We start from the raw sequence: 141,186 nt of genomic DNA, 5'->3' as shown, positions 1-141,186 counted from the left end.
TCGTGTTCTAAGGAAAGGATAAGTTAGCTAATTCTGTCTCCAGTGGGACTTTATAAGTTTACATTAGAGCACTTAACACTCGCCAGGCTGCCAGCCACTGAGTGTCTTTGATTTTGGCTGCTCGAGCTCTCCGTCCTCCATGTGCTGTACACTCGGCTGCCACTGTGCGGCAGTAAAGTTGCAATAAGCGACTGGGAGCTGAGCTGAGCTGAGGTACCAAAAACCCTGAAGGCATTGCTGTCGAGTGTTGGACTGATACACATCTACACACGATGTTCGTTATGTTTAAGATTTTTGTTCTTTCACTACCTTTTCTTCCCTTGATTTAAGAGCTATTCACTGAACACCAAACTGCTTCTACTATTACTGCTACTACCACAACTATTACCACAGCAAAAAAAAAAGAAAAAAAAATAGATGTTACATTTTGAACTGTTGAAACAAGGTAGCACTGCTGAGAAACTGCTTTAAAACGTCACTTCTCAAATATCAACCCCTCTCCCGTAACGGGTGTCTCGTTATTCAAACGAACCACATTTGTGCGTGTGTTCGTGTGAGAAGAGTGTCACAGACGAATGCAGGACAAAGTTCACAAAGTTGTGCGTGGCGCGTTCACCAAAATTAATCATTTAAAATATAGGTTTGGTCTCCTCCTCCCTCTGCTCAAAATTAGCAACCCTGGAAAACAACAAAACCAGTCAAAGGCCAGACTGCTGAGACTGACCTGCTGATTAGAACATAGAAGGCCACTGTATTTCCACTGCATAAACAGATAATATCAAGCACATGATCGGCTGCATCCTCAGTTTGCACAAAAAGATGTTTGTCTCAGTCTGCAAAGCAGGAGTTCGGCTTTTTTTTTTTTTTTTTTTTTTTTTTTAAAGATTGCAGAGTGTAACACATATACTTTTACAAAGAGTAAATCATTTCACTAGTTTTTTTGTGAATACAAATAAAAATTACATCTAGGAAATGTTTCTTTTTTAAAAAAAATTAAAAGCAAACATTTCTAATCACAACGCTGTACAGCGATATCCCCGTGTCCTACAAAGTGATGAACTCGTTCATTTTCAATCAATGTTGTCAAACCTGACCCAAACCTTGACAAACCCAACCTTTCACCATGGCATAGATCACGTAGCATGACATAACCAACTCAAACTTGACCTTATCTTTAAGGTCAAGGCTACAACCCAAAAATGCTACCTCCAAAAATTAGATATATTTATAAGTGTCACACTGCGGTGAGGTTGCGTCTTGTCTTGGTGTTGTCTTGTCATTTCCTGTTTTATTTTGACACCGTTACTAACCTTCCTCCCGTTTCAGATCACTTCCCCCTCCTCATGTGCCACCTGTGCGTCTGACCCAATTACCCATTGTCTCCACCTGTGCCTCATCACCTCATGTGTTTAAATTGTCTGTGTCTCCCTTGTCTTGTGCCAGAGTGTCTTGTGTCGTCACGTCTTGCGCCCTGCCGCAGCCCAAGAAAAACTCACAGTAAGCCGGTTCAGCCTTGAAGACGAGTGATTTTTTTGTTCTCAATAAATTTTTGTTCTTAGTCAAAGTTTAGTTAATTGTTTCTGAGATTCTGTTATTTAGCCCCTCAGAGAGTGATTTTTCGTTTCTACTTTATTAGCCCCTTTGCATTCCTCCCGGTGAGCGCTTTTGGTTTCGATCTGTTTTAGTCTAGGTTTATCCTTTAGTTATATGTAGCTTGCCCCCGTTTTCCTCCTTTGGAGTGATTTTTAGTTTATCCCTTGTTTTTTATAGATTGGATACTCTAGGAGTTTCACAGCCTGGTTATTTTATCACTTGGCCCAGAGGTGTATCACGTGTTGGGTTCAATAAATATCTTTGCCTCTCACTACCCTTTGCATCTGAGTCCTGCCTTGAGTCCCAGCCTGACAATAAGAACACACACACACACCACGTTTCACAGTTAACATTCTTATTCCCTAGAAAAACACAATTTATTCTTTCACATCGCAGGATGGAATAAGTGTGAAGTGAGTGTCGGACGCAAGCACAGACCTGCCTGCGTGCGTGTCTGACTCGGCACCTTCTGTGGGTTTTTTTTTGTGTAATCTGCACAAGTCCAACCATGACTTTGCAACTCAAATCTCATCAAAGGAGGGTGCATCTTCTTTGAGGTCAGAGGGTTGGGTCAAAGGTCAGCCTGATGGCCTGCCATTGCCCTTGAGCCCACTGTGCAGGGAAATGAAAGACAAAATGCACACAGTGGCTGCATGTCGGATGGATGGATGGATGGATGGAGGTTCTCACTTATTCATCTACTGCAGCATCGTGTGTCGTCACTCACTCTCTGGCCATTTAAACCTCAACCTATCTCCACCTGCCAATCCCCTGACTGCTTCTGCTCTGTGTCAGCGGCCCCCTTAGGAAACTTGTCACCACCAAACACAACAATAATTGTGCCCTCAGCCGAAAATGTTTGCGCTAGTTTGTGTATTTTTGGCACCACCGCCTTCATTGAAACCGTTTTTTTTTCATCGCTTTTCACAATTTTTTGTCAAAGTGTTTCTTTAGGCAAAACAGATGAGTTCCGAGTATAAGAACATTTTATGATTCTTAAGTGGAGACACTGGTTTCTTGTTCCAAGCTAAGCAGCCACTTGATTGAACAGTTGAGCACACGGCCATGGAAGTGTGCACCACGCCATAGGTGTGCAAATACACACGTCACCATCTGTGTGAATGACTTATCGGCAATTCCAGCCTGGAAGCAAAGTTAGCCAGCACCCCCTCTTTACCACACCCACCACATGTCACCTCCAGCAACCTAGCGCCTGAGAAATGAGGCCAGCAGCACCAGGCCAGGAACTTCTCATCCCTGACGCTCGCTTTTCCAGCCACCACCTTCTGTTTGACACTTCACAATAAGGACATTCTGCAGCAACATGCTGAAAGAGCAGCTTCTTCCCCCCAAGCTGTGACCCCGACGACCCACTCACAAATACCACAGATAAGGTGACTTATGTGATGCACCCGCAGTTTACCTGACAACTGCCTTGGATGGACAACATTGGTCTGCAGTCATTGTATTCTGCTTCTACTGTTAGGTATTTTTCTTTAATTATTCTCTGAATATATATATATATTATTAAATGATTAGACATTATTTATTACACACTATTTTTGATGCCGCCATTTTGTTTGTCTTTGCGGATTAAGAACACATTCTATTCTATTGCATTTTAGCAAATTCAGTCTAAACTAGTTTGTTAACGGCCAGCGCCTGGAAGCTTAGGGATTTGTGGTGGGAATTCTGGCTCTTTTCAGAGAACCAGGTCCTTTGGCACGGCTCACTAACAAAGAGCTGGCTTCAAATTCTCAATTGTTTTATGACCAAATGATGTGCTCAAATGAATGACTCATGATAAAATAAATGTGTGTTTTATATACACTCGACATAGAACACAGTGCTGGAAAAAATATAAAACACCAAAACAAACACACACACCCAATACAACTATGTACAAGTGAAAGAATGCAACAAATGTTCAATTTAGCCATGATTGGCATAAAAACGAAAGCCTTCGCAACACAACAACAACAAAAACAACACAATCAGCTCCCGGAAAAAAAACAAAACAACCCCCCCCCCCGGCTCCAACCCAATTAGAACCGGCTCGGTCCCATACTATTAGGTATGGTACAATGGTGCAATGTTGAACCCTACCCTCACTGTGGAGTGAAGACAAATGCAATATTCACTTCAAAATCTCATTGTTAATCACATTTAGGCTCAAGAAATCTCAACAAGCACAGCACCAAGTTTTTACAATTACAATGTATTTACTAATCAGTCATGGCTGTGCTTCCCTTTTTATTGACTATTAATAATGGTTATCATTGTTTGTGCCTGCTGACCTATTGGCCCTTTTTGTGACTAATGTTAGCTCTCCTTCATAAACATATTAAATTGGTTATTTCACCAGACTGTTAAAGCTGATGAGAGTTGTCTGACTGAGGTGACACTAAAGTCGCCCATCATGGCCACAGCCTTGTCGCCCTTTTCCTCTTTTCACCCCAAGGTACAACATGTGAAAGTGTTTCTTCTCTGTGTATAATGGTAAGGGACAGTCGATCCGAAACTTAAGTGAAATGCTGAACTCTGTTGTGAGTAAGCGCGATGCTCTAACAAGCTTAAATCCTAAACTCCACGGAAACAAAAAGCTCTAAATCTGTTTAAAAGACCAAAAGGGAAACAACTGTTTTTCAAAGAACTGTTTGCAGCAGATTTAAATCGTTTGGACTTTCTGGTCTGATAGTTTAAATGAATAGAGATTCCACAGCTGTGTTGATAACTCAACATGTGTCCAGAAGAGGGTTTGATGGCAAAACTGTTTAAGAATTTCTGGCAATTGTTTGTGTGTGTGTGGGGATGTAATCGTTATTCACACAGACGGCTCTTTGTTTTCGGGTCAAACAAAGCAATCTGTTTGCTCTAAGATTCTGCGCTTCTCAAACAAGAGAGATAAAAAGTCTTTGTAAACCAATTAGGCGAATAATTGGAATTTGGAGGTTTACAGGGGCACCGGGAAAAATATTCAAGTGGTGAATCCAGCTCTCACTAGGACAAGCAATACCTATTCTGTTTTTTTTTGGGGGGGGGGGGGTTTCAAATAAAATTCTCAAACATCTGGTCAATTTTTTATAATGTTTTCCAGTGTCAACAGTGAGGAGAGTTTATTTGATTGGAAGGACCTCTTATCCACAGACAAATTGGAAGTCTAAACAGACTTTTGTGGTTCATCCAGGCTCGTTAAAAATGGATTGTTTCCTGAGGAAGGAAAGATAAGGTTTGGCTCCAAAACCTCCACTCTCATGGCATGGGAAAAGAAACAATAAAATGAGTGATCTTTTTAACGTCATTGTTTTCCAGTAGACATTTAAGGTGTTGCTACTGTAGTCCAGCAAAAACATTTCGGTTGACATTAAGGCCTTAGCGCGCCTACAAACGTATTGACATGTTAAGTTTGTGAAAAAAAAAAAAACCCTGACAGAAACGTGAAAAATAATTTAGATGTCTCGCCAGAACGCTGAGAAATTTTGAGACGGCAGAAGGCCGTGCTGATTTACTGCTTGCACTAACAGAAAAACATCTTTGACAGCAGTGACTGTCTCAAACCTCCACAGCCCGAGACCGAAACCCTCGATAAATAGACCGAAAAATCGATAAATAACACTTACCCCCGCAGTGCAGGGTTATCAGAGACTGTCTCCAGAACTTGGTAATGGAGGGATGGAATGCCTCTAGTTCTGACCTCAACCCCAATGAACACTTGGATGTGCCACTGTGACCGACTAGTAAAAAAAAAAAGACGGATGGGATGTCAGACTAGGCCTGGTTGATGACCAGCATGAGTAGAAGATGCCGAGCTGTTGTGTTGTAACAAATAATCTTTTGAACTGTCAGTATGTTTGTTTTCATCATAGTTCACATCATCCAATCCATCAGATAACAAACACCACACAGGGTTGAATAGCTGCTTGGCATCGGCAGACACAATGTTCACGCCTAGTTGACTAATGCACGTTCTTTGGTGAAATAGTACCACTATAATGCATTCCAAGTATACAAATGACAAAGAAACCTTGTAACAACAAAGAAATGTTCTACAAGACACATATTTCACATTACTTGATGTGCTAGGAGTAGGAAAAACATTAATGCAGTGCAAGAGGCCAGAGCCACAAGAGGGTATACTTGTCGCTCTGAATTGGTCTGAATGTACGAAGAACTGAGATTATTAACTGCCAAGACTGATTACTCTGTCTAGAGATGGAGCTGGGAGACGATGTTTGCAGAGAAGTAGACTGAGGAAATGGAATTACAGTAGAGGTTACACAAATAAAAAGAAAAGGTACTCTTATTTGCTTTTCTGATTTTGATTTAGCTTAGAATATCAGTGTTGAAGGTTCAAGCGAATGACAGACATGAGAAGATAGAGAAAACTGAGTATGAAACCAGTTGACCCAAGATTCCTTCCCTCACCTGTGGCTGTGAGCTTTGGCGAGCAGCTGCTGCAAACGCTTCAAGTTTGCTTCTTCTTTTTTTGAGGTCAGCACATCTGAACAGGAGAGATTGCTTATTAATATCAGAAGCCAAAGATTGGGTGGTTCAGATATCAGAATTGTGTATTGTGATGGGTGCTGACAGGCTGCTGTCAGAGGTGCTTGGAGCTGGAGAGTCGTGATGAAGGTGAGGATACTTAGAAGACCCGGAGTGCTGTGCAGAAGGTCCATCCATGATATTGGGGCTGTCAGAATTAAAGCATTAATCGCGATTAGTTAAACACAATCCATAACGCATTTATTTAAAATCACATTTGAAACATAAGCCTTTTTGTCCCTTTTACTAACCCTACTAACCCTCTGGCTATGGCGTTATTTTATGAAGCAGCTTCCTATCTTAAACAAAACAGCGATGAATAGAAAGAGTGCAACTGGACTTTTAAACCGCTTGTTCAATTTGAAAAACTGTATTTTATTTTTCTTCGCTATATTCCTCTTAATATTTGGAAGTTGTTTTCTACCTCAAAGTCATGGTTTCACAGCCACACTGTAGCATTTTATTTAAGCTGTATTTCTGAAGTCGACAAGTGGGTCTGCATGGCACTTTTTTTTTATTTGATAACTGCATTTAGCATAGACATTGTAAAGTTGGTCTACATCACACTTTCTTGAAAGAAAATACAAAGGTCAAAAAGGAAATTCTTTCTTTGTGTTCATTTGATTTCAAATGAAGACTCTGGTAAGAAATACTTTACATAATGGGCTTAAAACTTTCTTGAAATGCAAAATAACAGAATTTTAAACATGCAATTCTAACTGTGATTAATCGCAGTTAACTATGAAGATTCTGCGACTAATGGCGATTGAAAAAAATGAATTGTTTGATAGCCCTAGTTGACACCAATACTTCTTCTGACATACAGTATGTTTGAATCCAGTTGTTATTATTAGTAGTGGTCATTGTTGTAGTAGTGGTAGTGACAGTGGTAAAAAAAATAAATAAATAAATAAAAAGCTCAATAAAACTTGAAAATAAAATCCTTAGCAGGTCAAACTTAGTTTCTAGTGTGGAAATTTGACACTTGGGGATTAAAACGTTGGATAGAACAGATTTATGTGACGTACATCTCTTCATCAAAAATTCCAGGTCAACAAATAAGGGTTGAACCATAACGTCTGTTGTGCTGACCTGGAAGCTATGGTCAGGCTGCACAATTTGTCTTTGGAGACTCCTGACTGTGTTGGGGTTTTTTAGGGTCATCGGTCCAAAACTGGTTGTAAAAAGACAACACAAACAAGGGTTAATGTTGTTGACTTTCTCCTTCAAGTGACCATTGTGCTCTCTTCCACCAACCACATGATACCTGGTCACAGCCTGCTCATAAGGGTTGCCCTCGACCTTCTAATCCCATCACCACCGAGACACGCACACATCGCACAGCGGGTCACACACAAAGGCTCACTTGTGTCCCCGACTAGTGTCCAGGAAGTCTCCTGTCTACACTTCAGTGGACTGAAGGGAGTACAAATCATCATGTTGGCATCACAGCTACTATGGCTGAAGCCTTGCGATGCCCCCCCCAAAATCCTCATCAGTGCAAGTCAGTGAGACGGCATTCACTCCATGCAAACATATGACAACAACACGTTGCATAAATGTAGCCCCAACCATCACACGAGAGTTGTGGTTGTGTAGCATGAGTCACCTCGATCCAAAACCATAGCAGAAAAAGTAGTTAATGTGTTGTTTAAATAAGAATATCACACTGTGAATATCAAAAAACACTTTTATTGCAGCAGTCCAACTTTGTGCAAGATTGGGTAGTTTTAAAAACTCCACGAAGGCCCAGTTGACAGTGGCAACAGAAGAGAATTTTTTTTTTTCTTACCTCAATCCCAAACTAGTTCCACAAGTGAACCACACTAACAAAATTAGTGGCGACGAGACGGAATCTAGATCTCACAAATACAGAGAATACCATTCACCTTTAACAAGGCCCCAGTGGCTGCTGGTATGAGGCTGGAGTGAAGTGTTTTTGGTCTTCTGGTCAGTTGACGTCAAGTTGCAGCTGTGAGTCAAGTCTCCCTGGCAGTGAGGCACTCACTCAATCGCGCAAAATGCACAACCAGAAGGTCACATTAGTGAGTTTCACGACTCAGCGTTGCACAATCAATCCTGTAGCAATTACCCAAATTAATACAGTAATTCAGGTGATCTACTTTACAACAGTAAATAAGGTCAGTAAAATACCTGTGAGGCTCAGAGGAGCTCTGTGCTCTATATCAGCACTCACAACAACAACATTTGGTTAGAATGAACAAAGATTGTAGCTGAATACAGGTCAAGAACCAGAGACACAAAGTCTGCATGTTTGAAAACACCTTCTACGTTTTCACTGTAAAGCACAGTTGGTGTTCAGTGCGGTATTAGAAGACAGTTTTGGGAGATAGTCTTATGTTGTCAAACTGGATCCTCTTGACATCCTCTGGGGAAAACATGAAGAAAAACATTTGGAAAACAGTCCATGAGAAGATGGAAGAAAATATGAACACCCCAAATTCATTTACATTTTCACGTAAAGTCTCCCCTGCAACGCCTTCACATACAGTATATCATACATCACCCAGCAAAAAAACCCAAAAGACTTTGGGTTAGCAGTGAGGAAAAAAAAAAATCTAAAGCAGATGTCCAGCTGGGTTTTTACACACAGCCAGAATCCCTACTGGGAGATGCTGATCTTTCGTTGAATCTTTGACAGAAATATCAGTATTTTCTGGAAGAGAGCCTGTAGGAAGTCGGAGGCTGTGGCATGAAAAAAAAAAGTAAAGGCTCTTACAAAGCCAGTGAGCCGCAGTGGGCGAGTTGGTTTACACAGCGCTGTGATTGGAGTCACATGTGACAGGCGGGCACTGATTGTTTTCACTTGTCTTTTGTAATTTGGTAAAATATAAGTTACAAAAAATGCACAGGGTTAAATGGTGCAGTACCTATGTCAGCTCAGTTTTATACTTTTACTTTTAAAGACTTGTAAAGCTATTGTACAAATAAAGGGTGGCCTCCACTTTGGATGTCTGTTCAAGCTTTGGGAAAAATCTCAAACCATTAAGAATCAAAATGAAATCAGACTCAGATGTGTCCAAATGTGTTTTTATCCACAATTAAATCTACTCCTTATCTTGTTTCGTTTATTCCAATTTTATAGAAGAAATAAATGACCAGAAAATAACTCTGCCATGGTGAAAAAGTTCCACTGTATGCAAAAAACTTACACTTGTATGTCTTTTGCTGGTACTTAGAACAAAGAACTTAGAAAATAGCCCTAAATGAGTGAGCTAAACGTCGTTTCAGAGTTGGTTCTGGAAATCAAAAATAATCTGTTTCAGCAGGAAGATCTTAGAGCAATTAGAATTTCCCAGGAGGTTGTAAACAGAGAGCTAAATATACTTCTATTGCTCATGAACCATAGTATTTTTGGAATTATTCATTTTGCGAGACTGGCGCCACCATTGTCATTGCCCTCTGCAGCGTTAGAGATGTCTCGTTGTCATCCATGTGCCACTCAGTTTTAAGTTTTTCCCCACCTATAAAGTTGACTCCCGGCTGGAGGGTCTAAGGGTGGTGGGTGTTGCATTGGTGGAGAACGTATAGCACTTTAAGAGAATTTTATAGCCTAATTGTTTTAGAAAGAAATCATTTTTGTCTAAATGCGGTTAAACTAAGTGAAAACAGCAAAAGTGCTTCACGAACAAGCTGTTGTGCCAAACTACTTGTGCATTCCATCGCTGACTTTCCTAATTTGCCAATAATTCCTGAACTAATTGGCCAATAGACTGGGACAAGACTTCATTGGAATGTCACACAACAATGACTTAAATGCTAAGAATGAAAGCAAATTTGTTCTCACGGAGGAGATTCTGCCATGAATTGTCATTGTCAGATCGCAGAATGCTGCCGTTTCAAAGGTTCAAACACGCTGGAAGGGACACTTGTACCTGAGCCAAGACAAACTTTGTTGTCAGCTGTCTGGTAGAAATTAAGGAAGTGAAAATAATGGAAACATCTGCCTCAAACATGTTAACTGAGGAATTTGTCGACTTTTTCCCCTCCCTTTCAGTAAGTAAAAACGTCCAGTTCCAAAAAGCTCTGTGATGTTGTATAGTTTATTTTGGAGTTTGGAAGTGAAAACTGTTCACTGAGTGCTGCTCTCGAGATACTGAGTGTCCTTGCTGGTACGGACCGCTAGCCAAGCTGCCATCAATCAATGGGGTTTTTAAAAATGTAGGACCCGGCATACGCACATTCTTGTGGTCCTCCACGGTTGACGCAGACAAAGGGGGTCTGGCCGTGGGATTATTGGGAATGAGGTCGAGAGGTTTGGTGGACAATGATGTGAGAGTCTGAGCTGCAGTTTCTAAAAAAACAAAAAGGTAGCTTCCAGGTGGTGCATACTGACGTGAAGGGTCACAGCAACCTTTGACTCCACTAGATCTGTTTTCCCTCAGCATCCTGGTCCAGGACAGGAAGTGGCTTTAATAACTTTTCACGCGCAGACAGCATGAAGTCATCAGTTAATAATAAGCAGAAATATGAAATACATGCAGCATTAATGTTAAGTGATTGTGCTCCTCTTGGATGATGAATGATGAAAAAAATCAAACACCGGTATGTGCTAAAATGGAAGGACACTTACTATTAATATTTGGAAGGAAAGATATTATAGACTGATTTAATGGCACCTATTAAGATAAATGTCAAAGAAGATAATGGAATAATACATATAATATCCAGTCGGTGTCGTCAGGCAGGATCGGTGAATTTTGCATCAATGCCAAGTTCTGCCAATTCTAAATATATATACTGTAGAGATGCAGACAGAGGGCGGAGCAAAAAGGTAGAAAAACCTACATTGATTACATTAAATCTTGAGCGAGGGCAAAGACCGTGCTTATCTGTGACGGTGGATTAGTGCAAAGTAAATTAGGGGACTGAAATTCAGTTTAAGTCCCAGACAGATCTGGTTGATTAAAAAATAAAGCCAATTTATGAGAGAGGAGGGAGAGAACAGATGGCTGCCTGCATCTGTATGCATAGAAGGATTTTCTGGAGTCTGAGGAGCATTTTTAAAATTAGAGATCAAAGATCAAAACAACAAATCTCACCAAATTTCCCCTCCCCAGACTTTGGGAAATTTCTTCATTTCAGTAATTATTTTGCCGTTGGATGTCTCCATGTCTTCCATTCAGGCCGCCTACAAGTATTTCTTTCTCGTCGATGTCTCTGAAACAAAAAAAATTGCTGAAGCATTTTCACTGTTTGACAAACACTGTCACCAAAATGCAGCTGAGGAATTTTTTGGTGGGAAGCCCTCAGCAAAGGTTTGATTAAAGGAGGGTGAGAGGGACGGGACCCATCAAAGAAGAAGTGGAAAATACAAACACACGCTCGGCACGGAGGGCGTTCGCTCCTCTGCGCTGGGAAACAAAGGTGCTCATATGTGAATCCCAAGCCGTGTTTGCTCAGCTGTGGAGCGGCATAAAAATCGTCTGGCAGACGTAAACACACACAAACAAGACTGACGTGAACATTTGAGCATCTGCCCCGTGACCAACTCGGTCCTCAGACGGTAACGGATTGGAGTCTTCGCTCCTCCGCCCAGCAACACATGTGAAAGTCATCGGAATCATTGAAGGAGTCCATAACAACGCTTTAATGATGCCATTTTCACTGAGTACATCATTAAGTCGACTGCGGGGGTCTCCACACTACCGGGAGGGGTGTGGGTTCCTCCTGCCGACTGTGATCCCGGTCAACCTTTATTGGTGGCATCGGCTCGGGACCTCAAACGCACCGTCACAGACAAAGGGCTCGTCAGTGTTGTCCCATTTAGTTATATGGCATGATAAATGTCTGGAAGGATTCAGGGACTCTGGAGAAGAGCAGCAGCCAATGAGTGAGAAACCGTCTCCAGATGTCTCGGCAGCTTCCTGAAAACAAACAAAAGAAATGTCCGGGCATGCACTCATCAGCAAAGCAGAGTTCCCGATGGTCTGTCTGTCTCTCTGTTTGCTTTACTTGTTCCTATTTTATTTTGATTATTTACTTTTTTATTTACGTATTCAAAGAAAATCAGATCTTGGATCATTGCAAAGATTTGATGTGCCTGATATGTGTTGTGTGTACCTTTGCTCCTATGTGTATGTTGTGTCTGTGATAAGTAAAAAAGGGAGAAAAAATGAATGATTGTGTTGCACACCATCTCCAGTTGTGATTGGAGGGGGTTTGGCTCCTGCACTACCAGACAAAAGTTTGGACTCACTATGAACTTAATGTCATTTCTTTCATTCTCGTGACTATCGACATTGCAGTTTCTCACTGAAGGCATCTGAACTACATATGAACACATGGAATTATGTAGGAAACAATAAAAGTGTAAAATAGCTCAAACATGTTTTATTATGTTTAAATTCTTCAAAATAGCCACCTTCCATAAGAGAAGAACAACTGAACGTGTTTTTGTTTTGTTTTTTGCTGCATAATTACATATATCTTGCTCATATATTTGATGTCTTCAGTATCTATCTGCAGTGTAGAACGTTGTAAAGATTACAAAAAAAAAAAAAAAAAAAAAAGCATGAGGTGTGTCCAAAGTTTTGACTGGTAGGGTATAATGATTGAGACAAAATGTGGTTTGCAAAGACGTAATTGGTCAAAACGTCCAATTGTGGTAACCAACCATGCTGTCACCGTCCAATCATAAAGTCTATTTGTGTGCACACTGAACCTGTGAAGTCAGTCAAACATGTCCAGTGCTTCCTGTAGTCTCACCTTCATTTCCCGTTTTATTTTGAATTTAATCTTCTTTATTGGTGGCTTCCCTTCTGTGTGTGCACCTGTGTAATTAGTCCTCCTGTTACTCATTAACCTGTCTGTGTGTGTGTGTGTTTAAATTTTAGGTTTAAATTGTGACAGAGTTGTCTTTTATTCCATGTGAGAGTTTTGTGTTTCCTTTCTTGATCCTTTTTGTGACTGTTTTCTTCTTGAGTGTTCTTCCTCTTTTGAAAGTCTTTTGTTTGTACTTTTGTATCCTGGCGATAGTGATTTTGGGGACTTTTTATTCATTGACGTTTCTTTTGTAGTTTTCGCAGAAAATGTTTTTTTCTCAAGTCTTTTGTTGAGCCGTTGAGTCCTGTTTGTGACGTCTTCAGTTTGGACCCCCTTCTGTTTAATTGCTGCACAACCCTGCCAGCTTTCGGAGCAGCGCTGGATTTGGTGCAAAGGCAGTCTAAGCAAAAAAACACGAACAAAATAATCATTTAAAAAAAAATCTCTTTTAATCACCATTGGCCCTCATCATAACTTGGCTTCCATTGTGAGAATGAAGACTCCAACTCACACCAGATGTCAGGCTTGAAAAACTGCAAACGTGTCAGAATAAAATGGACTATTTTTAACCTCCTGCGATTACGGAAAAATACATGTCAACTGTACGACTGGGAGGGCAGAGGGGGGAGGGGGAGGTTTGAGGCTTTATCTCTCTCCATTGACCTCCCCTGCTTTCTTTGCCTTATCAGCAGCTTCCTGCTCGGGGAACAAGTGCGGAGGAAGTACCCACCTATCCTGCGTAAGGTGCTGCCCTGTCTCCTCCTTTCACACTGTCGCTGATCGCTGACTTTGCCCCCTCCGCGCTTGTCTCTCTCCCGACAAGGTGGTAATACACTCAGGATGTTTGCAGTGGCTTTTCCCAGTTGTTGATGTCACGCTGGAGTCACTGTTCCTGTTCTCAGGCTGGGTTTTGGGATCATCACCAGGTCAGAATCAGAAGAGGGCGTGTGAGCGCATGGTTGGTGTGTGTCTTATTTAAAAACAAAATAGAAGAATTCAAGGGTCATCAAAGTGCTTAGGTCAGGGGTGAGTCTTCTTAAAACAATCGAAAAGATGAAATCCTTTTACACACACGCATACACACACAAACACACACCCTGGTGCCAAGTCATGGCCTTGCTGTAGAACAAAGGATCATGTTTGAGCCTGCAGGATATTTGAAGACCAAACGAAGATGGGTCGGATGGAACGGCCAAACCTTCAGGCTGCACTTGCAGCATGACAAATATTAAATAGATATTTACTCCAGAAATGATCAGTCTTATTGGTATGACATGTTTTTATTAGATTGTTTGACCTCCCTCTGCTCCTCTGCTCCTCTGCGCCTGCTGACCTGCTCCATGCTTGTTGAGGCCCACTGGTAGAAAGCAGAGGCCTTTCCAGAACCTCCGGGGGCCCCCAACGAATCCACCCAGGCCCCTGTGACGCACATCACAACCTGAGGTGCATATTAATCATTATTGTTCCATGTCATGGCTGTGGACGAAGCCCCTACATTATACCATGTGGGAAGTGTGTTGCGTATGGGCTGCCTCACATCCATTCCGCTGATGCTGGGCCGCAGTTACAATACGCAGATTTCCTACTTTTGCCCCCCGAAGCACAATGCAGCAAAAACAATGCAGTGCAGGTCTCACGGGACAGGAAGTCCAGCACCGAAACAAAGCGAAGCAGCCTCCCAGTTTATTTTCAAAATTGAAAAGAATGGAGGGGAAAATAAAATAAAAAAGCACCATACAACAAAAGCTAACTTTCCACACATGAAACTTTCAAAGAAGCACTATATACCTCACAATGCATTTAATTATCAGTAAGATTAACAAATAATCTACATCCCCATTGCAGAAGCACAAATATCTCAGACACCGAGAGAGATCAGCTCAGTCTGTTCCCCCTCTAGATAGGAACAACTTCTGTTTTATATCACACAATCTTGTCATCTTTATTGATGGCATGGCCTCATTTGCAGTAATTTAAAAAAAAAAAGAACTTAGCGGGTCGCACCGTGCCAAACTTTGAAAATGCAGCCAGACTTTTTGGACTGCCAGCGGTGCAACTGAGCCACCCACAAATAATTAAATTAAAGACTTGTATAAAATTAGAATGAATTACAAACAACACATTTTTTCCCCCAGACAGAATAGGACCATTCAGCAAAAGCCGTTTCTCTCCTCCCCCTCTGTCCCATTGCACTAGATCAAACCTTAAGAGTTTTATTTTCTAATTACCCTATTTTATCTGTATTTTATTTTTTTTCCCACAAAAACAGATGTATGAAAACAGATTCATTATTTTAAGGAAACTTTATATTTCTAAGAAACCCTTTTTCTTTTGGGAGGAGATGATCAGTATCATGCATCTTAAAATATCACACATATTTAGTTATTTAATCAATAAAACTGAGTGCAAGAAATCTCCATGAAATAGAGGGGAAACAGCCAGAGCTGGCCATAAAAAAAGCTCAAAAATGTTTTTGGCATTGGTGTCATTCTGCCCGTGTTTAGTGAATATTTCATCACATCCAACACTTTAACAATACCCAGACTTCCCGAGGAGTGCTTTTTTTTTTTTTTTGTCGGGGGCTCGGACCAATGGGTCCGCCACAGCAGCAGAACTTGGATTCTGGGAAAATAGTTTGCTTTAAGTGCAGCAGTTGGTCCTGTGTCGTGCTCCAGACATGAGGCCGTCCTGATATGGCACAGCTCCCTCCTGGCAGTACTCCCTAAATACCATTCTACTGTCTGCTGAGCTCGCCAGAGTTATCCTCTTAAAAAAAAAAAAAAAAAAAAAAAAAACAAGCATGCAAGGGGCAAGGACGAGCGTTCTCTCTTCATAGTGATAGTTTATTTAACAAATTGTGCGAGGCCGGTCCTCTTTGCCCCTTCATGTCAGCAGAAACTCGGCTGATTTATGTTTCTGTCATCCGCTCTGTCAAGTCGCTGCATGCAATATGGAATACTTCACTTGTTGGGCCGGAGGCCAGAACTTTGCTGGGGTTGTGGTAATATTTTGCAGCCTACAGGCATCAACTTTTTTTTTATTTTTTTCTTTTGGAAGCTCTGAATTTTTGGTAACTGTTTTGTGAAGTTCTCTTCTGTGTGTGCTGTGGTCACAGTTTGATCATGTTTTTAATAAACAAGTACGAACTCAAAGCAGTTTCAAGATCACAAGAGCCAATAAGTCCAGTTGTCCCAACTTAACCCTTTTACATGAAGATGGCCTGGACGACTGAGAACCTTCACAGACAAACTGAGAAGTTTTGAATGGGTACAGCGAAGCCCTCTGACTTTGAGCATACCGATACAGCTAATACAGTCGAAGCATTCACTGCTCTGAACTTTGAAAAGAGTTACGAGGCAACTCCCATTAAATGTGTCCTACTTCCAGGATCTGCACATATTGCATTTGCTCATAATAAAATACATACATATGTATAAATATCTGGTCCGAGGCCAGTAAGCGGAGTTGCATATGACTAAATTAAGTCATCGTTCTCACTGCTCAGCACCTCATGTTTGGCAACAGCGACCTCAATGACACAAGAACTGAAAATTACTGCCAGCCTCCATGTTGAGCTAAGTAGTACACAATTCACACTGCTGGGTCGGAACGGTCATCGATAATCTGCCCTGCAGCTTCCAGAGACGGAAGAAGATCATCATATTGCAAGGCAGAAGACCAACTGAAGTCATTCTTGGGAAAAAAAAAAAAAAAGTCCCAGTGTAGTGCAAACAGTGCGATGCCGAAACCAGGAAGCTCTCAGTGAACATGGGAATAAAAGGCTGTAATTTAATGACGGAACTGGACCTGCAGTGGTCTGCAGTGATACTGGAAGAAACCCTGGCAATGTTTAAACCTCCTCTTCCACAAGACAGTGTCCTTGCTTTTTTTTTTTTTTTTTTTTAAGATTGTTCCTGATTCAAACGCCCTTGAAGGAGAGACATTAAGAAACGTTTTAAATGTCTGACACAAATCAAGAACAGATAATATTCCAGCTCCCGGTGCTCTGGTCTTATGGGATGACAGAGGTGAAGATGAAACATCCAGGCAGCTGCAGGCATGCAACACTGGACTTTGACTATCGCACGACTCCATTAAATATATCAGCACTCCCTCCATATTTAGTCCACTGCTCTCCAAAGTTCAAGAGTGCAGCAGGAAGAAGAATGAATCAACGAAAGACGTCCGTCTATATGGCGAGTTTACGTGCGCGTATGAATCTCATTTTTGAGTTGAGAGTGCCATAATTTACGACAGTCTCAAGATTTGACCCTTCACAGGTCGAGGAGCCATATCCGGTCACTTCCTGAGGCATGTTTTACCCACAGTCATATAATCATAAATATAACAAGGGCTGTTTTCTTGCTGCTAGTTACTTCAGGAGGTTTGAGTCACTTTGTCTCTTGGTTCCAAGCAGCGACTTAATAAGTTATTAGTTATACGTTTTTTTTCTGACTAATGGGAAGTTCCTTATTACTGAATTTTTCATGTCCAAAATGAACCTAATGTTCTCATAACTTTAGTATTACTTTTTTTGCATGCACAAAAGAAAACAAAAACTCTGCTTTGCTTTGCATGGAAAGTCTCAATTTTCATTTTAAACATCAAAATTGTTGTTACGTTAGTTTTATAAACAAGGGAAAATTTATGGAGGAGTTTGCAGAACTGCTGTCAGTTATCTGTACTGATTACAACGTCTTAATCATAACATGGGACTTTAATGTCCATGTTGACAATAACATGGACAAAACTGTCAAAGAACTCTCTGCTGTACTGGATACTTTTGGCCTCTCACAACATGTCAAGGGGCCCAACACATACTCAAGGTCACACTCTTGACCTGGTAATCTCTAAGGATGTTGACATTTTATCTATTTACATTAAGGACCTGGCTATTTCTGATCATTTCTGTGTGTTTTTTTGAACTGCAGATCATCCCAAAAGTTCCTACAACCTCTGTCTATTAAGAAAAGGTTCACAAATGAGAATATTAGCACAATTAATTTATGGAGACCATATCTGTGTCACCAACTGCAAATGCAGAGACAATTGATGAATTTCTGGATAATTTCACGTGGAAAATCTCAAATGTCATGGATACTGTTGCCCATGAACACCATGACGGTAAGTGGAGAAAAGCTAAACTCCAAATTCACTATGATTTGTATACAAAAAAACAGAGTATCACTAAATTTAAACCAAATAGTTAGTCAGGGCTATGCAGCAACATTTTTCTGATATCATTAGTAAAAACATCAACGATACTCGCACTCTGTTTGCTATGGTAGATAAGCTCACGAACACCCTCCCACCCCCAACCCACCAATCAGATAGTGCCAGAATTCCTCACAGCAGACATGCAACAAATTTGCTTTCTATTTTAATGAAAAAATACAATTCATCAGGAAAAGTATCCATACAAATCAGCCAAAAATGATAAAATGATGCATCTCCTAAAACCACCCAGGAATAACAATTACAATGTCAGAATTTGATACAGTTGAGGAGACGGTTTAGCAGCTTAAACCATTAACAAGCTGTCTCGACCAAATACCATCTGACTTTTTCAAAACTTTTGTGAAGTCTGTGCAAATTTATCTGCAGCAAATAATCAACTGCTCAGTCAGACGAGTTTCCTAAACCCGTGAAAGAAGCTGCCATAAAGCCACTTTTAAAAATACATTGGATGTTTATGTGTTAGCAAACTACAGACCCATCTCAAACCTCCCTTTCATAGCCAAGATTGTTGAGAAAGTGGTTTTTAATCAACTCAACAGTTCCTTGAGCTCAAATGAACTTTGTGACATATTTAAATCAGGTTTGCGACCTCACCACAGCACAGAATCTGCTCTTATCAGAGTGCCAAATGTTACAAGGTTGAACACTGACTGGACAAAAGTGTCAGTTCCTGTCTTATTGGATCTCAGTGCAGCATTTGATACTGTTGATCATAGTATACTATTAAACAGATTGGAAACTTGGGTGGGACTCAATGGAACAGTCCTATACAGGTTCAGGTCCTACTTGGAGGAAAGGAGTTATTCCGTGTCCATTGGAAGTTTTGATTCAGATCGATTGGCCATGACAAATGGGGTTCCTCAAGGGTCAGTTCTTGGATCCCTTTTGTTCATCTTATATATGCTACTATTGTGTCAAATCATGCAGAAGTTTAATGTTGACTACCAAAGATATGCAGATGACACACAAGTATATCTAGCAGTTTCCCCAGATGACTACAGTTCAATAGATGTGCTGTGTCACTGTCTAGAACAAATAAATAGCTGGATGAATCAACATTTTCTTCAATTAAAGCACTGCAAAACTGAGACAATTCTTTTTGGCAGCAAAGAAAAGAGGATTGCTGTTCGTAAACACCTGGAGTCACTGTCTTTAAAGACCGAGAAAAAAAAAAAGTATGAAACCTTGGTGTGTTGATAGACTCAGATCTACCTTCAGCAGTCACATCCAATCAATCACGAAAACAGCCTTCTGCCAGCTGAAGAACATCTCCAGAGTGAGAGGTCTCATGTCCCAAGCAGCCCAGGAGAAGCTCGTCCATGCTTTTATCTCTAGTAGACTAGACTACTGTAATGGTCATCTGATAGGACTGCCCCAAAAGAGCATTAAACAGCTGCAGCTCATTCAGAACGCTGCAGCTCGGGTTCTTACCACAACAAAGAGATCAGAGCATATTACTCCTGTTCTGAAGACTTTACACTGGCTCCCAGTCAGCTATAGAATAGACTTTAAAGGTCTGCTACTGGTCTATAAATCACTGAATGGTTTAGGTCCAGTCCAGAATACATGAAATGCTAATGGAATATAAGTCGGAATCTGAGATCTGTGGACTCATGGCAGGTAGTGGAGCCCAGAGTTCAAACTAAACATGGTGAAGCAGCTGTTATGCTGCACACAAATGGAATAAGCTGCCAACAGAAGTGAAGTCAACCCCATGTGTGAATGTTTTTAAATTCAGGTTAAAGACTCTTCTTTTCTCTTATTCTTATGATTGAGTGCTTTTGTTCGTCTTATTATATTTTATTATCTTTTTTTATTTCTATTCTCCTTTATTGCTGCTCTATTTCTGCATTTTAATCTGTCTATTTTCCTCTGCATTTTGTCTTGGAAGACTGTTTTATTTGGGTTTTTTTTTTAATGTTTTAGAAAATGTTGGAACTTTTAACCATGTAAAGCACATGGAGGTTCCCTATGTATGAAATGTGCTATATAAATAAAGCCGCCTTGCCTTATAAAGGGTTAAAGAAATATTTTTCACATTTTCATGCTTTAAGGAAGCAGCAGCCTGCCTCTAACTTACTCTTAAGTATTTTAAAGGAGTGGGGCAGCTGTGTGTTCAAGTCAACAATAACAGCACATGATGTTGTTACTCTGATGTGTTATCCAAAGAGCTTGTAGCTGTTAACTTTGAACTCTTATCCCAAATTCACTTCAACTGGGGTTTTATCACTGTTTAAAATACATTGAATAACACATGAGGATTGAATTAGTTTCACATAAAAACCATCAAGTCATTGTGGGGGTCGTATTCTCATACTGGCATAATTACTAGACATACCAGCAATTGTATACAGCGATGGACAAAAATGTGTATGCCCCCGGCATTTCTGATTAATTCCACTGAGAATGACTGTTCATTGTTGAGTACAGTCACCCACATTAACCCACTCACTCCCCTCTGCACGTGCGTTGTCAAAACATTCAGGGCAAGTACATGAATTACTCGGTGACATCACTGGTGCAGAATTCCCTTTGCCACATATCAAATCAACCAGATATCTTGCCAGTGTCTCGCCTAAGGGCACAGTCACACAGTGAGCGCAGGGGTCAGATGGCCAATTACAGACAACTCAGCCCTATTAACTGCAGTTTCCCACAAACAAGCTCGTCATCATTTACAAGGCCTGTTACACAGAAAAGAGGCCTGAAGGTGGCTCCAGGTTCAGCCGATACTCCAATGTTTTTATAATGGTTTTTGGAGTGAAGCAGTTTGGATGAATGTGCCGTGCTGTAATTTCAGTGCTTTAGATTTGTTTTATATGTGCATATACATAAAAAAAGAAACACCTCTTCAAAACAAACACACCTAACAAAAAAACGCAACCATATGTGTGCACAACTGCTGCTGATTAACACCTGCACTAAGAAACAGACACCATGGCTGCTTTCAGGCTTCATAAACCTCAGTGTGTGTGTGGGGGTGTGTGCGCGCGTGCGGTCGCTCTAAATTAACTTCTTTGCGTCTGCTCCTCCCAGCGTCTGTACGACAGTCTGGTCTCCCGGGAAACCTCTTTAGTGGGTCACCCCCCATATTTTCCCATGTGCTGGCCTTTTAGTAAATCAAGCACCTGATGTTTAAACCCATCCTTGACATCCTGGTAATGCAGGAACCACAAGGGGCTGTTGGAGGAATCTTTGGAGGAATCTCCTTCTCAGCAGCTCCGCTGCGCTCCAGTGATTCCGACCGGCTGGAATCACGATCTCCCTGGAAATCTGTTGGATGGATTGATTTGGGATGACAGTCCATGTAATCCCCCACTGCACTGGCAATGTTTTAAAGACAAATTACATTGTATAAAGTGGTGAGGAAGATTTTTTTTTTCTTTTTGGATGAAAGGCTAAGTTTTTTTTTTGTAGATCTCAAGTTGTTTCCAGCAAACCTCCAGCAGTTTCCCTCCAGAGACTATAAAGCAAAGTTGGGAACAAGCAATCATGTGCACACACAAGCACCACACTTATTGTGGCTAAGAGCAAAACAAATCTATGTACTATCTATCTATGCCTTTTATTCCTTCTGCTAATAAACTCTTAAACACTTCCTAGTACATTTTAACTGCATTGACTCGTTGTACCTTATTAGAGAGTGTTTTTATATGTACGGTACGTGTTCACTGGATTCGTAATTAACTTGATTACCCTCAATGCCTTCTCAATGTCTGCTCGACACACTATTGTTTGTCAGTGAATTCGTTGGCCGAGATCTGGCACGAGTTGAATTGGCTGTTTGGGGTCAATAAATGTGTCTGAGGATCACATCAAAAGCCACATAGCGATGGTGGATTGATGTGGAGTGACGAAAAGGCCTGTTAACGCTTTAACAATGTGACGTCATGATAATGACACTAATGATGCACCAGGAATAGTCGGCTCCTAAAATAGAGGTGAGGGGATGGATGTCATTAAAGAGACTCACTCCACTGCTGAAAGCTTCTTTGTGTGTGTGTGTGTGTGTGTGTGTGTGTGTGTGTGTGTGTGTGTGTGTGTGTGTGTGTTGTGGGTGGTGGGTGCTGTCGGTGTGATGTCGGAGGGTGTGTCTTGTGTGTTTTTGAGGCAGCGTCACAAGCCAGCGATTGTTGGAGTTGTTTGCTGTTGTTATTATTGCCCATTGCTACCCATGTCGTCTTACTTCCCTTTAACTGTTTTCACAGGACAGCGGTGATGTCATTCAGCCATTACGTGACCATGACATGAACCATTCGTTCATGTCATGGTCAGGTTCAGACAACAGGTTAGCTCAGTAGTCGCAACATTGGAACACGTGTTTTCGGATGTTGTTGTAGCCAGTGGAAGTTATAAACGACATGTGTTTGAGGTGGTGATGTGTTCAAGAACACTGTACAGGGCCCCAGACACAACCAGGCCAGACCAGAGCGGAGTCATCAGGACCAGGATGGGACCAAAAACCAACCGAGACCAAGGACGGTTGGTAAAACCACTTGCATGAATTGTTAAAAAAAAAAAAAATAAAAAATAATCATCATCATCATCATCATCATATAAAACTAAAAATTTAATATAAATGTTCAAATGCATATATAAACGTTGGCAGCGTTTGTGCGAAATTTATTGTGGCCAAAAATAACTTTAACTGTAACTTTTCCAAATAGATGGATCTTATTGGTCGCATTTGAGGAACCGAACCATCATTTGCATGAACTGTTGTGACACATAATAATAATGATGACGCTGCACTGGGACAAGCGTGCCTGGTTTTTGAAACCATGCCAAGTCATGTCAAGACGGTTCTTAAGATAACAAGCAGGGCCGTGCCAAAGTCAGTGCCGCCACGGAGAGGTGGCGAGATATTCACTCCTAAATGCTGAAGGCCAGTTTAAAGCGTAGGGAACAAGTCAGCCAACGTGGCCAACGAATTAAAACACTGCCGTGCCATGCAGCAATTGCTCATTCCAGCAAACACCACAACAACGTGAAAGAACAAGCCATTCATTTAGTCGTGGCAGTGATCATTCCGCCACGTCCTAATTGCACCACCGCTCAATCAAAGAACACGGCGTTCAGTAAACTGCTGAGAAATGCAGTGAAATGTTGCGGGAGAGTAGATGGCAGTGTGAGGGAGTGAGTCATTAGCATGTGGTTGGAAGTTGGAGGAACCTTTAGATATGAAGACACCGGCTCATTCATCTCCGCTGTGCACCTCCGCTGCATGAAGAAACCGCATATCTGGAAAATGCAGAGATTCATTCAGTTCAGGGGATAGCGAATCAGTTCGTGCACACTCATTTGCTCTTGGCAGTGGCTGGAGGTGGGGTGTGAGAGGGGATGGTCTGGGAGCGGTGGTGTACGAGTGACGACGACGATGCTCTTGGCTGTGATGTGATTGGCTCTCTTTGCAGCGCTCGCGACCCCCCACGGCTATAAAAAATCCCGTCGCCGCGGCTTCTGGTGGGTCAGTGCAGATTCGCCGCGGAGAATCTGACACACAAACACACAACACACACACACACACACACACACACACACACACACGACGGGACTCGGTGGGAGCTGCAACACTCCGGGGAGGTTCACGCGGGACAGAACACCGTGGATTCAATGGAAGTGCTGGAATAATACAACTATCGTGGGAGAAAGAAAGAGTGAGAAGAGAAGGAACAAAAAAGAAAACTTCGCGCCGCGAACGTCACAGCAGCACGCGCTCCGGTAAGTTTGTACGTGATTTGATTGAATTGACACGCAGTGAACGCGCCTTTTTCCTGATCACAGATCCAAGTATAGGCAGTATTATAGAGACAATATAGACACTACTTCTGAACTCTCCATCAGCTGGAGAAAAAAATTTAAAATTTGAAAGACCCCTTGTGTGTTTTGATGGTTTATTTATGTATTTATTTATTTAGACTTGGCTGTTATTTTTATTTGTTTGTTTTTTTTTTTTCGGTTTTGCACCCACTAATTTAAAGAAGTGTTGTACTTGGAGACCAGCGAAGGCTCATTATGTATAATGTTTCCAGATTATTGTTTTTTTGGATGAAAGAGGGACCCCAGGAGGTCAGTTTTTTATCTTCTGTTTAGAACAGCCGGTTTCTCCTGCGCTTCAGTGGCCTTGGAGATTATGATGGAGGCTGTAGGAGCTCTTGAGGGCTGTAGTGGAGTCAGGTGACGCATTGTTGAAAGAATTGATCTGGCTCCAATGCGGGACCTCCTCCCAAGGAGACGGCGGTCTGGGTCTTGTGTCGACCTTATTGTGTTAATGCTGGTTTATTAGGTCTGGGTTGGCGCGTGTTAAGGGCCTTCAGAATCACAGATAGAAAGGGCTCCGTCAATTACTGCCACGACTGAGGTTGCTCGCGATGAAGTGAAAGAAAGTTTGATTAGCTACAGCTGGTTTCAGTTGGAATAGAATGCAGATGTTCTTCTCCATCTCCATCTCCACTCAAAGTGAAGGTGAGTGAACTGTACAGTATATCATGATCCTTTGGCTTTAATCCGTGTTGCTTGACTGTCAATAAAAAGTGTGTTTTATAGCCATAGCCTCTGCATACATAGTGGTTCACCATTGTACTAAATCCATCTTATTTTTTGTACTTTCTTTTTTTTTTAGTTTAATGATCTTCACAGAGCTTTTGCTCTTATACGAAAATGGGTATAGTTTCACAGTTTAACGTCTGTAATGAAATATGGTATTTGTTGGCAGTTTTGCCAATTTTCTTTTCTTTGCATTTTCTTAAAGATTTGAAAGCGTTCATTGGGAGTGTGGTTCACGTGGCCTTTTTTTGGCCCTTGTCTTTTATTTTGATGAGTCAGGCAAAGAGGTACTATAAAAACGGAAATTGAGTGGAGAGGGCAGGCGGCCAAAGGCCTTTGGGTGTAATTAAGCCCGTGGCCCAAAAGTCAGGGCACATCCTTGATGTGTGCAGCCTGTTGAGCTGCTGCGCGGTCCCAAAAACCCTGCCGTGTCCCTGCAGAGAGGTTTTATATGGTGGAACAGCTCTGGTCTAATGCAGCGCAGGCAAAACAGAAGGTCCCGTTTTTCCACTTTGTTTTATCGCGATCCGATTGCGCCCCTCCATCCACCCACATAATTTACACACATTATTTGATTTCATGGCCTGCAGCCACCCAACATATGTCCCATTCACAGTGTGTTTGCCCTCCTGCTGCTGATTTTGATTTACAACATAAAGAGAACGGATTGGATTGTTAAGGTTCAGTTGATTGGCTCCGTCTCCCACATGCCCAGGTTTCCTTTGGATGTTTTAAAACTGTGGGAAACAGAGAGAGAAACTAGAACGACGCTAAATGAAAAACAGCGGCCTGGAATTGAACCGTCACTGTCTATTTCCATCCAGACCCACCGCTGGTACTTTCCTGTACTTTTTTTTTTAATCAAAGCCTTTTATCTCTCCAAATCAAAGCTGCGAGACAGCGCAGCGCTATTTTGCAGTTTCACACATGTAATCCATCCTGGTTACGAATGCAAGTTATTCCATTATTTTTGAATGCAGGTGTAAAACAGGAACGTGCACCTACGACGGCTGCTACACCCTCACACCCTCTTGGTGAGCTGTTTACAGCTCATTTTATCCCCCATATGTTTTTGAGAGGGGCATAAACCCGGCAAGTTGACTGGTGGTCAGGAGGGTGGAGCCATATATTGGCCCCAAACTTGAAAAGAAGAAGGATGAACTTTTCCCATTGCCTTAAGGCACATGTTTCTGTTAGCTAACACTAATAAAATGGAGGTCATCCTCAAACAACCGGGTCATTTTACTGCGTCATGAGAGTATTTCCCACTGCAAAAGGGTTTCGAGAATTCAACAAGTAACTGCATCAATTTAGGAACATTCCACTCTGCTCTGTTTACACATCCCCACTCCCTCCACTATGGCATGGCTTTGTACTCCAGTCATCCAACATGTCTAACACCGTATAAAAACCCAGATATACTGTTGAGGCACAAGTTTCCATTCTGTTTTGGCGCGTGACTCATTGTCAAAGGCCTTACGTAGCTGCAGATGTCTGTCTATAAGTGGTTATCACCATAAGCAAAGACAACATTTGCTCTCCAGATTTTCTCATGCAGTCAAATTTCAATGCGAAATGAAAACCATGTGAGGATTCCGAAAGGGAAATTACCAAGGCTCCAATAACGATGATATCCCGTCGTCATTTAGAAACTCAATGAATAAATCACGAATTAAGCAAGCAAATAAATGGGATCTGGGGAGATAAATCCGTAATAATAAAAAATATAAGAATAACAATTGTGAAGGTTTTAGTCAAAACCTGTTAGTTGTCACACGACCCCTCTAATGTTGCTTGACATCCTCCTAAATGGTCTGAAGCCACTAAAGCTCAAGTCATAACAGTAAAAAGCTGTGCAGCTGCTGCTGATGCATCACTATCAACAGGAAGAACCAACTCAGTTGGATAATTCATTGGAATTGCCTACTTTTTCTTCAATTTACTTTTCTAATGCAGAACGGCTGCATGCACACAGTGACACACACGCTAGCAAGACTGTATGCACTTTTGGTGTTGACGATAAAACTGCTCAAAGTTTTTCTGTCGGAACTTCAGAAAGCAAACGTCTCCATCCATGTTTTTGACTCCATTGGTTCATCAGACCAGCTGATACTAATAAGACAACTCTCTAGGCAGGTAGCCATCTTGGCTAATCAGAATAACTGTGCCAATCATCAAATTAATTCATTAGCTATTACGCTGTGAGAAAAATTTAATTAACCATGTATGTTATGTAAAATGTTGAGACCAAGACTTCCTTGGGTCCTTGGTTTTTTTATGACATCGTACCTTTTAACTGTCGGACTAGATATCTGGATCTGGTTTCAACTGCAACACAGCAGCTGTCTAGCCCTCTTAAAAATAATAGTTTAATGCATAAATGTTGTGCATGTGCAACTATGTGCACCTATGCAGCAAATCTCTCTGTGAGCATGAGACTGGACGTGAATTTCTCACCTCCCTCATCCTTCCGACCGCCTCCCTCCAACCTTTATGACAGTCGGCTCTCAGCCTTTCGGCTTTATCTGCTGCTTTTCTACAGTTTTTTTTTTGCACCTTCCCTCTTCCTCCTATTGTTAGAATAAGCACTATTCTAGATCAAACTTTCGTTCACCCAAATGCGCTGTTGCACTTTGGCGTCGTTCCTGTTTACTTTCCCCGCTGTCCGTGTCTTCTCTCGTAACCTCTTCCCACACGGAGTCATATTTTCTAACTACTGTATCCTGTCAGTATCCGCTCTGCCGGCTGCCAATTTTCCGTCCAGATTTTAATCTGTTTTATTTTATCTCAGATATGGCGCCAGAGAAGCTGAGGGTTAGGTATGTTTCAGAAGTAAACATGGTTAGATTAAGAGGATCGGGCCAATTGAAACCCAAAGGTTTTATTGGATTAGACAATCCTTCGCTAATGTGACTTAATGAAGCTCTCCGTTACGCAGCGCATGGCTTGATGCTGCACATTAGGCTGCCTGAGCACAACCGCGGTACTGTGCCCTCATTTTCTCAAAAAAAAAAAAGAAAAAAAATACCAAACCAGCCTTCTCAGGATACGCAAAAATTTATCACATATGATGATGGGTAGCACGAAGGGCACGGGCTACACTATTGTAATCCTTGTCACAAGTCCAGCCGTGGGAACTAAAGGGTGAACTGTATATCTCTGCCAAAGCGAATGATTCAGTTTATTTCCATTTTTAATTCAAAGAGTAGAGTTGTCAAATTTCCTGAACTGTCACTGCTTAACCAACTTATTAACAATCAATCAGATTTCATGAAACTAATTGTATTTCCTGTAGCTTAAGATATATAGACAGAAAAGAGAAAACACAATTTCATCAGAGGTGATTGTCTTTGATGTTATTACATAGGCAAGGTTCAGAAACAAAGCAAACAGGAAACAAAGTCTTTGCCAAACATCCCTCAAGACAAAAAAAAAACTGATGAAGTTTGGAATTTTCCAACAGATAAAGCCAAAGAAAGTAAACAAGGAGATGCAATCGGCTGGTCATCACTGTGTGTTTCAGCTGAATGATCTGATCTCGATAAAAAAAATAAAAAATGATATAATCTAAGTGAGTGTTGAGACTTCGCGTGCGACTGCTGTACTTGTGCTGTTGCTCAATAGAGTTTACAAACATCCACACTTTGGTCCAACTTCCCATAATCTTCTCACAGTCCCTGCCCTCTTCCAAACGTCCACACTGATCTTCACTCACTGCTTGACAGTGCTTAGCGCATTGAGGCTGTCTGATGTGATTCTAAGAGCCACTTGAGATGAACAGCAGGGAAATGGATCCTTCCAAGACTTTGTGCATTTGATAGATTGACATAGACTGTGACACACAAGGTTGTGGCAGCGTAGCAGCTTCGTAACAACAGATCCATAACTTTATAATAATCCATCCTGGGTGCATTTAGCTTGACGCAAGGGCTTTTTGATCAAAGGCGCATTTTGTCTGTGTGCGGTTCCCGCAACCGCACAGTGCTGTCCCAGTGTTTACACCCCATATCAGTGTCTCCCTTTCATGGAACCATGTCAGCCAGACATCCTCATCGGCCACGATGGCACAACACACACAACTTTCTTTCTCTCAACGCAGAGAAAGGAGGTTTGTGTATGTTGAGAGACGTCGTCCAGAAGAAGACAGCATGCCTTCGAATAATGGCCTCAAACTGTTTTCAGGGGGATGAAAGGAAAGCCTTTTAATACCTGCAGGACCACCCCGACCACTAATTGTTGTGACGGTTGTGGTTTACGGACTGTCCAGCAATCAAATGCTACTTTGTAGCCAGACAGTTGGAAAAGTTTTACGGCTGGTTGACAGGAAGCAGCTGCAATGAGAAGATGTGAGGTGTGCGAAACTGGATAGCCCGATTTCTGTCTACAACAGTGGTGGGAGATCTTCTCTGGAGGTAAACACACCTCCAGTGTGCAAACTGGCCAGTGTTTGATGGATCTGAAGATGTTGGAGAGGTCCATGGAAATGTTCAACTAGCCCTTGCTTCTGCATTTTCTGCAAATCTTCTAATCCAATTTTAGACCCGATGTTGATGATATCAGATTTTTTTTTAACGATGCTACACTGTCGTCTCTTTCAAATCAGCTTTTAAAAATTGCATGATTCCGCATCGCCATTATGAATGAACGATGATCTTTCGGCTCTTCAGAGGACCAACTCGGCCTCGGCGCACTGTACCGAACAAGACGCACAAAGGTGTCATTGATCAGGGAGAGACGGTCGATACGTATGGAGAGAGGCCTAATTTTTTTTTTTTTTTTTGGGGGGGGGGGGCAAAACTGATTTCTTGTGATGAGTGTGTGAGTTCATCCATGTGATGTTGCTCCTTTGTGTTGGAACAAAACAAGCCTCTGTTTTGGAGCCAAGTGCTGCTATGAATGCCAGTTGTGTTTAAGTCAGATGGGTCAATACTTGAGCATGCGTGTGTGTGTGTGTGTGTGTGCGTGTGTGTGTGTACATGTGCATGGCACTGTATTTGGTTTGGGTAAAAAAAAAAAAAAAAAAAAAGTGAAACTCTGAATGAGCCGAGAATTGTCAGTCCATTTTTACAACTGTTCCCATATGAAGGAGTCTTTTACATTAGATCTCCTTCTTGTGCACCCAGAAAAATGAAAGTAAGCCATTGTAAGTCCGTTCCCTAAAAATGACCAAATGTGTGTGAATGAGCCCAATTGTCCCAAACCAAAAGAAGCTGTGGGGCAGTTTGAATGATAGACATGTTTTTTTTGAGAGGCACCAAACTTCTCAGCTATCGTTGGCTCTTTATTTCTCTTGCTCTCTCCTCCTCCTCCTCCCTCTCTCTCTCTTTCACACACACACACACACACACACACACACACTGTACCAAAGCCATAAACGCGGTGGTTCCCAGTTCTTTTGTCTGTTTTATGGGGGTTTTAAGGGCGCCTCCTTCCCTCTCTCTCCGCTTCGGCTCCGACACCTGTTGTCTCAAAACCTGTTCACAGACATCTAGCTGTCCTTGTTCTCTCTTCAGTCTATATCTGACCCAGAGGTTTGGCCCCAAAGGCGACTAAACCTGAAAGCTTAAAAGACACATAGATTTCATGTAGATAAAGATGCTTTTAGTGTTTAACACAACTCTATTTTTCCTTTCCTTCTTTCTTCTTCCCTATCCAGGCAGAGCCTGGGTTCATACCAAAGCCCATCTTGTGAGGAGCCTCTCAGTGTAGAGAAGAAGTGAAGTGAAGTTCTCACCGGAGGAGATCTCAGCCAGGAGATGAGGGCCATCGCTCTGCTCTGCCTCCTGATGGCGGCCAAAGTCGGAGCGTCTCGTGTCGTCCGCGACTCCGGGGCCACATCCGTCTCGGAGGCCGCCAAGAACAATGGCTCCGTCGCCCCCCACCTGCCCCTGCAGCCAGCCCGGCCGCGGGCCGCCATCCCCCCCATGTGCATCAAGCAGACGGAGATCAAGCACGCCTTCAAGTATGTCAACACCTTTGTGTCCTGCCTGATCTTCGTGGTGGGGATCATCGGCAACTCCACGCTGCTCAGAATAATCTACAAGAACAAGTGCATGAGGAACGGGCCCAACGTCCTGATTGGCAGCCTGGCTCTTGGTGACCTGCTCTACATCATCATCGCCATTCCCATCAACGTGTACAAGGTGAGCTTGTTATCACCACAGAAACTTTTTGAGAATGTGGTGGTTTCTGTTGATATTTTATTTATTTTACTTTACTTAGCCCACATTCTGGTCATCGTCATAAGTCCTAACCTGAATGTGGCTTCTTGGCTACAACGCTATAGTAGCATAGAATAGAGCAACGTGAAATAATGGTCAGCAAAGGAGTATTAAGGATATACTCATTGCACCAAATTGTACAAGCAAGGTGCAACAACGTTAGGGTTCTTGGTCTAGTACAGTGTGTATTGACAATAGACAAGAATTACACACACACCAGAGCGATAAGCGGTAGTGAATTTGAAAAACAAATGAACAGTTAAAAAAATTTGAAAAAACCGAAGAAGATTTTTAAAATTAGAAAATCTGAGACTTTCTTCAGCCAGAGGCTTCCATTGTCCCTGCGTTAAGTCGATTGGTTTACCTCGACCCAAAGTGCAGACTGAATGCAGTTAAAATTTCTCCAAATCTTCCATTCGCAGAGTGGTGAATAGACATTTACATTCATTCAGCCATTCTTTTTTATGAATAATTTCTAAATAATACATCAAGCAATCCACCAACCCTCATTTATTTTCCACTGGGCCCCTGTCAAGAGCCGCTAAATGCAAGTTTTGTGTGTGTGTGTGTGTGTGTGTGTGTGTGTGTGTGTGTGTGTGTGAGCAAATGCCCCATCACATCATATCTGTGGCATCTTTGTTTGCCTAGTGGGGTTTCAGCACTCACAACAACACTGGATGCCATTGGCAACATGCATTGGAGCCGCTTTGTTGTGGCGTAAATACAGCAAAAAACCCCGCAACCATCTCAGCAGCGCTTCATTTATTCCTCTTTTTTTTCAGTATTACAAGAATCTCGACTCGTAAAAAGAAAATCAGCGGCACCATTTGCGACCCATTATAAAGGCGGTGCGGGCCATTTTGTTTTTATTCACTCATGCTCACTTCTAAAAACTCCTCGTTCGCTCCATCTGTGTTTGTGCAGTCACTGCTGAGCTCAAACCACAACAAGTTTGAGACGACCCGAGAGGAAAAAGCCAAATAAATAAATAATTTGAAATGTGCGGCAAATTAGAGTAAGTTGTTCTGGCTCTTTTATTTTCGCGGCAGAGGCTCGGCTTGAGTTTTGTCACTTATTTTTGTATTATAAACTGTGAGAATAAAAAGTGATTCATCAATGAGATAGATCGCTGCTGAGGGACACGGAAGTGGTGACAACAAGCCGGGGGAGACATAGCATGAAGCTTCCAGCCGTGGAAACATAAGTGAGCGCTGACAGAAGAAGAAAAACGCTAACAGCGATTACTGCCGATCGATGAACTGTTTTGACGGACTCGCTGGAGCAGCTTGGACATTTTACAAGAGGGAGCCCCAGACTGTTGACTTTGGCTTGGGCTGATTAATTAGGAAGGCGGGGTGGAAAAGAACCTCACTGCTGGGTGAACCTTCTTGAACTCCAGGAGTGAGTGACACTTCTTCATTCCTTCATTGTGCAGCTGATTGCCACGGACTGGCCATTCGGGGTCTACGTCTGCAAGCTGATGCCTTTCATCCAGAAGGCGTCGGTAGGGATCACTGTCCTCAGCCTGTGCGCCCTCAGCGTCGACCGGTATGCCCCATTCCCCTCCTCAGATACACGCTACACCCGCAAGCAGCTGCTGCCACAATATTTTTCCTCCTGCCTTTTTTTTATGTTCTGTTTTTCTTTTTACTTTATGATTCTCCTGGCAGTGGTTCTCAACTGGTGGAATCTCACGACCCATCATTTTTTTCCTTCTCATAAAGTCGCTACCCAAAAAACCTAGCCCACTTTCTATCATGTCTTGTAAATAAATTACTAGAATTAATTAATTTAATTGTGTGGGAAAAAAATGCCCAAACCTTTACATACATAAATTTAAAAATCCATTTTTTATTTTTATTTTTTGGGAAAAAAGGGAAACTGGCCATAAAGCCGGGACCCAATCAAAACAGCTGCGTGACCTAAAAGTGGGTTGCAACCCACCAGTTGAGAAACGCTGTCCTATGGTGTCGTATTGTGAATGTAATGCCCAGTTTCCTGTCTGTACATTTAATTTACCCTCTGGTACAAATAAGGAAACCTTGAACTAAATAACCTGAGGTTATTCAGTTCGTCTGGTTCAGTTGAATTGGTTCAATTCGTTCAATTCCCTTAGTTTGCATGACCTTTTTCGTGCAGCTACCACGCGGTGACGTCGTGGAGCAGGGTGAAGGGGATGGGCATCCCCCTGTGGAAGGCGGCCGAGGTGACTCTCATCTGGCTGCTGGCCGTGCTGCTGGCCGTCCCCGAGGCGCTGGCCTTCGACATGCTGGAGATTCCGTACAGAGGCAACAAGCTGCGCGTGTGCATGCTGCATCCGGAGCAGAGCGGCAGCTTCATGAAGGTGAGTGTCAGTCGCACGCAAAAGTCGCACGGTTACACACAGGTCATGCACATGCATTTTTAAAAGTAATGTAATTCATGCAGATTGACGTGGAGACATCATTTAAAGTCAAAGTGCAACTGTCCCGCATAAATTAACATGTCACAAAAATATAGAAATATTTTAGTTTCGAGCTTTTTTGCAGAGAAACTAAGTAGTCTCACTTCATGGCTCTATCTTGGAACTTTCCAGCTGTTTTTTTTTTTTGGGGGGGGGGGGGTTAAGGTCAGTGGAAAGTCTGATAATGACATTGACAGAGATTAATATTATCACCCTACGTAATATTATAAATGGAGATTTACAGTACTGGGAAAATATGATAAAAGTCAGATCATTGAGAGGAGGGCGAGAAGATCCCGGATGCTTCCTGCAGACTTGGCTGCATCCTGCCACAGGATGTGGCCTCCTGGATATATTCCTTGAGTCACAGCACCAACATCAACACAATGGTCCACTTCAAAGATCGGTCCGACAATTAATTTGTATCTCCCTTTTATCTGATCTCCCCGCCTTTGTAAGTTCTGCCAGACTGGGAAGCGTTATTCACGGCATGCACATCACTTGCCTTTGCACAGCTGCACAGCACGATGCAATTTGCACAAGAATTTCCGATAGTTAAGGCGTCCAGTTTATTTGAACCAGACGTGTCGGAGGGATCTGAGGGGTTTTGGTGAGGATGAAAGTGGAGTTGATGTGGGAATTTGATATTACGACTCTTTAATCCTGCAACCATGTACTCTGGTGATTTGACAAGCTTGTGAAAATGCATCTTGCTTACGATGAAGGTAAACGGGTTTAAAAACACTTGTCACTGCACTTTCCACCACTTGATAGGCTTGTTTGAAGTAACCCTGGCTTGCTTTTTTACCTAAAATCAGATCATCTTTGATCAATATAACTGCACAGTTGCCATCAAGAACACAAGATGAGTGACAAAGTGTTAACACGTATAAAAGAGGCGTGGTTACTGAATGACGTTGGGCCTTGTTTTTTCGCGGCTCCAGTTTTATCAGGAAGTGAAGGACTGGTGGCTGTTTGGCTTCTACTTCTGCTTCCCTCTGGCCTGCACGGGGATCTTCTACACACTCATGTCCTGCGAGATGCTCAGCCGCAAGAAGGGCATGCGCATCGCGCTCAACGACCACATGAAACAGGTGCGTATGCACACAGGTGCACAGGCTGAGGCCCGAGGAGACACACGGGGCCTTTTGGCACCATCACTACTTATTATTTAGAATACATTGGGGAATTTTTAGTTTTATTGTTTTAATAATTTATTTATTTCCTTCATGAGAGTGGACAACATAATTTGTACATACACACTCTACACCTTCAAATCAACACCTCCATGATTGGAAAGGAGCAGCAAGAACAAAACATTTCTTAAAAATGTTTTCTTGTAAATTTATGAAATGAAAAACAAATATTTACATGTATATGGACTGATTGAATATTGAGAACTCATTTACATAACATTGAAATCGAAGGTTTTGAGAAGTGTTGTATTGAGTGCAGTGATGCAGCCTGATGGCTGCCGGTAAGGACGACCTGTGGCCGCGCTCCTCTTCCTTCTTGCACTCATTCATCTCCGTCTCTGCAGCGGAGGGAGGTGGCCAAGACAGTCTTCTGCCTGGTGCTGATCTTCGCTCTGTGCTGGCTGCCCCTCCATCTCAGTCGCATTCTGAAGAAAACCATCTATGACCAGAATGACCCCAACCGCTGCGAGCTGCTCAGGTAGCGCCGACGCGCTCCATTGTTCTCCGTGGCGCTGCGTCCTGTTTACCTCAATGTAAAGGCGCGCTCTGCTTTTCCGTCTACAGCTTCCTGTTGGTGATGGATTACATTGGGATCAACATGGCCTCCCTCAACTCCTGCATCAATCCCATTGCCCTGTACTTTGTCAGCCAGAAGTTTAAAAACTGCTTTCAGGTAAGAGGGCATCGCAGTACTAAATATATATATATATATATATATATATATATATATATATATATATATATATATATATATATATATATATATATATATGTATTCCTTATATATATATATATATGTATATGTATAATATATATATATATATATATATATATATATATATATATATATATATATATATATATATATATATATATATTCATATATATTTATATGTCTGAGACAACAGGCATTGTGTTGAAATACATCCTGTTTAGTCAATGGAGACACTTGGACTAACAAAGATATTGCATTTTGTTAATGTTTGAGTTTGTATTTTTCTACCTAATGTTTAAAGAAGCAAAGTTTCTGTGAAAGAAATAAAAATAAGATTTGCACGTGCAAACTGCTCTCAGGCGTTCTGGCAGGGTGTTCTGGAAAGTGAAACACTCTGGTGCGTCACGACTGGCCGTGTGGCTAACGTTCCTTCAGCTCACATTCATGCATTGATAGGAATTACTAATTGGAATCCCTTGCTTTAAAGCGACTTGGCTACGACTGCAAAAATGTGACAGCCAAAAAGGATCATCACAGGTTCTCGCCCAGGATGAAAGATCAACCTGTGTAAAAAATTAATTAATTAAAAAAATCAAAACATTAATGCTGATTTGTGTGTGTGTGCTCTTGTTTCACAGTCTTGCCTTTGCTGCTGGTGCTACAGAACATCACCGCTGGACGAGCGAGGTTCGGGGGGCCGCTGGAAGGGCTCCTGTAACGGCAACGGCCTGGACCGCTCCAGCTCTCGCTCCAGCCAGAAGTACAGCAGCTCATCATAAAACACAAACACTCTCGCTGTCGTGACGCTGCCGTCGTCATGCTTTTTATCTCGGGAGGAGTAGCACCACGCAATGGGGGCCATCGGACGGACTGACATGTGGATGGGTGGGGGTGGGGGTGGGGCAAGGTTGAAGGAGGAGCGACGGATAGACTCACAGGACAGTTCCTGCTCAGGCTGAAACGCTCATGCAAAAAACAAACAAACAAACAAACAAACTCTGCTGCTGCTTCAATCTGTTCGTACTCTGGGGCTGTCGTAGCGAACAAAAAGCCCCCCTGGTGGACCAAATCGGTAAATACATTTTAAGGAGAATGTTTGTACCAAATGTAAATTCATGTAAAGGGCTATCTACGCATATACCATATACTTAATGTTTGTATCTATCTAGCCTTAGTGTCGGAATAACAGCAGTGGTAGCAGTACTAAAGCAGTACTACCTGACCAAGCTTTGATACCTCACAGGAGCAAAGCAAGAGGGAAACTGCGACCCCCCCACCAACAATACACACACACACACACAAACCACACACATTCCCATCCTTAAACCTTTTCCACGAAAGAACCCGAGCACAACACAAGGGTGCCCCCCTGCATATGGCTGTAATCAGTAACCGATCATCTGACATGTTGCCACTGAGCCCCGTGATGTCATGTGTCGTGATGACATCACAGCGGAGGAAAACAGGCCCTCTGTGTGTCCTACAGTGACGTGGGGAGACAAACACCGGACATCTCCAATCCATAAATGACTGGTGATTTGAGTCACGCGGAGCGGCTGTGATTTCAGAGTGCTGACAAACTCCAGATGACTCCACTTGCATGCGCGCGTACGCACACACACACACACACACACAGTGTTCGGCTTGTTATGATTGCAGCGCTCACTGTGTGCAAAGACCTAACCTGCCCCCCTAATCTGCAGTGTAGCGTTCTCTTACGAGAAAGAACGTAACCTTTCAGACCAATATTTCACTTCCCCAACTGCTACGCAGATGTTCTCTGTGCCTGAGAATCGACCTTGTGAGGGATCGGTTGAGAAATAAAAAAGTTTTCGGAAGGAAAAAGAAGAACTGCAGCGCAGCCAGACAGTTTCAAGAAGAGGATGGGGTTTTTTTTAGCAGTGACAATAATCCCTAAAGTTCATAAGTACAAGTTATTTAAATACATTTGCTGTTTGGTTTCATATTATCCAAATAAAAATCTGAATTTTGGACATAGGATCTCATTTCCAAGTTAGCCAGTGTGCTATTTACCAGTGTTTTGTTTGTTTCAACGCGTTTCATCCAGTCCTTCTAGTTTAGCGGAGTTCGCCAGTGCTAAGCTAGGCTAGGCTAGCACCAGTCAGGGATTTCAGCTAGTCTGCCAATGAAAAACAGTCTTAGTCACTCCACAGTACACTCCAAAGGCAATTATAACGCCAGAGTATCAATGTACGTGTCTGTGTTGATGGAATAATGTTCGAAATAAAACCTGCCCTTGCATCGCATCGCATTTTGAGGGAATAGTGTCTAGCAATGTAGTTTATTTCCAGCAGTTGGTTGTAGGCTACGGCAGCTCTTTTATTTACCTAAAAGTTAAAGGTTAAAGTCCCAGTGATTGTCACATCCCGAGGGATGCGAAATTTGTCCTCGGCATTTGACCCATCATCCCCTGAGGGAGCATTTGGCAGCAGCTGTGCCGTGCCCGTGAATCATTGGGTGATCTAACCCCCCAAGTCTAACCCCGAATGCTGAGTGCCAAGCAGGGAGGCAATTTCTACAGGGGACCATTTTTACAGTTTTTGGTTTGACCTGACCAGGGCAGACACTCTACCACTAGACCACTGAGCTGGTACCTTTACCTTTCTCACCTTCATTGTCACTGTTTTGTAAGTGCGACACAGCTTGTTATACTACTAGCCCAGCGCCAGCGACATCTGCTAAACTACAGGACTGGATGAGATTTGTAGAAACTGTCTACACCGATAAACAAAACTAGGACCCAAAAATGAGGTCCTACGTCCATCTTTAAACAAATATCCTTTGTTCAGGAAATAGAGGAGCGGTGAATGGTTCACACGGTGTCACATTTGAAATGCAACATCAACAGAAATAAGAGAATTTTGTTTTGATGTCTGAGACAAACGAGAACAGAGAGGTCCGCCCCAAGTCTTCAACACGTTGAAAAACAAAACGGGAGAAATGTCTGAATCAGCTTTGGCCAGAGTTTCAGTTCAAACAGGATGCCAGCATTGCAGTTCGACCACTGATCGATGATGAGGATCAGGTGTTGGTCCGAGCACCAATGGATGCCTTGTCTGGTTACCAGCTGGCTGCAGCAAAAAAAGAAATTGAGTGTGACAGACTTGAATGTTCATCCGATCTTCTTCCAGCTTCTCCTATTTGGATTTCCGGTATATTTTCTGCAGGTTTTATCCCAGACGGCCATGTGAGAGAAAAAATAATAATCCAGTGGATTTTGCAAACATCCGGGCGGGCGTGTTGCATTAGTCGGATATACTCTCATTATACATGGAGCATGTGCTCTTAGCGAAACAGAGGGGGAAAAAACAAAACTCCTGCAGCGGCGACAATATAAACTGATGATACAAGAAAAGTATTACTTGTCAGTGTTCGTCTAAGATGTGCCACCAAAATGGAAAAGTGACATCATACGTCAATAATAATGCAAAACATACAATACGTGACACAGCAGGGGGTCGGGGAGGCAAACTCAAAGAGTAGACGAGTTGTCATTTCACACCTTCTAAATCTGTCACCTGTCATGTCTTTATGTATCTCACGTCTTTTCCACTATATTTACACTCAAAGCCTATTGTGCAGCATGTGGCTCATTAACTGATGACATCTATTTACCTCTATTTTTTTTTTTTCCTTTGCTCTTGGGATATGCTGGAAACAGCTGTGTACTGGAAGGGCTAAAGCATACTAATGGGTGAACCACTAGGCTGTAAGATGTGATGAAATGTAAAATGTTGGTGACCAAAATGTAATGTGAACATTGGACGCTGTGTTTTCAACGACATTTATACTATAGTTATTATTAGCTGAACTTATTCTGTAATAAAGATGTTATTTTATAGCATTATTGTTCTTGGAGTGTTTTTGTTTATTTTTCTAATTGTTTATAGCGCCTTGTTTCTTTTTATGAGCACCTTTGAGATGCAATTTCAGAATGACTGATTCAGTGTTTCCATGTTTAACAAAACGTGCCGCACTATTTGTGGCTCTGTTAACGATATGGAGGGTTCTTCTTTTTAGTCCATTGCTTATACTTTATAGTGCTTTTACACACTTCCCCCAGTAGTTAAAGTAGTTAAACTTAGACAGTAGCAAAGTAAATGTTTTTGCCAACATTTGGAAACAAAGATAGTGTTTAATGCATTTGTGTGGTTAGTGTGGTTAAAAAAAAGAAAAGAAAAGAAACTCCAGCACATTTCCCGTTTTCATTTGTAAGTGTGTTTGAAAAAAAGTAGCACAAGCAGTAAAAATTAATTTTTGCAGAAAATTTATTTTTTTATTGTTTCAACGATTTCCGTTTCCATGAAAAAGATGTCCAGATTAAATTTGGATTCTTTCATCCGACTTGATTGGTGAAGAAAACTCGCACAAGGCACATGCCTTCACGCGCCAGTCAAACACGTGAGGATTAAAACCCCTGACCTTTGCACTCCCACCACCACCCCCCGTCCCTCCTCCCACCCAGAGGCGGTGAGAACTTGCAACACCACTGAGAAGATGCACTCCTCCACCTCCACAGGACATTGAGGAAGTAACATAAATTACTTAACACTGTACTTTTTTGTTAAACATCGGTTTTAACTCCATATCTTTACAAATGATGCCTCGGTCCTCCTACTCTGACGGTAATCCTGGTTCGTGGGAGGGTCAAACACATTTTGCAACATTAAACACACGTCTGTGACGTCTAGTTTCAAAGGAATGCTTGGATAAAAAGACTTTGAAGTCCCTTTCCTGACTTAATCACATTAATCTAAACAGCTGCGCTATTGAAGCCCGGTATCCCTCCTGACTGCAGTTTCTCTGAATTTATTATCAGCTTCTCCGTCTGTGTTTTGGTGGGAGTGGATATCTGGACCGTATGTATCCCACGGGAAGCCCGCCAAATGTGAGAGTACATATTCTGTCACGGGTTTCGTGTAATAGGTGTAACAGCCAACCCTGTCAAAACTTCTCCTGGGTTGAAATTATGGTCGGGTGAGCATTAGGCGCCAAAGGGGGGGCCAGTACCAGGAGGAACGTCATCAGAGACAGCTGATTAAATCACTGAAGTAATCCTTTACATCAGTGCACGACATGGTCTGGAAGGAGGGGCGGGGGGTCTTTCAAGCTGTTGAAAAGTATGTTGGTGGGAATTATCATGGACCATCACATCTCTCCATCACGGTAAGTTCTCAATAGTCTCAATATATTTTGACACTAAATCCCCCAAAATAAAATATGAGTAGCATTTAGATGAGAACTATATTTAAATGACTCCGTGAAGAAATTCAAAGCATTTTGTCTGAATCAATAAGTTGATCAAGATAAGAGGACAGTGTCAAGTGTTCCACCCTACAGCTACGTTCACTGAGGTAATAAAATTAATACCCGACTATGGGGGCCTCTGGGGCGACTGGGGCCTCGTTTGCCTTATTTTCTGACCCTCTGCGGGGAAAAAAATACACAAAAGCTGTGGGTGGAGATACACCATATATTGGATGATGTGACAAAGTCAACAATGACCGCATTGATTTTTAATTCCACAAGCAAACAAATAAAAAAGGGGGGAGGGGGGCTGGATCGCAGCCAAAATAAGCAGACAGTGAAACCGTCGATCCAACCAAGTGACAACAAACGCGATGCCCTGTATGTTTTAGAAACCAGGTCCAACACGTATGATGTCATCTTCAAGAGGATAACAAGCATGTGTTGAGCCGTGGAACATGTGGAAAGTGTGAAATACTGGTTCGGAGACACACGAGTTCAAAGGAGTTATTGTCTCTGAAGGCTCATGAAAATCCCCAGGATTAATTCCAACAATAGTAATAATTCACATAATTTACCCACTGCAGGCCTTCAATGAGAGATGGATATTTCCTTGCCTGTTCCCATCCTCCTTTATCATTTTATTGTTGTTGTTTTTTGTTTGTTTTTTGTGGCAGGATGTCCAGTCCTACACAGGTTGCCATAAATTGTCAAAATGTTGCAGCGGTGACGCACTGTACTTGCACAGTACTTAAGTCTCCAATTGCAGCTTCTTCTGCATCAATGACCCATATTGGCCCTCGTCCTCCCTTCTGCATGTGCGCCGCTCCCTTCAGGCCACGACTAGAATATTCCTGCAAGACAACTGCCCCGTGCTGTGCCACACGCACACGCACACAAGCGTCCTCATTTTGGGTCGTAAAGGAATGGTGGTCAAAATGGCAAACCTAATCCAGGGCAAGTCTAAGAATGTAATCTTTTTTTTGATAAGAAACAACAAAAAATATGCAATTTGCATGTGTTGCACCTTTTGAAACGCAAAAAAGATTTTCCTGCATGAATGTCACAGTAAAATGTTAGATAGTCAAATTTAAAGTTGTTTTTTTTTTACTCACTCACAGATGGTTTATACCAGGACGGTACAGTAAATCGTTTCACGCCACACATCATAAAACCAGGTACCTGTTGACTCGTAACAGGGACTGTATGTGTGAATGTGAAAATGTTTTCTATCTCAGATTTGTGGAAAAACTTGCTGGCCATTACGCCAGTTTACCTTATAATCTGAGAAAGGCTGCAGCCTTCCTCCGTCCCTCGACACATTAAGGGCCACAGACTGAGGAGTAGTTTGTGCCAACAGGCAGCCTTACCAGCTGAACGACTCCCTGCAGCAATACGATCCCTGTATTTATTCCACCTGTCAGTGGGTTTTAATGTAATGCATGACCCATATGGATGGGAATGAATTCAAAATCTAACTCTGTATTCTTTAGAACTTAACCCTGATACCAACTGGTTAGGGATAGCTACTTCTTTTATTTGAAAAAAAATAAACTAACTCAGACTACATATCACGGAAGCAGCCGAGTCCAAACATGTGACTGACACAATGATATGCTTAACCTCAACTAACTTTAACCTCATTATTTACACTTGTCTTTTCCCATTTTCTCCCTCTCGGGCCCTCTGGCACTGTATCGAGTCGCCGACACCACATTCCTTTGCTAATAAGGACATTCTAGCAACACTTCTCCTATTCTTCTTTGGACAGACTTCCAAAGTGTAGCAAGTACTGAGCAGGCCAGTGTTGCGAGACTGAGACGTACACCACAACAGCCATGAAAACAAACACTGCAGCGCGAGTCACAAGGCATCGAGTGTTGTCTGTGTCAGAGCCGATTCCTCTGATGAGGGTTTTTTTTTTACCGTCAGTCATCTGGAAAGATCAAAGAAAAAGAGGGAGAGAAAGTCCGGAGTCTCAGCTGCACTGGGTTGCCTATAAAAATCAAAGTCTTGCTTAAAAGAATCAAAAAAATTAAATGAGGAATATCTTTTAAAACTGCAACACATGTGGCAAGTGTTGGAAGAAAAACACAAGTGCACATGACACAAGTGCTGCTCATCTTCATGAGATGTTTTAATGGATTTAATTAATGACTTTGTTGGTGAAGAGTGAGTTCTCTCTCCTTGTGACACAAATACAGAAAGATGTCTGTTGCTGTTTTAAAGCAGTCTTAGTGTTTACTTGTTTAAGTTTTAACTTTAGGAATTTAATTGCTGTCCTGTTTCAGCATGTTTGCACTAAAACTCAATCCAGGTAGCAGCCTTCATATTTGTAATGCAACTGATGAACACAATGTGACCATAAAACTGTCTAGATTTTATTCAAACCAAACTCGGGTTTTTCTTCTTGCAAATGATACTGTAAAAAACAAATACGACAAACAAAGAACCAGAACATTCACAACATAAAATATAACAACTTCAATAAACATTTTTTACAATGACACAATCTTTCTTTTTTTTAAAAAAAAATAAGAGTTCATGATTCCTGTGTGTCCTTCACTCCATGTGTTGCCCTTGCTGCTCTTTGTACTGAGTCACTCTGGCCTGGATGGAAATGAAAGAAAACAGCCAATCACAACAGTAATGGAGACAGAGTGCATTGTGCTAATTACATCAATGTTGCACTTACTTTCCCTGCATGGAGGGAATCATAAACATCTGTGTGCACACGCGAGCCCGCACATAGCTGACACTGGCAGGCTGCACTCGGCATTTATGTCATTTGAAAATAAACAAATCATGCAAATGGCACAACAGTGTGCTGATACTTCCTGCAAGGCAGCAACATTTCAATTTTTGTGCAAACAGAAAGTAGTCTGCTCTAAGGAAAAAATAAAGACAAAAAACAACAAAACCCAGAAATTAAAATCGGAGTATTAGGAAGTTTACCTCAAAGGTGTTTAGAACGTGTTGACATGCTTCATGGAGTTCAGTCAAGCCTTTCCGTAGAGCTACCGTGGCTGGAAGTCCCCCTGCAACAGACGACATAACAGCGTCATGACACCACCGCATGCAGCAAAACAAAAGCAAGACCCGAGACATGTGCGTTATGTCACGGACAGACAGGACAGACTGTCAGTTTCTATTTTGTAGCAAACGGGAAAGAAATCTTTCAATCAATACACAAGAAAACTCTTTATTTCAATGTTTTTAATGTTTTAAAAACAAACAAATAAGCCAAGTGTGGTTGAATGTTGTCATACTCTCTTTGATTTTAGTTAAATAAATTAAAACAAAAAGGCGAAGCGCTAAAGGAAATCATGTCTTGCTCTTTTCTTCCAGAATCAAACAGAGTGCCCCCTTACATAAATTTTCATTTTCGGTCATGGTGGCTACGAGTGAGCACGGAATTAAATAAAAAGTGAATAAGTAGAAGCAACCAGGGAGTTTTTTGGCTGCAAGGTAACTGCATCTTTCTATGATGCGGCGGAGAGGAAAGGTCTTCTGGCCATCCTCAAATATAGTTTGGCAACAAAAACAGGTTGTCCTCTCAGACTTACACAGGCCTTTCATGTGATGGGGCGGCTTTTATGTGTAGACACTTTGTGTAAAGTAAGTGCATGTGCCGAGATCAGATGCCTCTGTAGTTATTAATACAATGAGAGACCTTTGAAGCATGACGAAGCATTTCTGTTTTCAGCCTTTTGGGATGATTCTTTTTTTTTTTCCATCTTCTGCACTTGTGTTGTGTTGTGTTGTGTTGGATCTGAAAAATGCAATAATTGTTGCTGCCGTCTGTTTGTATATGGAAACAACAAAAAAAAAAATCAGGTGCATTTGTGTATTACCTGTGACTTGAGGATAAAGTAACAGCAGCACTCCAGATTGAACACTATACTATTATTAATATTACTGCTATTTTACCATCAATATCAGAATTGTGTAAGTTACTGACAGAAAATGTTGGGGGGGTTTTTAGTAGAAAAAAAGGAAATGAACTTAAGACTTTTAAAAAAAAATAAAAATAAATTAAATAAAATGAGCAGGAAGATGACACGAAGGCAGACAGTCGTATCTCACCTCGCGTCTGTATCCGAAAGTTGATCTTGCTCTCAGATGGGTGAGTGATAGTGTACCCACAAAAGTCAACATCCGGACTGACAGTTGACAGGAAATAGAAAGCAAGCATTTAGATCATCGTCTTTGTCAACATCAACATCACATCAACAGCTGGGACACGGGGGCTTCCAATAAAATCAGCCAGACATCAGCCAGACTACATTCAACAGTGCACTCTTTAAATGGTATTGAGCAGTATGGCTGTTTGCTTAGAGCAAACCAAAACTTTAGGGCCACATATTATGTTTCCAAGGGAGGTTTATTTGAACAATAAAAAAGAGACACTGACTTCTTCATTATCATGTACCGCAGAGAGTTCCCAAGTGTGTGGTCTTCTTCATGCATCACAAATGTCACACATCCCTCATCTGCGCCATCGGCCTGGATCTAAAACAAAACCGATACGTCCATCAGACCACACATCCAACTTCAACAAAAAAAAAGAGAAGGAAAATTCCACACCAAAATTGAAGTAGCTCCCAGACACTGCGGGAAAGTTATTTTCCATATGAGAGTACAAGCATGAACTGAGGGATGTCAGTAGATTTACTGTACAAAACGCCAAACTACTATTGGAGTGAAATTATGGAATGGCACAAATGTAAATTTCAAAATGTGATTCGCTGGTTTGCAAAACTTTTTTTCTTGAGAACTGCATGTGTGAATGAATGAATTATTTTTCCTTTCAAAATGGTTGGTTGGCAGGCCATGTTTTTGTTCTCTCTATATGTCAATATAAAGTTTGTTTTAACGGACTATACTGTCAGTATTTACTTTATTGCAAGTAAACAGTGGCCAGCGCCCTCCAGTGAATAAACATGATAGTGCATCTCTTCCCGCACAAATATGTAGTTACAAGCGCACAGACAAACCAGACCATGGCAACGTTGAGTCCGGTACGCAACTGGTACATAACCCGAAATGTAAACTGATTTGTCACTAACATACAAATAGCAGCAAATTGCCGCGAAGCCAACACGTTTGTTTTATGTCCTCTTTGCTAGCTCATTTGAAGCTAGCTTACCACGTGAAGTTTTCCAAGTGTCGCAAATGCAAACGTAACGTCAAAGTTCAAAAACACTCGATATGGTAATTATTATAATCGTCGGGGAACTCGTCCGTTTGTTCTGTTAAAGGGTGTATAGGGAATGTTATTTTGTTACCATTTCCAGCGCCGGTTTCTTTTCGCTTTCCCCAGCCATGCTTTCTGCTATGTACGTACGTCTGCGACTGCTCCGTTGTGTTGTTGCCCGTCTTTTAGTCTTACAGGCAAAGGATGGGATCAGAATCTTGTCCGTTGTCGGGTCTGTGAAGGTTGCAATTTAAAAATAAAAATAAAATCTCTTTTTTTTTTTTTTTTTTTTTTTTTTACTAAAGATCATATATTTATTGTATCGAATACCTAAATAAACATGCGCGTTCTCGTTTATGACAACGGACACATTACCTTTAAGACCCAGCAGAGTGTACGGCAAAACAAAAAAATGAGTGACGACAACGCTGCATAGCAGGAAGTCATATTGTAGTTCCCAAAACGAAATATTGCGTTACTTGAAGGGGGCGAGAAAACTACACTGCCCATGTGTCCGGATGTCCGGCAGAAGTCACTCGAAAGGGATTAGCTGTTTTGCTAGCATACTGCGTCTCTTCAATGTTGCGATTTGTACTAAACGAACGGCTTTGAATTGCGCTGACACTCAGAGGTATGGGAACTGGAAACATCGCAATAATTGCGCCAGCTTTGTAACTAGGAGTTACCTAATTTCGCCAAGGATACCCACCTTACATAGTTACGGTTTCTTAACGTTAGCTCGAACATTGTTAACTCAGGCTAGTTAGCCAGTTGCCTTTCCGCCACATAGTTGTCTTTCAGTTTCTTTTCCCAAAACGTCGTGGGACGTGACTGAGATACATGTTATCCCCGTCCGAGGGCTTTCGTTCCATCTTATTTGCTAAAACTGGGATATCCTGTCTTTCCATGTTTGCTGTATTGTGCTATTTTCAGAGGTTGTGACGCTGATAGTTAAGTCTCTATTTCTCCCAGTCCGGATTGTTTACCTGGTGAAAATGACAACTTGTGCTTGTGTGTTGACAGCCGTTTTTAGAGCGGAACCGACAGCTTCTTGCCATGGCCATCCTGTTTGCTGTGGTGGCCCGTGGCACCACCATCCTGGCAAAACATGCCTGGTGCGGTGGCAACTTCCTGGAGGTGACTGAACAGATTCTAGCCAAAATACCGTCAGAGAACAACAAGCTAACGTACAGTCATGGCAGGTACGATTTGTAAAGAAATTATTTTGCACTGCTTGCAAACAATGAGTTCACACTGTTTTCCAGGGGTTTATTGGATGCATTTAAGTTTTGATAGCGTTTTAACATCACCGTCATCCATGGACTGTTATAATATGATGCAGTATTTTAAACTCCACATTTATTGTTCGCAAGAGTTCAGTGCACAAACTGTCGAACTGTAGTGTACATTGCAGGGTTGTCAATTTGATATTCCATTTTAAAACAGGTTTTTAATAATCATAAGAGTACCAGATTACCTAAACATGTGACTGTAGATCCCACAGCCCCATTTTGCAAGCCCTAAAAGTTGAAATGTCATAACATGCAGAAGAAACCTCAAGAAAGCGGAACACAAAACAATCAAGTGGCATCATATGGCCTGCACGGGGAAGATGTCCTCATATCCTATTGCGATCAAGCAGCAGTTCAAATGTCAAGCCAGTCAACTTGAACATGTCAGGCTTCAGGATTTTGGCAGTATGGTGTGTCAGGTGTTGCTCATGTAATATTGGCTTTGATCAACCTGCGTAGTTGTTTTGATCAGTGAATGTAATAATATAGCTGACACATCAATTAATACTGACATATTGTGTACTTTTTTCTTTTTTCTTTTTAGCTATCTGTTTCATTACATCTGTCATGACAGAATCATTTACCTGTGTATCACCGATGATGTAAGTATATCTTCTCAAATACATTTCTGTACTCACTGTGTACACAAGCTGTGAGCTGCAGTAAAAACCGGCTTTATATTTATTTAGCATTTAATAATGGCAGAGAAGCCCAAATTAGCATTGGTGATTTGTGTAGACTAGTGGACCTTTTAATGTTCTCATACTAATTGTTAATGCATTACGTTTATGTAGGACTTTGAGAGGTCTCGTGCGTTCAGCTTCCTGGGTGAAGTCAAAAGACGTTTCCAGACAACGTACGGTTCACGAGCACAAACAGCCCTGCCTTATGCCATGAACAGTGAGTTCTCCTCAACACTTGCAGCTCAGATGGTGAGTATGACAGGTGCCATAGCACGCTGAGCAACAGTCATACGCGAGTGCTTTGTGAGCGTACTTTCGTTCTTTAATTGTTACAAAACATTCTAAATCATTTGGCCACCGACGCGCTCTCATCTCTCGGCCATTACCTGTTCCCCAATTTATTGTCTGTTTTTCTCACTATTATTAGAAACATCAATCGGATCCACGTGGCTCAGATCGAGTCTCTGATACTCAGATGCAAGTGGATGACTTGAAGGGCATCATGGTGCGCAATATAGGTGGGTTTTTCATATACGTTTCAGATATCCTGACTAATATCACAAACATCCCCCTCCCAACTTTGGTCACCACTGGTTATTTGTGATATTTGCACCTGGTTTACTCCAAATGCTTATGTAGTTGAACAAAAATGAAAAAAAAAAATTTTTAAATATACAGTACTTCAGTAAGATATCATTGCCACTAGCTGTCCTGTTTTGTTTAAAAGAAACTACTTCAGCAAAATAGCTTGCAGTTCTCTGAACCTTTTCTCAAAAACCAGTTTTTGCAAGTGCTTGATGAAGTCGGAGGTAAAACAGGAGAAAAATAAACAACCTCTGGCTATGTGGGCTATGTGAAAGAAGTCGTTGACCTACTTTGTTGTAACTCTTTTTTTACTAATGGACACGTACACCCCTGGTTGATATAAAAATGATATTAAATGTACAGTATATCATTTGTTTTTGTAAGTGCCATTTTCCCCCGATGCTGAAACGATTGTGTTCCTATTGTGAGGTAATCTAACACTGACTAATTTATGTTTCTTTTTTTCAGACTTGGTTGCTCAGAGAGGAGAGAAGCTGGAGTTGCTCATTGACAAAACAGAAAATCTGGTTGATTCAGTACGTTCCTCTCAAAATTAATGTCCATTGTGTATTTAAGGATGTGCTCTTTTTAGCACTAAATATATTTTTTAGGTTTTTGCCCACCTTTATAATTACAAATCTGTCTTGAGCTGCTCCTCAAGGTTGCCTGCACAGTGAACCCTAGCTCAAGTGTTGTAAAAAATAAATAAATAAATAAAAAAACATCCTGAAAAATACCACTAAAGTTTACTACTTTTTACAACTTATGTTTATGTTTTCCCTAATGTCCCCTTCTCTCTTTTCTGCATTCAGTCTGTCACATTTAAGACAACAAGTCGTAACCTGGCACGGGCCATGTGCATGAAGAACCTCAAACTTACTCTGGTTATTGTGCTAGTGTGCCTGGTAAGTGGAAATGCCATATTTCACATTCGTTACAGTGTGATACAGCGACTGTTCTCTGACTTTTGAGACATTCAAACTTCAAAATAATGTTGTCCCTGTTTTTGTTTGTTTTAGGTGGTTATTTACATTATCGTCTCTGCTGCTTGCGGAGGGCTCAGCTGGCCCTCCTGTGTCCATAAATGAAACAAGAGTCAGGACGAAAGAGAAGTCGAAGAGGAGGAACTGAAGTGGAGGAGAGTGAAGACCTTGTTGGGTTATGCATGCCAGTTCAAACCATGGCTAGGAAGCAAGACTTTCCTTTTGTTACTCCTCCTTCTTCAGTCTCCCGGGAGGACTCGTGCTGCTCCTCCTCACCCTCCTGCCTGGGTCCTCCTTTGACAATGTGAACGTTGATTTGCCTTCTTAATGGGGGAGTCCAACCTCATGCCCGCATCAAAGGCCAGCAGCCTTGTGGTTGGAAACGGATGTGGAACATTAACCTTGTCTTCTGTTAGTCCGAATCATCCATTCTGTCTTACGCACTGAGTGGCCTAATCTGTTTCTGACACTGTCCTGCTCACATCCACTGTATGTAACTAATCAAATAAGACTGGCAGCAGGGAAGACAGCCACTATTATATAACTTCCTGTTGTTCGGCTGGTGACCTTTCTTCTTGATGTCAGCAGAAATAAGGGATAACTAATACTACGTCATGTTTCAGTGTGTTGCGGATTTACAGAAGAGCTCTTGCACAGTTCGGTGTCTGGTTCTCTGTTTTATGACTCAAAGTTAATTTTTGACTGAAAAACCTCAAGTAATCAAGTGTCCTACATGAAACGAACCATCCAGTGTCTGCCTTTTGTTTTGTTCTAATCACCAAGCACGGTAGCATACTCATACAATTGATGTTGTGAAAAGAATAAGCATACAAGAAGTACAGGTAATTTGACTGATTTACCTACAAAGAAAAATAATGACAAATAGTGTCTGTAACCCAACTTCCTGCTACAGGATATTCAGTTGTCCCCCATGTGTACTTGCTTTCTTCACAATGCACTTTTTACTTTACTCTGTAAATAGGTTTGCTTGTGCCGGCATCATACAGTTTATACATGCGTAATTATTGTACATTGAGATTTGAAATAATAAAATCCAGTGGTATACAGTTGATTGTTATTCACTGTTGGAAAAACAAAGATGAGATATCTCCAGATATTATTGTGGTCTTCACCTGCACACTGCTTCCTTTATTTACTTTTCATTTTACCTTGAACTTTCAAACCTTTCAACACTGATATCACTGAAACAGACTTTTCAGTCAACGACACCCAACAGCACTTTATCATCTGCAATGGAATACACGCCACCCTGTAACTGGCCAAAGTTCAAACAAACAGTGGTGATCAGACCTGAGGACAGTCAGAGCAGAAATGCAGTGTGGCACGTGTGTGTGTAATTTCCACTGACAGGTGAGATCTGCTGTTTTCTACTATTAAACTTTAGGGCTGTGGCATCAGAGAGAGCTGGTTAAGTTAAGTCATAATAATAATAATAATAATTTTGAAATCTTAGGTAGATAGTAATTTGCTGCAGGCATTGCAGCATTGAGCACAGGAATCAAAATAAGTTTAACCAAAAAGGAAATAAATATAGAAGTGACAGGTTAGTAAGTAAGCAGGAATTTGACAGCAGAAGGTGCTGGTGATTGTGAAATACAGGTAGATTTAGGACAGCCAGCCTAATACGGATGCCTGGTGTTGTGGTATGTGAGTCAAAGTGTTTTGACACTGATTTAACAGATTCATATGGGCAGGATGGACTGAGATTTGCTGAAATGTCTCTCCTGGTGGAGCTGCGAGTGTGGGGGTTGAACTTCAGGAAGATTATGAAGGAACTGTCTGATGAAGCAGTTGGTGAACCACCTAGTGGATTTGCTGTCGTGGACAAAATAGAGATTGTAAATGAGCCTCTTTCAATAAAGATGGCAGCAGTTTGAGGTCAAGATGTGTTAGGGAGGTTGGGGGTTGAAGTAGGTGGTCATGTGATTAACCAATCATTCACCTGAGGTGAACATCCAGGAAGAGGAAGGGTACTTAAGGTGTGGGAGGGGTCTATTTGAAACTCTTTGTCTGTCTGGATCCTTCCGGGTACGTTTGTTCAATCATGCTGCCATCGGGTCTTTATGTGACTCTGATTAGCTGATCATCTGTGATGTGTAAATCTCAGAAGAGGCAGAAACTCAAGGAACACGGTGTGACGTGTGTTGTTGTTGCAGGACCAAACACTGATGACACGAGGCTGTTACCTGACGATCTCAAAGACATTCATCAACTGTACACCTAAGTTCACACAGTCACATAGTCTATCAGTGGTTGGGCTAAGGAGACTCTTCATTGCGTGCTTATCCGGTTATTTGTAGCAAAAGTCTCTCCTTTATTACGTGAATTTGTTTGTTAGGACACAGCCAAGGCCACACCCCCGCGTGGACTGCAGCGTGCCCGCACCGGAGACCGGTAACGAACGCAACGCGGTCACCGAAGTATTCCACTGAATCGTTATGTGGTTTGTCCGTTTGTTTGTATGTTTGTTTATTTGAACCGTTGACAAATGGGAAAGGGATATTGACGTGGGCTCACACCGTCAAGAGCTCAGTTAACAAAGTGGCGTTCCAAGAAAAGTTCCATCTGGCCGCTTTGACACTATCGTGGGTAAAGAACATTGAATTAGCTTTAGCATCCTTGTGTTTGTTTTCTGCTTGTCTGGTTGTTTAAGCCAACTTGTTGCTGATATTGACCGCTATTTTGAAAGTCGAACGCTTTCGCCGTTATCTCTAATTTATGGTGGTCGTCGTCTCCCACAAGAGTGACAGCTGAGTGAGTCATTTACGGCCTGTCGTGAACTGATGCCAGCCTGTGGTAGATTATGTGCACAGTTCAAGGGTTTGTGTTTACAACTTCCGATGTTACACAAGTGCCCGATGCTCAATTTGTTAAAAATAAATAAATAAATAATGATAATAATAATAAATACACATTGAAAGAAAGAAAGTTACACAGCACAGCCTAATTATTAAATTACGCTGAGAATAGAGTCGTTTTCTGGAGAGGTTATATTTTTCTGACATTGGACGATCAACTGCAGCAGTTCAAGTGAATTCCAGTCATCAGGGTGTCTTGTATGTGCGTGGTGACGTGCAAACTACTATAATCACCAGGTCTCAGGGGGTGTTATGTTGTCAAACCGTTTATGGTGTGTGTGTGTGTGTGTGTGTGTGTGTGTGTGTGTGTGTGTGTGTGTGTGTGTGTGTGTGTGTGTGTGTGTGTGTGTGTGTTACTATTAGTAGCTCCTAGCTGTGTTTACTCTTGATCTAATTATAGCCCTAACCGCCTTGAAGAGACCTCAAACCATCATCTGTGTGTCAGGTGCAGGGGGCACCTTGTTTTGATCAAGACGCGCTAGTATGAATGACTTACATCTGGGTGTCTTGAGTGTGCTGATAAAGCGAAATCACCATTGATTAGATCTTCTGTGTAGAATGAAATGACACCTTAAGGAGAAATGATTTGTTTCTTGTGGTCGCTTGCTTAAAGCTAAATAAATAAATAAATAACAGTTACCAGCTGTGAATAATAGCATGCTTTTGCAAAGTCTGAAAAGCAGAGTGTGCATTGCATCTAAAACTGACAAATGATCTGACTTTTCTGACATGGTCACATGCTGCTTTTCTGCGTCAGTGCTCATTTTGTCATCTTTTTTATTCTTTTGTTGTTTGCCTTGTGTCTCATAGAGAGACAGACAGTGTTTGCCCATAGTATGCTAGCCGCAGTCCCCAAACTTGACCTGCTGCCCTGCTGTTGTGAATGGTGGCTCTGAGTCTCAACCCACTTTTCAGGCTTCTCAATGTATCGCCTTGAAATTTCCAGTGACCCATGCAGAGTCAAGGATGTGCCATACGAGGCTTATGTACGATGCCTAAGGGGCTTCAGAACATGATGGAGGCCTTGTTCTTGTCAGAAGAATCCCCATTCTCAATAGGAATTCCAATTTCAAGGCTGTCAAATAGGCTCTGAATTATACTTAAGACTACCAAAGGTTTAGTCACATTGAAAATGATTGATGACGTTAATGCGAGTAATAATAATAATAATTAATGTCGGATTTTTGTATTTTTTGTTGTTTTTTTGCTTGTAAAGACAGGATGTCCTTGATTACATGGTGCATTGCATCTGGCTAAATGTCCTGTACGAGGGGATTCGGGTCAGTCATTAAATTTGTTTTGAATACATTGTATCTGTGCCATCAGTGTGTGCATGGCAACAAACAGCAGTGAGGATTTCACCCTGAGCAACTCACCTCTTCTGGAAATGTTTAGGAATATAGGCTGCATTAACCATACAGACTGAGCGATAATTACATAGCGAGGGAGGAGGGAAGCAAAACGATTGTTGGGACTGACGCTGTCATAGGCCTTCTCACGGCATGATTTACATGTTGTCTCAGGTTAAGATTAGCCCAGGGACTCTGGGGTATGTATAGATTAAGCAGAAATAGCTTGGGACTTAGGGACGCAGAGCCTGGTGTCACACCACTGCTGAAGTTACTGTGCTGTCGGGATCATGTGTCAAGCTGGTTGTGTACAACACAAAGCCGGCTTGTGGAGACGTGATCAGCTACAACCAGGCCTATTGGCAGCCGGATGTTGTTGTTTTTTGTTTGTCTGTTTTTCAGCCCAATGCATGTCTGTGTTCACAACTTTTTTTTAAAAAATGGCTTTCAAGCAACATTGACCTCCTGCCATTCTGTGCTGCTTTTTCCCTTTCCAAAAGTCCCTCCTCCCATCTTACTCTCATGAAAGAGACTTTGGCTGCTAAGCAACAGTGAATGCGAACCCAAGGCCGGGCATTCCGTGGCCACTCCCCCCCTCTGCAAGGATCAGCATAGATAAGGTAACATGTTGCTCCCTCACTCGCTCACTCCTGCTGCAAACTTGGGAGTGGAGCACTGCTCTGAGTGCGGCGAGCAGCGTCTGATGCTGATACACAGTAGCTCATCGGAGGGACTGCCAGTCCACACCTAGAATAAATCGCATTCCCCAGGGAGGGGAGGGGAGGAAAGCCGCCTGTGATTTCCACTCGGTCCCCCCATTCAGACTGACTGATGTTACTGATGCACTGTGGTTAACTGAGTGTCGGTGGGCCTGGACTGCTGGTGCTGAACTGAGGAAGACTTGCAGAGCACATATCATGCTGAGCTCACTGCATGGCGGTGCTTTGAATGGGAAGCAGAAATGGGATTGAATCCTATCGGGTAAGATTGGATAAGTGAACGTAGTTAAAGACAGTTATCTCTGTCTGCATCTGCTATTATGTTTTCCTATGTTTTTAGTTCCCAGCAGAGCTTTGATAATATTCTCTCTTTTGTCTGAGTGTTAGAGAACTGTTGAAGTTGTCTTTGTTTTTCCATGAAGGGTGTAGTAGTTGTGGAACCTTTTACAGCGTATCGTAGAGGTGTGCCCAGAGTCAGCGTGAACAAGCGTTTGCTAAGGCTGCATTTTCATTTGATCGTAAAGATAGCAAAACAAATCATATCTCAGCCAGTTAAGTTTATTACTCTTCTAGATGTGGACGTTTGGTCAGGCGTACTTGTGCCCAACAGCGGATCAGCAAAAACTCAGAGCAGTTTTATGGGGATAGTCACCGTTTTGCAAATTTCCCTTTTTGCTATATTAGTAAATTGTGACATGAGTGGAATTAAAACTCATCAAATACGCAATGGATTCTTTATATTATAAATGCCTCTTTGAATAGAGTTCCGATTTAGATCTCTAAATGGGTATGCTGTGAAGACTTTTTAGTCTGAACTTGACAGTTTTTCTGTGTGTACTTAAAGGTGAGGGCTACCTGAATTGAGTACATTTTTTCAGCATCAGCAATCAGCATTGCTTACCTCGAGGCATGTAAGCTTTGCAAGAACTTTGAAAGGTAGTATTATAGAAACTGCAGTTGCAACATTCTTGACATTTCCTCAAGCTCATTATTTAGTATAAACTGGTTTGTAAAGGTATGTTATAGTTTTGGGAGTTCACACACTTTGAGATCAGTCTTTTGCATTGTGTTAGAATGGTAAAAAAACAAAAACAACTTAAGATGCTACCAAAGCACTGTTCCTTTTTTCAGTTTGGTGAACAAATCTCTTCTTGCTGTGTCCAAATCAAGGTTAAAATAGTTTTAAAAAGTGCCTTTGGCTTTGGAACAAGTTAGTTTATGATGACTTCGGCGCTTTGTTCTGAAATGGTGCATTAATGATGCCGTTGACCAGCAAACTGAGCTGTTCTGTCCACCGAACCGAAGCCACCAAATTGACTTCTGCATTTTTCATTGAAGTCATAAATAATTTAGTAGTACCGGGCTACTATTTCAGTGATCTGTCATTCGAAGATTTAACTGTGTCCACGTCTGTTTGGTCCTTGTATTTGTAACATCGCAAAGATGTTTATTGGAAACGTGACATCATGTTATTAAGTTCAACTTTTCACTCTCCTCTTGCAGATGTTGGGGCCTAATCAAAGAATTGAGGGCATACAGTACTACTAACTTAAAGTAAACGGAAAAAGTAATACAGATCATGTCTCAAGTGTCCAATAAGACTTTCAACATTTCCCCTGACGACGTGGACCTCACGGTTCCACACATGCAGCTGGGCCTCTCGACTGCTGGTCAGTACAACGGCAACCCGTCGCCGTTCCTTACGCCCGGCTCCAACGGCCCCGTTTCTAACCAGTACAGTCGAGGCACCGTCGGCTCTCCGGATGTGGATATGCTGCGCGGCTGCCTCAGCGAGGGCTCCCCTGTGGATAACTCATACGGCAACAATTCAACGCAGGACAGCTTCTCTCACAGCATGAGCCTCAACCTCAACCAAACTTTCATCGCCTCGCCCATGAACACCAGCGTACACTTCTGGAATGCCAACCTGTTGCCGGCGTCCCGCCTGGGCGTGATCTCTGAGGAGTACCAGGTCCCTGGCGAGAATCTAGAAGAGGGCACCACCAGCGGAGCGACGTCGCCAGACTCCACTGGCAGGGACAGTCGGCTGGGGTGCAGCGAAACCTCCCACCGAGGATTCACTGAGAACGATTGCTGCTCCATGAGCTCTGGAGAGATGGTGGTGAGGAAGAACAGTTTTTGCCTTGAGGACCAGTCACTGTCGTTGGTCTCCTCCTTGGAAGAGGCCTCTGTCCCCTTGGTTGGGGGCAATGTCACATTTCCCGCTGAATCCAACCTATTGTCAACTGCTTCCCTTCACATCCATGAAAAATCCCTGGAAAGAGTCGCAGGAGAGGAGAGCACAGGCCTCCCGTGCCTCGGCATGACTTTCATTCAGTCTGTCCCACCAGCCGAGGAACAGCCGTCCAACCTTTCTGTCGCATTGCCTGGTGAAAATGAAGGAGGTCTCATGATGACCTTTGTCTGCGAAACATCTCCCCCAGACCAAAGGAAAGACGGCCCGGTTCCAACCGAAGTTCAACAGTTGTCGGAAACGGCCACTCCGGAACACGGCAAGAGCCTTGTGTCCGCTTTGTCCGCCGTGCGAAACTCAATTATTCAGACATCTACTCCTTTACAAACCCTCGGAAACAAGGCATCGAGCGTCCCGTCCTTCTCAGAGTCTCCCACCTCCTCTCCCATCGTAGAAAGTCCAAGCCACCAAGCCAAGAAGCAGAAAACTTCACTGACGGGCAAAAATTTGGTTGTCGGGCTGATACCCTTGGGGGCCAAGGCCAAGAAACTGGAACTCAAGAAGTTTCCCAAGTCGGATTTTAGCAGTATAAAATCTAAAGTTGTGACGAGACATTCAGCCAATCAGGCGTCAGCGTCGGGCTCTCAGTCACAGCATCCAAACCAAAGTCCATCCCAAGTTTGTGTGAAAAACAAACAACCTGAAGCACATCGAGGGCCGTTGATCAAGATTACTACCACCAAGTTGAGGAGTGCGATCACAGCTTCTTCTGTTAACTCGACAACTGTCAGAGATACTCGGAGAGAAGGGCATTCAGAAGATGCTGATGCAGCTAAAGCTCGGCCACCTGCGGAGGCTCGTGCAGAAGGAGTCGAGAGCGGAGAACCTTCCCAGAAGCCATCAACGGATGAAACCACATCACCAGCACCGTGCAGAAACGTCGCCTCTGAGGCTGCACATGACCCTTCAAATAAAGTCCCAGTCGCGGCTAAAGAGCGTGCTGGCAACCAGACCTTCTGCCTCTCATCCCCGGAAAAATCCCCAGGGAGAAGCGGCCAAAAAGATCCAAAAGTGAGGCCAAAGAAGTGTGCGTCAAACAAAATCGAGGTCACGGCAGGCTCAGTGCTGGGCCAGGACAAGCCCACCATCCTCAAGACTCGGCTCCGCTGCTCATCCGAGAGTTCCTCGCCTTTGTATCGGTCAGTCAAGGAAAAAATATCGAGTCTGAAGGTCTCAAATAGCTTCACCGTGCCAGAAGGTAACACCAGCCGTAATCAGAGCAAGCTAGGGAACCTGCACCGCTCTCCCCTGAATAGAAAGACCACACAGGCTAAGGCCGTGAATGGACCCATTGAAGTCACCACGAGAAGCGCGAAGAAAATCAGCCTGGTGGTTAGTTCTCAATCAAAATTGAGTCCATCCAACCCTTTTTATGAATACATATATATATATTTCTTTCTTTTTTTTAATTAAACAAAAATTATGTTTCTTTGTACAGGCACAGTCGAGCAATTTATCAACTACTGGAGCCTCATGGGATGAAAAAAAGAAGAGACTTTGGCAACGGCCTTCTCCTAGGAGGTCAGTTGGGACTTTACAAGCTTCAGCTTCCAGACTGGGAACATCCACCCAGCCCACCAGGCCGAGGCAGGTGACCTTGGCCAGGGATGAATGCAACACCTCCAGTGCTGCAGACTCAGCCCAGTCCAAGCAGAAGAGCAACACGGGTGAGAATGTTTTTTACGCAACACTGTTGCTGTTAAAGCCAAAAGTTATCCTTAAAGTCCTCTGCAAAAGTGAAGTTTAACATGTTAATGTCAGTAAACATTAAAAGTACCCACAACCTTTAGCCTTCCAACTCGATCGACCTACTTTTTAACTAAGTGGAGGGATAATCATTTCTGTTATGTCAACAGAATTCTCAAGCAAAGTGTTTTTCTCTGTGTGGGGTCGAGAGATTTGTGCAGGTTATATATTATAACTTCTTACTCTGTAATATATATGTGTGTGTGCGTGTGTGTGCGTGTGCGTGTGTGTAAAAAAATGATCAACGGTTGCTGTAAGGCACCCTCACCATCAGAGGGTGACGTTGAGCACTTCTGCAGGAAGCTCTGCTGTTATCGCTCACTTCCTCAGTCATGTTCTGCAGGAACAGACGTTGTCTCCACTGTCTTGGCTCGGTTGCGAGGTTCAAATGTGTTTCTTTTTTTCTTTGTTTCTGCTGCTGCTCCTGATAAGAGAAGGGGAAGGGCCTTTGTGTGACAGGAAGTTATCTGCAGTAGCAGAAAATGCAGGAGGTGTTTTACCAGAGGTGTTACAGTAAACTAAACAAAAACAAAAAAACCTGCGGGCACCCAATGCCAAGCAAGAAAGCAGCAGTCTTCTGCTTCAGCTATCAGACGCTGTGCTGAATTTGGTCTGAATCAAAAGTTTATAAATTGTTTATTTTCTCCAGTGCAGATACGTTATTACAGTTGTGCAGTTTTGTGATAGAATTTTGCCACAATTGCTTTTATTTTGATTCCTTTTCCGTAATCCTCTGTAGGCACTCCAAATGGCTGCTTTTTTTTTAGTTGATCAATATTATGGTGTGGATATCAGGGGTTCATCAGGGGTTCAAGCTATTGATAGACATCAGGGGTTCAAGCTATTGATCATTAATGTTATATTTTATCTTTGTATCGCAGATGGTACCAAAGTTCCTGCAGCAGGAGAACAGTCCCTTGCCAGTTCGAGCCTTAGGCCCCACCTGAACGCTCTCCGTCCTCCTCGGACTCCCAGTCACACCTCACTCGGAGTCCTCCCAGCAACTTCTGGCTCTAAACTCTCCCGCAAGTCCCTGGGGAGAATTGGCATGCACACTGAGCCGCACAAAGGTGCCGGGAGTTCACATGGTGAGACTTGCACAGGTTTGTGAATTTGCCTATTGCCATATTGCCCTGTTGTGATAGGAGATCTCAGAACAACAGGCATTGACATGTAAAGATAATGTACCTTCTCTCATGAGTCCCATGGAAATGTTCCTTTAAATGGTGACCCACTTCCTAGTTCATGCCCACATGTCAATCTCCTCACGGTTAATCACTCGCATCTGCCAAGGTTCAACATGTTTGATTTTTTTTTTTTATATGAAGAAAAATACACAAGTTATATTGCACTGAACTGGAATTATTTCAGAAATGACTTAACTTTATGAAGTGCAAACTGAAAGGGTGCAGTGGTGGTAAACATGCAGGTCTTTTTTTGCTGCCTCTCAGCATCTTGACCAGCGTGCAGCTCTGTGCAGCCCTGTTCAGCTCTGTGATTTGCTGCAAAGGACCAACAGGCTCCAACCTAGGCCACACCCCTCCCCCACCCCTTTTGGTTCCCATGGCAACGGCTTCTGTTCCACTCCAGTTCACACACATCCTTGCCTGAAGGCTCGATGAGAGCAACCGATGCCATCTGAGGTGTCTCTCAATTTCAGTTTGTGTTGTGTTTTGTGGAGAGAGCGATGGCGGGTTACTCAGGACCTCGAAGCTGCACCTGGACTGAATTTCCCGCTCACGTTTCCTACAACTCCTCTGCACTGGTGCAGAGAAACGCGACCGCGTCCAGCTGTGATCTTACACTCTTGACGTGTGTGCTGATCGGCTCCTATCGCTTCTGTATCGTCCCTCTGTTGACACTTTTAACTGGAAAAGGTAGACAGCTGTGGAGACGTAAGTACAACTTGGAAGTGAACAACAGCTTCAGGTCATCTAAGGCCCTGGACCCTGGAATCTTTTTTGGTTTTCTCTTTATTCAGTTGCATTTTTATAAGCGCTCCCTTTCTTCCTTAAGCATCGATTGACTCTGGACTATGGCTTGTTTTCAGCTGAATGAACAGCAGCAGTACGCAGGAGATGTAACAAAGGCTTTTGAATTTATTTTGTATTTTTCATTTGAACAGTTTCTGGAGAAACTACACTAAAGCCAACACCACTGAAAGCTGCCGGGTTGAAAACAAGACTGTTCGCCACTCCTGCTAAAACCATCGGACAAGGTGAGATCAGATCACACATGAGCACACACACATATCTATATGTATATATGCATGTGTCAGTTTATTGTGTGTGTGTGTGTGTGCAGTATGCAGTATGTTTATATATACGTGTATGTATATATATGTTTATGTATGTATGTGTATATATATATATATATGTTTATGTATATATGTGTATGTATGAATTTATATACATATGTGTGTGTTGGCTATGTCTATATATTTTTGATTTCATTATAATTTAAATATACAATTACATTTTTCTAGACAAATAAAATCATGCTGACGTACTATTGATGCAATTGAAAAGAAAGAAGAAACAAAGAAAAGAGAAAAATGGCCCCGTTTATAGAAAAAAGTAATTCCCTCCCTATTAAGAAGTTGGTAGGAAAAATTAGTTGTGTAATTTTTTTCTTCTTTGCGCTCTCTTTAAAGCCTTGTCGACGACAAGCAAACCTGCCACTTTTCTCACCAAAGGATCCTCCGGTTCTGCAGCCAGCAGTCCAGCAAAAAGAGCATCGTTGGCAAGATTTGTTGGTTTGGCGTCATGTGGACGTGGTAAGTTTTTTTTATTCAAGTCGTATTTTTAGTATGGAATCAAATACGATGATGCCATTGTTGCATTATCTATTGATAATTCCAACCTATTCTTTCTCTCTGAGGGATTTGCATGAGTCTTCACTTATAATATTTTTTTATCATTATGATTATTTATTTATATTAGGCATATCGTCGTAGCCTTTTGAAGCTGAGCAATGCTTTTCGGGTGATGATTTATTTCTGTGGAGCAGCCGCTCAGTCAAACTGTGCCATGACGGGTCGATCAATCATCTCTATCCAGCCCACTGCTGGTGAGGTGACAAAGACACAGAGGGTAAACGCGAGGACAAGCGGGATGCTGGATTGAATTCCTATTGGCTGTAGTCTTGTTACTGGCTCCTCCCACTGCTCTCTCTCTCTCTCTCTCTCTCTCTCTCTCTCTCTCTCTCTCTCTCTCTATCTCTCTATCTCCCTGGCACTGCTACAGCACCGCCATCATCCAGCTCAGGGATGCTGCTCTCCCCTGCTGGAGATACTTGGTGTGTTCACCCGGCTTTACCCAGAGGATTAAAGGGGATTTTTATTTTTTTCTTCTTTTTCACTATTGATTTATTGATTGAATCTCATGGGGCCGCGTCCCAAACACCTGCCAGGTTTTAATTCTTCTTCAGTTTTACTGCTGGGAGTTGCCTGCTTGTAATGGCGCTCAAACAAATCCCTGTTTTTTCCAAGGATTTCAGATTTGTTTATTTATTTTAACCCCTACTCGTGTTTGTTTTTTTTTTTCGTTTGGTTGTCTGACAGTCAGTTCCCCTGCCGCTGAGACTGTGATCATGGAAACCATCAAGCTGTAGGTTTTTGCGTTTGTTTGTACTTTACGCTGCTGGATTTAATTTCTTTAAAGAGATGTTATGGTCTCCGAAGCTCTCCCTGTCCAACATTCACGTGCGTTTGACAGCCAAGGGTTTGCTCCGAAATATTCAGCTGCTGTCAGGATGCAAGAAGAACACTGTGGTTTTCCGAGCAGGTGTGTGTGTGTGTGTGTGCTCAACATGTATGCCGATTAGTGTTGTTCTGGGGGTTTGTTTCTCACTGTGGCTACCACACACGTGGATAGATGGTGTTTCTCTGAGCTATTTTTAGCCGGGCTGTTTACTAGCCATCAGAACTGGAGGGCTCATCTTTCGTTTGCCCGTCTTGGTCACCAAAATGTGACATTTGTAAATTAAGTGTTGCACTTTTGCATATGGATAAAACTCTAAATTAAAAAAAAATTCAATTCCACCGAAAATATTGATCTGCCACATTGGCTTCGTCCTTCCTTTTCATAGCAATCTTTTGCCAAGAGCCACTTCATTTTCCCCTTAATTAGGACACTGTGCTCTCCTGTTTCACCCTGAAATGCACTGAGCTTAATTTGGCCCTGTTTCTCAGTTGGACCTTGTTGTGAATCTTGTTGTGTTTCCCTCTGTTTTTCATACATTTAGTTTTCAGGGAATATAGTATCTTTGTTTTATAGTTGGAGGTTTTATAAATGCCCGTGGACGCAATAATAATTTCACTCGAAAGCTAAATTACAAAAAAAAAAACAAGAGGTGTACTTTACAAACGGTGGCCAAGTCAAGCCTCTTTTTTTTTTTTATTCCCTGGGACTGTATGTAACAGAGGATTATTGTTGCTGAATGTGTCCACCACTTATTATAACAAGTGGCTTATTGTGAAGGGTCTCGTCAGCCATCACACTGTGTACTACGCAGTGATATCCCCTCAGCACTGCACTGTGGAGCAGCATTTGTTAATCATTGTGCAAATCTTTTTTTGTGGTATTTTGTTTTTTTGTCTGATTTTTTTTTTTTGTTTTTCAATCTGCATGCATGTTCTCCCTTCATTCATTTCATTTTATGTTAAATAATTCCATGGTATCCTAGTTAAACAAGGCCACTGGTAAAAGATGTAATTAAATGGGACTGAAAACTATGTATTTTCGACATTTTTGTGCTTTTAAGTCACAAAAACATGAGAATGGTGGGCATCTCCTCACTTTAGTATCTCCAGCTTTCCCCAATAGTGGCTGCTGTTTTACCTTAAAAAGGCTCGGTGCAACATTCGTTTGTTTTTATTTATTTTTTTGTAGGTTATAGCATCACAAGGTCAAGCTACAGCTCTGTGGTGACCGTTGTGGTTGTGGTTGCGTGTCGGTGTGTCACACTCAAGTTGTGGCAAACGTCGTAGATTCTCTATTGGTGTTCGTTGACCAACCAGCAGAGGGCATCACGAGTTGGCAAACTGCTGCCCGCCCCCCAAAAAATGCAAACCAAGCGGCACTTCTGGCTGGTGATTCCTCTGAAAAGCTTTTTGACTTCTGCTTTATAAAAGCAACTTTGGTGAGGTCATTTTTTTTCGCCCTACTGAACGTAATTTGCAGCCCTTCCTCGGAAACGCTTATCCTCACACAGCAAGAGGGGAGGTTGGAGATATCCAAGGTGCCGTTGCAAACACTGAGGCACATCCTTGTTGTGTTTGCTCCACAGTCCAACCTGTTTCAAGTTGATAGAAATGTTTAGTCTGTCTTCAGGGCTGTGCCTGCCTGTGTTTCATCTCTGCGTGTTTGCTTTAGCTGCGACACACGAGGAGAAAGGCAAGGAGGAAAATAGTGTAAACTCTAAATCCGGATACAGAGCTGTGCAAACTTCACTACTTCCCAGTCAGTCAGTCAGTCAGTCGGTAGCGCGAGTTCTTCATACAAACTATCAGATGATTTGATTGTCAAGTGGCCTTGTCTTGGTCAGCTGACTGCACCATAAAGTGAAGACACCCAACACCTCTGGTCCGGCTGCAAGCCCTGTCCTGTCCTCCTCTCCTCCACACCGACACGCCTCTCACTGCTTAAAAATTTAACGTGACTACAATCCAGGTTTTGTCGTGGAGAAGGACACGATTGTAAACAGCAGAGCCTGTTCTTCATTTAGTTTAATAGGACTTCGTTAGCAGTTGGGTGAGATAACTGCATTTGGCTTTTTTTATATGTAAGTGATTGAATTAGTGTTTGTACTGTCGTTTCCTCCTCACGCAGTGTAAATAAACTGACAGCTCGCAGTGTGTTCATCGGTGTAGTGCTGCGGTGCAATATTTTCGTCCTGCTGCTATTCTTGATTTGTCTCCCGATATTCTCGCAGCTGTGTTGCATAACATTCGCACACTCCCGAGTGTCAAATGGCATTAACTTGATATAAGGTGGCTTCCCCCTTCATCCTGTGTGTACAATTTGGCTTGATTTATTATTTTTTACATAGGTCAAAGGTCAACATACGGCCCATGAATACAATAATAAGCGAGTATACTGGCAGTGCAATAAAAGTGATTTGGTTTTTCTACCTTTGGAACGGTTCTCATATATATTAGAATATACATAGAGCAATATGGGTCTTGCTCCTAGTTAAATTTTACACACTGGACCTTTAATGTGGTCATGTTTTGTTCCTGCTCTTTTTGACCGAGCATCATAAATATAATTCGATAGTAGTGCAGCTTCATTGCAAATAATATGATTCTGGTGACCAGAGTCATCCGAACACTGGATTGAATTAGGATATGACCGAGTGTGATTTCATTTTAGAAGAGAGAGTTGTTTTTGTTTGTTTTATAATATTATTACATCGGCATGGTCAGACGAGCAGCACCCAGACGGACTCATCCGTCTGTCAGTCTGATTGGACGGAGCGGCTCCGGGCTGCACAAATATCCAAGGTGTTGACACCGGAGCTGCGTCCATCCCAGACGAGCAGCAGCAGCAGCAGTCATGGAGGGAGGCCTGACATTGATCAGGGTCGTCACTACTCTCACCGCTTGTCCTTTCACAGTGGACAAGAAGACGACACCCAAGGCCGGCAGCCAGCAGCAGGGGGGGTCCAGACCCAGCCAGGGCCACGGACCCCCAGATGTGGTGCCAGCCTGCACCTACCAGGACGGGAGGACGGAGCAGAACGGACGACTGGCGGGTGGGGACTGCACGTTTGAAACACCCGCCATCGTCTTGGAGCAAATCTCCAGGGGGGTAGGTGGATATTTCTCTTAGTTGTTGTAGTAGTTGTACTATAATTTCTAAATTCCTTTTTGTTCCAAGTGTTTTGTTTTTATTCATTTATTACCGTATCATATCCATTTGGGATTAAAAAAAAAAGTTGAATATTTGTATCAGAATTCTTTTGGCGTTGTAATGATGGGAAGAATAATAAAGATGTATCTCTTTAGCTTTTTGTCTGTCAGCAGCATGTGAGGAAACGCTGATGTTTGCTATGAAAAAAAAAAAAATGCAGCTCAGCAGCAACCACAACTGCTGAGGATTCCACTTGATTCTCCTCTCATCTACTCGAGCCTGCTGTGAAATGTCCCCCTGGACTTAATGTGACACTGTTGCTGGGCATGACACACATGACCTGAGGGTTCGTGGAGTCAAGTATTATGAATGTACTGGACTGTGATAGTAAAAATAGCTTGCACAAACGTGTGGGTCTTATTCTGTCCCTCTGTACTACGGTGTAGTCAACATCCAGGCACTGGTGGTGCAGAATAAATGGCTGCTGGACTTTTGTTTGTTTTGTTAGTTTACAAATGGTTTGTGGCAGGATTTTAAATGCGTCCCCTCCCGGCCTGTAATACTCCCTTTCTTTTCCATTCTATGAAAGAGGATTAAGGCCAGAAGAAGAACAAAAATATTGCAGGAAGGAGATTTTTTTTAAGTTTCCATTTCGAGTTTAAGTTAGAATTTTGTGAATAAAGTCTAAGTGAACAGGAAACTGGTGAAAACCGAAGTATTCCCCTAGGCTTGTACGCAGTGCCTTTCAACTTTATTCTTGAAATTTCCACTTTAGTCTCGGAATTTCAACTCTATTCTCCAAATTTTTACTTTATTCTCGAATTTTCAATTCTATTCACAAAATTTCAGCTTTATTCTCAAAATGGAAACTTGGAGAAAAAAAAGTCTTTCTGAGTATTTTTTTTTTTCTCTTCTTGTGGCCCTAATCGTCTTCCATACCATTCGCATATAGCTTTACAGCGGGGAAATTCCTCAGGGTGGCTTGATGCTAAAGTGTCAGATTGATCCTTAGAACTCTTCATTCATTTCTGTGCATTGAGACATCTAAATATTTCACTTCCACTGTTTGGAAGTCTGGATTACACATCCCTGGATTTGCAAAGCCAGTGGTGGGGGAAATATATTTGACAGAAGAATAGACAGTAGTGGTGGTTGTCTGTGAGATCATGCAAATCAAAGCTTGGGGGAGGGGGAGTTTCTCTCAAATGATGAGCCATGTGAAGTAACAGCTGGTATTTATGGGACAGTGTGTGATGATGTCCAGTCACTGGCGTTTGACTCATCATGTGCATCTGTTTTAGTTGGCAGTGTGAAACTGATGACATCGCCAGAAGTTCAGAAAACAACATGAAATGTCTGTTCCTGTCTGAGGGGCGAGCTGCTGACTCAAGACTTTTTAATGAGCTTCGTTTCCTTTGCACAGTTCTGCAAAACTGTTGGCACTGATCACAGATCACCTCATACAAATGATAGAAAGTGGATCTCTATATTGTTTAGTTTTGTCTTGTTGCCTAAAGTTCTTTCCCCTTTATCATTATGACACAGTGCCTTAGGCATTGTAATATTTAAAAATATGACATATATTAAATACATAGTATTGTGAATTAGTTTATTCTTTATTTATTTATGTAATATTTGTTAGTTGCCATGTAAAGACCTTTTGTGGTTTAAAAAAAGAGCAATCTATCAACATGTCGTGTTCAGTGGAATCCAGTGGCCATTTGCTGGACCAGGAGGAGAAGGCAGAGTGTGAGAATGTGGCAGCTGTTGACTTGATACGCTCCTGAACAGTGTCCAAACATAAAACCAGCTCCGTTTCTCAATGGATGGATGGATGGATGGATAGATAGATGGATTGCGTTAAATCGTACGCATTCTCAATAGTGAGAATTACAGGACAGGAATGCAATGAGAAGAGTCACTTGTTCCCTATCATACATGCACTCTGTGTTCCCAATCTTCCAGGAAATTGTAACCTGATATGCAGCAATGTGTCATTGATCTTAGACTGCCATCAAGTGTTATCCTGCACCTGATGTGGCATCATATTAATATCCACATGGGACGTGTCGGCTATTTAGTGCACACTAAACAGCCCATGGTAAGTCCTGAAGGAAGTGTATTTCCACGAGCTTTCACCCATGCATCGTATACTGTAATTTAAGTAGCATTGCCTCAAGCAGCATGTTCAGGGAATGAAGCTCACAGTTGCTCAGCAAGTGACTCATCAACATATTTAATTCTATATACGCTGCTGACCGTCAGGATGTCCGTTCGCACACACACAGCTGCTGGAAGTGCAGTCAGCCTGGACTCTATGTTGTCATGTTGTAATGGTGTCCACAGAGCATGTATCCACTTTCCAGAGCCCTGGGTAATGTTGCTGGGGGTCGGAGGGGTTGGGGGAGTGCTGGATGATTTAATGTAACTCTGGATGGGCGGTTGGGGGCGGGCGGCGGTAATGTAGCCTCTCTCCTAGCCCTCTCCTCCTCCTCCCCCCAGGGAAGCTCAGTGCTCAGCACAGGTCCAGCAGCAGCAGCAGCTCTGGACAGTTTATCAGTTTGCTCGACTCCGGCTGCCTTCAGTGCCGCCTTAAAGTGACCTCGCCTCTCTGCTGAGTAGGCGGTGCTTCCTCACACCAGAGCCCGCCTCCTTTATTTTTCCCCTCTCTCCCTCCCCCCTTTTTCTTTTTAGGTGTAATACGGTAACTGCTACACTCTGCAGTCAGTCAGCCAGTCACTCTGCTTGTGCGCCGGGGTTTTTTTTTTTTTTTTTTTTTTTTCCTGCTCCCCGTTCCGCCTCAGACGAGAAAGACGGTCTGATAGGTGGCGCCGCCACCACTGTTTGTCCTGGAGTACCGAGTCTGTCCACGGCTGCCGGGGTGGTAGTGGTGGTGGTGGCGGCTCCCACCAGTCAAGCCCTGAGGCTGAGGCTGAGCCTGGGGCTGGATCATGGGCTGCACTGGCAGCAGACAGTGCCTTACCGCTGCTCCCTGTGCTTCCAAGAGGGTAACACAGACTCCTGTTGTTTGACTGCGCAGCCAGGAATAGATTGAGGCAGACGTAGGCAGCGGCGCTTTAGATTTGTTTGTAACCTGCTCAGCGGCGGCGTTGTTTTGTTTTGTTTTGTCGTCAGGTTTGGTTGTTTTAAACTGGGTAGAAATTGAGAGGGGAACGGTTGAGTGTGGACGGAGACGAGGAGACGGAGCGTTAAGTGAGTAAGATGCAGCTTGTGAAGGAGTTTGTGTGTCAGTTTGAAGTGTGGAGGAGTGCTGCAGTGCAAAACAGTCCAGAATGAGACAGACAGACAGACAGACAGTTGATCTGAAAGACGGCATGCAAAGTTTTCAGTCTGCCTCTGTTTCTTTCAAATGCTTCATTGGAATTTATATTGAGTTTCCTGTTCCTTCGTCTTTTCTGTTTTACATCTGGCAGCCAAACATGACGCACTGGAGAGGGGGAAAAAAAACAGATGTGTCTGAGTCAGACCGCTGCCATGTAATCTGTCCCGCGGCAAACTGTAACATTTCGTGACCTGCTGTTGTGATCTGGACGCTCCAGCCATCCCATCAAACGCTGCAAAGGCTGCGAAGACCTCGGCGTGCACGCGCTCAGCTGTTTACATTTTTTCTTTTTTTTTCTTGTTTGTCTGCAGCGCGACGATGCCGGCAGGCAGAGCGGGAGTCCGTCCCAGGAGCAGGTCAGCCTTCAAGGAGAGCAGGGTGAGTCAGGTCACACGGCTTCCACAGCTCAGTCATCTAAAGTCAACAGTCTGGCGAGCTCACCTGATGGTTTTAGCATGAGTGGATGTTCTGGCTCGGAGTCGCAGCGGATCGTCTCGCTACGACCGTTCAAACACTGATCTGGTTCCATTGGCTCTTTTTCCAGCTTTACTGACTGAAGTCATTCAACTCATTTTGTCGGAATGTTTTTGCTTTCTAAGTAAACAGTCTCCGAGGATTGCGTTCAAAGTCGTAGCTTTGCTCTTTGTAACGTTCGGTCATTGTCAACTGCCTCGCACTTTACAAAAAGTTAGGTTTCGTGACCAACATGTGCGACCGCGTTGCTTCAGTCATCGCTGCCTTCCCCAGGGAGCGGCTGGTTGACCTCTGACCCCCGCACAGTGGAATGTCAGCCCACCTTTACCGCCTGTAAGAAGTTTAAGACAAGTTTGATGTTCAGCCTAAGTGCAGTCAGCTGTCAGCAGCTACCAAACACACACACACGCATTCCCTCACATCAGCCGTAATCTCTCCTGTTGTGGCTCCGCCCCCTCCCTCGCAGCCTCGGGACTTCCACATGACTGCTCTTACGTTGCGAGAGGTCCTCATATCGGCACTTGAACACATTCTTCTCACCTCAGAGTTCCTGAGAGCAGCGACGCCGACCTCTCTGACCTCCCTCGCTCTGGGAGTGTGAGTCGGTGAGAGAAATCCCCGAGTCATTCCTGTGAGGCTGCTTTTCCTCACCCACCGTTGTCACCACTGCTCCCAGAGATGGGGAGAGAGAGGGAGAGAGCGAGAGAGAGAGGGAGTCACGCCGCATGCAGTAATGAATTGCAGTCTTGGGCCGCAGCCCAAATTGTGATGCGACCACACCCTGAAACCATATTTGCCTTTTCTTTGCATCTGCATGCCACTTCTCCCAGACTGTCCCTGAAGGCATCAGACAGAATGTTCAGCTCTTAATTGATCAGCCGTGATCTTTGACGGACACACGCTGAAGGAGCCACTTCATCCTCATCAGTTATCTGTGGTTCGGCTTCCCGGAATGGATCACATCTGTTGCAACCATTCCAGTGAATTCCAACTATCATTTTTTTTCTACTGTAGCTGATTTTTTTTTATTTTTTTACATTCTAAGTGTAAAATATCTTCAATATGTTAAAGCATTTTATTGCTTATTGACAGACAAGCTGCTATTGGAATTGCACTGCACTGGGGTATTTTGGGTACTTTGTCATTAGAATTTTACAGTACATTAGTGCACATTTTATCTGGCTGGATTTAATGGAATGCTTCTCATGCTGTTGCTCTGTGCACCACAGACATTTTCCACTTCAAGCCCCGTTGACTGGGGGGGGGGGGGTTACTGATAAAGATGTGATATCTTGGCACCGTCCACTCTGGACCAGCAGCAGTTTTGTTTAAGTATTTAAAGTGGCAGCAGCAGGTGGCGCTGGTCACGTCGCCCACCCAGGCTGGCAGAAGCAGCATTAAACAGCGAGATTGCGACGGTGATTTAAACTGAGCTTTACAGTAAAACTTCAAACTGAGCCTCACTTGGTATTTCCTTTTTTATTTTATTTTCTTTTCTCGTCACTTTTTCCAGCACTTTAAAAAAAAAAAAAACTCCTCAACATCAGGGAAGAATTTTGTTTTTGTTTTTTTTACAAGTGGATTCCTGAGTGGGACAATCTTTGTATTGACTCAGGCCCTGATTACTAAAAACTACAGTGTACACCCACCTGTTTCCAGCCAGATCGTCAACACAATGCGAATGTCCAGACACTGTTTCCCCTCAGATAAAACAGGAGCCGTCTTTTTTTTCTTTCTTTTTGCTGGCAGCCTGCACCGTCCATTCCTCCAGCGAGCGTCTGGAGAAGGAGGAGCTGCGCGCTGCTCTGGAGGATGCACTGCAGAGGGCGCAGGAGCAGCACCAGAATGAGGTGGCTGAGCTGGAGCGGCGGCTGCAGGCCTTCGACCAGGTCGAGTGGGACAAGGTGCAGCAGGCCTACCAGGAGGAGGCCGACAGGTGCAGGTCCCTGCAGCAGCAGGTGGGGCCCTTCAAAGACATCCAGTCACAATGATTTCAAACTGGAACTTCTTCCTTCTGAGGCTGCGTTCAGACTGCAGGCAAATCGGATTCCATCTCAAATCTGATTTTTAGGGCTGACTGTCTGCACTGTTTTTAGCGTTTAGTGTTTTAAGTGTCCAAATGGGATGCGGCTCTGTTCAGACTGGTCCACATTATTGACCCATCTGACAGGTTGCAGTAGCAACCACGTCGGAGGGGAGGTGACGTCATATAATTGCGACAGCGGCAAAAACTAAATGGATTTGTTGCGATACAGGGCCTGGAGCTTGGCTTGAATGGAGCTCTCCCCCCACAGACTGATGAGGCAATGACTTTCCTCAAAGTCAAAACCGATCAGTGTGTTTGGAGCCGTTCAGACTGAGACGTATCTGTCCAAATGCGAATTGAAACTACCTCCCGAAGGTGGTTTCAATCCGTTTTTGCAAAGATCGGATTTCATGTGATTTGTGAATGTTCAGACTGCAAAAGAGCCATCTGGTTTCAATCTGGATGGGCTAAAAATCTGATTTTGGCTGGCAGTCTGAACGCGGCTTTAAAGGTCCCATCCAAGCATGCATGATGACACTTACTGTACGTTGTTGGGTTTCTATATAGTTGTAGAGTTATTTTTAGTTTGGGAAACAGATTCACGCAAAGCTGCTTGGTGCGCCACCTGCCTTGGAAATGCAGTGCAGGTGACGAGGCTTGAAGTTGATTTCAGTTGTGTTTTGTTTTTCTTGTTTCTCTTTTTCAGATGGAAGAGCTGAAATCCAGCCGCGAAGCCATGAAGCAGGAACTAGAGAGCCGGCACACGGAGCAGCTGCAGCGTGTCAGAGAGCAGTGCGACCTGTCGCTACAAGGTCAGTGAGCAGCTCAGCTCAGCTCAGTTTGGAAATTTAATTGAACATGTTAAAAACAATGAAATAGAATCCTTCTGCTCGAAGTCACTTCATAATTAAACCTCATTATCAAAATGGATATGAAGTTGTGAGTAACCTGTGTTAGTGCAGCTGAACCTGCTTTCTGAATGAATGTATGACTGTACTGGAGGTTCTGTGGTGGTTAAACATATGGATACTTTTTTTTTTTTTTTCACCCTTCATATCCTAAAACTCAGAACTCACCAAAGTCCACAGAGAGGAGCTGCAGTCACTGGGCGACTCTTTAAAGGTACTAAAGCCGCCCATTTCTCAAAGTTGACCCATGAACTGATGAGCCACTTTATGTACGTCATTAAACTTTTTTTTTTTCTCCGTGCAACAACTCACAGGGACAGATTGAGGAACTGGCTGCGGAGAACCGAGCCCTGATGGAGAAGTTCACGGCCGAGGAGAACCGGAGGAAGGAGCTGGCTGAGCACAGTCAGGTGGGCACCACATGCCGGGAGTCCCTGTCGTCAAGATTCAAGAACTTTATTTGTCACATGCTCATGCTTTCATGTGGAATGAAATGCGAGGAGAGATTGTGCAAACAGTAAAAACAACATACACAGGAAAGAAAGAAGCAGCAAGAACAATCTGATATAACACTGTACAACCACATTTTTATTAGCAATACATAAAGAAGCACACCGTTCACAAAAGCCCTTATTAAAGGAAATTCTTAGTCTTTAAAGATGATTAGCTTGAAGATTACAGCAAATACGTCCCGCACCACAAATGCAACACAAGTATTTTAATATTCATACGTGCAGGAAACTTATCAACATCTCATATCTCTCTCTCTGTATGTAATGTAACCCAAAGGGTGCTTTGAAGCTGCCGCTTCTCACAAGTGTTGTTAGCCGTCATCTCGTCATGGTCTAGTGTTCTGCCCTGTCAGAGTTACAGCAACCGCCTCACTTTATCCTTCTGCAACCACACGGCTGCTTACAAAAAAAGTACCAGACGGAAGAGCTCAGGACACGGCTCCCTGTGTCACAACTACAAAAAAGGAGTAGGGCCACAAGAAGTGGAAAAAAATATTACTGGGAGGAGTTTTTTATTTTAAGTTTTCATTTTGAGTTTTAAGTTGAAATTTCGTGAATAAAGTCAAAATTTCGTGAAAAAGGTCGACGTAAAAAGGACGAAATTTTGTGAATAAAGTCGACGTAAAAAATGATGAAATTTCGTGAACGTTGATATAAGAAAAGACAACATTTCATGAATAAAGTCAATACGAATAAAGTGGAAAATGGCGAGTAAAGTGATGGTGGAGTAACCCAATTACCCACAGTTAAAATTAAATGAAATTATGTATCCCACAAGGTTCACCCACAGCATTCAGAAAACATGCGAAAACGGGCCTTTCGACTGTATTCTTGACATTTTGACTTACTTCATGATGACGTTAATTGCAAAATTTAGATCGTATTGTGGCCCTAATCCTCTTCCCTGCACAACCCTATAACAATATTCCTTTGCAAAAAAAAAAGAATAATAATTAAGGGGTTAATCTAAACTTTGCGCGGCAGATTGAAATCATCCTGGGCCTTTGTTTTTCCGAACACCACATTTGTGGCACACGGCTCCCTGACGTCGTGCGGTTTTGGATTTACGACTTGCGTGATGCGTTCAGAGGACTGGCTGACTAAATGACTGGCTCATTCTGTGGAAGTCCATAAATGATGGCTGCCTAAACGGTTTGGCTCCGGTCCCCACAGAAGGACTCCCACACTCTGTATCTGGAGCAGGAGCTGGAGAGCCTCAAGGTGGTGCTGGACATCAAGAACAAGCAGCTCCACCAGCAGGAGAAGATGACGTTGGAGCTCGACAATCTGGTGAGAAGCTGGGAGTCGGAGCCTCGTCGCAGACCCTCGATCACATCCAAGAGGAATAACACTGAACGTTTTTTCCCTTTTTTTTTTTTTTTTTTGTTCTCCTCCTTTACCAGAGGGACAAAAATGTGAAGCTGGACGAGAGCCGGATAAAGGTCCAGCAGGAGAACGAGGACCTGAAAGCCCGAATGGTTCATCACGCCACTCTGTCAAGGTAGGAGCTCATCACATGACCGCCTCCACTCATCTCACACACAGGACTCATGGCGTCACGGGTGACGCATTTAAAAATGGAGAGCTCCTCTGTGTTGGCCACCTCATTGTTTCTCACCAACAAGCAGCTTCGTCCCTCATGCTAAATGTCGTCTCTGTACCAGTACGACTGTCCATATAAAGTAATTACCCACTCACTCTCTGATTGGCCGGTTTAATAATCCCCTGTCAGACCCGTTAACACATCTTTAGTTTTCGTTTCCCCATTTATTATCCATTAAAAACGCTCTCTGCACTCCCCAAGTTAAACGCCTGCCTGTGGTTGTGCTCACTGTCCCCTTGTGACATCACAGAGCAATGGTTTTTCGGTTTGTTTGTTTTTTTTCAATTTATTTATTTTTTCATAACTAAAACTAAATGATCAGCTATTTCAAATGCTGTTGAGTTCACCGACAGGCCAGAGACTCAAGTGAGTATTGACAATAATTATTTAGGGATATTATATGGAGCCTCTCTTGCCTTAACACAGCTGTGCCATCGTCCACTGAGCCTTTTTTCGTTACTTAACGGACGAAGCGTATTGGTGGTGCATTTCTGGTTGAACTCAGTGGAAACGGATGCTTCAGGGCCCAAAAGAACTGAAACAGCTGTTTCATTTCGAGGCTCTTTGTTGATTTCTTTGGTTTTGTTTTGCAATGACTTCACAGTCATGAATCTTTTTGAGATTTCCACATGTTGCGTGTCGGAACAAGTTGTCTTCTGTGGTGCACTCATAAACACAACATAAACAAACGACTGTTGAATAAAATAAACAATCAAATGTACTCAAAACATGAACGATAAAATAATCAATAAATTTTACAATAAATTACAAACATTAGTCGGGCCAAAGCATCTCAACCTGCCCGTGGCGTCGCTGTCTTGCAGGCAGCTGTCGACGGAGCAGGCGGTGCTGCACGAGTCCCTGCAGAAGGAGTCCAAGGTCAACAAGCGTCTGTCCATGGAGAACGAGGAGCTGCTGTGGAAGCTCAACAACGGCGACGTGGTGGGCAGCCCCCGCAAGGTGCTGTCGGCCAGCCCCTCCCACTCCTTCAGCAGCCTGCAGTCGCCTCGCAGCTCGGACCTGTTCTCCAGCCCACCGGTGTCCCCGAGATAGCCACCGGCTCCCCCAACCCCTCCCCACGACCCCCCTCCACACCCCCCCTCCCGTTCCAGCCAGCAGACCTATGAATTTTGAGTCGGCCCACCTGGAGTGAGCTGATGGTTCTGAAGCCTCCAGGATCACGTTCAAACTCTGGACACTTTTTTTTTTGTTGTTGTACAGGAAAAAAGGAGAAACGCACGGAAGCACTTCACACGCAAGCTCGCCTTGTTCTTTGCCTTTCACGCCTGAGAGATCAGACGTTGGAAATGAGAAATCTCAGGACTTCTATGTGAGGACGTACTGTTGTTTTGTTACTTGTTGACCAAGGTGTCGTTCTGTTGGCATTCAGACACTGGAGTGGTTGGATTTGTGTCTCTGGAGTTCTCTTGGGTTTGGTGTCTAGATTATTATTTTTTGTTTTATTTTGTGTTTAAATATTAATAAAGTATTGTAATAAAATGACTCCATCAGTGACTTGATTGCAACAGATGGTGGGTGAGGTCTTTCTGTAAGCCAGTGGAAAACTGGAGGAGTCATCAGCTGCCTCTTGACTGTTGCTGCCGTCCAATAACTTCAAAGTACGCTCATTTTTTTTTTCCCTATAAATCCATGAACGTTTCTGTGCTTGGCAGAAAAAAGATACTTTCCAAAAATCAACATCCAGCAACTGTTTGGCAAAGTGGAAACTGCAGCAAGTGTTGTTGCGTCGGACCAAAAATAAATTCTGGGATGTGAGATTGAATTCCACATACGGAGTGCGTTAGGACCCACGCCTGGCACACAGCTGAGCTTTAAACCAGATTCTCTCTCCTCTTCAAGATGCTGCAGAGCTTCAGCTGCTTTCTAAATGCTACTCAATGTTTTTAATGTAGCGGGACAACAGAGGCTTCATCTTGTTGGACATTAAAGAAACATTACATTGGGGGAACCTTAACGTTAAACCTAAAGTTTAGCAGATCAGTCAGTGGCACCAGGTGAGGTTCACGGTCCTTCTTGTTTCTACAAATTTAACATTTAAAGGAGCTACGCACGGAATCATTTCTCTAACTGGGTTAAATGAACTTGCTGTTTGGAAGTTTTGTGCCAATAAACTGATGCCTGTGTGTCCAATGTTAAATAATTTTCCAAATGTTGAGTCCACTTGGAAAGGGATGATAACACAAGAAGAGAATTTCTACAAAGTAATTCCTGAACCCTTAAGAGGGTGCTATACAGTGAAACTATATAACAACTTGAACCTCTGGAGTGTCAATAAGGGAAAGTGAGAAGAGAAAAAGTGACTTAAAAATTATGTATATAAAAAAATTTGAATGTTAAAATTATAAAGACATTAATTTCCTTTTGGTCATGAAGACATCAGTAATGATGAACTTGTCATTAGTCAGACGGTCCATGATTCAGTGTGAAAACAACAGCGAGTCACTGCATGGAACGGACTCAAACCTCATGTCACTAGGAGCAAGAAATTGGGTCATGTTGTCTTTCATATTATAAACCATAAAAGGTTAAATACTTTATTGTGCATGATGGTGAATGAAGTAAAAAAACAGGATCTCTGAATCTAATTTGATGACTGAATCAACAAGATCTCTACAATGACGCCATTCTGTCCTAATCTGTAGTTTGAAAATACAATCATGTCTACACAATTGTCACTGTCTGCTCAGGCGGCTCCCCAACTCAGCCCCCCTTCCTCCCCACCTATCTGGGGATGATGTCAGTGGTCACGATGGTCTCGCCGTGCTGGTTCTTGGCTTTACAGGCGTAGGTTCCGTAGTCGATGGTCTCCATGTCCTCCACGGTCAGGACGCTCTGCGTCAGTCGGGTGGTCCGACCCGGGCCTCTGTTCACCAGCCTCCAGGACGTGCGGATGTCAACTGGCCGTTGGTCCTTTGTGAGTTAATTAATGTTGGAGTCAGCAAGAGTAACAACGATTATGTATGTGGGTGTTTTGTGTTTCATCATCATATTTTCATATTTTTTAGCATATTTTTCAACCGCTGTGTCGTGACACACTAGTGCACCATGAGATAATGTCAGATGTGGCGTGAAAAATTAGCCAACTTCACTTAATTGGTCTAACAACAATAATAATGTTCCAATGTCAGGCGACTGGATCTAAACAGGCCCAGGGTGTCACACCGAGTAGGAATAAATTAAGAGACTATAATGTCATTATTAGGCTAAAAAAGTGTCACTTTATAATATTTGTATTATATGTAACAAAAAATAAAATAAAATAAAAAATGTTGAAGGTTGAAAACCATTGATATAGTCATTCAAAAATCTACATGTCCTGTTTACATACATATAAGTTTTCCTTTTGATAAAATGTAATCACTATAATTATTGACACCGTAATAATTGAGGCCATCATCAGCTCCTTTTCTCACAAAACAGATGTTCTCCAATTGCAGTTGGTCCCACCTGACCAGGGTAAGTCCAATGGAAGGTCACGTCGGCCTCCGGCTCCCCGAGGACGGTGCAGCTGATGCTGACGTTGTCGCCTCCTCTGACTGCCTGCTCAGAGGCTTCAAGGCTCACAAACGGGGGACTGCTGGGAACTAATGACAACAAGAACAAGATTGTTTTTTGGGGGGGGGGTTTGCCTCTGTACAGGCACCACACCTAACTGGAATCTGGAACAGGTTGTGTACAAAATGAAAACATGATTAACGTAAGTGATTGATCAACATCATGTGAGCTTTTCTTGACCTCCCACAATTAATTGGCCAACATTTCCCAAAGTTCAATTAAAGGTCCAATATTAGACCGATTCTGGCCCTTAAAAAACTGTTGCAATCCTCTAGAGAATTACATATTTAGCCCTCTGTTTACAGTCTCACACAAAAAACTTGTTTTTCAATGAAGAAAAAATAAATGTAAAAAAAAAGTGGCGGCGCTGGTGTTCCTACCCTCCACAAAGAGCAGCTGGAACTTGGTGGAGATCTGAGGCGTCCCACTGGTCACAGCCTTGCAGTAGAAGACGCCCTGGTAGTCCTCAGTGGGCTTCTGCAGGACGAAGCCCTTGGTTGGGTCGTAGGTCACCAGGGTGGTGTTGTTGGCTGTGATCTCCTCTGGAGGAACCTCCCTGTGCAGGGACACCTGAGCCTGGGCGTCCGTCACCCGGCAGGGCACCACGGCCGGCTGGCTGGGACGCAGGTAGACCAGCTCCACGTGAATGGCTGAGGGGACGAAGAGGTTGTCTTTGTCTGGGGGGAAAGACAGTCAGCAAAGTCACTTTAGGTCGAGAAATGCAGACACAGAAAGTCATTGTCCCAACTTTCGAAACATTAGCTGCTGGAATTGTTCAAAGTTTGATCACCCTTAAATTATTATACAATGTTTTCCTATTTGACTTTGTGCAAAAATTGTATCTTATAAATGACTCATTGCCAGAAACTTATTAAATCAAGGCACGAAAATGTGCTTATATGTCCCTGTACAACGCATAGCCAAAAATAGGTCACACACTCACAATATTTTGTTTGCCCACCTTTAGCTTTGATAATGCAATGTCACAAGATTTATTTTCATCTAGTATTGCATTATAATACTACTACTACTACTACTACTAATAATAATAATAATAATAATAATAATAATAATAATAATGATAATAATAATAATAATAATAATAATAATAATAATAATAATAATAATAATAATCATCATCATCATCATCATCATCATTATTATACCAAGATCTTAGTAAAAAAGAAAAATTAGTCTTTCGATTTTTTCAGTGACCTGTGAAGTAGATGTATGACACGTATGTGCGGTCGTGGTCCTTCTCGCAGTCTGAGCCATCGCACACTATCGGCCAGCAGCTGTAGGGACCTGTGTCAGCAGCAGAGGGCGACGTCAGGATCAGCTGACTGTACTTGTCGCTGTGTTTGATGCTGCGGGTGGGGAAACAAATACAACATGCATAATTTAAGCTAAAATTAAGCCCTTTTTTTTGGAGGCCATTTATAGATTGCTAAATATAACATGTATAATATAACAATATAACATAAAATATAACAGTTTCTGAAAATGAAAATATTTCTAAAGTTCCAAGTGAACCATTAGTGTGAGGCTTCCCCACTGGACTATAATAAAGATCTGAGAATGCTACAAACTGGAAGCTTCGGCGCTGTAAGTGACGAAGACTTTGTGTCACCTGAGTCTGGAGTCGTTGAAGGTGTCCAGGCTGGACGGATACGCCCACCCAATGGCGCTGCCTTTGCAGCGCAGCTCCACGTTTCTCCCAGGAGTCAGAGTGGTGGTCTGGCCCAGACGCACAAAGCGGCCCTTATCAAGGACCTGGGTCAGAAGGGACTGGCCTCTCCCTCCTCCTCCTCCTCCTCCCTCCTTCGCTTTGGGAGGCTTAATCCTCACCCGCTTCCCTCCCGGCCTGCTGCGGTTCTCTCCTGCCTCCTTCCTCCTCTTGGCCTGCTGGCAGAGCCCTGAACAGACAGGGGGGGGGGGCATGAGAGGTGCAAATAACCTTTCTCACAATCACGACTTCCTTTAAAAACCATAGATCAAACGTTTATGGAAAACTGCAAATCCAAATCCGGGTCTGATGAAGCGAAAGAGGGAAATCCCTCCTGAGGGAAAGCAACGTATCCAGAAGTGAGTCTCTCTTTCAGGAGAGAGGCGGAGCAGCTCAACCCATGAAGAAGGCAAGAACAAAGCCGTCCATCCAAAATGTGAAGAGTTTATTTTTCGCGTCTCCGGTGCATTGTAACGAGACGTGAGTGAGCAGAGGTCGGCAGTAAGGAGCTGCTAATTAGAAACGCCTGTTGCATGCCTCAGATGCAGCCACTTTGAGTTGCTGTGCAGAATTACTCTGCTGTTAAAAAAAAAGAGAAGAAAAAAAACTTCAGACAATCCTTGTGCAACCATTAACTCTTCACTAACACGATACAGGACTCTAACAGAGCAGCCAATTGTCTAAAGACAGAAAAGAATTAAGCTGAAAACAAACTTTTTCCACATGTGAGCAGGATTTACTTCTCAGTGAGCCTCCACCTCCTCCTCCAGCACCCTGAGGTGGATTCAAGCTCCCTACTGGTATTTATGCAACATGAAATCCTTCAATCTCCGTCTGTTATCCCCATACTAATACCAATACCTTGAATTCCCACTGTATAACTCGGGAGACGTTTTGCAGCACACTCTGCAAGATGTCTGTGACATACGTTCAACTCACCATCTTGGAGCTCCAGGAAAACCAGAGCCAGGCAGAGCACCAGCCAGAGCTTCATAGCTGTGGTTCAGCGGGTCTGGCGGGTCACAGGGAGGGTGGACGAGGTCGTCAGGTCCGGTTCTTCACTGGGACTTGCAAGCTCCAGAGACACAGTTTAGATTTCCAGCTTCATCCTCAACAAAGACAAGGAGAAACAAAAAAAGGGGAAAGAATCTCTGCAGAGCCCTTCTGTCAACGCCCCCTTGCTCAGAGTGGAAATACCGACACCAGAGCCCCCTGCTGGCCAAGAGTGTGAATCACAACGTCTATGTAAACCGACTTCCTGAGCAGGAGCAGGAGGCACTTTAATTAGAAGAGCTTTGCAAAACGAAAAACAACAAGAAAATCTGCTTGGTGGATAGATGTCCACTAAGAGAATTCATAATCGCAATGAGCTGATACTCTATGAAAAGTGGAGCGTTCACTTGAATTGAGTTTATCAGACTTGGTGGTGGGGTGGTGTCCCGACATCTGTAGTAAAAAGTGTGTGTACCGCTGTCTGCTGTGTTGTTTTCCTGCTCCTTGTTTACTGGCTTGACAGCTGCACAATCATGTCAACACATTTGAATCCCTCCTCTCAATACTGGAGATACAAATGATGTTATTTTGGGATCGAGATCTTGGTAAAATGTTATTTTGATGTTTTGTCTGTTTTGGTTTTAATGATGTTGATGATCTCTTTTATGCTCCTGTTTCTTTTGTAAAGTGACCTTGGGTGACCTGAAAGGCACCACCAAATGAAATGTATTATTATCATTATTATTATCATTATTATTGTTATTATTAACTGCATGCAGAAATGGAAATCAACATGAAAACTCACCAACGAGTGCTGTAGCCAACATGTGGGGCGTCACATTTTGAACTCTGCAGATGACTCAGTGATCGTGTCCTTGCCGAACAGTGACAACCCTGACCGTGGCTCTGTAGTGAAGGAAATCAGACATCCAAATCTTTGATGTGTGTCAGTGTGTCAAAGACCAAAGAAATGTTGATAGACTTTTGCAAACATTTGTCAGTCTCCCCTCCTCTTGTCATTGAGGATCAAGCTGTCGAGCTGCTCCATAACTATAAATATCTTGGCACTACCATTGATGACGAGCTGTCTTTTGAGTTCCATCTCAATGCAAACAGCATTGAGATGGAACTCAAAAGACAGCTGTATGCACCAACGCATGTCCTGACCTTTTATTTGCTGGTATGGTTTACTTTACAGTAAGAATAAAAACAGATTGCAGGGTACAGTGAGAGTTTGCAGGCATTAACCTCAATGACCTTACTGACGTGTACAAGCTCAGAACCCTAAATAAGGCCCGTTCAATCCTCTCTGACCAGAGCCTCCCTTTAGTTGCTGAGTTTGTGTTGCTTCTGTCACGCCGCAGGTACATCCTGCCAGAATGCAGGACAAATAGATTAAAATATTCTTTTGTCCCCGCTGCCATAGGTCTTTTGAACAAGTGACTCATCAATCTGTTCTATTTATTGTTGTCTTCTTTGCTGTATGTTGTTGCTATTTTGTGATTGTTGTTGGTTGTTTTTGTTACTGCTGGCTATAAAAGGATTTGCATGCGGATAATAAAGACTCCTTGAATCTTGAACTACATAGGAAGAGGACTGTCGTGGTGTAAAACTACCTGATCTGAAGTGACAAACATTTACCTTCTTTTTTTGCCTTCGAAACCTGATTTGTTCGTTAAACATGCAGTTTGTTCTGTGAAGCAGGTGGCGGTAGTGAATGCATGATACGAAAAAAGTCGATCTGCAAAGAAGAAAAAAAAAGCACCAGTCAGACTTGCTGGAAAATGCGTTTAATACTATTGGTTGAGCGGCTGTTAACAAGTAAATTGACATTTGGTCGCACGGGTTTCCTCTATAAACTACCAAACCTTTGAAGCTCATTACAGTTTATTCCGCGTTGAATAGCTAGGTGTATTAAATCAAATAAAATCTATCAGCCCTGATCCTTCAGCCTCCCACTGACACCTTATTCTTGCCAATCCTTTGGCACTTCAGGGTGAAAATATCACGTGATTGTTTCATTTTAAATGTTTCTTAGCATAATTTTTAATGGGTGATGCCTGGAAAGTCTGGAAATGCAAAGGTGAGTGTTCAGCATGCAAGAGGAAGTCTCAGGAGACAATGAGAAGGATGTGACTGCAGTTCAGTTCATGGCTAGTTTAAAGATTCTCTATGACGAGTGTGGACTTGCTCAGGGTGATGCTAGTCATGCTAGTGGTCATGCTAGTGAAAGATGTGAGATCAGCATGTTGTTAGAAATCATGGATTCATGTTGACATTTTCATTTCCTACCATCAGATGCGAGTAAAAACCTTAGTAACACCTAAAGCCTTCAACATATCTGACTGCTCTAATTAATATTCAACCGTCTTAGTTAACATTAACTTTTAAAAAGGCCATGAACAGACATTTTCATAGAACTTTGCACTCGTGCCACAGCTCATCCATGGCATCAAATGGAAAACAAACGTTAAAGGACTTTAAAGGTTAAACATTGAATGTTGGCATCTCACTGTTATCACTGCAATGTGTGTAATCAGAGATTATTACATTTCGGATGGAATGAGGGCTGCTTGTAGAACAATGCAAAAAATATGGGATTCACATGAGAGACAGAAAAACTAAGGAATGTTTTTGAAGGAAGTTCTTGGTCAGACAGACCGTCAACACACACACACACACACACACACACACACACACACACACACACACTGGCAGTTATCAAGGCCCAAACTAAATCCTTAACGGTGTGCAAACACTCCTTGGTGTGTAGAGTCTTTGAGAAGCAGTGGAATGGAATTAAAGAAAGCAACAACAACAGCGGGGGAAAAAAAGGATTTTTACATTTACAATTCCACACGGGTCTGCAGCTGATGAAGGTCTTGCTGGGGCTAATTCAAGGTGAACTTTTTTCCCTTTTTCAAAATGAAATCTTCCTTCATATTTGCTCATCTTCAGTCATGTTATGCAACGTAGCCATATCAGATCGTCTCGTGTTGTGCACAAGTCGTCTCGTCTGTGTGTGGTTGATGCTGTCTCCATCTCTGCGGTTGCCCACGTTTTAAAAGCTCAGTTGATTATCATCGTCTAGTGTCTGTCCAGCCTAAAACTACCGTGTTCTGACTGCAAGACTTTATATACACAATGTAAAATGAATTTTTTGATGATTTCAAAATTAAAATCATCAAAGGAAGAAACTCTGATGAGTGAAACTACCACCATAACAGTTGACTGCATGGATACATCAATCACTATCTAGTAATATGACTAAAGGTTAATATGATCAGTAGTAAAAACTACAAACGGCAGAAATGTACATTTAATTCTTGTCATGATGTGTTCAATGCCAATCGCTTGTCGAACACACTTTGACAGTGACTTTCTGATCTTGTAAACATTGCGGCAATGTAACATCTGTTTGTGTTGAATTATTGTGGACATCAGACTAAAATCATCCATTTTGCAGCACATTTTTTGTGTTGTTTTTTTTTAATCTCCTGCTCAAGAGAATGTTGGGTACATATATATACATAATTAGCTGACATTAAACAGATGTTACCTCCTATAAGACAAATTCAAGTTAAAAACTGAAAACGAACTGTAATGACCAAAGTGATGTGTAAAAAAAAAAGGACTCGCTCTTCATAAGCTGCCTCGGTGCTGAGAGAAAAATGGTCGTCATTATCATCACCATCATAATCATCTTTATCATCATCTTCATCATCATCATCAACTGCGTCTTCATCCATGCTGTCCATGAAACCCAGCGAGCTGAGCAGTGACGGGGGGTGTCTCATCATTTGGCACAAAGCTAAATACTGTGGAACAGGAGCATCACTCGGATCAGCGGCAGCAGCAGGGGGTGAAGCTGTAAGGGGAAGTTGCGTCTCGGCGTTGTTTCCTGTGTTTCTACCCCCCCCCCCCCCCCCCCCCACCAGCCATCGCCTCGCAGAGTCCGACAGCGTGCCGACATCGTTTCCCCGCCGGCCAACCGGTCCGCCGGCTAGTATTTCTCCTGGGAGACGAAGCTCTCCTGCTCTTTGCCCACTTCGGCCACTTGGCTGCTCTTGCTGTGGTTTTGGCCGTCTGAATTGCCCTGCAGGAGGCGCTGCCGCTCCGCACTGTGCCACAGGCCGTAGCCAAAGTAGATCAGGAAGCCTTTAAAACAATTTAAAAAGCAAACACAGGATGGCGTTTGGAAATCAGAAAATGCGTCAAATCTTGGATGGCTGACTTACAGAGTGGAAACGTGATTTTTCCCACCACTGGTGTGCGCAGTTGAACACGTCGTGTAAACCAAAATGAGGCGGTGGAGGAGGCGGGGCTTCACATGCATTATTATAATGTGTACGTGCGCGATATCAACACACGCAAAGTGTGTGATGTGACGCTCTGCCTCAAAAGAAGAAACACCAGGAGAGCTTCACATACAGTCTGTTTAATTATCGTATATCTGACACTGATGAAAACCACTTGTTTCCCTTTTAAACTAGAGCCAAGTGAGTTTGTTTTGTTTTCGTTTCTGTACATATATATATATATATATATATATATATATATATATATATATATATATATATATATACTCAGTGTATATATATATGTATATATACATATATATATATATGTATATATATATACATATATATATATATATATATATATATGTATACATACATATACACATACGTATACGTATATATATATATATATATACACTGAGTATATATATGTATATATATGTATGTATATATATATATATATATATATATATATATATATATATGTATATATATATATATATGTATGTATATATATATATATATATATATATATATATATATATATATATATATATATATATATATATATATATATATATATATATGTATATATATATATATATATGTATGTATATATATATATATATATATATATATATATATATATATATATATATATATATATATATATATATATATATATATATATGTTTAGAAAGGCCGTGCACATGGTTGCAATCTTTCCCACTGATAACTAACACACTATGGGGACGCCCCCTTACTGTACATTTCCTTTTGTTTTAACAGGAAGTCAAATGAATGTGCGCAGCCGCAGTGGTCATTGTGTCACTCCAACATGCTGCAGTGTGCAGGTGTGACTCTGATGCGGTGCAGGTGTGGAGACTCTGTTTTGACCGTGTCAGCGGGACAGCGTCACGCGGCCTGTGTTCACAGCTGTGAAATGTAAGGAGGCGTCCTGCCTCGGGAAAATGTTTGAAGAGGGCTGAGAGTTTAGCTACACACAGCGGTGCGCTGCTGCTCGCAAAGTACACATAACTAATAGGAAGCCAGCAGTTGTCGTTGCCGACCTTCAACTGGCTGGTAAACATGAGTCGGATTAGTTTGCTTTGAATGTGATCGGCGGGATGTTCGTCCAATCACGTTTCACCTCTCTTTTACACATTTTCTTAATGGATTCTTCACCAGATTGATGCTTTAACTAAATCCAACATATTTCTACATTTCTACTTTGTAGGAATTGCTTCCCCTGGAAATGATATGCACTGTTACTCTGTTTATTATTACACTATTATTACATTATGTGTCTCAGTTACCCGCTTGAAATGCATGCTGTTTGCTGCTATTAAGGTTAAAAAGAATAAATATATGAAGACACTCACCCACTGCCATCCACACAGAGAATCGTATCCATGTATCTCCACTCAGCTGGATCATGAGGTAGATATTGACAAATACACTCAGAATGGGCAGGTACGGTAGAAGAGGAACCTGTTTAAGAGAAGAAGGACTATCGTTAACCCTCAGAGTGTCTGCAACAGGACTGACTCCACACCTGAAACGCTGCTGTTGTGTGTCCTCATACCATGAAGGAGACCTTCTTGCTGGTCTGAGGCTGCCTGCAGATCAGCAGGACGCAGCTGCAGAAGACAAGAAGGGACACAGAGAGCACTGCCAGGACCCAAACCTTCATGCTTAGGATGGAGTAGATGTGGTACGTGGTGATGTAGCTGAGCACGCACACGGCTGTCACTGTGTTCATCACAAACAAACAGACAAACAAACACCGACTTAATTTATTGTGGCTGTAGGGCAACCAGATCTTGTTCCGACCCGCTTACCCAGCACGCAGATGGATATGTTGACCAGGCGGGACGAGTGCTCAGAGGGTGAGCTGGGGGGCCGAAGGGCGGCCTGCAGTGTTGAGCTGCCGCCTTTCAGCATGTTGAGGTGGGACTCGGACTCCGTGAGGTCCGACTCTCCCACCCCAGAGGTCAGAAAGACCTTCTCACCAAACGCTGGCTGTCGCTCGGTTGCTCCGTCCGGCTGGTACCTGCAACACAGACACATTGAGGCCTTCAGTCTCCCGTCACTGCTCTGTTTACGGCCATTATGAATTTGCCAAATAAAATAGAGAAATGACTAGTTAGTCCTTCAAATTTAACATTTTCTTCCAAAATTTGGCCGGATCGCTTGTCAGATATTAATTGGTGAAACATATTTTTTTTTTAACAATTTTAATTGTAATGTGTTTTCACGCTTCTGTGATTGTCGTCCCCGCCCTGATTGCTTTCACCTTTGTCTTGTGACTCTCTGCATTTGATCCTCTCCTCACACCTTCTTCCTCCCTAGATTAACTTTTTCACACTTGTGTACAAGCCTTCTCCTCTGTCTCCTGTCGGAGACTGGTTTGCTTCTTGACTTTGGATTTTTGCCTGTTTGATTTGCCTGCACTTGTGTCAGGCCTTTTTGCTTGCAGGGCTCTTTTAGCCTCATTAATACTTTTGCAGACGATGCCCTCTGATTCTGCCTAATGCAGAATCCTTACGCTATAGCGAGGGACAGTTTCTTTCTTTTTTGCTGTGTCACTGTGCAGCAGGCCAGCAGTTTAGCAAGTTCACCAAACTTGAGTAAACACCATCTGCCATACAAGCGGGCACCTCACGTTCACATAATGAGAGCATTCACAGGTCTTACATCACCGGTGTGATGCAACAAGTCAAGGCGTGTGTCAACAACGAGGCAATCACACTTAGTGTTTCTGGCGGAAGCTGCGCTGCAACATTGGACAAACAGTATTTATGTTTTTCAAGAAACACTCTTTATACGTGCCCTCACCTGAGAATGAGTACACACACAGCAACCAGAGAGTAGGCCAGCAGAGTTCCAATGGACATCATGTCCACCAGCGCTTTCAGGTCAAACAGGAAAGCCATGATAGCTATCATAAGGGAAAATGGTTTAAAGAAATGACATTAACATGTATATACGGGCTGATTTGAAACATGAACGTGCATCCATAAACACTGGCAAAACAATTAGGTGAGATTTCCAAATCGATGAATTTCACGGTTCAATTTTGCAGGTGAAAGAGCAAAAAAACAAAAAAAAACAACAACAACAACAAAAACAACAACTGTGTCTCTGAGTTAACAGCTGTGTTCATCTCCATTCCACGTGCTATTTGATGTTGAGCCCACCATGGCGTTCCCTCCCCATATCTCAGCACCAGGCTTTCAGTGTGTAGGAGAACCCAGCAGCACAGTTCAGGGCCGAGGGGATTCATCAAAGCAGCTTCTCACAACATCAGCTGACATTAAAACAAGACTCACAGAGATGTTACCCTGTCCAGGTGTGGCAGCTGCTCACTACACAACCTTCACCCAAGCCCCTCTAGAGGGTGCTATACAGGGCTCAATTGGGTGTAGGACTTTAACATGTTTTAATTTTGGTCTGAGTTTAGAACTCAGTTTTGCCAGTACTTATAAAAGCTGTAGTTAACTTAGGCAGCAGTTACACCTGGCATTCCACAGGGATCAGTGTTGCTTCCACTTCTGTTGTTTACATTTACATATTACTGCCCTTGCTTTCACTTTCTGCTATTTTCCACTTTGTTTTTGAAAGCAAGCTTAACTTGACAACAGCAAAATCAGAACGTCTATGAACCCATTTAGTCCTCATAATGCAAGTCGCAGATTCAACTAGTAACAAAATTTATAGCAACTTCTAAATTTGGACTTAATTTAACTTAAATTGATTGTCTGTCTCTCTTTCAGTTACTGAACAACATAAATAGATGTAGTAAAGTAACTATTTCCAGTGACTTAGTTTGATTCATTTACTTCACAGTTTATCAGCATGATCACATAAAGTTCTCACTCAGATTTCAGACTTTCTGGCTTAATTTCAACTGAAACATTTCTATTTAATGACTCCAAACGCCTAATTGCGTAAACTTATATGAAGTTATGACTTGCTCAGACGGGACTCAGCCGTTCTCATAAATGTGTCTCAAACTTTAACTGAAAAAAAAGACAAAAAAAAAAGATGGGCAAAACTGGGAAACAAATATTGACATTGAGAACAAAAAAATCAAAGCAAAACAAAATGAAATAAAAAAAATCAAAGATCCAATCTCCTAAACAATGTTTGTGGGCATGTTGCATGCTTTTGGAGACCCCATCATTGAACTCAACATGCAGTCATTACGTCAACACCACCACCATCAGTCCAACGTAGACAGATCAAAAAGCCACAGAATCACAGGACAACCACTGCACAACCACATTAAGACGTCTCATCTCGATGGCTTACCCGCAGTGGTACCTGCTGCCATTGTGGCAGCGACTGGCGACTGCCGCTTACTCACTTTGGACATAAATTTGAACAGAATACCGTCTCGTGCCATGGCAAAAAGAATGCGTGGCAGAGGGAACATGCAGCCCAACAGGCTGGGGGAGAAGAGGTTTCATGGTTACATGTGTGCACACTGGGAACAACAACATGACACCTGCACAACTGTGAAAGAGCGCCATGTAATTCATAATAATCTTAGATTAATATGAACGTCATCCTTTTAAATTATACAACCTGCTGTTTGTTGCTATGGGTACTGTGTGTGTCCAAATCATATTTCTCTGTGACTGCGTCTTTCACAGTTGGTTGGTGGATTAGCAGGAGCACTTTGACTGGACTTTCCCAGGCTCTCACCTGCTACTATACCCGATGTCATAGTGGCAATGAGTGGGGTCTTCGTCTTAGGATTGATTCGGGCTAAGGCTTTGAAAAGCACCCCATCCTCTGCCATAGCAAAGATTACACGAGGCATAGGAAAAATGGAGCCCAGCAGACTGAATGAGACAGCAGAAACATGCAGGACAACACATTAGACATGAGTCTCGCACAAACTCAAGTCTCACACCAACATTAACCTCGCAAATCATGAGGTCCCATACATGACGTGAAATAACTTTGGCCCATTTTCACAGCTTTGCATGATAAGATATAGATGATAAGAAAAAAAAATGGTGTATGTTTTTAGGGTAAGGGCTTCTCACTTTTTTCAAAGTGAGAACAAAGTATTGATGTCTTTGGATGGCACAGTAGTGCATCCTGGTAAAGGACCTACCTTTACATTGTAGTTTTCTACAATTAGTGTTTTTCTAGTACTTCTTTCTCATATAATGCCATTTTATTTCAGTGTTCAAAGAGCAAAACCCTCAATCTGAAAATGCACTTCCAGAAAAAAAAATATTTTGAAGAATGCTATTTCTTAAGGATAGTGAATAGATAATAAAATGTTTTAGTCTGTACTACTATATTATGTGTTAACAATATAATTGCCATAAATAAAATGAATTGTTATTTCTGCTTTGCAAAGTTCAGACGGGAGGCTTTTACCTCCAGATTTTGCAACTGTGAGGTTTTGCCTTTGGTCATAAATTTAGAAAAATGTTTTATGGGCCTTAATCAAACAATACTGTGCATCTAATAAGTCTTCACACAGACACACTTACACAGAGAGAGGGAGCTTAAGGTGGGATTTATGGACGGGCGGGGGGAGGGAAGAGGCTGTCTTTCTTTTCTGCTGATGCATATTTATTGGCCTGATTTTCTTTTCTTTCATCACTGGCAAGTTTGATATTAGTATATAAGCTATGAGATAAACTACTACTGTGAAATAAGACACAATGTCTTATATTTCAGATCCACTGGGATTTGTCGATTTAACACTGATGGGGGACTCAGACTGCAAACCACCAGAAAAGAAAGACTTAATTACTCCACCAATTCCATTTTATTAAAACAATCAAACAAACAAAAAAGACCACGATTACATTTAATAACCGAATCTTAATCATTTGTACAAAAGCATGCAGCTTGTCAAGAAAATGCGAAGTCCCTGCAACATCCCATGAAGCCCCAGGAATCAATCCACCAGCAAGACAGAAAGATATATGGTCGTCGTTTTGGCCAGATATCTTTCACCATTATCACCAATATACAGCATGCACATCAAGAATTAATGCCGGATCTTGTGAAATACATGTGTTTGCCTGTTATTCTCGCGGATAATGTTGTCAAGAGCAAAATACAGTACTTACCTGGCGGAGAGGGCGCACAAAGAGCCCGTGGCGACCACATATTTTGCAGGGCCCCAGCCAACGTATTCAAAGGCCATGGGCAAAGGGCTCTTCTCATCCAGAAGATAGTACGGCATCATCAGCGTAAGTGCAGCAGACACACCAAAGTATGCCAGGAAACACACGGTCAAAGATACCACGATACCGATGGGGATAGCTTTCTGTGGGTTCTTCACCTCTTCACCTGCCAAACACAGGCCCACAAAATGTCACAATGTTCCAGTAAAGTTAAGACAAATAAAGGTAACCCCCCCCCCAAAAAACAAAAAAAACAGGGGCTTACCTGTAGTTGCGATGCAGTCAAATCCAACAAAAGCATAAAAGCATGTGGCAGCTCCAGCTAACATCCCGCTGAATCCGTACGGCATAAATCCACCAACGCCAAAGTCACTGCTTACATTAGCGGCCGCTGACAAATTCCTAAAACAAGGAAAGTGAGTTATCCTTTCAACAGCTTGATGACAAGCTGTAACCACAACAGTTGAATAAATCACCTTCTAACTATGGTGGCGTTTATGAGGGACTCTTCAGTTAAATTCCAGTTGCTTGTGTCTCCTTTGACAAAGCCAGCAATTATGACGAACAGAAGGACCACCACATTAATTGCCGTGAAGATTTTGTTCACCGATGCTGACTCCTTGACTCCAAATGACAGAAGCCCTGGTTACAGTGAAATATAGCATAATAGATATCAGTTTAGCACCATGGATTGCTTTAATCTGGAGATTTAACAGCCCCATTTTAAAAGCACAAATGATGGCATCAACCAAAAAAGGTGCCATAAAAAAAGTGTATTAATTCAGAGTACTATTCATTTTCTTTGTCCCTCAGTTTCCTTACCAGAGAGAAGGAGGATCAGGCAGACAGCAAAGAAGTCAGGGTACTGAGCCAAACCAGGAGAATTCATGCTGAAGTAAGTTTTGCAGAAACGCTCAATGTGTCCTCCTATCATCTCATCAAATGTACCACTCCAAGCCCTAGCAACCGAGGAGGTACCTGTGAGAAGCCAAGAAGACACAGATGTCACAAAGAAAACGTGATTGTTTAGAGTCACATCAACTTCACAGACAGTGACTCACCAATCACATAGGAGAGAATGAGGTTCCATCCAGTGATGAAGGCCCAGATCTCCCCTACAGTCACATAGCTGTAAAGGTATGCCGAGCCAGTTTTGGGAACACGGGCCCCAAACTCGGCGTAGCACAGGCCGGCCATGACAGAGGCAAGGGCAGCAATTAGAAAGGAGATGACGATGCTTGGCCCCGAGTTGCTCTTGGCCACCTCGCCAGCCAAGACGTAAACGCCTGCCCCCAGAGTACTGCCAACTCCGAGAGCGATGAGGTCAACGGTTCCCAGGCAGCGGCATAGTTTGGAGTCCTCCAGATTGTCAAGATCCACCACTTTCCTGCGTACCAGGGAGCGGCCAAATGACAAAAGACCCTCCAACATGTTGAGGACAGCTACAAGGGAAGAAAAATATACGTAAGTAGTATTTTAATGAGAGATCTACTTTCAGCCAGGCCATCAAGAATTTCATCTTGATTAGAAGACACACTCAAGCACCCAACTCCATCAGGAAGGCCCATCTTTATATTAGCAGTTATACCATGTGGGTGCTGTGAAAGAGGATCAGTTAAGAGGATAAGAACTGGAAGCTTTGTTGTTACATTTGACCTCAAGCTTGTCTGTCGTCAAACAATGTGGAGAAACAGGTTGGCTTTAAACTTAGCCAACCTGTTAAGTCACAGTAAAACGTTTACAGATTATGTTTTTGAAATATTTTTAACTCATGTTTTGTGTTTTTTTTTACCCCCTTCATGCCCTTCGTAAATCTAAATACCAGAGTGAGTTGGTATGCGTGAAACAAAAGTGGTCTGTGATTGGCAGGTTAACGGGTTGAGTGAGTCACCTTCTTCTGGCGATGACCTAAAAACCACCTGTGACACAGTGGTTTAAGTCCATCTGCCTCTGTGACGCTCTACTCTATATTGCGATATCTAAAGTACATGCAAGCTTTGCTGGGTTAAATGTTATTAGCTCTGTTCTCTCGCAATCATTATAATTGATTGATTCTTTTTCAGGATAATTATTTTATTTTAAGAATATGTAACTTGTACAGTGCCTCCCCTACATAGTTGTGACCCAGATCTATATTAGTCAAAGAGCTGCATTCATAAAGTACCTTGAATGCACCACTGCCACACAATAAAACATCCCACTATGCCCCTCTACTAATTACTGTATAATTCTGCTCTCCACTGCTTTGTACCTAACTCTGTTTATACATTCTGCTTTGTGTCTTTTGTTTCACATTATAAGGATTTTTGGCTCGCTGCCTGAAAGATTTGCATGGCCACAAGACGATAAAAGAGCACTGAATTCTGGCCGCTCTCCAATGAATAGTTCCAGCCATGCTTTAGAAGTTTGGTGTCTTTGAGTCGGAGCTTTTGGTTATGTTGGACATAAATTGACACTGACGACCGTCCGAATATGCATTGATCTCTGTTAAATTGTGTTTTTTCAGATCAGGACAAAAATGAGTGCTGGATGTGACGGCTCATTAACATCACAATATAAGCTGTTGCACAGCCTGTCTAAGCGTACAGTGCACCGCCAGTAAAAGAAAATTTTTGCAAGAAATTGCAGAAACCTAGTTCGCTGAAGTGAACTACTGTCCTGTATTTTACATATTTTTACGTTGTACCATATATGATGTTGTATTGTATATGACAGCAACTTCTTCAGGTCATTGGTTAATATACCGATGACCTGACCTGTCTTTGCACAATGTCTCCATGCAAATACAACTAAATTACAACAAACCAATTTTTATTTACAGCATCGATCATTCTAATGGTAAAAACATTTTCTCTCTGAAAAAAGATGTATACCTGTTGCAGAGTCGCTGGAGAGATACAGTATGCTGTCCCAAGTCCAGTGAAAAGATCTGTTAAAAATCTAAATTTCTTCCGTTTCTTTCTTTCTGCAGGCTCACACAGCAGAAAAGCTGCAGCTTCAGCACTGGAAACTTTCAAATTACAGGATATCCACTTGTCCCGAGAGCAGCTTCCATGAAACGTCTTTGCCACACTGCTGTGCTCAACACTAATTCACATGCTGGTATGTAGCGTGCTGCCTGGTGCTTTTACACCTCCCCTCCGTTTTTTCTTCATTTTCTAGATTCTCTCCAGTCTCCAGTCCGTCAGGGGAGTGACGTCTCTAGTGAGGGGGAGGCAGGAGGGGAGGGAGGGGACCCGAGGGAATTAGGGTCGAGTCCAGGGAGGCATTTCACCTCAGTGCGGGTGGTTTGGGGTGAGTGAAAATCTGTGAATACAGTGTTACACCACAAAGCTCCTATACTTTGAACATACAATTGGAAAATAAATTCAAAAAATATATCTTGCATGAAGAAGGTTATTCAATGCACAACCAGACCAAAGAGATCACAGCTGCCCAGATGCTTACTGACTACTGATAAATGGTTAAGCAACTGGCGTTGACAAACATTGAGGCAGACTTGTGTTTACCCAGTGCAGCCCACAGGAGTGCTGCTAAAAGCATGTGCGCTGATTGGTCAATGAAGGGTGGACGAGCCACAGCAGCGGGAGTTGTGTGCATCTAATGGAGGACAGGTATTGCTCAATGTTCCCTGAGCTATTGGACCCACGGATGTTTCAAAATCAATAGCGGAGCTCAGTGCGGTGCACCACCAGAGGCCAGGCATCTCTACTCTACGTCTACTCTACTCCGGCTAAATTGAGACCTTTTAGGGGAGGGGAATAGAAAGCTATGCCGCTATGGCTATTTGGGTTTACACTGGAGAGGCTTTGTGCCAAGACCAGATTAAACCAGCCCTAGGCTTCAGTGAGAAGGTGGCAGCTGGCCTCCAGAGAACGCTGTACGTCCTGCCGAGCGGCGACCTCAACGGGCTGCTCCCTCTCAGTTTGTCCATGCAGCCGAGCGAGAATCACGGCCCAATGGCAAACCCAGCATAGTCTTGGCTTCAGGAGCGAATTGCCCAGTGTGCATGCTGATGAAAAAACCCCAAAGAAACCTACCTTTGTGGTGGACAGGCAGGGGAAACTACTTTTAATAGTGGCTTTGTGATCGGTCACTAGGAAAGAGATTCTGGAAAAGTGTATGACAGTAGACAGTAGTGTGGGTAGTACCACTGAGTTCATTTCCAATACGATACCAAGTGACACCACCAAGGTGGTATTGCTAGTACCCATGTTTTTTTTTTGTTTTTTTTTACTAAAGCTGAATTTTTTATTAGAAGGTAATATTGAAAATTAAGGATTTCAAATTACAGCTACACCATGATGCTAAATCACAATGTTTCAGTCACAATCCTTCTCATTCTTTAGTTTCCCGATGGCAATCAAATAATGAAGAACCAACAGACTATCAGCCTTTAAACTGTCAATGCTTCATTATGTCTGGTATTGACACTTGAATATCAAACAGCACAACGCAAATTTAAGACATAAAGTACGATTTGGTAGACTAACCCCAAGATACCCTTAACAATTATTTTTTGTTGGAGGTTAAAAAAAAAGAAAAAATAAAGTTTTTCTTCTCCTTAAAACACCAGAAGGCTCTGTCACCATGGAGAGGATTGAGAGGAGTCACCGGCTCTGTCCAGACCCTTCTGTTGACATGCGCTAATTTCGCAGAGCCAATTGAATGCATTTGCCCACGAATGGCTGAGTGACCTACCTTAAAAACGGTGATAAGGTCAACAGATTGAGTGGTGTTTGCTCTGCTGGCAGCAGGACTTCTCGCTCCAGTTAACAGTGGCATCACCAGGAAATGTTGGAGTGATCAATTAGTGATAAGACCAACAACAGCTCAGTGTGGAATAAGCATGGACAGATTGACCGCCATGATATAAACCTGCAGTCGTCACGTCAGTAAGATAGCTGGATGCTTAAAGCCCAACAAGTAAATGTAAATGTTCTGTTCTGGTTCTGTGTCGATGTTCCTGTGCACAGACAGTGGGCTGATGCACACAGGACCCAAGGGCACGTACATAAAGGTCTATGCCTGGTCTCCATAATTAAAAGGTTTAAAAAGAAATTTAAATAAAAGTAAGATCAACACACAATTTCCATGTCAAGCTAGAGCCAATTTCAAGGTAGCTCACTGGAACACAAAGCACAGAAGACAATCCAGAAAGTAGGTTAAAAATGTCCAGAAGGCCAGTTTTAATTATGGCATAAAAGTTGAATTTATTGTGTTCAGTAAAGCCTCTCAATATTGCATTTTAAGACGGTCTGGAGACTGAAGCCTGGAGTCATTGACCTAAGATTGTTTTTCACTAGACACGGCATTCTGTCCTCTGTGGATGCGTTCGCTCTCATTTGATTCCTTATGATTGTTAATTTTTCTTTGTATTTGAGACAGCAGATACATATACAAATAAAAAATAACAACACATTTGAACTCACCTTAATGTGTTGAAACTCATGTATCACTGGCGTGTTTTGTAAATCCGGTTCCACAATGAACTGCAAAAAGTCAAGATAAACTATTTAACCAATTGAATAAATTAGGTGAAACCAGTAAAGTGGGACTTTTGTTTATTTAAATAGTTTTCATTCATTTGTCTTTAATAGATGTTTTCAACTGGATTTAAAAAAAAAAAACAGCAGTTCATTTTGCTCTAAATAGTTTTTCATGAACAATGTGGATGGCTCGAAACGACACTGTCAGATAGAAGATTAAGTATCCCAATAAATTACTGCTTTGAGCTTGCACATCTGCAAGCAGACAATACCCACCTGCAGGGTGGAGCACCTGTTCCCTTGGAAGTGTTGCACTGAGAAATATTTCAGCAGGTTTGGGGGGGGGAAACACAGAAACTCCAGCATGAAGGCCCTTTCTGTTCTGCATCTTTGTTGTGCTATACTGGACAAATTACTAAGTGGCCTTTGTTCAACACAAAGTTGCTTGCAACAAATAAATGTAACTAGAATTCAAAAACGTTGGTTTTGTGTATATTGTCTGAACAGAGTTTTCTGGTGGTTAATGACACATATTACTGTAATTGGTAATTTTTCACCAGGTCAAATAATATTGAATGAAAAGCAAAACATTATAATTGATTATTAATTATTATAATTATTCATTCATTCATTCACTCACTCACTCACTCACTCACTCACTCACTCCTAATTTCTCTTCAACTGCCATTATAATGTATCTGTCTAAATGAAACAATGTGCAGTAATGACTTGGAGGCTGTCCACTTCTTGACTAGGACATTCTGAAGTGTAGAAACTCATGTCTTAGTTGTTCTTAAATTGTTAGTTGTTGTGAAATATGTTATATCCATGACCCCTGGACATGGATATGGAAATGGCAATGGAATTAGGCGGGCTTTAGGACCCAGCGGCTCATTCCTATAGGCGGCAGCGCTAGCATTATTATTGGCTCTGATTACCTGCATGCGTTCTTGTTTTGGTTGTTTTTAAATGTACCTAATTAGATGCTAGTCAACCGTGAAGTGTGATTGTGTAACACTGCCGCGCATACATGTGCTATAGTGTAGTCTGTTGTGTGGCGACAGAGTGACGCTTCATTCTAATAACAAATCAGCACCGCGTCTCCACTGCTGCTGATGGAGCACATCCGACTGCCGAAGGTAACCCGCGGATACATCCGGTTGCTGTGATTATTATAATTATGAAGCTACGATTTTAGCGACGACGTTTCTCACAGTTTAGCGAAAGGAAAAAAACAAAATCACAGACTATCCTCTAGGATCGCGAGAACGTGTCGCTCGAAGCGTTCCACACACTCTGTGTGTGTGTGTGTGTGTGTGTGTGTGTGTGTGTGTGTTTGAGTACACGCACACTGCGTGTGTGTGTGTGTGTGTGTGTGTGTGTGTGTGTGTGTGTTTGAGTACACGCACACTGCGCGTGAGCCGCGTCAGTAGCCACGTTGTAAGTCGCTAATCAGCGCCGTCCGGCTCACACCTTGGTCACCGCCGCCGCCCGTGCCGCCACGTCACGCTTTCTCTTCTTCTACTTCCGGGTCTTCCACCAGGTGGAGAATGTCAGGCTCCTTGACAGGCTGTCGCCCAAGAGGAGCCGACCGGGCACCCTGTACCTGACGGCCACCCACACCATCTTCGTGGAGGAGAGCAGCAGCGTGGGGTCGCGCAGTGAATCATGGGTAGGTTCCAGGACACCTAAACAAACGCTAGGAGGGGCTTATGATTATATATACAAATACATATAGTTTTTGATATTGTTCCCTCCAGGTTCTTCACAGTTTGGTGAGCAGTGTGGAGAAACTGTCCTCCTCTGCCGCTGGATGCCCGCTGGTCGTCCGCTGCAAGAACTTCCAGGTTCTTCACTTCGGTATCCCTCGCGAGCAGGACTGCCAGGATGTTTACCTGTCCCTGCTGCGCCTCTCCCAGCCAGGTGAGCTGACTGGCTGCGTGTTCACGCATGCCATAAAGGATCAGTTTGGAGGTGTTGCAGCTCGAAGATCTGTATTGTTCAAACTTTCCCCAAACACTTGATTTGAAATGTGTTTCTTCGCTGTGGAAACACCGTGTATGACAAGTAGTATTTGAGTGTTCATGAACAAACATGGTATTTCAGTTTGATTTGTGAAATTGAAAACAGGAACTTTTCCCCAAACAATACAAAGTGTACAATCGCAGCAAATGGAACGTCTTCAGCAGAGTGGATTATTCTAGTTCACCCATCTGGGAAGGAGACCACTCGTAGAATAGTTAAGGTGGTAGGAAGGAAGTACCACACGGTGATGAGACAAACATCTGGTTTTTTTTTTAACTTTAAGTTGTGCAAGATATCAGCAACCGAATGCCTCTTACTTGTGCAGGGAGTGATCAGCTGCAACCCAAATGCCCTGCAGCAAAGTGTCGAACACCTCAGTGTTCTATAAAAATCTTGCCTGAGAGTTCAAGAGTCGAATGAGTGTCTCTTTAGCTGAGGACTTTCAAAGTGAGTCGCTGCAATTTTCCTCATGGTTTCATCCCATCTGTGAGGGCACTGATAATGGCAACCCAAGACCAAGTATAAGCATTTTTTTATTTGCAGCTGGCAAAATGGATTGGAATGGTTTGAGAAATGTTTGGGCAATTCGGCTGCATTTTATGCGACTTTGCACAACACCGACTTTACTTGTTGTCATGCAGAGAGTTACGAGGAGCTCTACTGCTTCTCCTACAAGCCCAACACGGATGAGCGGGAGCGGCAGCAGGAATGGGAGCTGGTGGACCTGCAGGCTGAGTACAACAGAATGGGGCTGGCCGGCTCCCTGTGGAAGCTGTCCTCTGTCAACCAGCACTACAAGGTCAGCCTACAGACGTCTCTATGTGGAGGTTGTGCTTTTATTCTCCTGGTATGGTCACGGTACCACTTTGTTTTGTTGTCTTTTTTTTTTCTTCCTTTTTTCAAAGGTGAGCGACACGTACCCTGCCGACCTGTTTGTACCTGAGTCGGCCACGCCCCCAGTCATCGTGGGCAGCTCCAAGTTCAGGAGCCGAGGCAGATTTCCTACCCTGTCCTACTACTGCAGGGAAACTCATGTACGTCCATCCCATTCTCTCTATTCTGTCTTGTTTTGGTAAAGAGATTGGTGGTTGCTGATGAGATTCATTCATTCATTCATCCATTCATCCATTTATTGCACTTTTTCAATATTGCAATTGTTTCGTTTCCTGTGGGCTGTGAATTCTAGAACTTTTACAAAAACACGAAAGCCCAAGATCAGAATATTATTTGTGCAATATCAACAAATACTGATGCCTTCTTGTTAATATTCTAAAGTTTTGCTCCCTCCACTTTTCAGGAAGTGAATAATAATGTGATAATGTCCTCAAATAATGTAAGTCCACTCCCATTAGGTATTGGATGGAAAATAAGTATCTGAAAAAAAAATGTACTAGAATAATATGACCTTTGACAGTCATAGTTCTAAATACAGTGACTGCTTCCGCTGCGTCAGTTCAGGTTTTGATTCATATATTCATCCGTCATTCTTGTATGAGAATTTGTCTCTGTGAAGATTTAAAAGGGAAAAAAAGAAGCTTGTTGTGTGGCCATATTTAAACACAGTTTATCCCAAGAAACGTCTTTCGTTAAGTCGGGGTTACAAGGGGAAGATTAGAATAACACTCTGGATAAATAGAACTAATGAAGCCGCATACATGTTCCTTTCAAAAGTAAAACAAAACGTAGAGAGAAGCCTCTGACACTGGCAGGAATTTAGTTCCCACAAAGCCCAGACGCACATTTTGTTAAGCTTGTCAAACAAAAAAGTCCCAGGAGTAGACGTCCGTTCTCGTGCTATATCAACACATGAATCATTATTATTATGATTTGCAACATCCAAATCCAGTGTCAGGCTGAACATTCTTAATCTGTTCTATTCATCCTGAGCTGGACGAGTGGGAGTGCTTTATATGTGCAGGGTCACCTTCCCAGGGCTGAGGGTCCAGTGTTTGGAGCTCGCATCAGACAAAGGGTCTCCGCTCGGGTTCATGAGTCAGTGAGGGGGAAATCGCACAGTGGTCTCTGCCCCTTTTCCCTTTGGGCTTTTAAAACAGACAAATGGAGAGAATGTGGTTAATTAATAGAAACTGGACATGCAAGGGAAGACGGTTTCATAACTGCATCCAGTCTGCATCCATCTTCACATGTTTTCTCTTGAAAAAGGCATAAAATGAAAACCCTCCCAAAGTTAACCCCAAAGTAGGAGTTTTCTTGAGAAAAATTCTCTTTCGTCCCTGAAGCCGGACTTTCGCCCCCTGCAGGCTGCCATCTGTCGTAGCAGCCAGCCGCTGTCCGGTTTCAGCGCTCGCTGCTTGGAAGACGAGCAGATGCTGGAGGCCATCCTGAGGTCCAACCCCCGCAGCGACTTCATGTATGTGGTGGACACCAGGCCCAAGGTGAGGCCTTATTGTTCAAGTAAATCCAACTTTTTGTGTGTGTGTGTGTGTGTGTGTGTGTGTGTGTGTGTGTGTGTGTGTGTGTGTGTGTGTGTGTGTGTGTGTGTGTGTGTGTGTGTGTGTGTGTGTGTGTGTGTGTGTGTGTGTGTGTGTGTGTGTGTGTGTGTGTTCAGGTGGTTGAGGTTTATTTTTCCTGACTGCTGGATGTGCTCACAACAAAGCCCCTGAAAACATCCTTGATATGTTCTCCTGAACCCTGTTCAACGTTGCATATCTGACATTCGTGCCGAACAATTCCAGGAGTCTTTCTTTTCTTTTTTTTTAAAAGAAAGAAAACTGATGTTCTGAAATGTCTGGTGCAGCTGAACGCGATCGCCAACAGGGCGGCGGGGAAAGGCTATGAAAACGAAGACAACTACGCCAATATTAAATTCCAGTTCATCGGCATTGAGAACATCCACGTCATGAGGAACAGCCAGCAGAAAATGCTTGAAGGTAATTGATTAGTCGTCCCTTAGGAAAAGCTTTCTCACCACATCCATGTTGCCAAGCACAAAGTATCTTTTGTTCAGATTAAAATCCAAGAATTTTAATTATAATTGGGGACCCCAGCTATCCAGTTTGAATTTGTAAAGTATGTGCCGCCTCAAAAAAAAAACTTTCCCTATTTCTCATGGAAAAGATTATTTGCCCAATTATACCAACATTTATTTCATTAACGTACGACAGACGCCAATGAAAACTCTGAACAAAGGCATCATCCAATCACAATAGTTGTGAGCGATGGCCGTCACCTTTTCTGCATCATCCATCCATCAGTCAATCAATATACATTATATTTGTGTAGCACAGGTTTGCAAATGCAGAAGCATTGGAGTTGTCCATGGGGAGTGGCTGCAGTAGTTTCCAAGCTAGGCCTACAACTCTCTTATGCAGTCAAGCAGAAGCAGGAGGTGGAGGAGCTGGGGGTCGGCGGTGGAGGGGGGGGCTATGTGCTGTAATCAGGCCTCTGATGAGCCCACAGGAGAGTTTCTGGGTATTAAGTGCAGGGGTGCTCCTCCAGGAAGGACTTTGAGTCCATCTGGATTTCATTTTCCGAGCTATTTTGGTTTCCTGGGGTGGACAGTCCGGTACCGTATCCCCCAAAGAGAGACGGAGGGCGTGAGAATGATGTGATTCCGATCCCCCCCCCTCCAAAAAAAAGTTAGAGCTGTTCTTTAGTTGTGATAACTCTTTGGCCCCTGGCAGCACAAGGGAGGTCTTGACATGCCGGAGACGGCGCCTGCCCTCGCAGAGCCCTCGCCAGACTCTGGCAAGGCGATTGCACACTCCAATAAAATTTGGAAGACCCCCCCTCCCCGCCTGGTGGCATGAGCTCAGAAATATTTGGCCCAAGTGTAAGTCTGCTCTGCTGAGGGTTATGCAAGGTTGGGTGAACCGGTTTACCTGGCCGCCCTGCAACCTGTGGCCGCGCCGCTGCACCTGCACCTCTTGCACCTCGTGGCAACGCATATTTTTCGTACTTTTACTTAAGCGCGAGTCTGAACTGCAGTGGTTAATTTGATCAATGATCCTGGTCAAACAGAACGTCCACTGTGGAAGGTTTGATCCTTATCATTTTGCTGCCCCTCTTGTGAACTTGCAAATATTTACCCTGACCCCTTTCAGATGGAAAAACAAATATTGGATCAGTTTTTAGAAGATTAACAAATTTGTCCTTCTTCTTCAGCAAAAGATTCCATATCCAGTTCCTCGCATAACATGAACAGGATACATCCAGTTCTACGAAAACAGCTGATACTGTTAGCTTCCGCGCTAATCGTATTTGCTGCAGCTAGGCAAGCGATCACTTCCTATATTTTTTTCTTTGTCTTCTTCTGTGGTTTCCTTGGTGGTTTTCTTTCTTTTTTTTAAAGGCAGCTTGTGGCAGTTGTCTCCAAAGAAGGCTCATATGTTGCACGTGTAATAGTAAGAAAAGTCGCTCTTATCACAATCAGAAAAACCTTCACAGACTTATCAGAATGAACGTGCAACTTCTCTGGCCTTCAATCCAGCTGCGTTGCAAGGTTGTGTTCCAGGTGCCTATAGCCAAATGAGTGCAACATGTCTAGACCTGCTGATAGCGCAAGTTCTTTGCAACCACTTTTTGTCCTCCTGAACCCACGATGGCTAAACTACAGAAGTGCATTGCTGCCACACTAATAAAAAAAAAAAAAAAAACATGGCTCAGTCTCACGTTCTAACGTGAAACTTTTACGTTCTAACGTGAAACTTTCACGTTTTAACGTAAAAATGATCACGTTAAAACGCGACAGTTTCACATTATACCGTGATACTGAGCCATGTTTTTTTTTTTCTTTTGTAGTGTGGCAGCAATGCACTTCCATACTAAACCTACAGTATGTCTCCCCTGATTGAAATGGCTGTCCAGTGACTTGTTGCCGAGGTGTAAGCGAAGCGAAAACATTGACCTGAATCCCAAACGAGCCATGACGCTAGCAGCTCCAGGTAGACCAACAACCGACAGGTCTGACCCAGATCTGGCACCGATGCCTGTACACGGATTCCACATGCGTGCTCACTGCAGTCGCGAAGGAGACTGTGGAGTGGGCTGACGGTGTTGACGGACGCCCCACGCGGACTGTCGCTGATGCAGCTGTGTTGTGGTTCCAGTGAGCGAGCTGCGCTCTCCCTCCATGTCCGACTTCCTGGAAGGTCTGGAGAACTCGGGCTGGCTGAAGCACATCAAAGCTGTGTTGGATGCCAGCGTCTTCATCGCCAAGGTCAGTCTGGGGCCTAATCCCCGCTGTCTGCCTCCACACTGGCTCAATATTGGCTTAGGTGCGGGTCCGCAGAGGCCGGTTATGAGTTGCAGGAGGACAGTTTCCCTCAGAATTTCCTCTCCACGATCCTCCTTTAGAAAAAAACTCGAGGTAGACAGAATAATTGAAAGAAAAAAAACACTAAAGCATTCTGCAAGCATACAATGTACAATAAGTTTATTATTAAAGGACCAACACGGACAGGATTTGCCCTGGAATTTTAACTACTTTAAGTTTCACATGGGTTTATATGAATAATTGACAAGCGGTTGATAAGAAACTTGTATAGATTTGCACAGGTTCCAAAAATGCACACAAACACATGGTGCGAGATGATGACTTTTTTTTTCACACTTGTTTTATTTTTATGTCTTACCTGACTTTCTTTCTAATCCTTCGTTATAAATAGAATTAAATGTGTCTGTGGCGCTTGACTGTGTGCAAAGTTGGAGCAATTTGTTTTTTGCTGTCGAGTCTGATTGACTGGAAATATTCAGTTTTTAACAAATGCATTCCTTTTTCTGAATTAAATGTAACAAGTCATTTTTGAAAGAATATTCTTTTCTACCAAATTGGTGGATGTTTGTGCGTGTGTGTGCACACAGGCAGTTGCGGAGGAGGGTGTCAGCGTCCTGGTCCACTGTTCTGACGGGTGGGACCGCACCGCCCAGGTGTGCTCAGCTGCCGCTGTGCTGCTGGATCCGTACTACAGGACCCTCAGAGGATTCATGGTACAAAACCACCTTCACACTATTGTAAAACCAACCCCCCACTCCCACCCATTACGATGCTTTTTCACTACCAAAAAACTCAAATCTTTGTGGCCCCACACAGAGAGCGAACATGTTCTCTCTGTAGGCAGTCCACAGTAGTAATGTCTATGGTTACTATGAACTGCCAAGCTAACACACTCCTACAGTAACTATGATGCCACATTTTTAAGACATGTACAGCGAGTATACTGTGCTGAAGTTCACTCACGGTATTGTGTGACTTGGAAACAATGGCTCGTGTCTCACACAAACTGCTTCTCACTCCATGTTTTGCAGCTTGTAACAACAGTATATATATTTTCTGTGTTCAGGTCCTCATAGAGAAAGACTGGATCTCCTTTGGACACAAGTTCTCTCACAGGTCTGTCTCCAAACCGTTAGCTAGTGTCGCGGCAGCTTTGATTTACACGCTCGGCTCCTCGGCTCCTAACGTCCCTGGTTCTTCTCGCTCCCCCCCCCCCCATTTGCCCCTCAGATGCAACCACCAGGTCGGGGACCCAAAGGAGGCGTCGCCCGTCATCGATCAGCTGCTGGAATGCGTGTGGCAGCTCACCGAGCAGTTCCCCTGTGCCTTCGAGTTCAATGAGAGACTCCTCATCACCATTCACAGCCATGTCTACTCCTGCCAGTACGGCAACTTCGTTGGCAACAGCCAGCGGGAGAGGGCGGAGCTGGGGTGAGATTTACACTCTCCTCCAGCCAGCAGGGTGTTCATCACCGAGGCCGATCCCGGCCTCTTGTGCTGACGGCCTTGTGATATTTATGCCCAGGCTGCGCAAGAGGACCCACTCTCTGTGGAGCTACATCTGGGACAATCACAGCGACTACATCAACCCCCTGTACCGGCCGGGACACAGCCAGACCCAGGGGCTCCTCCGGCCCTCCACTGCCCCCTACTGTTTTAAGTAGGTTGTCTCCAGTCCTGTCGCTCCGTTGTTCTATCACTGCTCCTCCTGCACCCAGAATGGTAAAGGGGTTTGCTGGAGTCTATTGCAGGGCCACAACGAGACAAACAGCCTCTCTCAGTCACATTGGCAACCTAAACAGAACAATTTAGAGTTGCTGATCGGCCCTGGGTGGGAATCGAACCGTCAACCTTCTCACTGTAAGCCAAGGGGGGGAGTCGGGGGTAATGTTTCAGCACAATGAAGTCAATTCAGTTCAACTCAAATAACTTTATTCATCCTCCTAGAGGAAATTAAAACGCACACTGACACATAATAAATATCATCATAAAAAACTATATATGGAAGAGTTCAACGACTCCACTGAGAGAAAGAAGTCAATGTCCAAATGTAATTCAGAGTTACTGGGAGGGGGGGGCTGGGGTTGGGATAACACAGGGGTAAATTAATGAATTAAGTAGCTACTTTATTTTGAAAGTTAAGGCAAAGAATTAACATAGTGAAAGCAAAGCAGAAAATGCTGAGCTATTTTCAGTACTGTCAACCAGCCGCTGTTGCTTTTTATGTGACCACATTTCACCACAAACCACGATGAATATAGTAAACATGTCACACAGAAATGCCTTCCGTCCCTGTCCGCGCAGGTTTTGGAGGGGGCTGTACAACCGCTTCGACCAAGGGATGCACCCCCGCCAGTCCGTGGAGGATTACCTCAGCGCCATCCAGGAGGAGACGCAGCAGCTGGAGGAGCAGCTGGCGTCTCACAAGCAGGTGAGGCACACGGCCCCGCTGCTCCGCGCGTAAACGTCCAGTGTGTCAAATCTGAATGGAGGCCCGCCAGAGAACGTGTTTTGTATTCAAGCCGCTGTCAGGGCCTGGAAGCAAGACCCTTATTGCTCTATGTATATTCTTATATACACGAGAACTGTTCTTAGGTTCAGGAAGCCAAATGACTGTATTTCTATCTTTCTTTTAAACAGGCAAAGATTTTTCCTACCTTTTTAGACGTTTCGGTGGAACTTCCACCTTCCTCACAAAGTGTCACTTGGCGGCGTATGAGACACATCTTTATCAGTTGGTGTCATGGGCACAGGTTGGTCACGCCTCCATAACAGCAGCCAGTAGACGTGTCTCATACGCCACCAAGTGACACTTGAGGAAGGTGGAAGTTCCACCGAAACGTATAAAAAGGTAGGAAATTCTATGTTTGATTGAAAAGAAAGATACAAATCCATTCAAAATTGAAGATATAATGAACAGTATTGATCTAAAATAGTCTCAGGACTCAAGTCTGAAGTCGCAACCCAAATTTATTTCACAAAAATAAAAATTATATATTGAAATCATCAACATTTTCTCTATAAATATACATATTTTAAAATGTCTTGATAACGGAGAATTGCCCACGAAGCCGTGACTCAATAAAAAAAAAACAGCTCCGGGACCCACTTTTGGCTTGAGACGCACAAGTTGAGAAATGCTTATCTAAATCAAATAACTTTTATTGGACTGTGAGTGAAGACTGTTATTAATGTGTCCATTGACTGTGTGTTAAGCTTTTACCAATATAAAAATCACGAATCAAGCCAAATTTTACACATTTGGACCTTTTAAAAATAACAAATCAGCACCAAATGACCAAATCTAATGCTTCCCTCATGTCACCATTAGAAGATCGCCCAGCTGGAGCAGGAGCAGGTGTGGGGGGGCGTCGGCCAGAGAGGAGCGGCCGCCTGTGAGAGAAGCCCCACCGCCTGGGCCCCCAGCCACAGCCTGGGCCTGGCCAACACACCTCAGGACTACACCGGGGGCTTCATGACCAGCAGCCCCCTGCAGTCCCGGCCGTTTGCCCCGCCCACCAGCTCGGACCAATCCTGCGAGACCTGCCTCTCCACCGGCAGCGACCAGGAGTCGGGCATCGCCGACGTGAGCTGCCGCTCGCCGCTCAGCGAGGACAGCAGCAGGGACCCCGACTCCGACGAGGCCGCCTCCTCTGAGCCAGTGTAGCCAGGCAGTGCCCCCTTTTGGTAGGGTGGGGAGGTAGCAAAACAGAAAGTCACGTTCCACTTTTTCCCGCCTCTGTAGCCGAACGTAGCGTTAGTCAGTGGCTGTTCAACGTAGCTGAGAGCTTCTTACCTTTTCACGTAGGTTAGAGGGGTTTACATTCCCAAGTACCAAAGCTGAATATTTTTCAGTCATATCTGTTATTCTGAGGAACTGACCATATGAACATGGAAAAAAAAAAAAAAAGTCTCCCATAAGTTGCGCTCGACTCAACAGGCACTTTATTACTTTATCAGTTGAGAACAAAAGAGAGATCCTTTGAGTATTTAGTGGTTTAAGTAGTTTTAAACGGGTGAACAAGCTTGAGGTGAATCAAATTGATCAAATACCAAAAGGTGCAGAGCACAAACTCTGGAGCTGCATGTTGTACAATGGTACAACCTAGTTTTCCCAGCAGAACAAGCAGCACCAAAGGCTCCAGAACAGCTTGTCTTTTATTGTAACTGTTATTTGATGTGACGCTTGAACAACACGTGGTGCCACACAGGGCAGTTGTAGCAAAACCCCCAACGCCAAAGAATAAAGCATGACGGTTAGGAATCAACTCAACAGTGACCTCCTGTGGTGATTGATAGCATTACACCACAATAAAAGGAGGCTGGGCTGTGTAGACTGTGAGGATGCCAGTTTAATTTTATGTTTAACAGAGTTTGGAGGGAGGGGGGAGGGGGGGGGCGATATTTCTATCCCAGAGATCAGTTGGTGCAAAGATCCAGGTGCATGCAGAAGATACTTGATGAGTCAGTAGTGACCACATGAGCGTCTGAACACAAATGTTTGCCTGCTCCTCGGACAGGGCTAACTGACTGTTTTAAAGATTTCATGGCATTTAGATGTAGATGCACTCCATTAGATAAAATTATGTTGAAAAAAAATATTGAGCACAGCATGAAAAATATTTTTCTACAAATCTTTTTTTTTTATTATTTCTGCAACGTTGCTTTGCTGCATGTTATTTTTTTAATTGCATCAGAGTTTATTTGTCTCCACATGCTGTGACCAACACACAGACGATGGAGATTTATACTACTGCCAAAATGTGTTCATGTGGAATAATGAAAAAATAAAAATTGTGACTTTTTTTCTTGTGAATTATCTGTTGGAATAAATAAATATATTATCACCATTATTGATGCACGTCTTTCAGCTTTCTTGTTTGGAGGTGTCGCATAAAATAGATATTTGATGCCTTAAATTTTTTATTTATTACTTGTCATGTTATGACTTGCACACCTTCTTGACATGAGAAATGACAAAAACATCCATCTGAAATGATGACGTTTCACCAATAAGAGGAGCATTCTGGATAGACAATGAAAACCTCAGGGTTCATTCAGCCTGTTCTTTTATCAGTTGGCATAACCCAAAAATGCCTTAATTCATTCAGTCAATCAGTCGTATCTCATCATCTTCAGAAACTCCTTTTTGGTGATTTCTCCGTTGCTGTCGTGGTCGGCGAAAGCAATCATCTCCTAGGAAAAAGAAGACATGGTCTGCTCAAAAAAATCCAGATAGAAAAGGTTTATGTATCAACCATGCATGCGGTTGTTACTGGACTTCTAACACTTCCAACATAACATTAAATAGAAAATAACATGTTTTAGTAATTTCATTTATTCTACTAACAAGCCTTTGTATTTGCAAGGCCACATGTACAGATGCAGCCATATGGTGCCAGCAAGTGGCCAGAATTTGGAACCACTCAGGGTTTCATCATTACGCCAACTTCACAGCACCTTTCAGTAAGATCATGTGACAACAGGGTGGCCCCTCCCAGGATAACACTCAGGGTCAATCAACCGACCAGTCAGATTGTGATTGTCTGATAGCCCAATTAAATAGTGACATCATAACCATCGGCACAACAGGGGTAGACCTGAATTCTTAAAATAATTCTATTTCTGTCCTTATATGCACCTCATAGTAAAAGACTGAACTAAAAATCATGTTTTGCTAAATCTGTGCCAATGTATGAAGTTGTTCAATGTACATGTTGAAACTACCCTGAACCATCTGCAACAAGTTAAAATAGATCACAGGTTGACTGTTAGGAGCCAGATGACAATACCTGCAACTCTTCATCAGTGAGGTTTTCCTCCAGCTCCTCGGCGACCCGCTTAAGATTTTCAAACGAGAGTTTTCCTGTGCAGTCGTCATCAAACAGATGAAAAACCATGTTCATTTTCTCTTCACACTTTGTGTTTCCCTGTTGAAAAAAACATCATTAACATGATTGTCGATGCTCACTGACAAATTTCAGCACATTTCAGATTCTCTTTTTCTGGGACGTTGAAATGCAAAATGTGTTTGTGGTACTTGATGTCTGTCCATGTTCTCTCTTTCCACACACACACATACACACTTAGCACAGCCTTCAAACAGGCAAAAGTGAGACTTTATAAAATCAAATGTAAATGATGTAATCAGAAACTTCACACTCACCATGTTCTGTTTCATCACTCGCAGAAAGACACCAAAGTCAATTTTCCCAGAGACTGGAAGCATTTTCTGGATTTCGTCTTTCTGTGCTGGAAGTCCAAGGACTCGCAGGCAAACCTGCGGTACACACACAACCCATCATGTTGTGCTACGGAATTGTTATACAGTCGGTTGACAGTATGTGCTGATTGAGAAAAACTATTTAAAAAAAAAAATGAACAGACCAATATCCCTGTGATGTCAATGGTCCCTGTACCGTGAGGGTCAAAGAGGTCGAAAGCTGTCTTCATGTCCCTCATTTGCATCTCGGTCAGCTGGACCTGGATTCTTTCTCGGCCCTCCTTCAGCATCGGGCCGCCAGAGGCAGCAGCTCTGCGAGAACTAGAAGCCTGGAAGATAAAATGTCAGTTCACAATTTCACATTTTCAGTCAAGTCTTTAGCCCCTGAAACAAGTAGAAAAAAATATACATGGAGTGCAGTGTAGTTTAGTAATAGAATAAAAACATTTTATGACAAATGTCCTAATGTTTTACATTTTTGATTTACAAAAATCTTACCATCTACTAATTGTACAACATGACGCATTTATAAAATGTGAAAAATGCTCTTCAATATATTTAAATTCAATTTGAATTTATTGAGGGATTGCAGTATTATGGATACAAATTTGACTTTAATCTCAGAGTTCAAAGAGGAGATGTGGAGGATATAGAAGGCTTTTAGAATTGTACTGACATTGATTCAACATTTTTTTTGACATTTCTAATCCTAATTGAAGTCAAAGGTTTACTGACAGGACTTAAACTTCTCCAACTTCTCTTCTTTTGCTCTTCAACTTCTGTCTAAATTTCCATGGCTCGATGGCCAAAAACTAACAAAAAGACACAGATGGGCGCTCATGTAACGCGAGCCATAAGCAGAGTGTGGGTGTTTGACACTGGATGGATTCATCAGCAAACATTATGGTTTGCACCAATAACTTTTAACAATAACAATTTGTACTCCAGCTTAGCTTCACGCAAACTCTTCGCTGTGCATATTGCACCAGAGTGCCCACTGCATTATCACTTAATCACTGGCAGATGGGCTGGCGCTCATCTCGTCATGCTGCTTAATAAGACCAGTGCAGCGAAAAGATCTGGATATTAATATCAAACAGCGCCACTTCGTCAGCTCTGAAATATGTACAGCAAATCACAGCCAAAACACAGAAATCTCTGCCATTCCTCTTGCGAAGACTTTATCTGAGGTGGTCTTTCAAGCTATGTCAGAGGCTCAAATCAGTCACCAAGAGGTGGCGCCGAGGAGACCCTGACCTCTTCATTTATATAACGTTGTGGTTTAACCGGTTCTGTTAGAAATATAAAGAAACATCAAAGGGGATGAAGCTGACTGAGATCAACCAGCGCCGCAGATTTTCTAGTCCGCATTCCACTGACTGACTGCCTCACAACCAGGCCTTTAAATTACACTGCTGGATTTTAAGTATCGATGTTTATTGGAGTGTTCATTTCACATTTATTTGACAGAACTACCGATTGAACTGGCATATCGTAGCACAGAGGTATAGTTTTAGAACAGGGGTGCAAACAAAATGACACAAACTGCCGTGTGTAATGTATAATGACACCTATGTTATCATAAAAAAAGACAAAGTCTGAGATGAACTGGTTTGTGAAGGGCAGCCAAACTGGGCATTTCTGGGGTAACAACTCTGTTGAGATGCCTCATGACAAGCAAATAGGGATGAATAAAGGCTTAATTTTTCTGAAGCATCACAGTAGCACATTTCCATTCTTGCAGTCAATAAATTTGTTGCGGGAGACGAGGTGGATAGGGGAAACCGGGGCTGTTTGTTGCACTTTTTACTCCTGTGTGAATTGCTCATCATCCAAACATATTTCAACAATCATTCCTACATTAAATGGAAGCTTAAGGTCTAGGCTTGAAATGTGTATCCCTTTCATTTTTCAACATATTGTAACAAAGCGTTAATTAACCATTGAAGACACTCTGACGTCAGAGTGTGAAAGTTAGATTTTTCAAAGAACGATAACCTTCAAGCTTGCAATGCAAAAACAGCACCAACGTGAAAAATGACTGTGAACCATACAAATCACATAATATGACAAATCTAACCGTTTGATGTCAATATCATATTACAGCGCCCTCTAGTGTGGCTGTAATAAGCGATGTGACAACCAACCCTTGTACTAACCAGCCACAGTCTCCCCGACTCTTTTTTTCCCCATTTATATTTGTTTATTTATTTATTTTGCTGGTATATTTTGTCTTTAAATTGGCAATTTAAGACAGTTCAAGGGGTCCTGCTACCTGGAAAAGGAACCCACCTTTTTCTGAGTCCTCATCCTCAGAAAGTCGCCAAAGTCAGTTCTTCCATAGAACGGGATCACTCTCTGGATTTCCTGCTCTTCAGCTAGAGGTCTGATTGCTCGCATGGAGGCCTGAGGTAAAAAAAAAAAAAACAACAACAACAAAAAACAAAACACACACACACACACACACACACACACACACACACACACACACACACACACACACACACACGTGTCATCCTGCTGCTGCTGCTGCTGCTGCTGCTGGACAGGTGAGTCACCAGGACACCTGCGCCCAGTGACTTTTATATGAACAAATTATGCTTTAAAACACCAAAAAAATATCCAGGACACAAAAAGCTTCACAAAAAGCACATGTAACCTAAAGCGACGTGAAAACGAACTTGCCGTGATCCGGGTCACGTCTATGGTTCCCGTGCCTTTTGGGTCGAAGAGGTCGCGGGCCTTCCTCAGGTCTCTCGCGCGCTCCTCTTGACCCAGCAGAAATCGGACTTTTTCTCTCTCCTGCTTCAATCTTTGGTTGCTCGAGGACGTTGGTTTGCGCGGACTCGACGCCTGAATAAGCGAACACACAGACTTTGGTATTGTTTCGACGCGTGTTTGACGAGTTTTTGTCGAGAAATAACGCCGCCGCCATCCAACAGGAAGAAACTAGCAAAAATCTTTATCTGTCTGCGAGTCGGTGTTGTGTCGTCAGTCTCCCAGTCTTTAAACGAATGTGTTGGATTTATTGAATAAAAAGCACTTACCATCTGTGGACCAGTTTAGAGTAAAAAGTTTTTAAGACGTAGAAAATAACGTGCGCTGCACTGTGTGATGGTATTCGACTAGTAGCCAATGAAAAACCAGGCTGCCACTGTAGCCGAAGAAAATTAGCCAATTGGAAAAGCAGCAAGAGAAGAGAGGCGGGTTCATAGTACAGGGACAGCCAATAGCTGAAGGAGTTCCTGGTTTCCAGGCAACCAAAAACAAAGATGGGAGAGAGAAAAAGAACACAAAGATAGTATAACACAGCGAGAGTTTTATTTTAAATCCTTGATCTGAATAAATAGAGGAGACGACGTTATAATTTGACATAGCAAATACAGCCAACGCACATAATTCCAATACGTCATAGTTGGCATAATTCAAGGACAAAACATAGAAGCATAAGTATCGTCACATGGGATTAATGAGTTATTGCCATGTATCTATGTAGCTGAAATTATACATTTATACTTGACTTACCCTGCTCCTTATACTTTCATCAAAGGTGTTTTCCCGAGTAAAATCTATTAGCTTTTTCTACCATCTGGTGGCTGATGCCCTGTACTACATCATTAAGACGACGCGCACAGGAAAACCCGTGCTAACGTGACGCCTCTTAAGGTTGTTAATCAATAACGCGTCTGGGAAGCTTGTTGCAAAAACACTGACGTCGTAACTCACAATTATGTTACATTTCCGTTTTAATTACTCATTTCTAGTCATTTTAAAACCAAGCAGGTTGCAGGTGTATTAAAAAAATATTCATAATGGTTGGATGATTGTATTTATACAAATGAATAATTTGTATTAAAACAAAACAAAAAAAACAACGTACTGCCCAGTTTCATAGCCCATGAAACTGTAACAGCAATGTTTTTGGTTGTCTGTGTGTGTGTGTGTGTTTTGCAGAGATCAGCTGTGGAAACCCACAGCTCATCTCCCCTGATACTTGTACAATAAGCTAAAAATAAATAAATTATTGAATTATTGTAGAAACTCTGAGGCTGAACGTGACAGATTCATCATGACTGGGTAAAAAAACAACAACACAAAAAAAAACAAAAAAAACACACGCTTGTCTGTGGAATTGCATCGGGGATGGTTACCTTGGCAACGTCGGGGAAATTACAACACGGGGCAGCACAGCAAACCTGTGCAACATAAATAGCATTGGCAAGGTCCTGGAGGTGACCTTTTAATTTCCATGAGCCTTTGATTCGGCTAGCGAGTTACATAAGACGTAGGAAAAAAGGAAACAAAAGGGATGAAGCTGTGGCATTTTGTAGCGCTGAGATCACCTGGCACAGCACAGCACAGCGCAGCACAACATGAACTCCACGTGAACTTTTACGCGTCTCCATCTGCGTCCCTTTGGAGCTGCAAGTCCTCCCTAAGGCTCGGCTCTTTGGCAAAACCGGGCCTTTAAATCACGCAGATGGATTTAAAGTAGCAATATAGTGTTTAATGGCCCCAGTGTCCCACAGCAGAGGAAATCCCGTCCTCCTCCCCCACTGTGAGAGATGCATCGCTGTGTTTATCCAGCAAAGTACAAGCACGAGCACGCAAACACATTTCTTGAGCGTCTCTTGATGGAAAAGGAGGTTTAATTTGAAATTTATTCAGCCGAAGCCTTGACGGAAGTGTCAGGTGTCGTGTCTGTGCGCTGGTGTATTTAGGCTTTTATTGGACAGTGATGGAAAAGGAGTGGGAGAAAGCGTAATGTTTTTCGAAGAGATTTCCACGTCATTACAAGCTCCTTCAGCCCAAAATACACTTTCCTCTGTCTACTATTTCAATGGTCCCATTTCATTGAGCTGTTTTTAAGTGCATGTTGTTAAGGTAGATTTTATTTATCCTTTTTTATTACGTTTTTTTATTTGTAACAAGCACATTACAGGCTCACCAATCTTATTTGTTACATCAAAATGTTTTGACCAAAATAAAAAAGCTAACCTGTTTTCTACAGTAGTCCGGTTAATCCAATAACTAGTATCAAGTGCCTTTGATGGCAACCTTTCGCTTTAAGAGTGTCAAAGCTTCTGTGAAAGGCTCCTCATTTTTTTCTCTCTCTCTCTCCCGCTCTCTCCATCTCTCTCTCACACACATCTTTCTTCTGCAGGCATGGCTTGTTGCCGAGGTAACGGGCCCCAGACTGCTTTAGCATTTCAAACATCATCGCCTGGTGAATCAACTTTCACTGACATGTGAATGACAACATGATGCACGACGGGCTCGGCTGCTTCCACCCTTTTAACGTCGGCTCACCCGGCTGCTAAACTTGAAGGCCCCATATTGTCCACCAGTCATTTTATCAGTTCTATAACGTGTGTGTGCGTGCGCGCACGTGTGTCTGATTAAATGAGAAATGTCCATCCTTTCCTTCTTTCGATTGCTAGTCCTTTCCAGAAACTATGCTCTAAAACACACATTTCTGAAGTAACTCAGCTCCTTGTGATGTCATAAAGTGCGCTGCTACCTGAGTAATACCTTATCTTGCTTAGTGATGAGGTATAATTACAGTGCAGCTTGCTTTTAATTCCCGAAACATGTGAAAGCCTACAACAAGACAGCACTTCAGGCTGCAAACATGTTGCAAAACACAATTTTCTCAGGATCTGCCCAAGTTTATTTAAAAAAAAAACAAAAAACAAAAAAAAACAGCATTTAACAAAAAACGGTTTGCCTGGTGCAGGCGACTAAACAGCAAGCGAGTTTCTCCCTTGCTGATTGCACTGTGTGTGAGCGTGCGCGGACCCACGTGCATGCCGCTGACTCATCGCCCCACATTGTCATTAATTGCTCTATTGTCTTTGATTCCGTTCACCTACAAACAAGACAACAACTGTTCTGCTCGGGCAGCGGCAGCAGCAGCAGCCAGTGAGAGAGTGAAGTGGTGATATATTCACGCCGTCACGCCGATGGAGGCGGGGGGGGGGAAACAATTAAGTCGGCTTGTTTGAACGCGCCAGAGTAAACTTTTCTGATGGCGCAGGTCGTTATTGACGCGCTCCGCCCAGTCAATCCCCATCTACCACAGTGTGCACGACAACGTGCGCTTGTTTGGCTCCCTCGGCACGTGCGCTCTTTACGGATAATCCATCCCACTGGAGGCCAATGATTCCAGAGACGACAAAGGGTTAATGTGAATTTCCCAACCACAGAACAGATTGATCTTACTCAGCCCTTCATTATTCATAGTAATGATGAATTCATTTGCATATTTGGATTGCACTCCTCAGATTCGGGAACCTTAATCAAAGGGGCTCATATCAGAAACACGGGGGTCTCTAGATTTCTTACTAACTGAGCAAGATTTCCAGATTATCCCATCCTCACGTTCAGAAACGGATCAGAAAAAAGAAGAACAACAACAACAACGCAAAACACAACAGACCTTGATGTAGATGTAAAAAAACATGGTGTGTTTTGCGTGGCTCTAATATTTCCTGCCACCTCCTAGTATGCGTACCTGGCTGCCTGCCCGCCTGCCTCCTTCTGTGTGGACCTGATCAATATGCATTGTCACTCATTGTAAGCAAGTGGGACACACTGAAGCCCTGGCAGTAGGTTTAGCCTGATGCAACGTTTAGCAATAAACCGGCGTGCTGTAAGAGCACGTAACTCACAGGCTCGCAGTTTAAGCTCGGAGTAAAATCGAGCAATCAAGCATGCACGCACAGATGCAAACACACACACACACACACACACACACATACACACACACACACACAAATTTTGTTTAATAAAGTGAAAGAGCAGCTCGACGCTCGTCTTGTCCTCGACGTCCTTGCTGCTTTTTCCACCACCCCCCCTTCCCTTCTGTTGGCTGGCTCCTATCTGCAGACTTTGTTGGGGCTTGATGACGGAGGCAGGGGTTGCAGTTATTAAGATGACCTGCCTCATTGATCACCTGTCACAGCTATGGATCAGAGCTGAGATCAATGGGAAGGCCTCCTGGCCTGAAGTATGGCAAAGGGAGGCGAGTGAACGCCAGATAATAGTCTGACCCCTCGGGTGCAGGGGTTTGTTTTGATCTCTGTGCGTGTGTGTGTGTGTGCACGCGCGCGCGTGCGTGTGTGCTATCTTGGTTCTTTAATAACGCTATATGCTGGGGTTATCAGTCACCGGTCCTCCCTAAAGCCTGTTCATCTTCTGTAACCCACCTGCTAAACACAGAATGTGTGTCGCTGTGTCATAAATCTACTTTCACTTTGTGCCGTTGCTGCCGTGTTGTGTTGTTCAATGGAATCTTCCCGGCTGATATTCTCCCAAGGTTAAAACCGTCACGGTCAAGGTTTCGGGACAAATATCTCGTTGGGACCATATGGACACATACCACAAAGCACTAGGGAAAAAAAACAAAACACATGCATAACTGAAAACATACCTTGACAATTTTCAGAAGTCAATTTTCCATTTTATCATCTTGAATTAAGAGAACGTATCGCACAATGGATATGAATATTGTAATAATCTATGTTTTGTATATATTTGGTATTGCTGGATTGATAAACAGGGGGTTTAACAATTAAAAAAAAAAAAACACTCCAAATGGTAAATATTGATTTGTCACATTTGGTTTTGTAAATGATTCAGAAAGAAAACACAAAAAAAGCTCCCATAGTTTGGTGTACAATAGAAGATGTGGCTTAGGCTAGAAGTAAAGAGAAGTTAAGAAAAAATAAATAATGATCATAAGTGAATCTGTTTGATGAACATATTTCATTTATATTTGCTACATTTGTTTTGTTTGAAGTGTTTCTGTAACACCCGTGCAGGTCTGAAGAGGTTGTCTATTTCCAACACAAAACACAGTCCTATAGCAACAGCAAAGTGTCAAGAGGACCATCCATTGTCTCTGCCTCCCACACACAAACACGCAAACGCGCACACTCACACGCATACACACAAAAACACATTTTCACACATTTCATTAAACCCAGTTTATGTTTAGAACGGAATCTCAATATATGAGCGGCTACCTGGCCGGAGCGAGCCTTGTTTTAAGGCTTCGTGCATCAGTGGTGCGTAGGCACAGGTGAATAAAACAAATGAACTACACTGGGTTGGTTTATTTGAATGTGTCAGTTATTTGATTTCCAACTGGTTTTGGTTTCCATCATAGAGACTACAGTGAAACATGAATTGCTATGTAGTCTTCGCCCTTGGTGGTTTGAGAGTGACGCTCTTGTTGTTCACATAAAGACCAGAATCTTGCCACTCTCAGAAATGAGTGAAGTCTATATTTTATTTCTCCTCCTTGCTTCAGTCTTTCAGAACGTTCTCAGCTTTTTTAAAACAAAAGATTTCAAATGTCTCTTCAGTTTTCTGCAGTTTCAAAATCATACACACAATTCGCTCTATCATTGGCATTAATACTTTTAATGCAATTTTGTTTTTTGTTTTTTAAATATATATGATATGTCATTACGTGTGTAAAGCACTTTGTAATGAAGCTTGATTTTATTCTAACCCCGTGGAAACACACGTCAGCACAAACATCAGTTGAGCTGGATGCTCAGAGTTTTTTGCAAGAGGCTGTAAACAGAGGGCTAATTGGGCTTGTCATTTTTTTTTTTTTTATCATAAAAGATTAAGAAAAATAAGATTAAGACAAATAAAGATCAAAGCATCAAAAAGGGAAAGGCAAATGTGATCTAAAAACGAACCAAGCCGTGCCTTACCAGGAAGTTCCTTCCATCACACACCTTAGCATAATCAATATTTTTGTCTATATCGTGACTGCGAGGGGAAGGAGAACCCATTAACATGCTCACACACCAAGGTCTCGGCTACTAGAGGGAGGGAGGGAGAGTGAGGGAGAGGGAGAGGGAGAGTGAGGGTGAGGGGGGTGCCTCGTGGCTTTCCAACTATCTCTAGGACCCAGTGCGTCTCCTCCTCCTCCACAGCCTGTGTAGATTTGGTGTGGAGATGAGGGAGACTGAGATGTGCTTCTCGCTTATCACGATTCACATCGAGCTTTTTATCGTCTGACGGGCGAAAGACACCGAGCGTGCAGCTCGGAGCCACCATCCAGGATATTCTGATTTTGGTTCCTGTTTTTTCTTCTTCTTTTTTTAATTGTTCTTTTTTTGAAAGAAAAAAAGAAGAAGAAGAAGAAGAAGAAGAAGAAGAAGAAGAAGAAGAAGAGGAAAGAAATATTCTTTTATTTCTTTCAAGAAAAAAAATTCACCCCCCCACATCTCTACTTCCCCTCACCCCGGTCTTCATTGTTGCAGCTCTACAATCTGAAATTTGGGGCACCATGGCAGCCAGCGCGTTCCGGGAGCCTGGGCGCTGCTGGCAGGGGCCGTGATGTGTCTGTCAGCTTTGTTCTCATGACAGAGCCGCCGCACACCGTCACTCTCAGCAGGCAGGAGCGCCGAAAAGAGCCGCGAATCCTCTTTAACTTTCCCGCATAGTCGACGATTCCGGCGGCTGCAGGTACTTCCTTCCAGCACTTGAGGTGAGTCCGATTTCTTTCTTCTTCTTTTTTTGTCCTCCCTGCCTACCGTCACACCCCCACCCCCACCCATCTCACCCCCCTCCCCCGCCACTTGAGCACAAAGAGGAAGCTTTCATTTTTTATTTTTTTATTTTTATTTTTTCGGGGGAGATGCTGCAAAAAAGCGTGGGAGCGGAGCGGCTTGATCTCGTTTTATTATTATTATTATTATTTTGTCTGAGGGGGAAAAGGTGCTTTCGCGCATTTGTACCCAATTTATTAATCACCCCAATTCCGGGGGCGCATCGTCTAATCGGCGCGCCGACTTGAATCCTCATTAATGTATCTATCAATTTATTAATTAATTAATTTGGTGACAGAAATTGTTGGTGATTGGAGGCGAGGGGACGTGTCGCTGAATACTAATTGCTGTCAGTTCACGTCTTCTCGTCCGCCGCCTCTTTTTTTTTCCTCCCCTCCGCGTAAAAATAAATTTTTTTTCTCTCTCTCTCCCTCTCTTTCTCTCTCTCTCCGGTGCGCGCGAGGAGGCGGAATCCCCCTTCACTACCCTCCCTCGCACCCCTCCCACACCCCACCCCACCAACCCCCGTTTCCCACCCCCTTCACAAATGAGCGCCGGGTGTAATAATGCAGCCTATAGGGTCACGCATCAATCCGCCGGCATGTCGGCCTTGTTTAAATAGATCCCCTCACTCACTCACTCACTCACTCCTCGGTCTCCCGCTGGCGTGCAGGTGTCCGTGCAGCCATGTGGAGCCCGGGCAGAGCCCCCCGCCTTCTCATCTGCCTGCTGGCGCTGGCGGCTCTCTGGAAACCCAGGTGAGTCCTCCTCTGAACGTCTGAGAAGACTAGTCGGATCAGCGGGATCACTCACCTCACCTCCGCTTCTTTGTACCAGAGCTGCTTCTGTATGTGTGTGTGTGTGTGTGTGTGTTTCATCAAATGCACCCCCTCCCCACCAACCTTTTTTTTTTTTTTTTTTTTATCAGGCAGTGCTTGTTATCAGCGGACACACAATGCACAGGAGGGGATCAGTGTAGGAGCCCTCTGTATTCCCAGTCCAACCATAAAAATAACCCGTGGGGCATGTGGGTAATTATCTGGGCAGGGAACTAGTCCTTGTTGAACGGGGGAGACTAGAGATGGCGGTTGAAATGCATCCAGGCTTAAACAATCCAACGGGCTCCCTGTGCTTTATTTGTCACTACCGATCCCTCAGCATCAGATGTGTGCTTTTGTTTTTGTAACACAACGGAAAAGCATTTGGATTTAAAAAAAAAATTTTTTTTAAGGGATGTGAGAGGGGTATTTTTTTATGGATTCATTCATCAAAGTAAATTATTATTCATTGTTTCCTGTGTTTTTTTTCTCATCAAACTAGAAATTGATGCGCAGGGGGATTTTTTACCCCAGATCCATTGTTGGAATTCCTCTTGTTCCGGTGTGTGGAGACCAGCTCAGCTGATAAGTTCCTCCGAGCGCTCGTGTTAGAAGGCGGCCGGCGAGAGGGAGAAGGAAAGAAAGAGAGAAAGGAAAAAGAAAGAAAGAAAGAACGAACAGCCGACGTCAGAGGCATGAGAAGAAATTTGAATAAGGCCACTGAATCCCCTCAAGGCTCGACTGCGTGTGCGTGTGTGCGTCCGTCCCCTCACCCCCCCCCCCCTCCCACTCGTCGGGGATGGCGAAATTGTCCATCACAGCATCGAGCGCTAGCCCGCAGGGCTGCAGACAGGTCACAGCAGGAGAGAAATGTAACAAAAAAAAAAAAAGAGTAGAGGATGGAAGAGGTCCGCTGCTGTTTACAGCTTCGTGCACCAGCGCTGGTTGGCTGGATTGACCGGGAGGCCGGAGTGATAGAAAACAAAAACAAAAAAAACAATTCTGCTATCAAGGCTGGATAAAATTTGAACATGTTGTTTTAACGTGACACACCCGCTACTTTATGTCGGTCACTTTGCTTTTTTTTGCTTTCAAAGCTGCCTTCGGCCTTTGTTCATGCCACAGATTCAACAAGGTGGTGGAAAAACATTCCTGCAGAAATCTGGGTCTCGGTGTGCGTGCATGACACGACGTGAACAACGTCGCCACAGTAGCTGCAGATTTGTCCACGACGCCGATCTCTGAGAGCTGGTGGCTGCGAAGGCCCTTTGAGTTTCAGTGAACTCATTGCCACGTTCAAGGAAGCAGTTTGAGATGATTTCAAGCTTTGTGACCAGGTGCGTTATACTGCTGCTGCTGCTGCTGCTGCTGCTGTTGACTGAGAACGTTACACCAGCAGCCTGAGCTGCTAATACGAGGCCGGATGTTGGCTCTTCATCTTGGGGCCCTTCTGTTCCAGCGTCACTGCAGAATTGTGTCATTTCACCAGAAAAACGTTTTTTTGAGGTGTTCTGTTAACCAAACATGATAACCTGTTGAATTACTTTTTAGTTTTTTTTTCATTAGCAGACAGGAGTAGCACCCCAGCATGGCCCCCTTCTACTGCTGGAACCCGTCAAGGGCGGATGAGTGGCACATTAGGAGTTGGTCTTCACCATGTTAATGAGTAGTTATTTAAAAGACCCTTTTCCCTCTCGGCTATGAGGAGCCCTGGCCATTCTCCTCTTGCCTTGAGCATTGATAATGATGTTACTACATTATTAGCTGTTTGCTGTGTAGACCCCAGAGATGGGAGGTAGTCGACGAATATATCTTAAAATGTATTATTATCATTTCAGTACTTCTTTGTCGATACTAGTAGCGGTAGACATTATTTTATCTTCAGTGATCGATGAATCAGGAACACGCACTTTTTTTTTTTTTTTTGTCACGGCGGCCCAGTCATTTCAGTGAAGTTGCTCACCCAGCACATACGCCCAAAATGTTTTTGACTTCCGCATTAATGTGCCCATAAAGAGTGCGCAGTTGTGTCGCATTTCAGGTCATAGTCGTCCTTGTCAGCTGTTTTAAAGGCATTTATTTTTGTATTGTGGTCTCTGGGAAAAATGCTTTTTGGGCCCATGGGATTTTTTTGCTGCAGTACCTCGAGTGGCCACTGGGAAGAATCAGCGCGCCGCCATATTGCCAGTCCGGTATCTAGTTCTTATAATACATCCATGCACTAGACTCAGTGCTGCGTGGTTACCATTAGCTTAGCATTTTTCAAGTCAGTCACAGACAACAGAGGCTCTCCAGCGACTTTGATCTGTCATCACAAGCAAATAATTGCGTGACACTTAAAACCAGAGCTGAGCTATCATGGCACTTAAAGTGCTTTCAACCACATTCGCCATTATGTCCATGTAGGCCCTGGTGAGATAGATAGATCGATAGATAGATAGATAGATAGATAGATAATATCTATCAATAGACAGATTCTGATCCATTTTCAAGTTGTTGTAGTGGTACATTTTTTCACAAACTATACCTTCAATCGACATTTTAGAATAAATATGAATTTGTATAGACTATTAATTTTTATCTTACCATTACTTTATACATCGTCAACCAGTGTGATTGTTGTTGCACTATACAGTGTGACTCAGATGCTGCCTCCTCGCCTTTGTGGTTGCAGCAGCAGCAGTCAGCAGTCAGCAAGCTGCATTAACTTCCCGATCTTAATTAGATGGGAAACGTTCCAAACATAAAATACCCAGATGTGGAGAAAATAATTAATATTGTATGTCCTTCCCCTCCCCTGGTTGGAGTTAAATATGCCCATAACCTGAGGCTGCGACAGCGGAGCTGTCAGCGGCGCTGATTACAGCGAGCTGTGGGCCCTCACCTGAATGTATTTACCATGAATCTCACGCGCTGATTACATTTGCATAGACTCAGTTGTGTTTTGGCTCTGAGATCAGATGGCTACACAAACGCTGTGCCGGTGAACTGGGTCATTCGTGTGGTGGTGGAATAGTGTCTGTGTGTGTGTGTGTGTGTGTGTGTGTGTGGGCAGAACATGAAGCAGCATGCCAAATAATAACCACTCCCCCACCCCGCCATCAGGACGGCAATGAAAGAGAAAACAAGTGTAAATACGTGTTAAAAGCTCTGGAGAGTTGAGTTGTGAGCTGTTCCTCCACTGACTATGTTTGTGTATGTGTGTGTGTGTGTGTGTGTGTGTTGCATTGCGGTTGTGTGCTCAGGTCGGTCAACGCTGATGCCCAGTCTGATGCCTTCAAAACCAACATCACCCTCTTCACCCGGATCCTGGACAGCCTTCTGGATGGATACGACAACCGCCTGCGACCTGGTCTCGGAGGTGTGGACACTATGATGCACGCTGGTTTAAGCTGCTATTTCATTTCTGTCTTTACCTTTGTATCTTGTTATGAAGGCTTAACGACTTGTTTTTAGTGAGCACATCTGGATTTTTTTCAGTACTTCATTTGAAACTTTTCTATTATGCAAAAACAGCACATCTGGATATCACACTTTTTTTTTTTTGTTGCTCCAATAACCTTTGGCTTCAATCCCCTTTGGAGAAAAACCCAAGAAAACACTGTGTGTGCACCTCTGCTCTTATATAACTCGCTGTCTCCTTCCTGGAAATCAGTCACAGTGGCCACAGAAGACTATTTTTGTTACTTTCTTTTTTTTTGCTCCGTTTTTTTTTTTTTTTTTTTTTGTTTCCCTGGAAAGAAGCAGCTCTGACCTTTTTTCTGTAGTAGCTCCCTCCAGTGTTTCTTTTTAAACTTAAACTTCTTAGATTAGTGTGCGTAAAAATGTGCAATAACCTGACAAGAGTTGATTGATTTAGTTTCTTTTTTTTGTTTGTTATTGCACTATTTCGTGTAATATCTAAAAGTCGTTGCGAAACCAGTTGGTACCAGCCAATGTTGGTGTGACTCACGTCAAAAGACAAAAAGCTGCTTCGACTGCATGAAAATGGTAATGAAAACCTATTTTTATTGTTCACACCTCCAACCTGTCTGCCGTGAGAGGCTTTTATTTTCAGCCTGTCAGCTCCCTTCTCACATTTCTCGGAGAAACACCTTCTCACCTGACCTTGCCACTTAAATGTCGCCGCCTCCGACAAACAGACGTCCGGCCGCAGCTCCAGAATATTATATTTATGCAGATTTCCGATCAAACAGAACAAGCAGGAGCACGACGCGGCTCTCAGAGTGTGAATCCCCCCCACCCCCATTGTCCGCCCGAGATGGATTCTGAGCCACATGAGCCTAATAGGTTCCAGTATTCCTCCCATCCCACACTCCTCACGCTGCAGAGGACATTTTGTGTTGCAATGAAAATCTCATCTTCTCCCCGACGGCTCCAGTGTCACCACGGAGCCGCTTCCCTCTCCATCCTCTCCATCCTCTCCACCCTCTCCATCCTCTCCATCCATGATGGGGAGATGTCTTGTTTGCAGCTGGCCCGTCAAACCCCAAAGATTGAGTTCCTCCCACAGGATTTGGTGCCATTTGAAATTCTAATTCCCAATGTCGTCATCAGCAGTGCCCAGGATCCAGACCGCCTTCATCTCGGCAGCCTCGGCCACTAAAATTTGACCCTCAGTTTTAGCACCGGCAGCTGGTTTATTGTGGAAATCAGACCGTGACATCTGGCCTTTTAATTTTTTTTTCCTGCACGCCAGCATCTATCCATCCATCCATCCCATTGGATGGACCTTCATCAACCTGTTCTATTAGCAGCCATGAATGCATTATATCTTCCGGTGGCCGGTGTATCCGTGAGGAGGCTGGATTGCAAAGTTTACGCTTGAAATGTTTGTACGGATCTGTTTGACCGGCCGCCATCTGCAAGGTTTGGAGGTTGCAGGAAGCATCCCTGGAGTAAGTGGTGAAGTGGTGGTGGAAACTTTGGCCAGTTAGTTTATAGACAGAAAGAGCTGGTGGTGATGGCAGTAACTGCTGCTGTGTGGGCACCTTTTTTAATCAGAGGTTGGTGGGTTGTTTTTTTTTCCCATAGTGGCTCATGATGGCTTTGTGCTTCTCAGAGTTGTGCCTCTTACCCAATCAAAAGCCTTGTATTTGTTAGCAGAACTCTCCCGTGTGACAGTTTAAGGGTTTGCCTGGTCTTCTTCCTGTTTTTAAAAACTTCACCCTTAAAAATGTTTTCTATATGCTTTTTTTTCCCCAAAATGGCTACGTGAAGTTAATTGAATGGATTTGCAGAAATATTCCATCCGGATTAGACTTTTCATCATTTGTGATCCTTTGAAGGATAAGTATATAAAAAAAATGGCTATATTTGAGAAGTGATGGTGTGTGAGAGGAGGAGATGAAAAAGTAATTCACAAATTCAGCCCACCCACTGTCTATTTGACATGTTGTGCAGGGCCAGGACCATACATTTTTATAAGGCCTGGGGCCCCGTTGGGAACCGCGGCCTCCACACTTAAGCCGCAGCGGTGCGCTGTAGCCATTAATGTACACAGGGCCTCCACTGCAGTGCAGGACCCGAGTCGCAGAAACAGAAAAATTACATCGGATGCAATTTTCCACATCGTTGGCATGTTCGGGGTGTGTATGTCGCATCTGTGGGCGAGATGGGGGGGTAACGCTTGGCTGGAGCTTAGTTGGAAACACGTTCCTAAAGGCTTGGAGAGAAAAAGAAAAGACACAGAGCGTCGACGCAGCTGTACAAGTGTGTCAATTTCTACACTTAGTAAACAGAGTCGGTCCCTTTTACAGGACTCATGGTTCATGCAGAGTGCCACTGTCCCAGCCCCCTTTCCCCCCAGGCTCCCTCCCCCCACCTTCCATCTCCACGCCGCTCGTGTTTCACTCGTCCACACAATGCAATTTGAAATAAATGCTCTGTAGGAAGTCTCACGGCGTCAAAGCTTCAGCAGTGATCAGGGAAGGAAAAAAGAATACTAAAAAAAAACAAAAAAAAAACTCCAGACATGTGGGATCATCCAATGATCATTCCAAATCATTCATGAGCCTTCCAAAATGCTTAAATTAAATGGTTTCAATCCGAAACGTTCCGATGGTTCGTGGAGGAGGAAGGATGACTTGAAATGTTGTGACATTTAAATCCGTCCCGACGACGAAGCGCCCGGCCGTGACTCACTGCCGTGAGTAATGAGAAGCCAGATGAAACGTTTTTTGTTTGCTACCACAATGTAATCAAATTATAAAGATGACAAAGATAAATGCAGGGGCAGAGGATTTCCAGGATGACCTGCGTCCACCTCTGGGGTATATTCTCGAGGATTCTTGAGAGAAGGAGAAAAACAACACAAAACGAGTGGAAGTGCTTTGACACAAACTAGATTAGCGTGTGGGACTGGGAGGTTCATTTTTCTTTATTTGTTTCTCAATTTTTATGGGGAAATTGACATAATCGCCGTCTTCTGAAGGCACCTGAAACATTCTTGCACCCATAGGTAAACAAAACCCCCCTACTCTTTCTTAATCATAATTCAGACGAATTGTTACCGTGAACGAAACTGAAATCTAAACTGAAGATTCTGCATTCCACTGGTCCAGGGCAGCGTCTTGGGGATATTTTTCATCACTCATTGAAAACGTGTACTTGGTTAATGTCCAGTTCAGTTTGCCTTGGACAAAATGCTCTGATAGATATCTGGATCGACGCCCTCGGCGCTGCACAGCGCCCACTGCTCCTCACATACAGAGTCTACCTACATCATGTGCATGTGACCAATCAAATGTATTGCTTGTCTCTCATTTCCATTATGTGACAAACAATCTATCTTATACCAGGACAACTATGAAACTCTAGTGAAAGTAACGGCCGAAAACCACTGTTTAAAGAACATGTACTGTTTTAAGAGTGTTATACTGTATATAGGACAGAGGTGGGCAAACATTTTGACTGGTGGGCCACAATCTAAAATTTGACAGAAGGGCTGGAGCAGATGGATGGAGTGTTTTTGTGACCCACCTCGTAGAAGATAAAAAAAAACAACATATCATTGGATATGTAGAAAACGGGCTTTAATGTCTGTTGAAAATTAACAAACTATGTCTCTGAAGCCCCACAGTATTTAGCTCTTTATTGAAATGACTCTTAAAACACTGGGAAAATGGATGAAATACAGCTATTTTATGACTTGTTTCATATTAATATAATGTCTACAAGTTTGGCAGGCCGAATTAGAAAGCTTTATGGGCCGCATATGGCCCATAGGCCATAGTTTGCACGCCCCTGATATAGGGTGTTTGAAATTGAGCTTTTGGAACCCAAAGGTGCAAAATCACACCATTGCGTCAAAAAATTCCACTCCCTTTTTTCACTGCATATTGTCTGCAACAGATCAGATGTAATTCTTATTCTGTGGCTGACTAGACAAACCGTGTTGTGGGCTCAGATGGGGGGGCCGAGGGGGGTGAGGGTTGGAGGGTTGGGGGGGGCATTAAACACGAGTCTTGACCTTCCGCGCAAGGAATGAGTTGTAAAAACGGATTCGCTCCAAACGCCGTAATGAAGCTTCTCTAATTAGTGTCGCGCTGCAGTAATCAACAGCCGGGAGAGGGGAGGTGGCAGATTTATAGATTTAAGTGCCTCTAATAAATGTGGAGTGGTTTGATCAATAAGTGATTCAGCTATGGATAATCAAGGCTGATGTCACTGACTCCTCCCAATGTCATGTGTTTCATTTATTTATTTATTTCCCGCCCCCTGATCAGAGTTAAACTGACGTCCGGCTGGTTGCACACAGGGATGCACTGTCCCCGAACACGGACAGGTTGCGTCTGGCCACTTACGCACGCTTCAGCAGGCCCATCTGCAGCACACGACTCAGATGGCTATGAAGAAGCACATGTTTACAGCACATCTGAATAAATGAACTTTAGGTTATTGTCCTTGTGCCTATAAATAAGCACGTTCACGTCCCCAGGCGTTAAATGCACTCTAGATATTTTTAAATAATAAACGTGTCCTTTCTCCTCGGGGGCTATGCTTTTCCAGGTTTCCTGCTGCTCGGATGCCTCGTCTGTACAAATATGGTCAGTTTTGTGCTTGTGAATATGTTTCACTGGCACAGTGAAAACCAAAATTTGCGGTTTTTCCCCCGTCCAAATGATCAGAGAACTTCAGTTCATTCTTTTGATTCGAGCTTGAAAGATTTAATAGTTATGCCATGGTTGACATGGTTATTTCTTTCCCTTTTGCAATGCATTTCATCTAGCATGTGACGCAGACTGTCCTTGCAGGTAGTGGGCCAGGCCAGAATGGAACATTGTCTTTATCATGGCAGAATGAACTAATGGAAGCAAAGCCAACAAATTCATAAGAGAGAAAAAACTGTAATGAGAAACAATAACCAGATATTGAATGGAAGACAATACGAAATTGATCAGGATGGATGGATGAAGAGAATACGTATACATATATGATTAAATATACTGCGGCATATAGATAGATAGATAGATAGATAGATAGATAGATAGATAGATAGATAGACAGATAGATAGATAGATGGACGAAACCTCAGTCATTCTTACACGCCTCTCATTCACTATCCTGTCATCATTTCCAGGAGCGTAGATTACTGCAACAAAAGTGGCTACAAACATGTAGTTCAGTTTTCAATTGTAGTTTTCAACTGGACAGCATAAACGAAACTTGTATGTAAAGGAAACCATACCAAAAAAAGCACCACCAATATCAAGTACACAAGCAAAAAGACCAAGAACAAGCTTTTTTTTCTGTTGTTGTTTTGGCAGGGTACTAAAATGTTCCTCTTTGAATAAATTAAACTAATGGATGCAGCCCTGAGCTGCAGTAAAAAGCTGATCATTGTAAATCAGCTTGATTCATGTCCGGTTAATACAAATAAATGCACCCCTCGGCCTTGTCCCCACTAAATGGATTGCCGCTATTATCCTGCGACCTGCCACCGCCTCGTGATTCACGTAACCTTATAAATAAGAGAGCACTTTGATAATACGTCTTGTCGGATGGACATGAATGGCAGCAGGCCTTGCCGTGCGTCACCGCCGGCTGGTAGCCGGCAGCCGCCGGGGAGTAATGATCTCTTTAGGTTGCGCGTGAAGTGCCGTTTTGCCGTGTAGTACAGGAGCAGAGTGGAGTAAAACGTGAAAGCTTTTTGAATTGACCGAGCGTGAGGGGATCGGGCTTCAGTAATTATTGAGAGAGACAGAGTGTAGAAGAAAGCAAATGGACCTGATGCAGCAGCAGCAGCAGCAGCAGCAGCAGCAGCAGCAGCAGCAGCAGCGTGTGAGGCTCATCTCTCCCCGGTCTGTCACATCAGTGTGAACATTTAGGACAAATTTTGCACGCTTAAAATCATTGCAGACTTGCCTGCCATGCCCTCCTCTCCCTCCCACCACCACTAAATTTAGCGTGGCCTGTGAATGGGCCCGCCCAGGTTACAGTCGGCTGAGTCACGAGCTCCTGATTGGCCAAAGCGCAGAAAAATAAGTCAGGAGATGAACTTGGATGAGCAGGTGAAATGTTCCTTCACATTTACACATTGAAAGAAAAACAATATTAATACTAATATTTGGAGTCTGTGGTCCAATTGGAGTTCCTCACTACCAGTGGAGCTACTTAGTAGCAGTACTTACGCCACTGGTTTCTGCAGCTGTCTGATTGGTTCAGTCATGTTCCCCTATTAGCTGAGCACAAATTGGACGGAGGCTTTAAAAGATTTCCGAGCAGCCGAGGTCAGGACTTCCATGTGCAGACAGGCGACGTCCTCCGTTGTTGCCTTGGCTACAACTCGTTCTGCAAGACAGACAGAAAACACGACACAGAGCTGCGGCGCTGATAGTCGATGATCAATACATGGCTGTTTGCACGTTACGGGATGAGCGCCTCTGTGTGTTTCAGCAGTGCCACAGAGGGATTGGTCACCTGGTCGAGGGGGCGGAGTCATCCCACTGCTGTCCGCCTTTCTAATGCTTTTCAAACTGACGCTGAAACGTCAGCTCGTCAATTTGCTGTTTATGAGTTTTAGCATTTTTATAATGACGACAAAATTTAGAATCATTAATTTCGTCGGGCCTTGTACTATATATGCAACTGTGGATATGAGTTTGAAAGATATGTAGATCTTATAAACTCACAGTATATGTATATAAAGTAATGTGTTTTGGTTTTGATAGATTCTTTTTATCCATGTTTTCATGTAACTGTGATGTTTTTTCTGTTGTTCATTGTTGGAACAATTTACATACCTTTTTTTATTTTTGTATTTTGTATATTGCTTCAATAATCAGACACCCTGTAATCCAAATTTGCCTGTTTTGAAAAAAATAATCAAAAGTGTTTTAAGACAATTCCAACTAAACATAATTTTGATGTTGCCTCCTTTGCCAGTTTTTCAGTATTCAGACCTTGTTTCAACTTTGTTTAAAGCCTGTTCTTTTTTCTGTTTGTGGTCCCTCCTATGCAGACAGGATAACTGAGGTGAAGACAAACATCTATGTCACCAGCTTCGGACCAGTCTCAGACACAGACATGGTGAGAGCACACGTTCAACATGTATTTAGCGCGTTGAATAATTTATCAGCAGCCCTGATCCCTGTGTTCATATAAGTTTTATGGAGTGAAAAGCTGCTGCCTAAATATATATATTTTAGTCTCATTTTATAGCTTCCCCTGCTCTCATAATTGCCGCTCCACCACCATCTTCATCATCACCACCATCATCATCACACACTCTTTCAGTGATGAAGTGGGACGAGTTTCCCATACGGCCTGTTCATCTGACAACTTTCATCTTATGAATTATTGAAAAACGCCCCCCTTGTTATTCCAGTCACGCCTTTGTTTACCCTGGGCTCTCCTGTTTATCATTCCGAGTGCTCGCACTCCCCCTTTTATCCCCTCTGTGGTTGAAGACCCATTTTCCAAGTGATTGAACTATTGATGGAACAGTTATGATGCTGGGGTTCAATCTGGTAGCCTCTGAAAAACACATAAACCCGACTCCACCTTCTGCCGAATATGGACTTTTGTCCATGCGTGTGACAAAATTAGAAGATTCTGTGTTTCTGTCAGAAAAATCAAAATCAAATATTTAACAGCAAATCTCAGTCCAGATTACCACTTACACCAAAAATGAATTTTTCCAAAATAGCTTTGTGTTTTTGTTTGGATAAACATGCGGTGTCTCGTGATGGGAACAAAAAATTCAAATATAGCCACTTCATCAAAAATGCAGAACAAAACAGCTGCCAGGGCTGAATTCTCCTTTGCAGAGGTCAACACGGTGGACAAATGGCACAGAGCTCAGGTTTTAAAGGCCAACTGGGGCACATGCAAATAAGGGGCAGCAACGGTCCAAATGAACTGTGCATTTGTGAATAAATTAACATTGTGTTTGACGAAGTGCAGAAGTTAAAGCAGGCCACACATTTCCATTGTTTTCTTACCATTGTCTGGATTTTTGTTTTCATAAATAACTTGCTCGCCTGTTACATGTTTGAATCCGTGTCCCACATTTTTATATAAACGGTGTGTGTGGGTGTGTGAGTCACATTTGCTGAAAGTTCACGGCCCCTCGGATCACCTCTCTTGCCTGCTGTGAGACAGCTGTTGTGGCTGCTCGCTAGCCTTCTGAGGATACTGCGGTCGCACTCGCCCCCAAAGGATTCACCTTGCAGCCGCCGAGGCCGCCGCTGTGTCACAGCTGCCAGCTGAGCATGAACGATATGCACAGTGAACATGTTATCGTTGGACCCAGGTTTTTTATTATTAAGTCCTGAGATTCTCCGAAAGGGAGAGGTTGCAAGTACAGAGAATCCTTTAAAAAGCCCCATTACATTAATTCAAGTTCGACACATCAGCCCATGCTCTAGTAAATCTTTATGATTTTGACCGTGAAAAGGTTACTTTCTCTGTATGTTTTTGTCTCTTTCTATTTTTGTTCTCCAAAATGGTATAAAAATGTCCAGGATATTGAGCTTCAGTGGATTTTATAGCAGCTCCCTGGTAAAACTGGTACCAGCTGTTTGGAAAGAGACAAAAACAAGGTTGCCGTGAGGCACAATTACAGTTTTCCAACACTACAGAAAACAGTAGAAATCAAAGGTAGCGGCACTGTCTCAAACCGGGGGCCACAGTTTACTGACCAGCCTCCCATCACCTTTGACCCCTATTAGCTTGTGCAATCAGGGGTTTTAATGCTGTTTGAGTTGGACTTACTGGAACTGTCACAATAGGAGTGATCATCGTATCTACTGCCATTTAAAAAACAAAAAAACAGAACCATGTTTTACTCCAGATGGCTGTTGGTTTTGGTCTTAGTGTATCGAGTTCTAAATGTCGTTGACCTTTCAACTGTGACAAGGAGCAGGAAAAAAAACAAAGGAGGAGTTTTTCTCTCACACACACTTCCGAGTTTCCTCCCTCCACGTAAATCCTCCATCGGCGCGTGGCTTCTTTAGATAACAAAGGATTGTAGGGCAAGAGGTTGTTCTGGCCCCCGGGGGCCAGTGAAGGAACTGCAGCCTCACCTCCAACAGTCTTCAGCAACAAAGAGGGCAAATCTTAGCAAGTCCTGGGCTTGAAACCGAAAACACAGCAGTAGATCGTTCTGTCGATTATTTTAATTCCGCACAAAGCCCGCTCACTTCCAACTGACTGGGAGGCGGAAGCAACAGATCTGGTGATTTGATGAGATTTTTTTTCCACCTCCGTCCTCAGGAGTACACTATAGACGTCTTCTTCCGTCAAAGCTGGAAGGACGAGAGGTTAACATTTAACGGGCCCATGAACATTCTCCCCCTCAACAACCTAATGGCCAGCAAGATCTGGACTCCGGACACCTTCTTCCACAACGGGAAGAAGTCTGTGGCTCACAACATGACCATGCCCAACAAGCTCCTGAGGATCAAGGACGACGGCACGCTGCTGTACACCATGAGGTAACTCACGTCAGGGATGCACGTCGGAGGAAAAAAGAGTGTTAAATGCGCTAGAGGGCTTTTGTTTGGGAAAAAACTGTTTTTCAGCCAATTTGCATATTTCATGTTCGTGCAGAAAATTTATACTCTCTGTGTGACGTGATGTACAATGTAAAAGCATCCTCTTAGCATCCTAATCAGGTACATTACTGACAAGGAAAGTCATTTTGAAACTTCCATGCATGTATGTACATGGGTCAAACAGATAATAAATTTAAACACAGAACAAAATTTAATATAGAACCTGGCAAACCTGGTGGCGCTGTTTCTGTCTCTGCACAGGTATCTGTACTTTGACTGTGTGTTTTTAACAGTTGAGGCTCCTCCAAGAGCTCAGAAGCTGTTCACATTTATACCTGATGCACTTGAATGATCTGTTATTTTAGCCAGACGGCATTTTTGCACTGGTGTGTTAAGCTTTTTTTTTTTTTTTATCTCAACGTAAACACACACTCTCTTCCTGCAGAACCTTGTTTACTTTGCAGATGACAGTTAACAGGATAAATTATTTTTTTCTTTCAAGGCATTACAGATGCAGTCTTGAATAGTGCATGAGGCTTGTGGGTTTCTTTCTTTTTCTTCTTTAATTTGTTTTTTTTTTCTTTCTTTTTTTTCACTCTTCTTGGGATCGTGCCTAATCTATGCTGTTTATTTTTCCATGCGTTTTGCAAAGTCTCTTTAATTTTCTGTGGATTGGATGCAGGTTAACTGTGCATGCAGAGTGCCCAATGCATCTGGAGGATTTCCCCATGGACTTTCACTCCTGTCCACTAAAATTTGGCAGCTGTGAGTAACTCTGATGATGATAGCGCCCGAGGCATCCTTTAATTAAAATGCTGTTTCCACTTTTTTTCTTCTTCTTCCTCTTCACCTCACTTGTTCTTTGGCGAGTGAGCAGTAAAAGGAACTGAGTGAACCTGAAGTGCACGGCTTATCTAAATGATGGCCGCACAGGGAAGTTCTAATATGTGCAGCCAATAAGTAGCAACATAAGGTCTGAGTGGGAAATGTGCGTCAAAGAACTTTAAACTCATCCAAATATTTGATTTTCTCAGTTTGATTAATTAGTATTAATTAAAACTTTATTGCCATGGCTTCTTGTCTACATTTGGATGATAATTTTATTTTTTTGTTTTCTTTTTGTTGCTTTGAGCTGCTATTAATATACTGCTTTAGAAAAAAAAAGATAAATTATAATAACCAGAACAAAATGGGTCATGTCTGAAATGCCTTGACTTAACAGGAATACCGCGGTTTAAATTTAATTTAGGAGGTGACCTGCAGCATTGTATGTTCATCTCAATTTGTCAGCCTCTGGCAACAATACACTGATTTGTAGCATTTTAGGTTTGGCAGAATATTTCTTTAAGTGAAGCAGGGGCGGTCGGGGGAGGGGGGCAATCTTGCTCCACTTTGTCATGCATTTATAGACTGGGAGACACGCTCACAGATTCCATTTTCTGTGTTTGCTGTAACTGATTGAAAAGGTCAAATGTCACCTTGCAGTCAGCTTGGTGCCATTTCGTGCTCCAAATTTCAACCAGTATGAGAACATTTCCAGCCGTCTGTCTCCATAATGTAGTGGTGCTTTGTTATTATAGGAGTAAAAAAAAAGAGAAATGAAAAGAAGAAAACATCACCAGCTTTGGCATCCTCAAGTTCATCCACTGGGTTTATGCTCTCTCGTGGCTCTAGATGCCTACACCATCTCTGAAGTGACTTATGCCTGGACTCTGAATGCCTCCGACTCGGTGGTGGTAGAGGAGGAGAGCTCCCGTCTCAACCAGTACGACCTGCTTGGACAGACGGTCGGACAAGAGACAATCAAATCCAGCACAGGTGCGTATTTTTTTTCTTTTTAGAAGAAATTTCCAAAGCAAGAAAAAAAAAATATATATATATATTTCATTGGGATTTTTAAGATGTGTTTTTTTGAGTTGAAGAAACTGGCACAGTTAATCCCTTGAATGGCATCTGGATGGCCAGAATTTCTATAGATTCGCTCCAATAGATTGCTCATCCATCAGGAAGCGTTTTCAATTAGTCTCAGGAATCCATAGACAATCATCCTACAGTGAGTTGTGGTGAAAGCGAGCTGACCTGAAACACCCAGGAAGAATTAAAATGATACAGGGAAAACAACCACCACCACCAGCCATCTGATGCTGTAAGGTTAGCATTTGATGCTCCTGTTTTTACAGTTTAAGAAAATACATTTGATGGTGTTTAGCTGTTTAAAAGGAGAGCATATAACAGGACTAGAAAAAGGTTTTTCTCTTTGCACAAAATCCTTCTTGCTTTGCTTCCAGCTGCAGAGTCAGCAGGTGGTGTAGAGCGGCGAATGCTGCCACTTTATCTTCAAGCTATTGCTACCAAACCAATCTACTAGTGGTGAATCTGATGGGTGTGACTGACAGAAGCTTTGTCAAGTCAAAATTCTCAGGGGGGTAAAAGCCATTTGGTTTGCCAGGTTATGGTGCAGTCAATAATCCCTTGACCTTCTCTTGTGGAATGAGGAAGCTACACAGTGTGTTTCAGTCCCGAAGATATTCTGTTGGTTTGAAGGGATGTCAATTCGTGGCAGGTGTAGGCTGCAAGTGAAATTGGTTTTATCTTTCAATTCATCGCTTAACTGTGGCTTAATGAAGCCGGAGACAAAATTGGACCAAGATTAATCTGCACTGGAGGACTGGAAAGTGTCATAAAAATGGTGAAGCTGCTACCAAGACAACCATTTTCCCTGCATAATAAGCCACCTGAAGGGGGGAGGGAAACATTTGCAAACATTTGAACTCAGCGTGTCCTCCTGCGGATGGATTTTAAATGGACGTCAAAAACAGATGCTGCTTACAGGAGTAGACATAGGGGAGCGCATCTGCCTGGCGTGGCTGTCAGAGACACTTACAGAGGTGCTCCAGTGGAGAAGAAGAATGGCTGCTACATTCTTCACTGATTTAAGTGTCTTTTGCTGGCGCCCAAAAGGCCTGTCACTCCAAAGTGCCGCGGTGCATGAAATAACAAAGAAAATCCATGTTCTGGATCCAGAGAGGGAGCGACATGACATGCATCGGAAAATAAGCTGTTTTGTTGAAAAGGACGGTGCAGGAGGAATGTGAAAGTGAAGCAGCAGTGACAGGCGGCCTATTACAGTGGAGAGGATCATTAAGTCTTGACCAGGACTTTTAATACAAGGAAGATATATGGCAGTTGAGAGAAATGATAGCTAGTGTCCACTCTGACCTTTATGTCTCGCCAGTCATATCGGCTGTAGTAAAAAGGTAATGCAGAAAACTGATGTTGTCTTATGTTATACATTATATTTTTACTTCACAATTTTAACCAAGCTGGCTCGGCGTAGTGTTTTTTTCCTATATGCTCAGGATTTATCTTGCAAATCCATTTATCTTCTAAAGACCCAATAGAGAGGGTTGGTAAATAGACCTGGAAGGTGATTGGTAATTTATCTTCCTATCTCACTGACCGTGCAATGAGATTTGGTGCAGGAAGAATGTGAATTCAGCCAGGTAGTTCTTCTTGATGTGAATGGCGAGTTGTGATAGAGGCGTGAATGCTTTTCATTCTTCTGCTTTTTTTCCAAAAAAAAAAAAAAAAAAATCCTCCTGTGGTTAAAACGGCCACTGATGCAACAAATTTGTTGGTGTGGCTAAGCTAGCAGTTTCTTCCTGGTTTGCTTCATACTCTTCATAGTACTTTATGGTCTTCATTTGCTTCCTGATTTCATTCTTAATGGGCCTTTTGTGGCCATTTTGCTCATTTAAAAAAAAACTCCCAGTTTGAACTGGACAAGACAAGCATTTCTCTCACTGTGGTTGTCTCCCTTGTGTTTGGCTAGCTGCTCAATGCAAGTACTAATTGGGAAGAAGGCTGCTAGCTCTCAAGCAGTGATGCCACACCCACATTTAAATCCCAAAACTCTTGTTTCAGCAAAGTAATTTGCAACATGTTCATCAACTTGTCGTTTTTTATTCTGGCTGTCCCGGTTACCAGGCCTGTAGCACAAAAAGACATGTTAAATACCTGGGAAAAGTCCAGTTTTAATGACAGGACCACTTTTAAACAAAACAAAACAAAACAAAAATCCATGAAACGTCAAGACAATTTGGACACATCATCTGTTGGAGGTTACCAAAATGGAGGATCAAGATTCCGAGCAATTCGGCCTCATGTAGAGAGAAAGACAGCATTGCACATCCATCGAGTCACACACATCTTTTTTTCGGACAACTTTTCGCGGAATTCTTTTTTTCTAGCTTGGTGTTTTCATCTTTGTGAGTCGTATTTTTCCCTTTTAATAATGTGAGCCTTATTTAAGACACAGAGGAAATGTGTCTGTAGCAGCATCCACAGCCGCTCCAGTCGTTCCGAAGCCTCTCGGTGCTCTGAGCTCTGTCGGAGGCTGCTGCAGAAATAGAAAGAAGCAGTCTCCAAGACAATCGCTTGTTACGTTCCGTTTATTTATATAACGCTTTCCACAAGCATGTCGCTCACAAAGCGGGAGACAGAGGACGAGAAAAAAAAGGGCGCAAACACATTTTAAAATACACGTGGCGGAGTAAAAGATGGAGATAATGAGGGCTAAAAATAGAGCCAGAGGCATTTTTATGCATGCAAGCAACACAGAGGGCCGGGAAACGGGGCCAGAACTTCCGAGTGCATGCTTGATGTATGTGTCTCAGTGTGTTTGTCTGTGAGTGTGTGTGTGTGTGTGTGTGTGTGAAGGGAGAGGTAGGAGGAAATGGTAAAATGATGCGGCCGTATAATAAATTGATCTTAATTTTTTATTTTTTCTAATACTTGGACCCTGCTGTCTGTGTTGGCAGCTCTTCTCCTCTGTGTGACAGTGTGACAGGCAATCTGATGGCCATCACCGGGAGATTAAATCGTGGCAGCCAGCAAATTACTCACAACCGCAGCATGCATTGTAAGTCACATAATCAATGCTGGAATTGATGGAAAATAATAATAAATACAGAGGGAGAGAGAAGGGGTGAGGAGGCTGAGGGCTGATGTGTGCTGATAATACCGGACCGGATCCTTCCAGCTGCCTCCACAGCCTTTTAAAAAAAAATAAGATGTCGAAGCTGCTTACGGCAGAACAAATCTGTCATCCACCCCGCGCGGCTTTACCATTCCACTCGCCGTGCTCCCGCTTTAATTCCGTCCGCAGCCATCGTGTCACGTAGCAAATAAAAATGGAAAAATACGGGGCCACGGCTCCCCTGCTGCGGTGAGGCATCGTGGCGGAATCAAATAGGCTCGGCGGCGCTTGGTGATAAATAACACGCAGGGACCATTGCAAATATTCCCCTCCGTTGGTAATTAACTTAGAAATAAACACCCTCCAGGGTGCACGTAAACAGAGCAGGTGGAGATGGGGGCGGGGGGGCAGCGTGCAGCATACAGAGTGGAAGTGAACGTGCTGCAGTGGTGCAGTTAATCGCTGCACCGTGATTGCTACGCTTGTTCCACAGACTGAGGCGGTTGGTGCCGGGGGCTTAATTTTCTGGAGGTGGTCGGGGGGGATGGGTGGGCGCGGGGGGGCTGGGAAACACCGCTGATCCAATAAGGTGTTAATCTGTCAATCTTGACCAGCAGGCTTCTTAATATCCATCCGTCCAATTTCTATCACCTTCTGCTGGAGTCGATTCCGGCCGTCTCAGGGTGAAGGTGGGGTTACACCCTGGACGAGTTGATGGTTAATGGACCAGACACATAAAGAGAGAGAAAAACAACAACAACACCAACAACAATCCACACACCCATGGCTGGTCATTAGAGTCGCCAGTTAGTCTGATGTCTTTGGGGGCTGTGGGCGGAGAGCTGGAGAACCCGGGCAGATGAGGCAGGGAGAACACACAAACCCTGCAGCAGAGGCCACAGGACCAGACTGCTAACACACTAACCACTGCACCAATTCATCACCCAGCTCCTTAATACTGCTTTCTGTCTATTGCTGAGTTATGGTTTTTGAAAGAATCCAATACCTTCACATGGTGCCACATTTCGCTTTTAGCTAATACAATTGAATAAATAAAATCAGCTACTTGAATAAATCATTCAATAAAATTATATAAATGTATTTTTTAATGTTTATTTTTGGCTGACTGGGGGGCCATACTGGGAGAAAAAAAAATCCTTGCTGCAGCCTTCAACGTCATTTCTTTCTGTGAAGCAGGATAAAAGGTGTTGATGTAGATGAAGGGAAGTCGGTACTCGCCTCCATTACAGTGACTGACAGGACTGGTCTTTTTTTAGCAGCACTAATGCATTCAATGAAGTTGTGATGGAAGAGGCCTTTTCTCCAGCCGACAGCGGTCGTATTAATGGTGAAAAACACATAGGTGTGTGTCAGTCAGCGAAAGGCGTAGTTTAGCTTTTTAAAGTGACAGTACAGAAAGCCAAATCTTATGAATGATATGAACTATGTTACATTTTTGAGGAAAAATGGCCCAGCACACAGAATCACAGTCAGTTCTAAAAACAGGGTTCTGGCGAGTCGTGATGATATGAAGAGCAGCTGTTTACAAGCCTGTGGCGGATATCAAGATGCGGGTATCTATATCCTTAATAATAGCCTGAATTTAAATTAACTTATATTATATTTCTTTTCATTTTTCTACCAGGAACTCAAATACCTCACATTGAAACCATCATTCATTCACAGTGGTGATGGTGGTAAATTACAGTGCAGGTGTAGCCGGGGGCTTCCAGTATGTGGCAAGCATTGCTGAGCATTCATCCGAGGCACTGTAGGTAAAGTGTTTTTCCAAAGAACACAATTACAGAATCCCATAGACTGGGATGAAGCGGGAATTGAACCACCAACCCTTTGGTTATTTGACTCTCCCCCTAAGTTTGGCAAAATCATCAACATAAAATTCTAAATCAGTCGTCATTAAAAGAGGATGTGATAAAGTCATTGGATTTCATTGCAGTGGAGACTTTAAAAATGGCTGTTTAAACTTTGTGGACAAGAACAACAGCAGGAGGCGTAAACAGGATCTATTTTTGTGTCACGCTTCCAAATGTTGTACACAAACTGTTTCTTCAGAGCAGAAAAACAGGACTAATAGCTGAACACTGCCTCCACCCACCCACTCCACCCCCGGGGAGGGCCAAAGAATCCTCCCTGCAAGTCCCTATAGGTATCAATTACCAGTATGGAGTATTTCCCCAGTGGCTGCAGCCCACCGTCAGGGGAATCCCGACTTCAATTTCACTGAGTAAGAATACTCTGTCATGCATTAAACGCCGCCGCTATCTAGGCTAAGTGGTGCGTGATGCCTGTAGAATGAAGAATGCCTGCCAGTGACTGTTTGTCTCTCTCCGACAAGTCACTCCACATCATCTGATTGGCTGACTCTAAATTAATCATTCATCGCTAGTGTGTCAGTGTTTGGTGTAGTGCGCATCGCAAACTAGGTCATTTGGCACGAGACAACGTGCTCTTTGGGCAGCATGGGGGTGGGATGGGGTAGGTGGGTGGGTGGGGGGTACGACGGACATCTTGCGTAAGCTTCGGAACATTTCAGACGAAAAAATCCGTCCGTTTCCCCGTGACTCTGTTCAGCCATACATTTATTTTTTCGTCCCTGGCATGTTTGACATGTTTTTCTAAGGAGCCAAACGGTGTTCCAGTTCTGGGGAATGTCCCTCTCTCACTTACATGGCAGGAGGATGCATAATATATGAGGTTCTGTGACTGCACACACTTGCATTGTGTTGCTGTTGCGTCTAAATTGTCATATCTGTGCCCATTACTTCTAACGTGAAGGCTGACATTCAAATACTTGACAAATTGATTGTGTGAAGAGTTTCAGTCAGGCAGAAGTTCTTTAAAGGGTGTAGCGAGGCATCAGCTGGGATTTCCTTGAAATTGATAAGACATCATATTGATAACGCGCAAAGCTATGGACCCTACGGTCAGTGATAATGTCTTATTTCTTTATGTCAAGATAAAAATCCCTTTGTCCTGAAAACTACACGTTATATTGTGATTTCATTATAGCAGAAAACTTTTGTCTGACTTTTTGTGTTTTCACACAGCCTTTGATAAACTCAGTCAAACCTAACAGAAGACTTCATATTTATTTTTGTTTACTACATTGTGTGA

The 141,186-nt window shown here is 43.0% G+C and overlaps 9 protein-coding genes and 1 long non-coding RNA gene across 14 annotated transcripts in view; 5 read left to right on the top strand and 5 right to left on the bottom strand.

Moving 5' to 3' along the window:
* Window positions 1-23,618: 23,618 nt before the first annotated feature.
* LOC142899673 (endothelin receptor type B-like) lies at window positions 23,619-39,145 on the top strand. Its single transcript, XM_076043385.1, has 8 exons — window positions 23,619-23,880; window positions 30,362-30,848; window positions 32,362-32,474; window positions 33,066-33,270; window positions 34,314-34,463; window positions 34,910-35,043; window positions 35,130-35,238; window positions 35,919-39,145. The coding sequence occupies exons 2-8, from the start codon at window positions 30,462-30,464 to the stop codon at window positions 36,057-36,059; spliced, it is 1,239 nt and encodes a 412-aa protein (XP_075899500.1). The 5' UTR covers window positions 23,619-23,880; window positions 30,362-30,461; the 3' UTR covers window positions 36,060-39,145.
* Window positions 39,146-43,081: 3,936 nt separating this feature from the next.
* On the bottom strand, window positions 43,082-46,854 carry polr1d (RNA polymerase I and III subunit D). 2 transcript variants are annotated; one of them, XM_076043490.1, is made up of 5 exons: window positions 46,732-46,854; window positions 44,963-45,060; window positions 44,635-44,711; window positions 43,504-43,586; window positions 43,082-43,158 (listed from the first exon to the last, which is right to left on the bottom strand). In XM_076043490.1, the coding sequence occupies exons 1-5, from the start codon at window positions 46,840-46,842 to the stop codon at window positions 43,111-43,113; spliced, it is 417 nt and encodes a 138-aa protein (XP_075899605.1). In that variant the 5' UTR covers window positions 46,843-46,854; the 3' UTR covers window positions 43,082-43,110. The 2 variants fall into 2 exon arrangements, with proteins under 2 accessions (XP_075899605.1, XP_075899606.1); XM_076043491.1 differs by lacking the exon at window positions 46,732-46,854 and adding an exon at window positions 45,837-45,998.
* On the top strand, window positions 46,802-50,353 carry sybl1 (synaptobrevin-like 1). Its single transcript, XM_076043488.1, has 7 exons — window positions 46,802-46,947; window positions 47,582-47,639; window positions 47,832-47,969; window positions 48,148-48,238; window positions 48,774-48,841; window positions 49,118-49,210; window positions 49,325-50,353. Exons 1-7 carry the CDS (start codon window positions 46,802-46,804, stop codon window positions 49,391-49,393), a joined length of 663 nt encoding a protein of 220 aa, XP_075899603.1. The 3' UTR covers window positions 49,394-50,353.
* A 3,666-nt stretch (window positions 50,354-54,019) lies between these two features.
* On the top strand, window positions 54,020-75,459 carry LOC142899730 (uncharacterized). The gene is made up of 15 exons (XM_076043480.1): window positions 54,020-54,497; window positions 55,739-57,821; window positions 57,928-58,156; window positions 59,117-59,323; window positions 60,361-60,453; window positions 60,889-61,011; window positions 64,854-65,047; window positions 68,744-68,810; window positions 70,656-70,864; window positions 71,639-71,744; window positions 72,002-72,054; window positions 72,155-72,250; window positions 73,526-73,642; window positions 73,756-73,853; window positions 74,780-75,459. Exons 2-15 carry the CDS (start codon window positions 55,815-55,817, stop codon window positions 75,006-75,008), a joined length of 3,828 nt encoding a protein of 1,275 aa, XP_075899595.1. The 5' UTR covers window positions 54,020-54,497; window positions 55,739-55,814; the 3' UTR covers window positions 75,009-75,459.
* A 1,037-nt stretch (window positions 75,460-76,496) lies between these two features.
* pdgfrl (platelet-derived growth factor receptor-like) lies at window positions 76,497-80,446 on the bottom strand. The gene is made up of 6 exons (XM_076043486.1): window positions 80,197-80,446; window positions 79,162-79,447; window positions 78,747-78,898; window positions 77,912-78,208; window positions 77,424-77,560; window positions 76,497-76,886 (listed from the first exon to the last, which is right to left on the bottom strand). Exons 1-6 carry the CDS (start codon window positions 80,249-80,251, stop codon window positions 76,698-76,700), a joined length of 1,116 nt encoding a protein of 371 aa, XP_075899601.1. The 5' UTR covers window positions 80,252-80,446; the 3' UTR covers window positions 76,497-76,697.
* A 1,817-nt stretch (window positions 80,447-82,263) lies between these two features.
* On the bottom strand, window positions 82,264-92,143 carry slc7a2 (solute carrier family 7 member 2). 2 transcript variants are annotated; one of them, XM_076043484.1, is made up of 11 exons: window positions 91,774-92,143; window positions 91,535-91,690; window positions 91,189-91,354; window positions 90,978-91,114; window positions 90,656-90,878; window positions 89,262-89,401; window positions 87,390-87,492; window positions 86,393-86,604; window positions 86,137-86,303; window positions 85,934-86,042; window positions 82,264-84,408 (listed from the first exon to the last, which is right to left on the bottom strand). In XM_076043484.1, the coding sequence occupies exons 1-11, from the start codon at window positions 92,141-92,143 to the stop codon at window positions 84,254-84,256; spliced, it is 1,938 nt and encodes a 645-aa protein (XP_075899599.1). In that variant the 3' UTR covers window positions 82,264-84,253. The 2 variants fall into 2 exon arrangements, with proteins under 2 accessions (XP_075899599.1, XP_075899600.1); XM_076043485.1 differs by lacking the exon at window positions 89,262-89,401 and adding an exon at window positions 88,866-89,002.
* LOC142899731 (phosphatidylinositol-3-phosphate phosphatase MTMR7-like) lies at window positions 92,045-108,315 on the top strand. Of its 3 annotated transcripts, XM_076043482.1 has the most exons (15): window positions 92,045-92,176; window positions 93,684-93,814; window positions 97,745-97,873; window positions 97,962-98,124; window positions 98,868-99,025; window positions 99,132-99,260; window positions 100,488-100,622; window positions 100,985-101,117; window positions 103,296-103,405; window positions 104,050-104,175; window positions 104,529-104,578; window positions 104,693-104,893; window positions 104,988-105,122; window positions 105,767-105,893; window positions 106,794-108,315. In XM_076043482.1, the coding sequence occupies exons 2-15, from the start codon at window positions 93,809-93,811 to the stop codon at window positions 107,127-107,129; spliced, it is 1,938 nt and encodes a 645-aa protein (XP_075899597.1). In that variant the 5' UTR covers window positions 92,045-92,176; window positions 93,684-93,808; the 3' UTR covers window positions 107,130-108,315. The 3 variants fall into 3 exon arrangements, with proteins under 3 accessions (XP_075899597.1, XP_075899596.1, XP_075899598.1); XM_076043481.1 differs by lacking the exons at window positions 92,045-92,176; window positions 93,684-93,814 and adding an exon at window positions 97,117-97,340; XM_076043483.1 differs by lacking the exons at window positions 92,045-92,176; window positions 93,684-93,814; window positions 106,794-108,315 and adding exons at window positions 97,117-97,340; window positions 106,216-106,282.
* Window positions 108,316-108,518: 203 nt separating this feature from the next.
* On the bottom strand, window positions 108,519-112,106 carry LOC142899736 (uncharacterized). Its single transcript, XM_076043489.1, has 5 exons — window positions 111,978-112,106; window positions 109,850-110,014; window positions 109,629-109,742; window positions 109,255-109,392; window positions 108,519-108,658 (listed from the first exon to the last, which is right to left on the bottom strand). Exons 1-5 carry the CDS (start codon window positions 112,083-112,085, stop codon window positions 108,578-108,580), a joined length of 606 nt encoding a protein of 201 aa, XP_075899604.1. The 5' UTR covers window positions 112,086-112,106; the 3' UTR covers window positions 108,519-108,577.
* Window positions 112,107-112,137: 31 nt separating this feature from the next.
* LOC142899738 (uncharacterized) lies at window positions 112,138-113,443 on the bottom strand. Its single transcript, XR_012928802.1, has 3 exons — window positions 113,211-113,443; window positions 112,733-112,930; window positions 112,138-112,538 (listed from the first exon to the last, which is right to left on the bottom strand). It is a non-coding gene; the product is annotated as an uncharacterized LOC142899738 (long non-coding RNA).
* Window positions 113,444-118,646: 5,203 nt separating this feature from the next.
* The window catches only part of gabra2b (gamma-aminobutyric acid type A receptor subunit alpha2b), a 29,051-nt gene continuing 6,511 nt past the window's right edge, over window positions 118,647-141,186 (top strand). The window contains exons 1-7 of the mRNA XM_076043503.1: window positions 118,647-119,196; window positions 119,931-120,015; window positions 123,321-123,436; window positions 130,538-130,605; window positions 132,793-133,013; window positions 133,756-133,838; window positions 134,748-134,891. Of these exons, the coding sequence (XP_075899618.1) occupies window positions 119,945-120,015; window positions 123,321-123,436; window positions 130,538-130,605; window positions 132,793-133,013; window positions 133,756-133,838; window positions 134,748-134,891 (703 nt within the window). The 5' untranslated portion in view covers window positions 118,647-119,196; window positions 119,931-119,944. The remainder of the gene's footprint in view (window positions 119,197-119,930; window positions 120,016-123,320; window positions 123,437-130,537; window positions 130,606-132,792; window positions 133,014-133,755; window positions 133,839-134,747; window positions 134,892-141,186) is intronic.

Source organism: Nelusetta ayraudi, unplaced genomic scaffold (assembly GCF_046127955.1).
Source record: "Nelusetta ayraudi isolate G7.1 ecotype Tasmania unplaced genomic scaffold, CSIRO-AGI_Nayr_v1 ptg000075l, whole genome shotgun sequence".
Taxonomy (NCBI): Eukaryota; Metazoa; Chordata; class Actinopteri; order Tetraodontiformes; family Monacanthidae; genus Nelusetta; species Nelusetta ayraudi.
Note: the sequence above shows the minus strand (reverse complement) of the source record. Positions and strands in the feature narration are given on the sequence as shown.

Coding starts and splice junctions, on each gene's coding strand:
- LOC142899673 (XM_076043385.1), top strand. CDS start 30,462: ATGAGGGCCATCGCTCTGCTCTGCCTCCTGATGGCGGCCAAAGTCGGA. Junction 35,044..35,129: donor AACCGCTGCGAGCTGCTCAG/GTAGCGCCGACG, acceptor TTCCGTCTACAG/CTTCCTGTTGGTGATGGATT. Junction 35,239..35,918: donor AGTTTAAAAACTGCTTTCAG/GTAAGAGGGCAT, acceptor CTTGTTTCACAG/TCTTGCCTTTGCTGCTGGTG.
- sybl1 (XM_076043488.1), top strand. CDS start 46,802: ATGGCCATCCTGTTTGCTGTGGTGGCCCGTGGCACCACCATCCTGGCA. Junction 47,970..48,147: donor CAACACTTGCAGCTCAGATG/GTGAGTATGACA, acceptor CACTATTATTAG/AAACATCAATCGGATCCACG. Junction 48,842..49,117: donor CAGAAAATCTGGTTGATTCA/GTACGTTCCTCT, acceptor TTCTGCATTCAG/TCTGTCACATTTAAGACAAC.
- polr1d (XM_076043490.1), bottom strand. CDS start 46,842: ATGGTGGTGCCACGGGCCACCACAGCAAACAGGATGGCCATGGCAAGA. Junction 44,712..44,962: donor CGGTACATGATAATGAAGAA/GTCAGTGTCTCT, acceptor GTCAACTGTCAG/TCCGGATGTTGACTTTTGTG. Junction 43,587..44,634: donor CTTTCGGATACAGACGCGAG/GTGAGATACGAC, acceptor CGTCTGTTGCAG/GGGGACTTCCAGCCACGGTA.
- LOC142899730 (XM_076043480.1), top strand. CDS start 55,815: ATGTCTCAAGTGTCCAATAAGACTTTCAACATTTCCCCTGACGACGTG. Junction 61,012..64,853: donor TTTGGCGTCATGTGGACGTG/GTAAGTTTTTTT, acceptor GTCCTTTCACAG/TGGACAAGAAGACGACACCC. Junction 65,048..68,743: donor TGGAGCAAATCTCCAGGGGG/GTAGGTGGATAT, acceptor GTTTGTCTGCAG/CGCGACGATGCCGGCAGGCA.
- pdgfrl (XM_076043486.1), bottom strand. CDS start 80,251: ATGAAGCTCTGGCTGGTGCTCTGCCTGGCTCTGGTTTTCCTGGAGCTC. Junction 78,209..78,746: donor GTCATACATCTACTTCACAG/GTCACTGAAAAA, acceptor CTTTCCCCCCAG/ACAAAGACAACCTCTTCGTC. Junction 77,561..77,911: donor CCAGCTGCTCTTTGTGGAGG/GTAGGAACACCA, acceptor TGTTGTCATTAG/TTCCCAGCAGTCCCCCGTTT.
- slc7a2 (XM_076043484.1), bottom strand. CDS start 92,143: ATGTTGGAGGGTCTTTTGTCATTTGGCCGCTCCCTGGTACGCAGGAAA. Junction 91,691..91,773: donor CATTCTCTCCTATGTGATTG/GTGAGTCACTGT, acceptor GGCTTCTCACAG/GTACCTCCTCGGTTGCTAGG. Junction 84,409..85,933: donor CTCTGTGTGGATGGCAGTGG/GTGAGTGTCTTC, acceptor ATTGTTTTAAAG/GCTTCCTGATCTACTTTGGC.
- LOC142899731 (XM_076043481.1), top strand. CDS start 97,317: ATGGAGCACATCCGACTGCCGAAG. Junction 97,341..97,744: donor AGCACATCCGACTGCCGAAG/GTAACCCGCGGA, acceptor GTCTTCCACCAG/GTGGAGAATGTCAGGCTCCT. Junction 104,894..104,987: donor CGGGAGAGGGCGGAGCTGGG/GTGAGATTTACA, acceptor ATTTATGCCCAG/GCTGCGCAAGAGGACCCACT.
- LOC142899736 (XM_076043489.1), bottom strand. CDS start 112,085: ATGCGAGCAATCAGACCTCTAGCTGAAGAGCAGGAAATCCAGAGAGTG. Junction 110,015..111,977: donor GGATGAGGACTCAGAAAAAG/GTGGGTTCCTTT, acceptor TTTATCTTCCAG/GCTTCTAGTTCTCGCAGAGC. Junction 109,393..109,628: donor GAGTGATGAAACAGAACATG/GTGAGTGTGAAG, acceptor TTTTTTCAACAG/GGAAACACAAAGTGTGAAGA.